At 42.8% G+C, this 108203-nt stretch overlaps 1 protein-coding gene across 6 annotated transcripts; it reads left to right on the forward strand.

Annotated features, from left to right (window-relative positions):
- The first annotated feature begins 10226 nt into the window (after positions 1-10226).
- Positions 10227-101039, forward strand: GGT1 (gamma-glutamyltransferase 1). 6 transcript variants are annotated; one of them, XM_033956478.1, is made up of 13 exons: positions 10227-10305; positions 44831-45001; positions 57311-57441; positions 65515-65604; positions 67639-67831; positions 69248-69408; positions 72423-72572; positions 72861-72997; positions 74569-74756; positions 76830-76957; positions 79641-79753; positions 94880-94993; positions 99960-101039. In XM_033956478.1, the coding sequence occupies exons 2-13, from the start codon at positions 44832-44834 to the stop codon at positions 100104-100106; spliced, it is 1722 nt and encodes a 573-aa protein (XP_033812369.1). In that variant the 5' UTR covers positions 10227-10305; position 44831; the 3' UTR covers positions 100107-101039. The 6 variants fall into 6 exon arrangements, with proteins under 6 accessions (XP_033812369.1, XP_033812373.1, XP_033812368.1 ...); XM_033956482.1 differs by lacking the exon at positions 10227-10305 and adding an exon at positions 15527-15566; XM_033956477.1 differs by lacking the exon at positions 10227-10305 and adding an exon at positions 19384-19418.
- Positions 101040-108203: the final 7164 nt, after the last annotated feature.

Raw genomic sequence — 108203 nt, forward strand, 5'->3', positions numbered from 1 at the left:
GTAGATGCGATTCTCTTTAGGATTCCGATGCGTGATTGACACGCAATTGGCAGCCACCTCTTAGGCATCTGCTGAGATCAGCATGTGGGATCTCTCAGAGAGAGAAAGAGAGAATGGTTACTCCAGATGGGCAGACTAGATGGGCTATTTGGCCTTTATCTACCATCATGTTTCTATTCATTTGGGAGGGAGTGCCTTCCGTAAAGTGCGTACAATAGCATTAATAAAAGACATAAAGAGGCACTTGGAAATTCTGTGTTCTAAGATTCATATGTTCCAATCTCAGCCTGTGTGGGGATGTATCAGATGCCTGGACCACGCTTACTGTCAGGTCAGCAAAAAAAACCAAGTGATTTTATCTGTCAGAGGGTTGGGAAGTAGAGAATGACACGGTGACAAAATTCATCACCGTTCCCGTCCCCGCGGATAACCGCGGGAAACCATCTTCATGTCATTCTTTAAGGAGAGAGGGAAGAATCAGAGTATGAATGGCCACAACCACTGACCCGCAAGCTTTGCTTTGAATAATGCTGGTGTAGAAGGACAGAGGATGAAATAGACACTAGAAAATTACATGGGTTTATTTCCCGCGGTTATCCGCGGGGACGGGAACGGTGATGAATTTTGTCACCGTGTCATTCTCTATTGGGAAGCCAATTGGTATATTGTCTTGTGACAATAGACACAAAAGGTTTGAACCAGGCAGATGTAGTGCAAGTCAGGCATTAATCATGATATATTCAATATGATACCAAAGGGGCAATTAAGAAGGCAGTTGAGCCAATGTAAACAAGGCTGTAGCTTCATTGTGGGGTGCCTGGGGGAGGGGGACTTCTTCCCCTAGGTTGTGAGGGTCTGTGAGCCAGTACTATCTCAGGGAGTGTTGCTTTAAGGGGGCATAGTCCCACCCACAGGATTGTTTCCCGCAGTTATCCGCGGGGACAGGAACGGCCATGAATTTTGTCACCGTGTCAATTCTCTAGTCAGCTCCATCCAAAGGGATTGGGTGGGTGTGCAAGGAAAAGGGGAGTAGGCTGGTTCTGGATGGCTATTCTAACCATGGCCTCAGCCTAGCTGGCTCTGCATGGCAGGCTAAGGGCTGGCAACAGGAATATATACTGCAAATGAAGACTGGCTCAGGACAGATGTACTGTGCATTTATTCAATAAAGCTGCAACCTTGTACACTATAATGGTTTGGGTGTGCTTGCTCTGAGTGATGGGGAGGGAAGGAAGCTTAGGGTTGTCTTGTTGATTCAGTTCTTCAGAAATTGGGCAGGAGGTGGATGATGAAAAGGTTCACTTTCATTTTTTAAATATTTAAGGGAAATCAGTTATGGCTCTGAAAGCTGTAGTAATGTTGCCACTCACCAGTCTGAGTTTGTGCTAATTCAACCCCTTTGTGATCTAAAATTAAAACAACTTGCAAAGGGCCGTTTTGCATTGTAGTGGCAGTTCTATGTGATTAGCATGATTGCACCTCCCTGTTGTTGATGCTTTGTTAAAACAGTGATGTGAAATATTTTAGGCTGAAATCTTTTTTATCCAAAGAAGAATTGTTAAACAACATTCATAACAAAACTATTGAACATGGGAGATCATACATACCAGTAGGTCATAAAAATTATCAATCAAAATAGAAGCTTAAAGGGCAAGTGAAGTAATTAAACCAAAATTGCAGTGTAAGGCCTTGGTTCATATAGCTATACTGGGTCAGACCAATGGTCCATCTAGCCCAGTACCCTGTTTCCACAGTGGCCAATCCAGGTCACAAGTACCTAGCAGAAACCCAAATTGTAGCAACATTTCATGCTACCGATCCCAGGGTAAGCGGTGGCTTTCCCCCATGTCTGTCTCAATAACAGAGTATGAACTTTTCCTCCAGGAACTTGGCTAAACCTTTTTAAACCCATCTAGTTAACTGCTGTTAGCACATCCTCTGGCTCAGTTCCAGAACTTAACTATTTATTGAGTGAATAAATATTTTCTCCCATAGGTTTTGAAAGTATTTTCATGTAACTTCATTGAGTGTCTCCTAGTCCTTGTAATTTTTGATGGAGTAAACAAAATTGATTCACTTGCACCAATTCTACACCATTTCTTTGTATGTTCTTTTCCTTTCTATTCCTGTCATCCCTACTGATATTATCATCAAATCTCTCCCCCCCCAGCAAAGAAAAGGGAGAGATGCAACCACCTTCCAGCTTCCTTCTCATGCTAGCTAAATCATAATGAGTTGAGCACAGAACTTCAAGTCCTCAGAGAATGAGAGTTTTTATAGGGTTCTCAAATCAACAAAAAGTGGGTTGTTTTTTTGTTGCATTTAATGAGTGAACAAACCTTTCTTTTGTTCATTAACATAATTTGATATAGTATACCATGTCAGCCCCAGTACAATGGTGGGTTTGCACCTATCCATACCTCGAGAATAGATTTTTTTAACCAATTAAGGCTGCCTTATGGATAAGTAAACAGCCTCCCTTGCCCTGCAATACAAAACTTTAATGATTATCCAGGAGGAGGCCAGAACCTGAGAATGGAAACGACCTACCTAATAGTTGTTCCAGATGATATCCAGAAGTTAAAAAAAAATACTTAAAACAACATTATTTCTAGAAGCATTTCAATAAGAGATATGTTGTTTACTGCTAGTTCTAAGATAAATGATACTGTGAGGATCTATGAAATCTGGGTTTTAAGATGTAACTATTGCAACAACAGGGAGGTGCAATAATGCTAATCACATACAACTGCCACTACAATGCAAAACGGCTCTTTGCAAGTTGTTTTAATTTTATATCACAAAGGGGTTGAATTAGCACAAACTCAGACTGGTGAGTGGCAACATTACTACAGCTTTCAGAGCCATAAATGATTTCCCTTAAATATTTAAAAAATGAAAGTGAACCTTTTCATCACCAAGATCAGAACCGCATTCATCAATACTCACACCCACCTTGACAAGATAATAACAAACCCTTCAACAGGAGAAGCCATCGCCGCAGACAGAAGCTGGACAGTCTTTCCCATATTACATTGGTCGGATATGAATCGACTCTACAAAAAATACAGCCAAGCTTCTTGCGACCTAAATAACTGCCCCACCTACCTGTTATCAAACTCCTCTACCACATTCAGAGCCAACCTCATGCTATGGATTCAAACCACATTAACAGAAGGTCAATTCCCTCAAGACCTTGGAGAGATCATAATCACCCCAATCATGAAAGACTACAAAGGCCCAATAGATAACCCCTCCAACTACAGACCAATCGCTTCAATACCAATATACGTTAAAATAATAGAAGGTCTAGTTACACAATACCTCACCAACTACCTGGAAGACCATAACCTACTTCACCCCTCACAATCAGGATTTGGAACCAACCACTGCACAGAAACACTACTTGTAACACTACTAGACACAGCTCGACAGCAAATTAGCAAAGGCAAAAAGATGATGCTAATCCAACTTGACCTCTCCGCAGCATTTGACCTGGTCGACCACTCCATACTGCTACAGATACTTGACGCCATTGGGATCTCAGGCAAGGTCTACAATTGGTTCCAAGGATTCCTCAAATCAAGAACTTACAGGGTAAAGTCCAATAATATCAAATCAGAACCATGGTCCAACCCATGCGGAGTTCCACAAGGATCCCCTCTATCACCTACGCTCTTCAACCTCTTTATTTCCTCCCTTGGAGCCACTTTAGATAACTTAAATGTTACATCCTTCAGCTACGCAGATGACATCACCATACTCCTCCCCTTCGACCCATCAGAGCCCACCACTACAGCAAAACTGGAAATAACCCTAGATGCAGTGGAAAAATGGATGGTAGACCACAAACTAAAACTAAACTCAGATAAAACAAAATTCCTTCTGCTCGGAAAGGCCAAAACTCCCACCATTACAGAACTGAAAATTAAAAATACCAAATACCCAATACAGCCCGAACTCAAACTCCTAGGAGTAACGATAGACAGGTGCTGCACAATGCAGTCCCAAATCAATAAAACATCCCAGAAAGCTTTTTTAATTATGAGAAATCTACATAAAATAAGAAAATTCTTCGACCCAGCACAATTCAGGCTAATTGTCCAATCCCTAGTCTTAGGTCTACTGGACTATTGCAATTCCCTCTATCTACCTTGTCCTGCCAACATGATAAAACAACTTCAGACTATACAAAACACTGCCCTCAGACTGATCTACTCCCTGAGAAAATATAATCATATTACAACTGCCTTCCTAGACTCTCACTGGCTACCTATGCAAGCACGAATTCAATTCAAATTCTACTGTCTATTATTCAAAGCATTAAACGGCTCCGCCCCTCCCTATCTAAACAACCGCCTAAACCAGATCCTCACCTCAAGACAAAGAAGAACTCCAAACCCTTTTGCCTTCCCTCCACTCAAGGGCACTCAGTGCAAAAAGATGTTTGATAACCTTCTGGTGACGCAAGCAGCAAAACTTAACCACTCCATCTCCAACCTGTTGACGGCAACGGGCGACTTCAAAACTTTTCGAAAAGAAAACAAAACTCTACTTTTCAAAAAATTTATCCAGATATCTTAACCCAAACTTTCCCCCTCCTCTTAGATAAATTCTCCCTCAAAACCTCCACTTAAATAATCTCTTCCTCCCCAAAACACCAACCAAGTATTCAGATCCCTGAAATGTAACGTAATCTTATTTGTACTCTAACTGTAATCTATTTGTTATATCACACAGTAACATACAGTCAATTTAATATCCAATTTGCAAGTTCTTCCAGAATTAATCCAGCTACCTCTCCTCCTTTGTAACCAAAAAAAAAAACAAAAAACAACCAAAACTGTTGTAACTTCACTGGAAATGTCCAGTTAGCTCTTTTGTAATCCGCCTTGAACTGCAAGGTATAGGCAGAATAGAAGTCCCTAATGTAATGTAATGTAATTTGTAATTTAAGATATCAGTATAAAACCTGTTTGTTTTATTTTATGTATGTTACCTTTGTACTGTCATTTAGGAATAAGCGGTTGATTAATTTTTTAAATAAATAAATAAAATGATTGATCTCCAAAAAGAATGAACACCCAGGCACTCCGAAAGGAGATGGGCGCTTGCTCACATTTTTGACAAAGAAGTGAATTAATCCCCCGCCCTGTATTAAAAATGAAAGTTTGAGTGATATAAGCATGGTGAATCACTCTGAACTGGCATTCCCACAATTCTGCATTTACTATCAAATGATGTAAAATATTTTTAATGTTAAAAATAGAATCAAAATTGTTGTCTTACTAGAAGGGATTGGGACTTGTATACCGCCTTTTTGTGGTTTTACAACCACTTTCAAAGAGGTTTACATACAGGTACTTCAAGCATTTTCCAAGACAAATAGCAGTGAAATTGCTCATGAAGGTCATTGGAGCTTCCTCAAAGGTGCAAGGTTCATTATCATTATAGTATGTGCAGAACTAATCCATTTATAGATACTGCCCCTGGGACAGACCACGATAACATATGATAACATCATATGGTAGCATCCTGGGCAGGTGTGAGTAATCACAAACCAAAGGTCTTCTCTTAAGTGCATGCAATCTTATCTGGGGAAAGCAATTCATCACTTATCAACCCGGGTTGGCAACTCTGAGTTGCACATTACTGAACAAGTGACTTTCAACCTCGTCTTTTAGGCTTTTCTGCAATAACTTAAAGAGAGTCAAGAGGGAATTTGTGTCGCTCCCCTATCTCTTCTACCAGTGTGCCCATCCACTGGTCTAGGAAAGGACTTCAACATCTGGCAGTTCCCAGGCAGACTGCTACATGTTTCAGTGGTAGGCCGCAGACAACCCTATCTTCTGTTTCCCTTAGGAAAGTCATCCCGTCCTTTCAATCTTTCATGAATTCGTTTTCTATCCCATTCTCCCCCAAAGAGCTCAGAATGGGTTACAGGTTAAACATACGAGTATATAATCTTTCTTTGCAGTTTATGTTTATTGAGATTCTTATATACCGCCCCATGTTAATACATCAAGGCAGTTTATAATAATATAGAAGGAAAAGAACAGTTGTGAAAGGAAAGTTAAGAACACGTAAACACACACTTTGAAAAGAAATCTTAACATTGGAACATCAAACAACAAATCTATCCATCAATGCCGAAGGCCTGGGCAAAACAGTGAGCTTCTACTAAAACATAGAATTTTAAATAGGAGAGTTCAGAATGGAGAATAGTAGGCAGGGAATTTCTTAAGAATGGTATGATGGCAAAACAAGGCAGAATTACTAATAGAGACAAGTCTGGTCATATTTATTTAACAGACTTATATCTTGCCTAAAACCTAAGAGGGTTACAAAATACATATATACAATATAATAACATATAATATTAAACAATGCTATTACAGAAGGAAAGGTTAATCGATGCGAGGAAGCTGAATGCACAGTGTGAAGATGTGTAAGGAACAAGAAAATATGCTAATAAGAGGGTAAACCAAAATGCAATGTTTTTAAAAGCCAGAGTCATCAATTTATAATCTATTTGTTTTTTTAATTGGGAGCCAATGATTTTCCTTTAAATGTAGAGTCACATAGTCAAAACATGTGGAGGGGCATAATCAAACAAACGTCTAAGTCTGATTTGGATGTATGGTGTTAGACGCCCAAAGTCAGCAGTGGGAAAGTGCCCATTTTCAAAAAATATGTCTAGAATATTTTCCCCCCGAAAATCATCTATCTGGATGTCCAGGCTATTGTTTGTCCAGACTGCCAGAATGTCCATCTTTATACCACATTTTTGACTAAAATTTCTTCCAAATCCCAAACGGCCAGAACAAGACCACTTAGATGTGGGAGGGGCCAATCTTGTGATGGACTGGCCACTCAGACATGGTAACAGAGCAGTGGGGCACCTTAGAAGGCACTGCTGTGAACTTCACAAAAAGGGCGCCAAATTAACATATCACCAGAAATATCCTATAGGTTATGGTGAGCCCCCCAAAATACCCCCCAAACCCACTATACTCACCTGTCTACAACCCCAATAGCCCTTATGGCTGCAGGTGGCACCTAAATGGCAGTAGAGTAGGGGCTTTTTTTTTTATTTGGGGGGGGTTGGTGGGTACACATGTTCTACCATAAATGTAGTGGTTAGAGTGGCTTATGGGCCTGGGTCCTCCTCTCTATGGTTCAATAGCCCACCCCCCAGCTCTACTAGGCTTTCTTATACCAGGTGCTGATGGTCTGGAGACAGGTATGTACTTTTGTGGGGTGGGGGGGTGAGGGGGATCAATGAACACTGGGGGAGTGTGTGTGTGGGGGGGTCTTCTTTGTCTGCGGTGGTTATCTGGTCACTTTGGATATCTTTTTGGCACTTATACTTGTTTTTATATCATCTAACTCAGAAAGTTTAAGTTTCATCCAGGATGTCTAATAAAACATTTGATTATCTCTGCAGGATGACCAAGTCTAGGTTGGCCCCCATCCCGCCCACATACTGCCCTAACCTCTCGTCCAGATATGCCCCCTTTAGCTCTGGGTGAACAATGGAATTCAGAGGCTTAAAAAGTCCCGCAACACATCCAGAAAATTGATTTGATTATCGGCACTTGGACGACCTGTCTTTTAGGTCATCCAAGTGCTGACTTGGACAGGTTTTCAGATGTGTTTAAATTTTGATTATGAGCCCCATAGTGGGTGTAAGTCAGTGGTCTCAAACTCAAACCGTTTGCAGGGCCACATTTTGGATTTGTAGGTACTTGGAGGGCCTCAGAAAAAATAGTTAATGTCTTATTAAAGAAATGACAATTTTGCATGAGGTAAAACTCTTTATAGTTTATAAATCTTTCCTTTTGGCTGTCTTAATAATAATATTGTCATTTATAGCTAAAGAGACATATGATCAAGAAACTGTTTTATTTTACTTTTGTGATTATGATAAAAATACAGAGGGCCTCAAAATAGTCCCTGGCGGGCCACATGTAGCCCCCGGGCCGCGAGTTTGAGACCACTGGTGTAAGTATCCTAATAGCAATGTTTTGTATAGACTATAGTTTCTTAAGGGGTACTGCTGGAAGACCGGTGTACCAATTTAGATGTAATTAATGCATAAAGGGCTCCTTTTTCAAAGTCACAGTAGTGACTGCTGCGGCATTAATCACTCCAGCGGTAATGTGATAATGGGCATTGGAGCATTTGTCACATGGGAGCCACTACCATGGATTTGTAAAAGGGGGAATAATAAAGACGACTTAGGAGATGACTTTTCAAAATGATTGGGGATGCTTCATTCAATTAAAAATAACCATTCTCCCACACATACAAAATTTGCTCTATACTGAGGGCTTAAACACCCACTATGTCCACAGAGCTGGCACCCAAGTAAGAGGAGAACGTCCAGTGTTCAGTTTAATCTTTTCACCTGAAAGTGGCAACACTCTGGCTTCCATATTGTGTTCCCTTGGCTTAAGAGCATTAGACTAGCTTCTGGGGAGGGGAGTTCTGTCACTCCGGAGTAGAAGAGGACTGAAGTACCCCATTGGACAAAGACAAGAGGCTGAAATAAAAATTACAGTGCAAATTCTAAAGAAGCAGATAAAAAAATCAATAGGGGTCAAAATAATCTAAATATTTTAATTTAGCTATCTCAGGCATGAGAAGGAAACAAGAACATAAGAACATAAGTTACATAAGAACATAAGAAGTTGCCTCCACTGAGTCAGACCAGAGGTCCATCTCGCCCAGCGGTCCGCTCCCGCGGTGGCCCACCAGGTCCGTGATCTGTGAAGTGGTTTTTGCCCACTTTTATAACCTACCTCTAGTTCTATCTGTACCCTTCAATCCCCCTATCCTCTAGGAACCTATCCAAACCTTCCTTGAACCCCTGTAAAGTGCTCTGGCCTATCACCTCCTCCGGAAGCATGTTCCATGTGTCCACCACCCTTTGGGTAAAAAAGAACTTTCTAGCATTTGTTCTAAACCTGTCCCCTTTCAATTTCTCCGAGTGACCCCTAGTGGTTGTGGGTCCCCACAGTTTGAAGAATCTGTCCTTATTTACTCTCTCTATGCCCTTTAGGATTTTGAAGGTTTCTATCATGTCCCCTCTAAGTCTCCTCTTTTCCAGGGAGAACAGCCCCAGCATTTTTAACCTGTCAGCGTATGCAAAATTTTCCATACCTCTTATCAGTTTAGTCGCTCTTCTCTGGACTCCCTCGAGTACCGCCATGTCCTTCTTGAGGTACGGCGACCAGTACTGGACACAGTACTCCAGGCGGGCGCACCATTGCGTGATACAGCGGCATGATGACTTCCTTCGTCCTGGTTGTGATACCCTTTTTGATGATGCCCAGCATTCTGTTTGCTTTCTTTGAGGCTGTTGCACACTGCGCCGATGGTTTCAATGTTGTGTCCACCATCACCCCCAGGTCTCTTTCAAGGTTGCTCACCCCTAGCAATATTCCCCCCATTTTGTAGCTGAACATCGGGTTCTTTTTCCCTACATGCATGACCTTGCATTTCTCTACGTTAAAACTCATTTGCCACTTTTTTGCCCATTCTTCCAGTCTCGTTAGGTCCCTTTGCAGGTCTTCACAGTCTTCTGTGCTTCTAACCCTGCTGCAGAGTTTGGTGTCATCAGCAAATTTGATAACCTCACATTTCGTCCCCATCTCCAGGTCGTCAATAAATATATTGAACAGGAGAGGTCCCAGCACCGACCCCTGTGGAACTCCGCTCGTGACCCATTGCCAGTCTGAGTATTGGCCCTTTACTCCAACCCTCTGTTTCCTGCCTGCCAACCAGTGACCAAGGGATATCGGTAGATATCCCCTTGCACCCCGTTAGCGTTAGCACCCCGTTAGCGTTAGCAAGATGTTTTTTTTTCTGAGAACACCTGTAGTGCCTGGAAAGCTGAGAGCCATTATCAGGGGATGCTGAAAAGTTCTCGGCCCAACCAAGAAGATACTGACATGGTTATATGGCTCAATCAATGATCTGAAACAATGTCAAGAAAACCCATAGACTTTCCTTTCTGCAAACTGGCACTTACCCAAATAAGATAACACTCTTTTCAATTACAGTAGCGAAATAACGCTCAGAATTTAGGAAGTTGGTCAGTTGGGCTGAGAACTTTTCGGCACTCCCTGGTACACTAGCCCTCCTGGAGCTTAGCCCTTTCTCACCTCCTCTTTCATGGGCCACTCCCCTGGAGAAAGTTTAACCAGCTTGGGGCAGAGGGAGTGAAAAGGCTCAGCAGAAGGGCAGTGACCTATCTGCACATCTTCTCACCTCCTGCCAGCATTCCAGCACCCGAAGCAGGTAGGACAGATCCAGGAAAGGAAATGTTTCTCCATTTAAACAGCCTTCTTTTCTGAATTGTGACAGAAGCTGGCTGTAGGGTACTAGAAATGGATAGGGTTTATCCACTTGCACTCAAACCTTTTTAATTGGAACTTGCACCTGTCTGTTATGCTCCCAGCAGACGGAATCCTTCCTGTTTGCAAATGATGAAAACGGCTCTGATCACAAAATCTCACACTTGTACCAGTTGTCAAAACTTGTTTATTGAAAGCTTTTTTGTATACTGCCTACACTTAAGTATATTTCTAAGCAGTAAACAGTACATCATAAAATCAGAAATATAAATATTACTGGTACCATACCATAAAACATTAATTGGCTGTAAGTTCTTTGGTTACATGTTTGATTTGTTTTAGTTCCTGTCCTTCTGTAACTAGTTTTATGAAAGAATCAGGGAGCTTAAAACCTGTTTGGAGTAGGGGATCCTATTCCCGACCCTGTGGATAACTGTGGGAACCAGATACAGCAACAGCTTGATAATAATAGATAAGTAAACCTAAATGGAGGAAATGATCTCAGATAAACCACTAAGGGAACATGTAAGTTTTCTCCCTTTAATCATGTGGTTATAGGTTTCTTTCATCGATCAAAAACCCCCCATAATTTTTTGTTTTTTAATTTTTGTTTATATTTTTGAATAAAATTTGTAAAGTATGTGTTTCAATAAATATAATTAATATGCAGAAAAGAAAACATAACTTATCTGCAACTGAAGACAGGTTAAAGTGCTCAGGTGCTCCAATCCAAAAAGTGCAAAAGGCCAAAGCTGAAAAGATATTGCACACAAAAGGTTAAAGTGCTTAGTGCTCACCACAAAAATTACTTACTGCTTCTGCGGGATAGACCTTTGCTATTCACATTTAATTCATTTACAAAATGGCGCTTATAACTGCTAAAGACGCCAACACATGCGCAATGGATATTTAAATTAATTGATGACGTCAAAGGGAACACGAATAAACCCTCAAAACTATTTTAAAGTTAGCGCATGCGTATCATGCAGGCAAGTGATAATAGTGATTCATAAGAAAATATAAACACAGTTGGATATTTATTAGGAAAATCCATAAACTCTCTGGACTACAACAGCTAAATGAACATAGACCACTCGACCTTGGTGTTTAGTCCATTGGGATATGTGCTATTCAGTCTATATATCCATCTAGATTCCCTCTGCTTTAATCAACAAATCCGATCTCCACCTCTAATGGACTTGGGTTCAATATCAATGACAAAACACTTCAAATCTTGGAATAAATGGTTTGAAAGCTTACAGTGCTCGACTATAACTTCAGAGCATCGTTCTAACTTCAAATTGGATTTATGCTCTCGCATTCTAGTTCTTAAATCTCTAGATGTCATACCTACATAATATTTTTCACAAGGGCACACGATCAGATAAACAATATAGGTGGTTTTACAGTTAGTGAAATGTCTGAGGAAATATGTCTTTTGGTCTTGTGGGTTGGTAAATTTTTTTCATTCTTTAGTAATGCTGCAGATATTACAACAGCCACATTTATAGTGACTCAATACACTATTTCCTGCTAGAGGTTTACTAAGTCTCTGTGGAGTAAAAGATGGACTTAATATTTCTTTCAAATTTTGATTCCTCGAGAAAGCAATTCTTAATTTTTTATTCTCAAAAAATGGATGCAGGTTGACTATCTCCCAATTTCTCTTTATAATATCCACAGCTGTTTTACTTTTGGAACAATATCTCATGACAAACGTTTCATAATCTTCTTCTGGCATATCCGATGGAACTCCTTTAAATTGATGTAATAAGTGGTCTCTATTTAAGTACTTTGCACGATTTCGAGCTCTTTTAAGAATATTCTTTGGGTAACCTCTGGATTCAAGTTTGGTTTGCAAAACTTTAGATTGAATGTTGCATTCTCTTAGAGATGACCAATTTCTCCTAATCCTGATCATTTGCGAAAAGGGCAGACTTTCTTTTAATTTTCTGGAATGGCTGCTGTCGAACTTTAAAAAAGTATTTCGATCAGTAGGCTTAGAAAACACTTTGGTTGAAAAACTATTGTTTTCAAGATCTTGAAAAATATCCACATCCAAAAACTGAATATTTTCACTTGATGACTTCATGGTAAATTGAATGCAAGGATCACACGTGCCTAACCAAGTATAAAAGAGCTTAAGTTCCAAACATGTACCGCCCCATAACATAAAAATATTATCTATGTAACGATGCCAACCCAAAATTTTTTCTGCAAATGGTGATTGTATAATCCATTCCTTCTCAAAATTTAGCATGTATAGGTTCGCAATGGAGGGGGCAAAGGCTGCCCCCATTGCTACACCACAATCACAGGACTACAACAAGATCTGTATGCAAACACTACCTGTTCACAGAATACCACATCTTGTTACACATTTGTTGAGTGTCTGTGTTCCGAGCATGTGACCAAGGGACCTCCGTTCAGTAATAGAAACGTGAAGGCAAAAAAAAAAAAATGAACAGGAAACCTTAAAATGTCAGACTCTACGGGACAGATTCTGTAAAGGATGTCTAAAGGTTAGGCGGCATTTAGACGTCCAGGAGCAGAATGCTGAGCACGATTCTATAGTGCACAGTTGCACTATAGAGAATCGCGCTCAGTGGTGCTGAGCAAATCTAAACACATCTATATTGTTAGACATCCTTTGCAAAATCACTTTTTAGGTGTTGTATAGACATCCTAGTAACGTTTATAACGTTATCGTGTGTTAGCGTTATGACATCATTAGAATGGAGATTTTATGCTGGGGTTATTTTACATTAAAATTGTATGCAGTAAAATGCTGCAACCCAACTCTGAGTCAAGATACAAAATGCATCACATTCTAAGAGTAATGAACCTCAAACACCCATATTTTCACTAAATGGTATTTAAATTTGGCTCCTATATCATATTTCCTAGGATCACAAGGAGCAGTGGGGGATTTGAACCAAGAACATCAGGGTGTTATGGCTGTAGCTCTAACCATTGCACCACACACACTCAAACAAGTAAACTGCATGTCAGTTCCAAAGCCAAGCTTATATTCTCTTGATTTACAAGCAGTCATTTCTGTAGGATAAATATCAAAAATGTACCTTCAGCACTTGTCCAGTTCCTCTTTTGGCCTCTATGTTCCTCAATCGAAGCACATGAAAAAAATAAAAAAATAAATATATATCTCTATCGTACTAAATCCTCTATTTTTTGGACTAAAGAGGACTGCTTGCAAAAGCAGATCTACTTTTGAGCATGAGTTGGGGGCTAGATAGGCTTGAGTTAGGTGGACGTGACTTAGGCATCACTTAAGTGTGCTGGAAGCATCCGCATATAGGTGAATGGAAGATTTCTTACATCTTCTGTAAAGACCGAAGCAAAGAATTAACTCATTCTCTCCACTATGGCTTTATCTTCCCTGAGCGCACCTTTTATTCCTTGATCATTCAACGGTCCCACGAATTCCCTCACAGGTTTTCTGCTTTTGATGTACCTAAAAAAATTGTTACTATGAGTTTTTGCATCTTTGTCAAGTTGTTCTTCATATTCTTGTTTAGCTTTCTTTATCAATGTTTTGCATCTAACTTGCCAGTGCTTATGTCTCTTCTTATTTTCTTAATTGGGATCCTTTTTCCATTCTTTAAAAGGATGTTTTCTTGGCTGTAATAGCCTCTTTCACTTCACCTTTTAACCACACCGGCTCTCATTTTCTCTTCTTTCCACCTTTTTTTAATACGTGGAATACATCTGGACTGGGCTTCCATGATGGTATTTTTAAACAATATCCACACCTGGTTTACATTTTGCAACACACCCTTTTGGCTTCTTTTTAACCATTTTCTTCATTTTAGCGCCCTTGTGAAAATTAAAAACCTCAGAAGATCTAGGTGCCATCATTGACAATACATTGAGCAGGCATTAGTTTTCTAGCCGGCCGCGTGGGTTAGCGCGTGATGAAATGTCCGACGTGCTAACCCTGCTAGCGCGGCTTGATAAAAGGACCCCTAAGGCTTTTTAGCTGGAAGAAGTGACAGCTAAGAGGAAATATGATAGAGACCTATAAAATATTGAGTGAAGTGGAACAGGTGGGCATTAATTGACTGCTTACTTTTTCAAAGAGTACAAGGACAAGGGGACACTCCATGAAGTTCTATAGTAATACAATGAAAACAAATAGGAGAAAATAGGTTCTTAATTAGTGCATAGTTAAGCTCTGGAATTTATTTCCAGATGTGTTAAAAAACAGTTAGCATAACTGGGTTAAAACCAAAAAGATTTGGATAAATTCCTGGAGGAAAAGTCCAAAAACCACTGTTAAGCTACTGCTTATTCTTGGGGGTAAGTAGCCTGCAAATTTTTTTCACTTTTTGAGATCCTGCCAGTAACTTGTGATCAAGTTTGGCCACTTTTGGAAACAGGAAACGGGGACTTGATAGACCTTTGATCTGATCCAGTATGACAACATTATGGAGGGTTTTGATTTAAATTTTCTAAATAGTTCAGCAGGGTTGTATCCTTGTTCGCCACTTAACCTAGACACGTGCTTGGAAAAAGTCCTTACTGACCAGCTGATGAAGAATTAAAAACAGTCTGTCAGGTCACCGGATAACCGAGTCCAAAACTGAGCCATCCCCTCAAATAATCTGGGGATAATACAGAGGTGTATTAGCAGCAGAATCTACGCTGGGCTTTTGGGACACACAAAGATGTATTTGTCTCTTTTCTCTTTGTATGTTCAGCACCTTTCATTTTCATGCCAGGAGCGGTGTTGTATATTTTAAAAGCGGATCTGCACTCCAGGAAGTAGTGTGACATTTTACTTTGTGACTGCAGGGTAAACCCAGCAAACCAACCAAAAGTTATGCAGAAAGGGAGCAGTCAGGAAAGTATAGGAAATCAAAGAGTGAGCCCAAAATCAAGCAGTCTCATCCAGTGACTCCTCAAGAGCAAGAAGCTTTGTTTTTGAGAGCCCTTTCTACAAGGGGAGAAACTTTTTTTTAGTGCCCTATTTGCAGAGAATTACTGATTTATGGGCCTCAATTACCCTTCCTGAATGGGGCTAGAACACGTGTGCTTCTTGGGGGAGGGGCTGTGTCAGGTTCACATGTTACTTTCTATCTATTCTCACAAAAAGCAGGTGCAGAAGTCAGTGGGGGGTCTTTATAGCAGGTTTGAAAGTGAAAAGACACGCATTCTTTCTGAAAACGAGTGCAAATTCCAAAGGTAAATGTATTTCTTTCATAAATCATCCCGGACCTCACGGATCTAAACCCGCACGTCCTTAAAAATCTGAGGTCCGTGTCCGTGCCGTTCGTAGTTTCTGTCTCTTACAGACCTCGATGACGTTTTAACGCTGACGGATCCGTCTCAGCATAGGGAGGGAAAAGTATTAGGATCCGTCAGCGCTAAAATTTCATCCAGGTCTGTCAGAGCCAGAGACTAGTGCTGGAGCGGCAGAACAGAAGCCTTCTTATGTATAGGTAGGTTTAAGTTTGCCGGATCTTATTATAGTTTAAAGCAGTGATTCCCAACCCTGTCCTGGAGGAATACCAGGCCAATCGGGTTTTCAGGCTAGCCCTAATGAATATGCATGAGAGAGATTTGCATATGATGGAAGTGATAGGCATGCAAATTTGCTTCATGCATATTCATTAGGGCTAGCCTGAAAACCCAATTGGCCTGGTGTTCCTCCAGGACAGGGTTGGGAACCACTGGCTTAAAGCACAGGTCTCGAAGTCCCTCCTTGAGGGCTGCAATCCAGTCGGGTTTTCAGGATTTCCCCAATGAATATGCATTGAAAGCAGTGCATGCACATAGATCTCATGCATATTCATTGGGGAAATCCTGAAAACCCGACTGGATTGCGGCCCTCAAGGAGGGACTTTGAGATCCCTGGTTTAAAGTAAGGGTGCACTATGGTGAATCGGGCTTCCTGGATTGCAAATTGGAGGTCTGTTTCAGGAGATCCAGAAAACCCGGCGCTCTGCTTATCTTTTAAGCCCACCAAGAGACAGAATAGATCACAGGGTTCTAAGAGTGGCGACTAAATGACCAAAAAACTGTGAACACAACGCTAAATAACATGGATAATATAAATATAATTTAATTTAATTTATATGGAGTACACTCAGTGTGATTGGTCCCTGTCCTGTTATGTGAAGCGCTGGAGTATACCTCCCCTCGCTGCCCAATCACACTGAGGGTACTCCATTTAAATTAAATTAAATTAAATTATATTTATATTATCCACGTTATTTAGCTTGTGTTCACAGTTTTTTGGTCATTTAGTCGCCACTCTTAGAACCCTGTGATCTATTCTGCCTCTTGGTGGGTTTGTTTCTTAAGTTTTTCTGGCAGGTTTTTGGAGTGTTTGTGTTTTGTTTTATCCTTTAAGCCCGACATAGAATTTGGCTCTGACAGACCTCGATGAGATTTTAGCGCTGACGGATCCTAATTCCTGTCCACGGAGAACCTACGTTACAGGTAAGTAACTACACTTTTTCCCTCCCTATGCTGAGACGGATCCGTCAGCGCTAAAATCTCATAGAGGTCTGTAAGAGACAGAAACTAGGAGTGGCACGGACACGGACCTCAGATTTTTAAGGATGTGCGGGTTTAGATCCGCGAGGTCCGTCAGGTCCGCGTTTTATTCCTTCCCCCAAGTTGTTTTTGCCTGGACAATCACTACCTGTCCAACCTCAGCTGTTAAATTTCAAAGTTAAACATCTGGGCTGAAGAGGACCCTGATTAAAAGGGGATGTTCATGGGAGGATCTGCTCCTTAGTTCCTGTCTGTGGATGTGAGAATGTTAGACCTGTGATTGAAAAAAAAAAAAAAGTTTCAGAACTGTGAAGACTATTTTTAAAAGGTGGAATCCACAGAGACCTGAGATGTTCCTTTAAACTGGGCACCAGTTTCAATATATATGTGAGCTGGAGGTGGTTCTTTAGATGGGGGGAGGCCCTATGCAAGTGTTTGAAACCGAGGCTGTATTTGTATGTTAGTAACAGATGCCGGTTTTGTATCTGGGCGAGACGGAGAGCTGTATGGCAAAGGGAAAGTTAAAGAGAGATGAGACAGCATGCGTGTGTGTCTTTGCCAATTTAATTTTAAAATGTCTAAACTGCCTTTCCTGGCTAAAAACCAGGAAAGTGTAACTGCAAAACAAAAGAAACTAGATATGAGAAGGAGAACAGATGTTATGTTAACAGAAGCAGTGAGAGAGAATACAGAGGTATGTAAAGAAATGGGGAGGGGGCCTCAGTGTTTGTATCAGCTAGTCAGGTAACATGGGGTCATAGAAACATAGAGTATGACGGCAGAAAAGGGCCAACGGCCCAACAGTCTGCCCACTCAAGAACCCTCCCTCCTCCCTCCCTCCATCTTTTAAGCATTCCTGTGGAGCGACCCCACCTGTCTGTCCCATCGTCCCTTGAAGTCGAGCGTGGTTCTGGCCTCGACTACCTGACGTGGAAGACCATTCCATCGATCAATTACCCTTTCGGTGAAGAAATACTTCCTGGTGTCCCATGAAATCTCCCCCCCCCCCCCCTGAGTTTTAGCGGATGCCCTCTTGTCGCCGTGGGACCCGTAAGACAAAATATTTCTTCCTCCACATCAATACGGCCCGTGACGTATTTGAATGTTTCTATCATGTCCCCCCTTTCCCTGCGCTCTTCGAGAGAATATAAGCACAGCCTGCTCAAACGTTCTTCATATGGGAGATTTTTTAGTCCTGAGACCATCCTAGTGGTCATTCGCTGAATCGACTTCATTCTCTTCACATCCTTTTGATAATGTGGCCTCAAACTGAACATACTCTCTTGTATAAATAAGGATGAGATGGGCATGTATCCATTCTTACCTGCTAATGTTGCACTCTCTCCTATTACCTGGTTCAGACTACTGCAGTATGCTTTCTGTAGGTCTGCCTCAGCTCTGCAAGGGGCAGATGCAGAAAGACATTGTAGACACCATTACCAAGGGGCCAATACTCATATGTTCAGCGCAGAGCCTTATAACACATCAGTGCAGAAAAATAGTAAACCAAAGTTCAAAGCTAGTTCTATTAAAAAACATTTATGGATGTGAAGAGAATTTTTATGGGCGGTGAAATCGTGCTGTGAAACCGAAAGCAGAAAGATCTATGTACCTGGCACATGTGCACAAAGGTTTTTTTGTGGTAATCAGGGCTCTTGTGCGCATATACACATGTCAACTCTGTTCTTCAGTGCTTTTAAATATGAGACTTTTGAAAATCATGTGCACTTTAAGGCTCATATTTAAGCACAGATAAACATAGTAACATAGATGATGGCAGATAAAGACCCGAATGGTCCATCCAATCTGCTCAACCTGATTCAATTTAAATTTTTAAATTTTTTTTCTTAGCTATTTCTGGGCAAGAATCCAAAGCTCTACCTGGTACTGTGCTTGGGTTCCAACAGCCGAAATCTCTGTTAAAACCTACTCCAGCCCATCTACACCCTCCCAGCCACTGAAGCCCTCCCCAGCCCATCCCCCACCAAACAGCCATACACAGACACAGACAATGCAAGTCTGCCCAGTACTGGCCTTAGTTCAATATTTAATATTATTTTCTGATTCTAGATCCACTGTGTTCATTCCACACTTCTTTGAACTCAGTCACCGTTTTCATCTCCACCACCTCTCTCAGGAGCGCATTCCAGGCATCCACCATCCTCTCCGTAAAGTAGAATTTCCTAACATTGCCCTTGAATCTATCACCCCTCAACCTCAAATTATGTCCTCTGGTTTTACCATTTTCCTTTCTCTGGAAAAGATTATGTTCTACGTTAATACCCTTCAAGTATTTGAACGTCTGAATCATGTCTCTCCTTTCCTCTAGGATAAACACATACAGGGCTTCAAGTCTCTCCTCATACGTCTCCTGGTGCAAGCCTCCTATCATTTTCGTCGCCCTCTTCTGGACTGCTTCAAGTCTTCTTATATCCTTCGCCAGATACGGTCTCCAAAACTGAACACAATACTCCAATATGAGCTTTTATTCTCGGTTCCACGTGGACTTGTGTACATGCGGGGCAGGATTAAAGGGTAGGTCTAGTAAGCACATATATTGGAGCCAAAGAGTTCAGGGGGGTCTGGAACTCTGCCTGCTCCGATGACATCAGTGTACCTGTCTCTGGAGCCTGGCTCCAGATGTCCAAGTACTGCCTTTTCCTGCCTTCTTTATTATTCAATGTTGCTGAACTCGCAGTCTTCAAAAGGCTGCAGGCAGCAGTTCCTACATGCTGCCTGTGGTTGACCTGAAAGCCTTTCCTCTGATGCTGGGACTTTGCATCAGAGGGAAGGTTTCTGGGTCAGCCATGAGCAGAGTGTAGGAACTGCTGCCAGTGGCCTTTTATAGACTGCATTTAGCTGCACTGAATAATGAAGCAGGAAGGAGAAGGTGCTACTTGGACTTTTGAAGGGGAGGGGGCTCTTGCAGGAGAGAGGCCAAGGGGAGACAGGGCCATGAGGGAGCAGAGGCAGGGAGGGGGCATGGCTATTGAGGGGACAGGGCCATGGAGGGGTGGATCCAGGAGGCCCTAGGGCTCCTCGAAGAATTAATCCTGCCCTGTGTACATGTTTTTTCTCACTATTGGTAATTAAAACTTGCAAGCTTCCTTTCCCTTGCAAAAGAGGGAAAAACCTGCCATTTGGGGGGGGGGATTCACATGATAAAGATTAGCATTTACTAATGCTAAGGATGCCCATTATATTCCTATAGGCAGTGGCGTAGCGAGGGTAGCGGCGCCCCTCCCTGTACCTTTATTAACTTCAGGGCGAGCAACCACCAACTTACTACCTGTGTCAGCTTTATTGCTCCCTCCGACACCACTTCCTAAGTGAGGGTCCTGGAAGTGACGACAGAGAAAGCGCCGAAGCCAATGTGGGCAGCTAGTTGGTGGCTGCTCGCGCCAAAGTTTAAAAAGGTACAGGGGAAGAGAAGGGGCGCGCGTGCAGCAGGGGAGGAGCGGAGAGGAGGAGGGGTGCTGGTCATCTTTGTTTTCTGAGGGGAAGTCGGAGTAATGTTTCGGGTTGTTTTCTTGTATTTCCCATTTTGAAAGATAATAAAGAGATGCTGCTGGCTTAAGGGAAGTACCGCTTTGCTTTGCAGATTCAGTGTAAGGCATTCTGAATTTCATAAGAACATAAGAGTTGCCGCTGCTGGGTCAGTCCATCATGCCCAACAGTCCACTCACACGGCGGCCCTCTGGTCAAAGACCAGCGCCCTACTGAGACTAGCCCTACCAGTGTACGCCCTTATTTAGCAGGAACTTGTCTAACTTTGCCTTGAATCCCTGGAGGGTGTTTTCCTTTATGATAGACTCCAGAAGAGCGTTCCAGTCTTCTACCACTCTCTGGGTGAAGAAGAACCTTCTTACGTTTGTACGGAATCTATTCCCTTTCAACTTTAGAGAGTGCCCTCTCGTTCTCTTAACCTTGGAGAGGGTGAACAACCTGTCCTTATCTACTAAGTCTTGGGGGAGATTGGGGGAACATTTTCCCAGTATCACATCTAACTGCTATATGGGACAGACTATTTTTTTTGTCAGTTTTGTGTCTGTGGAAATCGACAAGTTTTCCCCTTATTGAAAGGGCTTTAATAATAATAATTTATTCTTGTATACCGCCATACCAGGAAAGTTCAAGGTGGTTCACAAAAAGTAGAGTTAAAACATACAATGCAGATAAAAGTACAAACAGATAAAATACATCAGCTTAAAATAAGAAAAAGAACTGAAGTTAAAACAAGATGCATTAAGATACCAACCTATCGAAGAGTTGAATCTTTAACAGTTTTCTGAAATCAAAATAGGAAGAAGCCTCTAACAAAATTTTTCCAAGCCATATATTCAATTTAGCAGCCTGAAATGAGAGTTCTCTCAAATAACTTCTTGTTACGACAAGATTTTATAGGGGGATATGTAAACAGGTGCACTCTGCGTGTATTCTTGTTAGAGTGATTCAAAGAAAAGTGAGGAACAAGATACCCAGGTGACATACCAAAAAATGATTTATAACAAATACAAGAGAATTTAAACAAAATTCTAGATTCTATCTGTAACCAATGAAGTTTCTCATAAAAAGGAGTAATATGCTTCCATTTTTTTTTTTTTTTTTTTTTAAAGATAAGGTAAACAGCAGTATTCTGAATCACCCTCAATTTTTTAATATTGCAGTAGTCAAGAATACTTAAAATTGAAGACTGTACCAATAAACAAAAAGAAGTTTCATCAAATATTTCTTAATGGTGTGAAGCTTCCTAAGCACCGAAATACATTTCTTAAAAAATAAATCAGTATGTTGTTCCAATGTGAGATGTTTGTCCAGAGTCATAAGAACATAAGCAGTGCCTCTGCCGGGTCAGACCACAGGTCCATCCCGCCCAGCAGTCCGCCCCCGCGGCGGCCCAACAGGTCATGACCTGCCTGAATCACCAAAAGGGGCCCCCTTGCCCCCTAGGTATCTCATCGAAGTCCTATCTTCCCATCAAAGTCCTAACCCTCCGGTCTTTCACCTACACGACCTGGTGAGCTGTCTATACTTATGCAACACCCCAGCACCTCCCTCAGTACCCCACGATCCCCTTTTCCCTCAGGAATCCGTCCAATCCCTGTTTGAATCCCTGTACTGTACTCTGCCGGATCACTTCCTCCGGGAGCGCATTCCATGTGTCCACAACCCTTTGGGTGAAGAAAAACTTCCTTGCATTTGATTTGAACCTATCCCCCTTCAGTTTCTCTGAGTGCCCCCTCGTACCTGTCGTCCCTTTTAGTCTGAAGAACCTGTCCCTGTCCACCTTCTCTATGCCCCTAAGTATTTTGAAGGTCTCTATCATATCCCCCCTGAGCCTCCTCTTCTCCAGAGAGAAGAGCCCCAGTTTATCCAGCCTCTTGGCGTATGGGCAGTTTTCCAGCCCTCTTACCAGTTTCGTTGCCCTCCTTTGGACTTTCTCAAGAACTGCCATGTTCTTCTTGAGGTGCGGCGACCAATATTGAACGCAGTATTCCAGATGTGGGCGCACCATCGCTCGATACAGCGGCATGATGACTTCCCGCGTCCTGGATGTTATGCCCCTCTTGATGATGCCCAGCATCCTGTTGGCTTTCTTCGATGCTGCTGCACACTGTGCGGATGGTTTCATGGATGGATCCACTAGTACACCCAAGTCTCTCTCAAGTCCAGTGTCTCCCAGCAGTCCCCCTCCCATTTTGTACTCGAACAACGGGTTCTTTTTCCCTATGTGCATGACCTTGCATTTGTCTACGTTAAAGCGCATTTGCCATTTGTTTGCCCAGTCCTCCAGCTTATCAAGGTCCCTTTGCAGTTCCTCACACTCCTCCCTGGTCTTAACTCTGGTGCAGAGTTTGGTATCGTCTGCAAATTTTATAACCTCACATTTTGCCTCCGTTTCCAGGTCATTGATAAATATGTTGAAGAGTAGCGGTCCCAGCACCGATCCCTGTGGCACACCGCTCGTGACTCCCCTCCAGTCAGAATATTGGCCCTTTACTCCGACCCTCTGTAGTCTACCTGACAACCAGTGCTTGATCCATCTGTGTACATCCCCGCCCACCCCGTGGTTCCACAGCTTCCTAAGCAGCCTTTCATGTGGCACCTTGTCAAAGGCCTTTTGAAAGTTGAGGTAAATGATGTCTATGGGTTCCCCTTTGTCCATCTGACTGCTTATTCCCTCAAAGAAGTACAGAAGGTTTGTCAGGCACGACCTTCCCTTACAGAATCCGTGCTGGCTTGTCCGCAGTAGGCCATTTTTTTCGATGTGCTCGCAAATGCTGTCCTTGATCATTGCTTCCACCATCTTCCCTATAACTGAAGTCAGGCTCACCGGCCTGTAGTTCCCGGGGTCACCTCTCGATCCCTTCTTACCCAGTATTTTTATGGATTGTTCTATATTGTACTTCAAACCATTCACATGAATCATTGTTTCTTTGATCTTATTATTGGGAGTTGCTAGAAAGAATTTAGTTTTTTTCCACATTTAGTTTCAGTTTGAAAGCAGTAATCCAGAGTTCAATCTGATTTAAAATGGTCACTAACGAATTTGTAAACTCAGGTGACAGATAGGTTAACGGGATAACTATAGTAATGTCATCCGCATAAATGCAAAACTTTAGCTTTAGACTTTGCAGCAGGTTTCCCAGAGAGGTAAGGTAAATGTTAAACAGGGTGGGGGAGAGATTCCACGGTCTCTGATAATAAATTATTCATGGAGGAGGGGGGCGGGGTAGAATTTATAACATTGTTTATTTAGTGAGAGATATCATATGGAGGAATGTGGAAGGTGTATTATGATTCTTTGTCTTTACCACCCTTCCTACAGTGTGTGCTGGGGCCCATGGGATTACCTGGGCACTGTGTCCCTAATCCCATGGAAAGAGGATCCAGCTAAAGGAAGTGTCTTCTGTGGCTTGGAGTTGTCACAGGAGTTTCACATTAGAGTAGCTCAAAGATTGATAGAGGAGATAGGAGATTGTTGAAGAAGGTTACTGAAGAAGACCAGGAGAGTAGTCACATCTATGCCGACTCACTGAGGAGAGGTGAGGCCATCAGAGAAGAGGCTCTTTTAGATTCATAGAGATTTACACTGTCTATGTGTTCTTATTTACTTAACACTTCTGTGTTTGGATTATAATTGAGAGAACTCTGCTAATCTGTGTACTTTTTTACTGTTGGGCCTGATGTAAAAAAATTAATCTATAAATCTGCTTTTTTGGAACGGCCAAATATGTTGGACTTGGAATTTCTTTGGCGTGTGCTTGGATTGATACCAGGAGTTGCAGATCATGAGTGTCGCAGGAGGGAGCTGGAAGAATGCTTCCCCCCCCTGCTTGTCAAGCATGGTCGCAAGGATACAGAATGCAGAATGACTGACTCTAACTTGGTGGCACTAGATTCTACTTAGTAGATAAGGACAGGTTGTTCACCCTCTCCAAGGTAGGGAGAACAAGAAGGCACTCTCTAAAATTGAAAGGGGATAGATTCCGTACAAACGTAAGGAAGTTCTTCTTCACCCAGAGAGTGGTAGAAAACTGGAACACTCTTCCGGAGTCTGTCATAGGGGAAAACACCCTCCAGGGATTCAAGACAAAGTTAGACAAGTTCCTGCTGAACCAGAACGTGCGCAGGTAGGGCTAGTCTCAGGGCGCTGGTCTTTGACCAGAGGGCCGCCGCATGAGCGGACTGCTGGACACGATGGACCACTGTTCTGACCCAGCAGCAGCAATTCTTATGTTCTTATGTCTATTGAGAAAATGCCAAGTATGTTTGGTTTATAGACTCTAGGATTAAATGAATGGGAAATCTGTTTGCTTTGGTTTCAGATTTTCTGCATCTTAGCACTTTAGAAAGAGACAATGTAGGTTTTACATGGCTGCAGCCAGATAACAATGTAATCAGACTAAGCCCAGGTGCAGTGTGCTGCCTCCAGCCCCAGCTAAGAAGAGAAATGCTTCGGGCATGAACACAAAGACTGAGAATACCGATCTCAGCCTTGTGTTTCTGTGGCTCTGTTTGGAGAAGGGCATTAGGGAAAAGCAGGTGCCAGGGACTACTGTTCCCTGATGAGATTCAACTCGCTGACCGAGTGTTCTTAGTGGGAGCAAAGAATTTTTCCAAAGATTATCACAAACCCACCTTTTGCGCATAACAAGTGATATGTTAAATTCATCCAAATCAATAAATTGAAGGCTTTCAGTTTGTCTTACCAAGATAATGCTTCACCCAGGAGGAAGAGCTCAAGAGCCCCTGGAAAAGACATTGACAGCGCATCACTGATTTCCTGACTGCCGAGACCAATCCTAGCACAGCCTTGACCTGTTTTCCTGAAATCATAAGGCCATGTCCCCTTAACATAGAGAGGTTCAAGCTCACAAAAGTAGTCTGGAATGTCCTCCCAGAAAAGCTACTAAGGGCTGTTATTCTTATATTTCTGGAGCAATTTTCATGTTACCCAAGGACTGACTTGGCAACATACATGCTTTGAAGTACATGTTGGGATTTGAAGAGGAAATCCTGATCCAACTCTGTCCACGCACTAATGTAAAACAGTCTGTGTGTTTTGTTGGGAGTTGGGGTTTTTTTGGGGTTTTTTTTCCAAACGCTCTTTATCTGCTGGTAAACATTTTTCATCCCTCTAACAATTTTTCTTGTTTGACTATTATCCTCTTCATAATGTCCCCAGAAACATAGAAACACAATGGCAGATAAAGGCCAAATGGCCCATCCTGTCTGCCCATACATAGTATCCACTATCTCCTGTTCTCCCATGTGCATCTTCAGCCTTCAATTTCTTGGATCGCTAATTGGGTTCTATGAGCTGAAAGTGCACATTTGGAAGATGAACAGAGTTTTCTGCCTCTTCAAGGTGCCTTGCAGAGCAGGCAAGGTGTCATCAGGTCATGGGTCAAATGGGCCAAGAAAATGGAAAGGTCAGTTGGTCATGACACATTGGTCTATATATTCAAAATATTATCCATCCTTTTAAAACAGATGCCTACCCATTCAAGCTCAATGTCAAGATATTACTTCACAGTTATCTATTACAGTAGTTGTTTCAAGGGGGAATCCTTGGGAATTGCATTCTCACTGTTAGCAAGGTGGCAGAATGCTTGGGAACAGCATGCTCCTTGTTAAACAGTTACAGAATTAATTGTCATTGATTTTATTCAATTTATTGTAGATGGGTCTTGTAATTGGTGGGCCACGAAGCACTGGTTACATGGTCAAATGGGTCATAGGTCAGTTTCATGACCCATTGCTTGCTCTAGTGCCTTGAGAAGGGACATTGATTAGTCAAGATTGTGGGATATCAATGGGGAAGAATTTATTTAAAACTGAATTTAGAGAAGATTAAGATCTTGAAGGGATGGCAGGGTCCCCTCCTGGGATTTTTCAGCGGTACGGTCAAGCTCCATCTCTAGCCATATTCAAATCTAGGCTATTCACCTGTTCAGAACCTTGTCTGTTTTAATCATTCCCACAATAAATAATTCTCCAATCCCTTATTTGTCCTGCTTGGCTGTCTTGAACAACTTGTAAGCTCTGTAGAATAGGGACAGTCTCATGTGTGTTTAGTGCTATAGAAATGATAAGCAGTAATAGTAAGGTGTGGGGAAGGTAGTCCTTAACTTTCTGAACTTTTAAACTTTTATTTAAAATCTTTGTATATACCACCTAACATGTCTTCTGGGCAGTATGAATTCGATGTTGTTGCATCAAATGTGATCCTCCATCTGCAACACTGCCTATCTTATACTATTAGGCAAAATGTTTCCTGCTCCAATACAGGGCGTAACCTCCATCTAATCTGGATCTGGGTGTCATAGACAATACGATGAAACCTTCTGCCCAATGTGCAGTGGCAGCCAAAAAAGCAAACAAGATGCTAGGAATTATTCAAAAAGGGATGGTAAATAAGATTATTATAATGCCTCTGTATCACTCCATGGTGTGACCTCACCTGGAGTACTGTGTTCAGTTCTGGTCTCCTTATCTCAAGAAAGATATAGTGGCACTAGAAAAGGTTCAAAGAAGAGCAACCAAGATAATAAAGGGGATGGAACTTCTCTCATTAGAGGAAAGTCTAAATAGGTTAGGGATCTTCAACTTAGAAAAGAGATGGCTGAGGGGAGATATGATTGACTTCTACAAAATCCTGAGTGGAGTAGAATGGGTACATGTGGATCGATTTTTCTCTCCATCAAAATGTACAAAGACTAGGGGGGACACTCAATGAAGTTACAGGGAAATACTTTTAAAACCAATAGGAGGAAATATTTTTTTCACTTGGAGAATAATTAAGCTCTGGAACGCATTGCCAGAGTTTGTTCTAAGAGCGGATAGCGTAGCTGGTTTTAAGAAAGGTTTGGACAATTTCCTGGAGGAAAAGTCCATAGTCTGTTATTGAGGAAGACATGGGGGAAGCCACTGCTTGCCCTGGATCCAGTAGCATGGAATCCCACTTCTCATACCAATTAAGTTGTATGTGAGCGGGCGCAGCCAAGCTGGGCTCAGCAAGTGGCCTTACCCGGAGCACATAAACCTCAGTCGAGCGGTTATGCAAGGTTCTAATAGTAGCTTGGTATTGGAATAATGAAAAACAACCAGCTCAAAGGCAGACGTGCAATTTTTCTGGAATACTTTATTGAATAAAAATCAAAACAAAACCTTCAAATCGGCCTAATCACTTGGTATCTTGGCAGCATTTAGAACACAGACAATTGTCAGCTCCCAGCCTAATATCTCAAAAAAGCAAAGAAAAAACTTGTTCCTATTGTAAAGCTTTCTTCAAACACAAAACTTTCCAGCCTTGTTTTAAGGTAGTACACATTCCACATTTTCTTCCCAGCTGCCATAACAGGAAAAGATCAGCTTGTTTCAGTGGCGTACCTAGGGTATGTTTCACCCGGGGCCCATCATTTTTTGACACCCCCCCCCCATGTAAAAAAATATTTTTTGTAATGACCATGAAACGGAATAAATGGTCAGAATAGAAACAGGCAGTGAAAATTTTCTTATATTCCAAACATAACATAACATAAATTATGTCTGAATTGTCATGACATCAGAAGTACATATGGAGTAGTTGCAGGTGATGCTTGGGACAGTTCTGATTGTGTTAGTTCGGTTTTATGTGTTTTTTGAATAGAAGGGTTTTTATTTCTTTTTTGAAGGTTTTGTAGTTTGTGGTCGAGGTCAATAGGTTGTAGAGTTGGGGGTCAAGTGTTGCAGCTCGAATGGCTAGGAGGTTGTCGAACAGTTTTTTTCTTTTGACGTTTTGGTTGGAGGGTGTGTGAATGGTGCATGAGTTCTCCTATGTCTGTTTGAAGTGGATTGAATTATTTAGCTGAAGAAATTAGTTACCCCCTCATCCCACACACATTAATTCTCTTCCATTTTTGTTCCCATTATAAAAAACACTGATAAGTTCCCAGAAAAAAAATACATTAAAATAAGAAGTGAAAACAAAGGCCCCTACAGATGAGAACATAACATAAGAATAGCCTAACTGGGTCAGACCAATGGTCCATCATGCCCAGTAGCCCATTCTCATGGTAGCCAATCCAGGACACTAATACCTGGTCAAAACCCAAAGAGTAGCAACATTCCATGCTACCGATCCAGGGCAAGCAGATGCTTCCCCCATGTCTTAATAACAGATTATGGACTTTTCCTCCAGGAATTTGTCCAAATCTTTCTTAAAACCAGCTACACTATCTGCTTTTACCATAACTTCTGGCCACTTCATTTTTAAGTTTAGATCTTTCCTTTCAAACAGAGACCTTGCTAGATGTCAAATACAGCACAAGGTAACTTCACATGGACTTAGCTGTGCAGGAAATGTGAATCTCCTCATACACCCACCATATAGTGCAAAAATGTGCAAAGGTCTGTTTTTTTTCTTTCGATCACTACATAGCCTAATGCCACACAAGCAGCGCTGTTACAAACATATTCTGTAGATCAATGCTAAGGATAACAAAGTTTCCTTCCTTGGACCAGAAGGAGATACTGATAAACCACTGGAAGAGATCCCAAAACAACACCCAAAGACCCACTCAGTGTGTGAACCAGTTGAGTGGAGTGGACTAACTGGGGGGTGGAAATGGGCCCGGAGTTTGCTCAGCAGAATTTCCCAGACCACCTCTTCCTCTCAACACATTGACACGCTGCCACCACCACCACTAGGAACACCTCACTGGGTAGGCCAGCTATGCTATAAACTTTATAAAACACATTATTATATTTTCTTATAAAGCACATATTTTAACTGAACTCTCTGACATCCTCAGCCTTTCCATTCACAAAAATAGAAGGAAGAAAAGTTCCCATTTCCTGCTGTCTCATGTCCCCGGCCTATACAATATTTTTTTTCTGCAGACCCTTCAAAAGTCTGACCAAATCCTCGTTTCACTTGCATTATAAAGTTTCAAGTTTCAAGTTTCAAGTTTATTTGGATTTGTTTAATCGCTTTATCTAAATTCAAAGCGATGTACAAAGTAAAATTAAAATTACAAATTAAAATGATACAGATTAAGAATGTGGACGAAACAGACAAAACTTATTTAACAATACTAGAAACAATTATGGTAAGGGAGGGAATGAAGTTACATTTTCATAAAAAGAGGGGTAAAACATTTAGGGAAAGTACATAAGGCTGGGGGGAAAACCTATTCTTGAAGTTATTTTATCGTGAAATTATTGTTGACTTATAAAGGCATCAATAAATAAAAAAGATTTCAGATTACTTTTAAATTTTTCTAGGTTAGATTCTTGTCTTAGATAGTAAGGTAATGAATTCCAGGTTTGTGGTGCGGTCACAGAGAAAATGTATTGACGTCGTGTATTTATAATTTTAAGAGATGGGATTGTTAACAGATGTTGATCTGTTGATCTGAGAGTCCTATTCGTTATGTAAGGGATTAGAAGATTATAGATAAAGGCTGGAGTTTTAAAAGATAAAGATTTGAAAGTAAGTAGGCTAAGTTTGTAGATGATTCTATGAGCAACGGGAAGCCAATGAGCTTCCTTAAGGAGTGGAGTTACATGATCGAATTTTTTTGCTTTGAAGATAAGCTTAACGGCAGTGTTTTGTATAATCTGTAAGCGTTTAATTTCCTTTTGGGCTATGCCTTTGAACAAAGCGTTACAGTAATCTATCTTTGAGATAATGAGTGAGTGGATGAGAATGTTAAGGGAATTATTATTGAGGAACTGTGCTACAGATCGAATTTGGCGAAGCCTAAAAAAAGATGATGATATAACATAGCTGATATGGTTATGAAAGGAAAGTTTGTGGTCAAAAATAACTCCTAATATTTTAATATTAATTACCTCTTGTAGTGGATGATCTTTAATAGTAATCGGGAATTTGAGTTTAGGATTGTCTTTCCAAGGAAACAGTAAAACATTGGATTTATTAATATTTAGGGCGAGTCTATTAGTATCTAACCAAGTATGAATTTTCTCTAATTTTGCATTTATCTCTGAAGTGTTTGATGGATTATCGATATCAATAGGGTGCAAAAGTTGAATGTCGTCGGCGTAAGCGAAGACATTGAAACCGATAGATTGGCATAGAGTTAATAATGGAGCAAGAAATATATTAAATAAGAGCGGAGACAATATGGAACCTTGTGGGACGCCATTTACAGTAGTAGAAACATTAGAAGTCGAGTTATTGAAACATACTGATGAGGAGCGATCTGAGAAATATGATTGAAACCAAGAAAGCACTTGGTCTGTAATTCCTATTGATTGTAGTCTGTGTAGTAATAATGCATGATCGATAGTGTCGAAAGCTGATGAAAGATCTAGTGAGATTAACAGAACAGATTGATGATGATCTAGAAAATAATGAAAGTACTGAGGATGCCATCTCTCCCCAATCCCAGGTCCTAAAGTCTAAGACAGTAGCGCAAACTAATGCTGCCAGATTCAGGAAAAAAAATTTCGATTCGATTCAGCCTATTGAATTGGTTTTTCAATTCGATTTTCCTGCCCAGTTGGGTGATTTTTTTCAAAAATCCTGGTGGGTTTTATAGCTTTTTCACCCCCTTTGGCTTCTCCTAACCACACTGGCGCTGTGGTGTAAATAAAATAAAGAAACAAAAAGGACTTTTCCTCTCTCTGTTAAATCCTAGCTCACGTTTGCAGTCCAACACCAGCTCTGGCAGGATACACATTTCAAATCTGACATTATAATCACAAAACAGAAAATAAAATTAATTTTTCTACCTTTTGTTGTCTGGTTATATTTCAAATCTTGTTGGTCCAAGGCTCTGGTTTTCTTCTGATAACTTGCTTGCCAGGGTCTCCTTCTTTCTTCTTTCTGCATGCTAACCCTCCATCTGCCAACTCTGTCCTCCCTTTCCATTTTCCCTTCCCTCCCCAGGAAGTCTGGTATCTTTCCTTTTTTTCATCTCCCTTCACAGATACACCTTTTCTTAACTACCCTTTCATCCGGCATCTCTCTCTCCTTCCCCACCACCCCAGAGTCCACCATCTCTCCCTTTCTTTTCCCAATTACCCTCCTATCCAGTATCTCTATCCCTCCTCCACATCATCCCTTGTGTCCAATTTCTCTCCCTTTCTGTTCCTTCCCTTCCTAAATCCCATGGTCCATCATCTCTCTCCCTCTCCTCTATTTTCAGACCCATTATTTCTTCCTCCCCCCCCCCAAAGTTTGGCATATGCACGTCTCTTTGAACACCCCCTTCCCTCCGTGTACTTCTAAACCAGGGTCCCCCCAAAGGCCTGTCCCCCCTTAAAGGTCTGCCTGTCCCCCCTTGAAGGCCTGTCCCACCCCCTTGTAGGCCTGTCCCCCCCTTGAAGGCCTGTCCTCCCCCTTGTAGGCCTGTACCCCCCTTGAAGGCCTGCCTGTCCCCCCCCTTGAAGGCCTGTCCCCCTTGAAGGTCTGCACCCCCCCGAAGGCCTGTCTCCCCCCTTGTAGGCCTGCCTGCCTGTCCCCCCCTTGAAGGCCTGCACCCCCCCGAAGGCCTGCACCCCCCCTGAAGGCCTGCACCCCCCCGAAGGCCTGTCCTCCCCTTGAAGGCCTGCACCCCCTTGAAGGTCTGCACCCCCCCCGAAGGCCAATCCCCCCCCTTGAAGGCCTGTCCCCCCTTGAAGGCCTGCCTGCCTGCCTGTCACCCCTCTCCCCCTTGAAAGCCTGCCTGCCTGCCCGCCCGCCCGCCTCACCCCGAAGGACCGCTCGCCCCCTTGGCCTCCCCGCACCACCTATGAAGCAGCACTACCTATGCTCCCGGCCTTGCCGTTCAGTCCCCCCACCACCCCCGAAGGACCGCTCGCCCCACTGACCTTCCTGCACCACCTATGAAGCAGCCGCAGCAGGATCGTGACGTCAGCGATCCCTGCGCTGCTTAGGCGCTACTTCCTGCACCGCGGTCCCGCCCCTCCTCTGACGTCAGAGGAGGGGCGGAACCGCGGCGCAGGAAGCAGCGCCCAAGCAGCTCAGGGATCGCTGATGTCGCGATCCTGCTGCGGGCTGCTTCACAGGTGGTGCAGGAAGGTCAGTGGGGCGAGCGGTCCTTCGGGGGTGGGAGGGGACTGAACGGCAAGGCCGGGAGCACCCCCTCAGGGCTGGTACCTGGGGCGGACCGCCTCTCCCGCCCCCCCCCCCCTTGGTACGCCACTGGCTTGTTTCCATACTATCAATAATGGGCTGCTCTGTTTCCTCTATCTCCATATCATGTGCAAAGTCTTCATCAGGTAACTCAATGTCCTGCCCAAACGCAGTTTCACCACTTTCTGTGACTTTTATATCACCCACCTCTGCCTGTCGATTTGGATTAGTACATCTTCTAGGTTCGCCGAGATTTCTTTCAATTCCTCTGTCTCATCACCCTTTAAAACCATTTCTGGTTTAGGAAGATTTCTTATATTTTTTTTCGGTAAAGACTGAAGCAAATAATTCATTCAGTCTTTCCACTATGGCCTTATCCTCCCTGATTGTACCTTTTACTCCTTGATCTTTGAACAGTTTCATGGATTCCCTTACAGATTTTCTGCTTTTGTTGTATCTAAAAAAATTTACTATGAGTTTTTGGCCTCTTTGGCAAGTTGTTCTTCATATTCTTGTTTAGCTTCCTTTATCAATGTTTTGCATCTAACTTGCCGGTGCTTAGGTATATTCTCATTTTCTTCACTAGGATTCTTTTTCCATTCTGTAAAGGATGTTTTCTTGGCTGTAATAGCCTCTTTCATTTCACCTTTTAACTATGCCGGCTCTTGTTTTCTCTTCTTTCCACCTTTTTAATTTGTGAAATACATCTGGTCTGAGCTTCCACGATGGTATTTTAAACAATATCCACACCTGGTTTATACTTCTGACCTTTGCCACAGACCTTTTTAGCTTCTTTTTAACCATTTTCCTCATTTTATCATAGTTGCCCTCAGGAAAATTAAATGCTGCCACAGTAGATTTCTTTAGCGATATCGCTCCAGTTATCAGCTTAAATTAGTTCATGTTATGATCACTGTTTCCCAGCGGGCCCAACACAGTTACTTCCCGTACTATGTCCTGCATTCCACTAAGGACTAAATCTAAAATAGCTCCCCCTCTTGTCAGTTCAAGAAAGAGTCATTTATGACATCTAGGAATTTTACCTCCCTAGCACTCCCTGATGGAACATTTATCCAGTCCATGCTGGGGTAGTTGAAATCAGTAATTTACTCAGGGGCAGAGTAGGAAATATATCAACTAAATCAATAGCGCTCTCTTCCAGACAGGTCCAGGAAATCGCTGCCAACATATATCAGTGGAGAAAAAATACCTCAGTAATTACTGTGCCCAATTAATAACAGCATTCGCTCCAAATCAAATAAGCACAGCTTAATCATTGGCCATAAAAAACCTCCACAATAGTTGTTAGCCCAAACAGTCCCAAACCAACATCTTGCAAAAATAATGGGATAAAATAAAGTACTTAGCTTATAGAAAATCTTCTTAGCTCCTCAACACAAGTCTTCACAGATCCATTCCATACAAAAGTCCCAAGAAGTTGACAGGAGTATACCCTGTTTCGCGGAGCATGTCATTAGGAGATAACAATGAGAGAGTCCAGACTTGTGGCAAAATGGCGACTTACACACAGAATGCTGACATTTCAATACTTCACGTGATGGATGTTGATGTAAATTCAAACAAGGGATTCTCCACCACTGGCACTACTCTCCAAGCCGGCACAGCAATGACATCAACAACTGATCAGAAATCTTGCATGGAACCTCCAAAAAGAGCACTTTCCATTCAATAGCTGAATTAAGTCCATTTGGTTGTAATATTTGCAATTGAAAAATCCAGCATTGCCACCATATTCTTAATAGCTTTCTGTTATCTCCATGCCGTTCACTAGGCAGTACACGTAAAAACAAAGAATATTTAAAAATGGAAAAGCCATGGTTTTTCAACTCAAAGTGCTTTACTAATGGCTCCATTAGTTTTTTAGATGTTGCACAGTCTATGCTCAATAATCCTTGTTTTCAACTGCTTCAATGTTTTCCCAATGTATAGCAAATGACAAGTGCATACTGTGACAAATCCGGGGCTAGTTCAGGGTTTCCCCTTGAATAACCAGGATTTGCACTATGTTGGAGGTCCTGTCCCTTTAAGGCACTCAGATTCTAGAGCAGAGGCGTCAAACTAAAACGCATAAGGGGCCAAAATCAAAAACAAAGGGCTCCTTTTATCAAGCCGCGCTAGCGGGGTTAATGCGCGTGACTTTTCATCACGCGTTAACCCCCGCGCTGGCCTAAAAACTACCGCCTGCTCAAGAGGAGGCGGTAGGGCTAGCGCAGCCGGCGGTTTAGCGGGCGGAATTACACACGTTAAACTGCTAGTGCGGCTTGATAAAAGGAGCCCATAGGCTAAGTCGCAGGCTGAATTTTTTATTAGATACTTAAGGGGTCCTTTTATTAAGGTACGCTAACCGATTTAGTGCACGCCAAATGCGCGCCTTAATAATAGGACCCCTTAGTCTTAGTAGAAGTATAGGGTTACAACCTCTCCAATCCCACGCCGGCTCTGTGATGTAAACAAAATAAATAAAAAAGACTTCTCCTCTTTGTTTTAGGTCTTAGTTCATGCCTGCTGTCGAACACCAGCTCTGGCAGGATACACATTTCAAATCTGACATATTGTAATCCCATATTGATCTGTGTTGTGGTGCCTCCTGCCATCCCTTTATCATTTTTGTTTTGTTTTACTCTCTTTTATTGTTTTTGTCCTATTTTTACTATTTGATTTTGTTTTTATCCTCTCTGATTAAACAACCCGAACATGGCCGTTAATGACAGAATAGTTCAATTTTACTTACTGGCCTGCATTGATGCTTTTGGGCTCTGCCTGTTGTAGACCTGTGCGGTGCGGAGTGCCGGGAGCGCCTCTTAATTTCGGCCACTTGTCCCCTGCTCCTATCTTGTGTTCGTGGGATCGTGCTCCTGTCTACCGGGGCCTGGTTGAAGTGCCACGGCCCACTGGCGTCGTCGAGGGATGGCTTTTGGTTGGCAGGGCCCGCCTGGATGTTGTACAGCTGGATGCTTTTGACTGGATGCGCCCTTCATTGCCTCCTTCGGTTCCCCAACTGTTGGTGCCTGGGGAACGTGCTGCTGCTGCGGTGGCAGGGCTCCAATTTCAACGCTGGAGGGAGGAAAATGGAGCACACACTCTCCCACCAATCGGATGTCTGTTTCATTGGTGACGGACAAGCACAAGGGTCAATGAGGAAGAGGGCCGACCCCAGCCATTCATGCGTCCTCATGCATTCTCTCTGCCGCAGGAAGGAACGACGGGCCAAATCTCGGCCAAATCTCTGGCCAGATCGTGGGCCAAATTTAATCATCCCAAATTTGGCCTGCGGGCCAGAGTTTGACATGTCTGTTCTAGAGGCAGGGATGTGTTGCTTGCTCAGTATGAAGTGCCTGATGCTATTTTCCTGCCCTGGCTGAGGGGGTGTGGCCTGGAGCTGCTTAAAGATGGGTTCAAGTTACAGAGCAGGGATGAAAACTACAGAGAGCAGGGTCTGAGAGCAGGCAGACCAAGAGCCCAGCTAGGCACCAGCAGGAGCTCCCTACCAAAGCTGAACCAGCAGACTGGGATATGCAGGAGGTGGGTGAAGTTCATCCTAACCCAGCTACTGAATTTAGCTCCAGTGCCAGAGGCTATGGAAGTTGGAGAAGGCATGTTTGAGTTCCCTGAGGCCGTAGAATCCATGCAGACTGATTGAGTCTGTAAGTTATGCTCCTCTCTCATTCTACTTACCTGCTTTCTGAGAAGTGATTTTGTGCTCTGAGGAAGCACAGTGTTTGGTAACACTATTAACCGAGGGGAAAGAGTTTTGAATTTGGCTCATGTTTGAAACAGTTTGCTTTTCCAGGTCTGTACTGATTAATGTGCTCCGTTCAGCTGTGGTCGCCACGGAGACCAGGTGCAGATTGAAGTCTGCAAGCTGTGAGCTGTATTCTTTCCTGCTACTGCTACCGTTTATCTGCTAGTCCCTGTTTGAACAAGTCTGTGTGGTGTTTAGAGCTGCTTAATAACTATAAGAATATCTTAACGACACTGCTCCTCCACTGCTTCTCTGTCCTCCTTGAAGAAATGGTCTGCTCTTAAAGATTATTTGCTATTGAGTTCTGATTCTTGGTAGGTACATGTTTCCAGTGCATAGCAAAATTTGTATTATTGATCTTTCCTGATTTGTATATCCTGGATTGTATTTCTGTTCTCATAGTTTGTTGCTTAATTGCTGTGTTATAAAATTTCAATAAATAAACTAAGGGTTCCTTTTACAAAGGTGCGCTAGGGCCTTAATGCACGCAATAGCGCACGCTAAATTCCTGAGCGTGATAGCCACTACCGCGCGCTATAGCGCATGGTAATTTTGTGCGTGCGCTAAAAACCCTAGTGCACCTTCGTAAAAGGAGCCCTAAGACTTAAACCCCCCCCACCCCAAAAAACAGGCTTGAGCACTCCCGTTTCATTGCCTAAGTGTGGGGGAGGGGCTGATAAGAAGAGATGGCAGAGACTGCTTGAAGCACCAAACCAGCTCAGCAACAAACTCAGGCTGGGACTTACAAACCAGAACACATTGATTTTGATAAAGCCTTTATTTTGTAGTATTATTTTGTTGGTTTTGTTTTCACCATCTGACTTACCCAGTGAAGCCAACTGGGACAGTTTGTCAAGTTGTCTCTCTGTTGAATGGTTTTTTGCAAGATTCAGGAGAATTATCAATGAGGTGTGTCGGGAACATTAACACAGTGTGCAAACCTGATTTGGCCAGTGGCCTTAATAAACCTTTATTTTTGATTTATGACATTCTGACTTGTGGATTGGTCATTGCTTGGGGAAACCCATACTTACCAGTAACTGCACTATTAGGCAGGTGCCTGGTGCCTAGTCCTAGTCCAAGTCCTGAAGGGGTCCTCTATCCACAGGGATCACGTCGGGAGAACTGTTTTTCACTGCCAAAGCGCCCAGACCAAAGGAGTTAGGCACCTAGGGATGACAATACCAAGGCATAGATAACATTACTTGTAGTACAGGAGGTCACTGATTTCAGTTTTATTAGTCTCTGGGTGTTAATATTAAAAAAATAATCTCACAGATTTACATTACATTACATTACATTAGTGATTTCTATTCCGCTTGTGCCTTGCGGTTCTAAGCGGATTACAAGTTAGAAGACTGGACATTTCCAGTAGCATTGCAGTACATGTAATCAAGAATGTGTCCAGTTACAATTTTTAGTCTGGACTTTTCCAGGAGAAATTGATAGCAGGTAGTAGATAGTGATAGGTTGTTTAGACGAATAGAGATAATACTGTCCGGGTGTTGCTGGTGGAGGTGATGGAGGTGGTCATGAGAGCATTTTCTAATACTTTTGTGAGGTTATGATGATTTCCGGCATTAAGGGGCATACTAAACAATGACCACATTTTTTGTGCACCCAAGGGGTGGTGGTTGTTCAGTATGCTCCCTAATGCTGGAAATCAGTGAATGTTTTTTTAATATTAACACCCAGAGTAATAAAATGGCAATCGGTGACCTCTTGTACTACAAGCAATGTTATCTATGCCCTGGTATGCTGGAGCTGGTTTGGGACGGTTTGTGTTGACAACTATTGTGGAGTTGTGTTGGTTTTTTTTTTTTTTATGACCAATGATTAAGCTGTGCTTATTTTGATTTGGAGCGAATGCTGTTATTAATTGAGCACAGTAATTACTGAGGTCTTTATATCCACTGATATATGTTGGCAGCAATTTCCTGGACCTGCCTATTGATTTAGTTGGTAGTTGAAATCGCCCATTATTATACTGTTGCCCAATTTGCCAGTTTTCCTAATCTCTGAAAAGATTTCTTCATCTGTCTGTTCATTCTGTCCCATGGGACGGTAGTATAATCCAACCCATATATTTCTTCCGTTCACACATGGTATTTCTAGCCATATGGATTTCACACTGCTATCTGTATCATGCAGAATGTTTGTTTATTTTGATGGATTCAATCCCCTCTTTCACAGGCAGCGCAATCCCCCTTCCAATTTGATCTATTCTATCATTGCGATATAATTTGTACCCAGGTAACAGTGTCCCGTTGATTGTCCACATTCCACCAGGTCTCTGAGATGCCTATTATATCGACCTCATCATTCAGTGCTATATACTTTAACTCTCCTACTTTATTTTTTTAGACTTCTAGCATTTGTATATAGCCATTTCAATTGTGTGTTTTTCCTTGTATCTACAGGCTGCTGAGAAGATGACAGGGATAACTTAACATCTTTACTCTGCTTCCCTCTTAAGCACTCTCTTGAAACCTCTCTATTGGGACTCCCTAAATGTTCAGAATCAACAGTATCCTTCAAGGATACTCCACACAAACCCAAACAAACAAGACTGTCGGCTTCCCCGCCCCCCACCTCCCCATTTTAGAGCAGCTTCTAAACTATTTCCTTAAGAACATAAGAATAGCCTTACTGGGTCAGACCAATGATCCATCAAGCCCGTTCTCACGGTGGTCAATCCAGGTCACTATTATCTGGCCAAAACCCAAAGTGTAGCAATATTCCATGCTACCGATACAGGGCAAGCAGTGGCTTCGCCTGTGTCTTTCTCAATAACAGACTATGGACTTTTCCTCCAGGAACTTGTCCAAACCTTTCTTAAAACCAGCTACGCTATCCGCTCTTACCACATCCTCTGGCAATGTGTTCCAAAGCTTAACTATTCTCTGAGTGAAATTCTTTTTTTCCTCCAATTGGTTTTAAAAGTATTTCCCTGTAACTTCATTGAGTGTCCCCTAGTCTTTGTAATTTTTGACGGAGTGAAAAATCGATCCACTTGTACCCGTTCTACAGGATTTTGTAGACTTCAATCATCTCCCCTCAGCCGTCTCTTTTCTGAGCTGAAGAGCCCTAAGTGTTTTAGCCTTTCCTCATACGAGAGGAATTCCATCCCTTTTACCATCTTGGTTGCTCTTCTTTGTACCTTTTCTAGCACCACTATATCTTGAGATAAGGAGACCAGAATTGAACGCAGTACTCCAGATGAAGTCGCACCATGGAGCGATACAGGGGCATTCTAACATTCTTAGTCTTGTTAACCATCCCTTTTTTAATAATTCCTAGCATCCTATTTGCTTTTTTGGCTGCCGCCGCCACACAATGAGCAGAAGATTTCATTGTATTGTCTACGATGACACCCAGATCCTTTTCTTGGACGCTAATCCCCAAGGTGGACCCTAGAATCCGGTAACTGTGATTCAGGTTATTCTTCCCAATGTGCATCACTTTGCATTTGTCTACATTAAATTTCATCTACCATTTGGATGCTCAGTCTTCCAATTTCCTAAGGTCCGCCTGCAATTTTTCACAATCTGCATGTGTTTTTGATCTGAGTGAGGTGATTCAATTTGCAGATGACACTAAAATGTTCAAGCAACTTTGAACATTTTAGTGTCATCTGCAAATTTAATCACCTCACTCGTCGTTTCAATTTCCAGATCATTTATAAATAAGTTTAAATAGCACCGGTCCCAGTACAGACCCTTGCGGCACTCCACTATTTACCCTCCTCCTTTTTAAATGTTAGTGCCTGCAGCCTGGTTCCATCCCTGTTAAGGTAGAGTCCATCCTTTTGGAATAGCCTCCCCCTTTCCCAGAAGGAAGCCCAGTTCCTAACAAATCTAAATCCCTCAACCCTGAACCATCGTCTCAACCACCCATTGAGATTTCGGAGCTCTGCCTTCCTGCCTCTTGGGTCCTGCGCGTGGAACGTGAAACATTTCAGAAAACACCACCCTAGAGGATCTGGATTTCAGGTTGCTACCTAAGAGCTTAAATTTAGTTTCCAGAACCTCCCTCCCATATTTTCCTATGACATTAGTATGTACATGTACCGAGCCAGCTGATTCCTTTTCAACACTATCTAATATCTTATCTATGTGATGCGTGAAGTCCACCACCTTTGCTCCAGGCAGGCAAGTGACCAGGCGATCCTCATTCCCACCAGCCACCCAACTATCTACATGCCTAATGATTGAATGTCCCACTACAACGGCTGTCCTAATTTCTCCCTTCTGGGCTGAAGCCCCTAGTGATAGATCCTCGGTGCAACAGGATATTGCATCTGCCTCTCCTGGTAGATCCGCCCCGGGTGCATGGCTTGGGGGGGGGGGGTGCACAGCCGGCCAGGTCCGGGTCTTCCTCCCCTTCCTTTCCCCGGCTGCGCCGCTATGATCCTACCTTCCCCCACCGACAAGAAGTCTTTCCACCATCAATTCTGACGTCGGAGAGGACGTTCTGGGCCAGCCAGGCAGTGATTGGCTGGCCCGGAACGTTCTCTCCGACGTCAGAATTGACGTTGGAAAGACTTCTTGTCGGCGGGGGTAGGTAGGATTGTAATGGCGCAGGCCGGGAGAAAGGAAGGGGAGAGGCGCTTTTTTTTTTCCGCGGCAGGAGGACAGGATGTAGGCAGGCAAGCTGGCTGGCTTTAGCGAGGGAGAGAGATAGGTAGACAGGCAGGCTGGCTTTGGGATGGCCAAAATCTGGAAGGTAGTGGGGGGGGGACATAAGGACTAGGGGCACTAGGGACACAGGACAGAGGCACTGGGGGCACTAAGGACACAGGACAGGGGCACTGGGGGCACCATGGACACGGGATGGAGGCACTGGGGGCACCATGGACACGGGATGGAGGCACTGGGGGCACTAAGGACACAGGATGGGGGCACTTGGGGCACTAAGGACACAGGATGGGGGCACTTGGGGCACTAAGGACACAGGATGGGGGCACTGGGGGCACCATGGACACGGGACGGAGGCACTGGGGACACTATGGACATGGGACGGAGGCACTGGGGGCGCTATGGACACAGGAAGAAGGCACTGGGGGCCCTATGGACATGGGATGGAGGCACTGGGGGCACTAAGGACACAGGACGGGGGCATTGGGGCACTATGGACACAGGATGGGGGCACTGGGGGCACTATGGACACAGGACGGGGGCACTAAGGACATGAGAAGGAGGCACTGGGGACACTAAGGACATGGGAAGGGGTCACTGGGGGCCTTATGGACACAGGAAGGAGGCACTGGGGGCACTGTGGACACGGGACAGAGGCACTGGGTGCACTGTGGACACGGGACAGAGGCACTGGGGGCACTGTGGACATGGGAAGGAAGGAGGGAGGAAATAGAAAGGGACAATTGAGCCTGAGTGCAGAAAGAAAGAAATGAAAGAAAGGATACACAGTCAATTAATAGATGTCACCTTTTGATGAAAAAAATAAATGGTCACGTTACCTCTGACTTACTTTCACTGCAGCAGAGTTGGCAGCCGTGCTGAGGTGCAGGAAGGTCCCGCGCTGACTCGTCTGCCAGCTCTGCTCTGGAAGAAGTAAGTTACGTCGGAGGGAGTGGACCCGGCAGACGCAGTCATTGTGGGACTTTGCCACAACTCCCTGCGTCTGCCGGGTCCACCCCCCTCTGATGTAACTTACTTCTTCTGGAGCAGAGTCAGCAGATGAGTCATCGCGGGAGCTTCCAGCATGCGACTTCTGAGTCCGCTCCAGAGCAAGTACGTCGGAGTGGGGTGGACTGGCAGCCGGCAGCTACAATCATCGTGGGAACTTGCTGCATGAAGGGAGAGAAAGAAGCAGGATTGCTGGAATGGAAGAGTGTGGAGGGAAAGAAAGGGGGCAGGGTGGTATGGAAGGGTGGTGCTGATAGAATTGATGTACAGAGAAAGGGGAGAGACATAAGGGGGAAGGATATTGGAGGGAGAGAAAGGGGGCAGATGCTGATTGAAGAGGGGTGGATGGCGAGAGAAAGGGCAGATATTGTATGGTATGCTGGATGGAAGTGCAGATGGAAGAGATAAGGGAGCAAATGCAGGAAGGAAATGGGAGGAGAGAAAGAGGGGAGCAGACGCTGGATGGCAGTGGACAGAGAGAGGAGAAGGTACTAGATGGAAGGGTTGGAGAAAGAGGGTAATGATGGAAGGAGGGGATAAATAAAAGGAAGGCACACGATGGGGAGAAAAGGATTGAGTTAGGGAAACACTGGAGGGGTGAGGGAAAGAGGTGGCAAGCTTTAGGTAGACAGTAAAAAAGGACATTGATGAGAGGGTAGTAAGAACGTAATCTAGACAGATGCAGAAAAGGAAAATGAGGGAAAAAAGGGAAAGGGATTGCAGAGGAGAGGTGTGGGAGAGGGAAGGAGAGGAAAGAGATGCCAGACCAATGTGGGGTGAAAGGAGAGATGGAAGGGGGAGGCATACATTTTCTGGAAGGGGCATAGAAGGAGAGAAGATGCCATATAGGGGAAGAGAGACGGCAGACAGTGGATGGAAGGAAGAGAGTTACAAGAAGATGAGGAAAGCAGAAACCACAGAAGACAAAGGTAGAAAAATTTTTTCTATTTATTTATTGCTTTAGGAGACATGTGTCACCGTTTCTGTGGTGCACTGTATGCAGAGTTCAGCTTCTTACTGGTTCAATTTAACCTTTGTCTATGTATTTCTATTTTATCCCCCCCTTTTACAAAACTGTGGAGCGTTTTTTAGCGCCAGCTATGGTGGTAGCAGCTCTGATGCTCAGAATTCTATGAGCATCAGAGCTGTTACCACCATGGCTAAAATTCGCACTACAGTTTTGTAAAAGGGGGAGGGGTTAGTTTGTGATGACATATTCCATACTAGGCAAAGGTGTTTTCTGTGTTCTGTGTGTTCGAAAGACATGTGTTTTTTGTTAGGGTTGACTGCAGGATTGATCTGTACTAGTCGGGTTTGTTTAGTTTTACAATGGGTGTATTGATGTTGTACTGCTCACTGCAGTATGTAAGATGCTGCCTTTTCCTAGGTACTCATGTGTGACATGTGACATGTGGCTTCATGTTTTTCATACAGATGGGGGGTGTCAAAAAATGATGGGCCCCAGGTGTCACATATGCTAGGTATGCCACTGCCATATGTCTGGTTACCAGACGTCTGGATTTCTCCGGACAAGTCCTCCTTTTGAGGACATGTCTGGGGGTCCGGATGGCTTTTCAAAACCCGGCACTTTGTGTCAGACAGAGAGGAAATCCGCCCATGTGCAGATTTCCTCCCTGCCTGACAAGAGCAGGCAGCGGAGGGCGGGATTGGGGCGTTGCAGGGCAGGGGTGGGTGAAACTGGGTGGGCCTGGGGGATGGGTCTAAGGATCCGGATTTTCCAAGTAGAAAATCTGGCAACCCTACTTATTGAAAAGGGATCATGTGGTTTTCCAGCCTGCCTACTAGGCTGTTACAGGTCTTACTCAATCTTCAGTCTGGCAGTTATCTTCTGTCACTGAGATTTCTTTGTGTTTCTCCAATGAGAAGTCTACCACAGTTTTTGATTCCTGTTTGTAAGCTCTCTTTGGGGCGGGGTCCTTTCTGCACTCAGCTGCACCATTTCTTACTTTTCTTCTATGTATTAAAGCAGGGATCTCAAAGTCCCTCCTTGAGGGCCGAATCCAGTCGGGTTTTCAGGATTTCCTCAATGAATATGCATTGAAAGCAGTGCATGCACATAGATCTCATGCATATTCATTGGATGAAATCTTGAAAACCCGACTTTGAGATCCCTGTATTAAAGTGTTACTAGAAGTGACATTTTCCTTCTTTTTCTAATGTTTTCATGAACATGTTCCTCTTTTTTTTTTTTTTTTTTACTGAGCAGCAAAGATCCTAGGGTTCCTTTAGGCTCCTGTTTCCCGGATAAAGTCTCCTTTATATATTCTGCTAACTGGAACCTTGCCACAATCTCTTCTAAAAAGATTTACCCTGAAACTGATGACTTCTTTAAAAAGATTTACCCTGAAACTGATGACTTCAGCCTCCTTTATTAATTACTAATACCCCTTATCCTAGAAAAGCCCATAAGAAAGCATTGCATAACGACAGAGATCATAAAATAAAATCATCACACCAGCCTCTACCAGACCCACCAAACAATCCATTAGCACCTTGAGAAATTAGATAAAATATTACAAGAAGAACCGAGCTCTCACTTTTTGCAATACAAAGGATAATTTAACTCCAGCTGAAATTCAAAAGCAATGAATTCCAAGCCACCAGAGTGAAATAAATAAAGCCTGGTAGACACCCTCCTAATTTGTGCTGGCCCAGGGACCCTCAACAAGTGCTCCTCATTTTCTACTGCTGTACCATTTACACCTCGGAACTTGCCAGAGTTTCCCGACCTTCCATAGACTGCTCTTTTTCTGATCTGAAGCGATAGCTGGGACGTTATTAGCTATAATCCTCCCGGCGCCAGCAAAGAGGTAAAGATCAGCTGCTGTCAGAAATTGGATATCAGGTCTACTTATTCTGCTTCCAAATAACATGGAAGATGTTTGTCTGTCTCTCGTTAACTTCATATGCTTTTCACCTATGTCTGCAGGATGCTTAAAAAGAGGTATATGTTGGTTGGACTCCTGGCCATACTCCTAGTGGCTCTGGTTTTGTTTCTCGGGCTTTACTTCGGACTCCGCTCTGGATCAACCACAAGCCAGCACATCTATGAGAAAGCAGCAGTGGCCACGGATCATGTAAAGTGCTCAGAAATTGGAAGGTAATTTTATCTACTTACTTAGGGACGAGGTACTTGCTTTTGTTTCTTTATGTATTTATTAAGATTTGATCACACACCTAACTCAACAGATAGATAAATGTGTAATTAATACACAACGTGTAATTAAACTCTGGAATTTGTTGCTGGAGAATGTGGTGAAATCAGTTAGCTTAGCGGGGTTTTAAAAAGACTTGGATAATTTCCTAAAAGTTTCAAGTTTATTTAAAAAAATTTTATACCGCTCAATCAGACTTCTGAGCGGTGTACAATAAAAAAATACAGCTTTCAACAAAAATAAGGTTTGCATTTGACAATTAAAATCTACATGACAAACTCAGACAGTCCATAGGCCAGTATTGAGATTGGGGAAATCCACTGCTTATTCCTAGGATAAGCAGCATAGAATCTGTTTTGCTACTTGGGATCTAGTTAGGTACTTGGGACCTGGGTTGGCCACTTGGAAACAGGATGCTGGGCTTGATGGACCTTTGATTTGTCCCAGTATGGCAACTCTTAGGTTCTTATAAATCACATCAGGGCAATTCTGTGAAGTATGAGTTAACATTTTTGTACCAATTATGTGCATTAATGATTAGCATAATGGAATGGAGCATAATGGTTAGAGCAGTGAACTGAGAATCAGGGAAGCCCGATTCAAATCCCACCATAGCTTCATGTGATTTTGGGCATGTCACTTAACTCTCCTTTGCTTCAGGGGCAAACTTAGGGGTCCTTTTACAAAAGCTTAGTGCTCAATAACAGAATTAGCACGCACAAGGGGCTTGATTCTGTAAACGGCACCTAGGGAAATAGTGCCTAGCACATGTCGATCAAATTTAGGTGCCATTTATAGAATTGCGTCTACCAGTGCCTAAATCAAGTTAGGTGCCGGTAGGCATCTTTAACTTAAATGCTGGTAAATTAGACCAGGGTTTTCATTGCCTAAAATGCCAGCTTCTAATGCTTTCCACAAGTGGCGTAGTAAGGGAGGGTGGTATGCCCTGGGTGCCATCTTGGTGGGAGCAGCGGCACCCGTTCTCCTTTTGCCCCCTGCTCTTCGCCCCCCCCCCCCACTCCACTACCACACATGTACGCCTCTTCCCTTCCCTCACACCTCTTTAACATTTGTGGCACCAGCATCGGCTCTTCCTCGGATGTCACTTTTTGGACCCGCGCAGGGCAGGATTAATTCTTTGAGGGCCCCTAGGCACACAAGTACACAGGGCCGGGTTTTGAAGTATCCAGACCCCCGGACATGTCCTCAAAAGGAGGACATGTCCAGGGAATTCAGAATGTCTGGTAACCCTACCTGATTGTATCTGACTGTGAGCCATAACTGAAAAGGGTGTTAGTTAAATCCAAAATCCCTTCCCTAATGATCCAAACCAGTGGTCAATGGAAAGTCACAAACTGAAGATGAGTTAAATCAGTGGTCTCAAACTTGTGGCCCGGGGCCACATGCAGCCCGCCAGGTACTATTTTGAGGCCCTCGGTATGTTTATCATAATCACAAAAGTAAAATAAAAGTTTCTTGATCATATGTCTCTTTAGCTATAAATGACAATATTATTATTATTAAGACTTAGCTAAAAGGAAAGATTTATAAACTATAAAGAGTTTTACCTCATGCAAAATTGTCATGTCTTTAAAAAGACATTAACTATTTTTTTCTGAGACCCTCAAAGTACCTACAAATCCAAAACGTGGCCCTGCAAAGGGTTTGAGTTTGAGACCACTGAGTTAAATCTACAAACGAAAGGAAGTTTCACCTGTAGAGAAGAGCGAGAAGTGGGAATCGGTAAAGGGATGGGTAAGCCAAACCTGCAAGGAATGGCAACTAGCTAGGGAAAAGTGCATTGGACCTTGCTGGGGGAGTGGACAGAAATAGAAAGCTAGGAAAATGAGAAACAGAACAGGTTAAAAAGATTAGGGAGTAGAGCAGGCCAAGAACCATTAAATTCCCTGCCCTCAAATATAAAGCATCAACTTATTACATTACATTACATTAGGGATTTCTATTCCGCCATTACCTTGCGGTTCAAGGCGGATTACAAAAGGTTAGTTTAAGGACAGAATTACAATGAATAAAGAATTACAGAGTTACAGAATAACAGAATTATATGAATTGTAGAGAATAGCTAGAGAGGTAATATGAAGATATTGAGGGCTTTTAGTGGTCGTGTTGTTATTTCTGTTTTAGGAATTTCTTGAATAGTGTGGTTTTTATTTCTTTTCTGAACGTCTTATAGTCTGGGGTGGTCATCAGAAGGTTGGAGATTTGGTTATCTAGTCTTGCAGCTTGTGTGGCCAGGAGGCCGTCATGTAGTTTTGTTCTTTTCACTTCTTTGGATGGGGGGGGTATGAATGGGGAGTGCGTTTTTCTGTGTCTGGTGCTGGTTGCTTGGATGAGGCGATTGTTCAGGTATGATGGACTGTCTCCGTGTAGTGTTTTAAATAATATGCAGTAAAATTTTAAATTGGATTCTTTCTTGGATTGGGAGCCAGTGTGAGTTGATGTAGGCTTCAGTGATGTGGTCGTGTTTTTTCAATGAATAGACGAGTCTTAAGGCTGTATTTTGGATTGTTTGGAGTTGTCTTGTCGTATTTGCCGGACATGGGAGGAAGAGAATGTTACAGTAGTCCAGTATTCCTAGTATTAGGGATTGTACTATAAGTAGGAATTGTGTGCTTTCAAAGAATTTTCGGACTTGTCTCAGGTTTCTCATGATTGCGAATGATTTTTGAGTTGTTTTGTTTATTTGTGGCTGCATTGTGCAGCATCTGTCTATGGTCATGCCTAGTAGTTTTATGGTTGTTTGGATGGGATATTTGGTTGCGTTTATGTCAAGGATGGATGTGGTTTGGATCTTGTCGTTTTCTAGGAGGATGAATTTGGTTTTGTCTTGGTTGAGTTTAAGTTTGTGATTTCCCATCCAGGTTGTGACTGCTTCCATTGTTTGGTGAAGTTCCTCTGTCATGGTAGGTTTGGAATGATCGTATGGGATGAGGATGGTGATGTCATCCGCGTAGCTATAGGATGTTAGGCCTAGATTATTTAGATGGGTTCCTAGAGAGGCAGTGTATAGATTGAAGAGGGTGGGGGATAGTGGAGATCCTTGTGGTACGCCGCATGGGTTTGACCAGGATTCTGATTTTTCTTTGTTTGATTTTACTCTGTAGGTTCTGAGTTTTAGGAATCCTTTGAACCAGGAGTATACTTTGTCTGAGATGCCTATTGCATCTAGTATCTGTAGAAGGATGTTGTGGTCTACTAGGTCGAATGCTGCCGATAGGTCCAGTTGTATGAGTAGCATTTTTTTCCCTATACTAAGTTGTTGTCTGACGGTATCCATGAGGGAGCCTAGTAATGTCTCTGTGCTGAAATTTGTTCTGAATCCTGATTGCATGGGGTGTAGTAGGTTGTGATCCTCTATGTAATTGGTGAGGAGTTTGGCTACTAGGCCTTCTGTAATTTTGACATATAGCGGAATTGAGGCTATAGGTCTATAGTTGGAAGGGAGGTTTTGTGGTGCCTTTGGGTCTTTTTGGATTGGGGTGATGACAATTTCGCTGAGGTTGTCAGGGAATGTGCCCTCTGTGAGCGTGAATTGGATCCATTGTAGAATTATGGTGCAGAACTTTATACTAGAGGTGGTAAGGAGATATGAGGGGCAATGGTTGAGGTCACAGGAGGCATGGCTGTATTTTTTGTATAATTTGTTAAATTCTGGCCATTTTATGTTTGGGAATTGAGACCAAGTTCTGTCTGCTGCGATTGCCTCTTTTCCTGTGGGGTGGATTGTGATTGGATTTTGGTTGGATGGGTTGAGTATGAGTGTGGCTCTGGTGTTGGTGATTTTATTCTTGAAATGTTCTGCTAAGATGGTGGATGATGGTGGAGGTGTGTTGGTGGTGGTAGTGTATGGTTTGGTGTCTGTTAATTCTTTTAGTATTTGGAAAATTTTTTTGGAATCTTGTGTTTCTGTGCCTATGAGCTTGGTATAGTAACTTTTCCTCTTGTCTTTTAGTAGATTTTTGTATTGTTTGTTGATTTTTTTCCAGTCGGTTTTTGTTTGTTCTTGATTCTTTTTTCTCCATTTTCTTTCTAATCTTCTACACTGTCTTTTGAGTTGGAGTAATTCGTTATCAAACCATTGGTCTGATTTCCTTCTGATTCTGGTTTTGGTTTGTAGGGGTGCCAGATTATCAAGTATGTTGGTGGATACATTTTTCCAGTGGTCGATGAAATTTTTTGGGTCGCAGTCTTGGATGGTTTCGTCTACCTTTGACCAGAAGATGGTTGGGTCGATATGTTTGCGTGAGGTATATGTGGTTTTTTTTGTTTGAGGTGTGTGTTTGGTTTTGGTCCAGTTTATGTTGAAGTTGAAGATGTAGTGGTCTGACCATAGGGATGGGGACCATGTTCCGTTAGGAGTTTGGATTTCTTGATTGGTTGGTTGGTGAGTCATGAATGCTGCAATGTCCAGTTGATGACCTTTTTCATGAGTGGTTTGTGGGTTTAGGATCTTGAAGGATAATGCATTGAGGAAGGATAAACAGTTGTTTGCTGGTGTGGAGGTTTGATCTTCTAGGTGTAGGTTTAGGTCTCCTAGTATGAGGTTGTAGTCAGCTGTTAGTGAGTTTTGGTAGATGAAGTTTTCAAATTCGGGCTTCACTGTGGTCCAGTTTCCTGGTGTTATGTAGCAGAGTAGGCAGTTTAGAGAGTTTTTTAGTGTTGTGTTTGTGAGTTGGCACGCTAGGAAATCCAATTGTGGAGTGGATACTTTCTCGAGTATGTTTAGAGTTATGGTGTTCTTGAATATTATTGCTAGACCTCCTCCTCTTTTTTTCTCTCTGCAGGTTACTGTTATTTTGTATCCCGGCGGGCATACTTCTTTTATTCTAGGGTCTGTGTCTGAGGTTAGCCAGGTTTCCGTGAGGAATAAGCAGTCAAGTTTTTCTGTTGTTATCCAGTTTTTTATGTTTTCTGTTTTGGGTCCTAGAGATCTGATGTTGATATAGGCACATGTGAGGGAGGTCGTGTTGGTCTGCGGGATGTAAGTTGTTTCCGGGTATATGAGTGTTGTGGTAGTTGTTTGAGGTTTTGTTTTCGGGGGTGTTGATCTTCTTCTCCGGATAACAGTAATGGGTTGTTGATTGTTGGTGTGGTGGTTTGGGTAACTTGGAGTGAGTGTTCTTCTGTTGGGGATTTGGAAGTTGGTTGTGCTTGTGGTTGAGGTTGTGGTGGGTAGGTTGTTAGCTGTTGTATTCCAGCTAGAAATGAGGAGGATTATCAGGATGGCTGCTATTTTGTGTGTATTTCGGGAGGGCTTCATGTTTGATGTCTGGTTTGGAGTGTTTGGGTTGTTAGGTAGAGGGAGTGGTTCTCTCTTAGAGTTCTGGCTGGAGTGGGAGGAGCGGGGGATCTTTCGCTCCTTACCTTATGGTGGAGGTAGGCAAGAGGTCTGGTGGAGTGGTCTCCGAGGTGTAGGTGTTCACGTCTCTAAGGTCCGTTGGTGCTTCTCTCCGTTGCTCCTCTCAGGTGCTCCACGAAGGCGCCCACTAAGGCGCATGCGCCTTTGTCGTGCGCCTTCGTCGGCACGCCGAACGGCGGCGCGCCGTTGGCGCTGTGGCTTTTAGGTGTGTAGTCCTCCTGCTGGATCGGGGGGGCGGAGCAGGGCTCCCACGCCGGCCCGGTCTGGCTGGTAATGGCGGCGCTGTGGCTTTTAGGTGTGTAGTCCTCCTGCTGGATCGGGGGGGCGGAGCAGGGCTCCCACGCCGGCCCGGTCTGGCTGGTAATGGCGGCGCTGTGGCTTTTAGGTGTGTAGTCCTCCTGCTGGATCGGGGGGGCGGAGCAGGGCTCCCACGCCGGCCCGGTCTGGCTGGTAATGGCGGCGCTGTGGCTTTTAGGTGTGTAGTCCTCCTGCTGGATCGGGGGGGCGGAGCAGGGCTCCCACGCCGGCCCGGTCTGGCTGGTAATGGCGGCGCTGTGGCTTTTAGGTGTGTAGTCCTCCTGCTGGATCGGGGGGGCGGAGCAGGGCTCCCACGCCGGCCCGGTCTGGCTGGTAATGGCGGCGCTGTGGCTTTTAGGTGTGTAGTCCTCCTGCTGGATCGGGGGGGCGGAGCAGGGCTCCCACGCCGGCCCGGTCTGGCTGGCCTATGCAGGAGGAGAAAAGTTAAAAAGTACAGAGGGAAACCCTATGTTATACTTATAAAATGGAACGTTGCATGGCCATACAACAGGGACGCTTTATGAATTTTATGGATGTTTGGGAGCCTTTGGCTACATATTGTAAAGAGGAATAATTTTTCATTTTGTGGACATGTAAACATACACATCCTGGGGGGTGGGGGTAGGGGAATGGAAATGGTATTGATATAGAAATTTATAAATAGTTTCATGAAGGTTTTGATTTATTTGTTTATTAACTGGGAGGGTGGGGAAAATTTTTTTGTGCAGTATTATTTGTAAGGTTTGTTGCACTTATATAATGTACAAATATCATATGTGAATCATTTATTGCGCATTTGTAGTTTGAAAATTAATAAAGATTAAAAAAAAAAGTACAGAAGGAGGATGGAAGGAGGAGATAAAATTAGGGAAAATTAAAAAATATTTGGGGAATAGAGCAGTGTTTCGTAATTCAGTTCTGGAATACCTCCTTGCCAGTCAGGTTTTCAGGATAGTGTGTATTTTAAAGGTAGGCAGAGTCTAGGTAGGATTCACACATGTGTAACTTATAGAATACTAGAAGTTGCATACATCAGACTAGAACTGAGGCACACACACTTAAGCCAGCTTTATGGCATGTAAGTGCTTGTATCTAAATTATAGGTATATATTTTGCTATCGTATTAGTATTCGATAAAGAAAAGGGGACACCTATGTTTCTTCATATGATGGTGGTTTGAAAAGTTCAGTAAAATAAACAAGTTCAATAAATATTTTTTTAAAAACCAGTTATGTTCCTCATTACAGTCTCCATCACGGCCTGTACACTTAGTCCAGTGAATGTCCACTTTTTCCATCTCGTCGGAAAAATAGGTTTTGTCAAATTGTAAAAAATATTTGTTGAACCTGTTTTTTTACCGAACTTTTCAAACTGTGCTCGTAGAACAAGCTCCTCCTACCAGGCGCCCTCTGTGCATCAATTTATAGAAGCACAGTTATATAATTATCCTTATTAGACCAAATTCTATAAATGGTGCCAAAAATCAGCACTGAAAAAACATGAGTACTAAGTGCTATTCTATAAATAGCGTTCTGAATTGGACGCCGTTTCTAGAATATTGCTTACTGCTGGGATACATGCCTTTTTGCGTGAGGATTTACACGAAACGGAAACTTGGGGCTCCTTTTACGAAGCCGCGTTAGCGGTTTAACGTGCGTAATAGCGCACGCTAATGTGCCTGCCACGCTAGCCGCTACCGCCGCCTCTTGAGCAGGCGGTAGTTTTTCAGCTAGCGCGGGGGGTTAGCGCGTGCTAAAAAGGTGCGTGCGATAAAGCCGCTAACGCGGCTTCGTAAAAGGAGCCCAAGGTGTAAATCCTAATTGTTGCCAATTAGCACTAATTCATTATTAGTACCCAGCTATTGGTTCCAATTGGTTTGTTATTCAGTTAACTCCCCCTCCTTTTATCAAGCTGCGCTAGAGGGTTTTAGCGCAGGCTGGTGAGGTAAGTGCTCCGACACTCACAGGAATTCTATGAGCATGGAGCAATTTACCGTGCCGGTTCACGCTAAAACCTCAAGCGCAGCTCGATTAAAGGGGCCCTTAAATTGCATGTGGAAATTTGGGCACAATTTTGAGCACCTTATATAGAATCCAGGGGAACTATGTCTAGTTTGGGATTTCCCTGCCACTTTGCAACTGGGACCCTCATAACAATTCTGCCATGCCTTTGGGATGGACTGAAATCCTATTTTACTTTATAGCAGGGGTGTCTAACCTTTTGGCTTCCCTGGGCCGCATTGACTGAAAAAAATGTTTCTGGGGCTGCACAAATGCACAAACACTGCAGCAAGACAGAGGAGGGAGCCGGCAAGACGGTAAACACCCGAGGGCAGCAGAGGAAAACACTGCATCGCCCTCAACCAGGGCCTCACAAAATACTTCACAGGGCCGCATGCGGCCCTCGGACCACAGGTTGGACACCCCTGCTCTATAGGTACAAGAATTTAGAATTATCCAAAGGATGAAAGCAGCCAGATCGGTGTTCTCTAATGTCATTCAGTTTCCCAGACTGATGCAGCATATAAATTCTCCTCAGGGAAATCGAGACTTCACTTTAAAATAAGCCACTTCCTTTCTTGGGTGTGCTGAAAATGAAAAAGCATCAATATTGCATAAAACGCTGTCTTGCAATAAACTAAACTAAACTAAAGCTTAACTTTATATACCGAGACATCATTCTAAGAAAGCTCGACTCGGTCTACAGTAGTTAAATTAAAAACAGAAAAATTTACAATAATAAATAGAAACTGGAAAAGGTAATAGCAAAATTTCAAGAGAATTAATTTTCCCAAAATGTTTGGCAAATAGAGTAGTTTTTAAAGATTTATGGAAAGATTGAAACAAACTAGAGCTCCTCAAAATAAAGGGGAGATCATTCCAAAGTTGAGAGAATTTGAAGACCAAAGATTGACTTAAGATCTTGACTCCTTTGATTCCTTTTCTAGAAGGAAGGGAGAGTTTGAATTGTTGGATGCCTATTGCAAAGGAAAATCTGTAAACATTTCATAATAGAGGAATGAGGGGCATAAAGATACCATGTAGAATTTTGAAAGAAATACAAGCGCCTTTAAATTGAATTCTAAAATAAACCGGGAGCCAATGGAGACTCTGGAGCAAAGGGGTCACTTGATCTTTGGAAAAAGCAAATTTGACCAGCTTCACAGCAGGATGCTGAATTAATTGTAATCTTTGGAGGCAGATTTTTGTGATGCCGAGGTAGATAGCGTTACAGTAATCAAGTTGAGATAGTATAATTGGTTGGACCAAGACAGAAAAATGTCGATGATGAAAAAGATGTCTAACCTTCCTCAGCATTCGTAAACTAAAAAAGCATTTCTTGACCAAGGAATGTATTTGGTCCTTAAAAGTGAGAGAGGAATCAAGCTCCTTTACCAGGGCACATCCTATCCTGGCACCTGATATTTGTCTCATGATCTACCACAAGACAGAAACCGCAGATGCAATATTAAACTAATTTTGTTTCCTTGTGTACCTTGGATCTTTGTTCTGGTAACTGCATGCTCTGTTCAGAAAGGTTTGAATTATGCGATGTTATCAGCACTCCAAGTCTTGGGTAACCTACAGGATGGTATTTAAATTGACACGGTAATAAAGAAATGGTTTATTCAAGTTGCTGCAAGACAGGCAGAATCTGTCCTAGATTAATGTTATTTGTGTAAAGATGCATTCTGCTCTTTTGCTAGTGCATATCCAGGATAAAAGTTGGATAGGAGATAGGCAGTATTTATTTATAAAACTTTATTTCACACTCAGGGAGACTTACAAAGCAAAATACAGACGTAATACAGACACCATAGAAAAAGAATAAAACCCAAACCACCAGGAAAATAATAATAAAAAAAACCCACACTGCACAATATGTCAAAATAGCAGTCAGTGTCATAGAAGCAACTCCTCCCTCCGATTTGCCAAAGGAAAATTAGGGGGAAACTCTATAAATGGGTGCCATCTTTTAGACACTCTAATGCTGTGTGGTAAGAGGCTTTTCTATGACAGCATCTGGGTGCCCAGAATAGATTTCAGTCTAGAATGCTAGTGTAATGCAGTACCAAAATGCCTTATATTAATACTCCCCCAATTTATGCTAGCCATTACACTAGCATCAGACCTAGTGTAAGTGCAGGTGCCTAAATGCACCAGGGACCCACTTAACTTCCAGTATTCTGTAAGTTGTGCATGTATGTGGCAGCCCTGCCTATGCCCCTTTCTCTTGCATTTATGCACTGTGCCACTTACATGCACCCGTATAGAAAGGGATGTGGTTATTAATGAGGGCTACCGTTAAGATGCAGCTCTACACTCTCGAGGAACGTAGGGAGAGGGGAGACATGATCGAAACATTTAAGTACCTCACGGGACGTGTCGAAGTGGAAGATGAAATTTTCTCTCTCAAGGGACCCTCGGCCACAAGAGGGCACCCGCTCAAACTCAGGGGCGGAAAATTTCATGGCGACACCAGAAAGTATTTCTTCACAGAGAGAGTGGTTGATCATTGGAACAAGCTTCCAGTGCAGGTGATCGAGGTAGACAGTGTGCCAGACTTTAAGAATAAATGGGAAAAACATGTGGGATCCCTACGAGGGTCAAGATAAGAAAATTGGGTCATTAGGGCATAGACAGGGGGTGGGTAAGCAGAGTGGGCAGACTTGATGGGCTGTAGCCCTTTTCTGCCGTCATCTTCTATGTTTCTATGTTTCAGTTTTGCCTCTAACTCATGCTGTTTTAGCAAAAGTCCCATTTTGTGCAATGAGACCGAGTTACTAATAACTGGGGTTAACAATAAAATAACAGATTTTAACAGCAGCTCAAGTTGATAACTTCCCCCCTTGATTAAAGAAAAAAGAAACATCTCTAGAAATCAAAATCACTGCTATATTTAATAAAAGTGAGCCAAATATAGGACAGTCAAGCCATTGTGACATCATAGAAATGAGGTTGGCTCTTAGGCATTGGTTGAATGAGGCATTATGACATCACAATATCAGCTCTGGTTCCCAAAGACTAAAACTTCACACACTAAAGGGGGGAAATTATCAGTGTAGCTACCATTGAGACATATTATTTTATCTCTAACTCATGCTGTTGTAGCACAGGTCTTATTTTATGACATGAGAGCTAGTTACTAATAACTGTGGTTAACAATCTTAATGGTAGCCCACAATGATAACGTTTCCCCTTAATTAAAGAAAAAAATATCTCTAGAAATCAAATCAGTGCTATAGGAGTCAAGTAAAGGACAATCAAGTCATTGTGACATCACTGATGAGGTTGGTCTTAGGCATTATGACATCACAATATCAGCTCTGTTTAAATAGAGACCGAAACTCTTCACACTAAAGGGGGAAGTTATCAATGTGAGCTACTGTTAAGATGTGTTATTTTACCTCTAACTCATGCTATTTTAGCACCGGTCCCATTTTATTCAATGAGACCTACTTATGTGGTCTCTTCCTTTTGAGCTGTATTAGATTCACTCGGTCATCTTATACAGACCCTGGTTGAATAAACCCCAGCTCCACCACACTTTGGGGGGGCTGGTCAGAGCTGATATTCAGCGATTACTGCCTGGCTTAGTGCTGTTGAATATTGGTGTTTAGCCGCTGATCGGTGATTTAAGTGGGCCAGAGAGGCTCTGGCCCGCTTAAATCGTTCTGAATATTGAGCCCGTAGTTACTAATAGCCCGCATTGATGACTTTCCCCGTTAGTCACTTATCTCTTAATATGTGCTTTTATCTTTTAACATAATTAATTTTATTCCATTAAATTTAAATATTTAATGTCTTTTATTTTAATATAATAGGCTGTATTCCTTTTCTTATTATTTTGTATTTCACTGATTGTCCAGTTTTTCTCATTTGTGGAAACCGCCTAGAATTCTTCTGATTAAGGCAGTATAGAAAAATAAAGTTATGTTATGCTATCATTTATGCACGCAAGTGCCAGGATTCTGTACATTTACACACACAAGAGGTATGTAAATGCATGAAGTTATAGAATTGTCTTCCACGAGTTTACCCAGACCAGGCTCCCACAAAACTCTCAGCTAACTGCTTGTTTGCACTGGGGCTTTGGAGCGTTGAATGAGAGGGAAGTTTTGCTGACTTCCAACAAAAGCTCCTCACTCAGCTTCCCTTTGGATGTGCAGCTTTGTAAGATCTGCTGCTTGATTGTGGAATTGTTGGCATTTATAGATACAGAGACTTGAGTGATGTTACTGTTTATGTAAAATAACTGTCCCCACTGTATATTCCACCAAATACACAGGTTTCCTCGTGGTTTCATATGTATTGTAAGAAAGGTTCTGCTACTACTATGTCTTATTTATTTAGCACTGCCAGATGCACGCAGCACTGTACATTGTTCAGGAGCCTTTTGTAAAATGCACTGTAACTTGTCAATATCCTGTAGTGGATGTTCCTTTTTCTGGGTTAAAACTCCAGGGCAGCCTGGTGCAATGGAGCTCTGCCATTTCTTCCCCAGCTGTAATGCAGTGATAGGTGACAGGCTGCACTGACTAAAACCCTGCTTTGTTGGCTCTTGTCCTTTGGTACAGGGATATCCTTCTGGAGAAGGGCTCTGCAGTAGATGCCGCCATTGCTGCTCTGCTCTGTGTTGGTATCACAAACCCCCACAGCATGGGGATTGGTGGGGGACTTTTTTTCCTGATCTACAACGCCACCACAGGTGAGAATATAAAGGTAAATCTCCAACATGGGGTTGGGGGTAGGGGCTGTCAAAAGTACATCTGCTTGTTCAGTTTTTCAACAATGTATACCCCATAATGAACCCTGCTGCAATGTTCTTATTTTACATGAAACTGGTAGAAATGTTGATAATCATCATTATAACACAATATTTAGATAAACCTCCAATTGGCCATCTCCTAAATGAAACTCATGCCCTCTCCTTAGTACAGTGTGTCGCAAACTGTGTGTGTGAGATGTGCCGCGAGACGCTGGGGAGGAGGAGAGGCACCGGCACTAGTGGACTGCCTACACAGGATATGCCTCTCTCAGCGAGAGTGTCACCTCCAGGGCCTGCTAAAAGCAGTACAGCAGTCCTCCACTAGATGGCACTACTAAACTTAGGCACGCTTCCAAAATGGTGGAAGTCCGACAGTGGGTGCTGGCTCAGTATGGAAGCCACACATTACATTACATTGGTGTCTTCTATCCCACCAATACCTTTCAGTTCTAGACGGTGTACAGCAAGAAATTAGCCTGGACATTCCCAGGGAGATTACAAGGTTGATAGCTATAGTTTGCGTCAGGATCTGGAAAGGGTTGATAAAGTTTGGTTAGATCATTTGCCAAATTTCTTGAATAGTATGATTTTCAGTTCTTTTCCATGAGAACTTGGAGATGCTCTGTGAAGACAAAGTGAATTTTTTCATCATTTGGTGACTGGAGATGAGACTTAGTCTATCACAGAGATCCTAAGTCCAAAATGGAGTCAATGCAGTGGAAGCACATGTCATCCCCCACCCTAAGAAAATTCAAGACAGAAAAATCTGCAGGTAAAGTCATGGAAACTGTCTTGTGGGATAATGGATACGTGTTTCTGGAGTTCATGCTACAAAAGACAACCACAATTGGGGAGAGTTACACCAACACAATGATCGCTTTATGGTAGACAATCAAGGAGAAGAGACAAGGAAAACTCATAGCAGACGTGCTACTTTAAGATCCCCCCAGACACTACACACAAGGGTCTGAGGCAGATGGCTTGGTTTCAAAAACAGTCTTTTATTATACAAGCTATTAGGCACAAAAACAGCACCACAAAATAAGGCATGCAGAATTGCAAACAGGCAATAAAGTAAAATGAAAAAATGGTATTTCAAGGAAACACACACTCTCGTGTGGCAAAGAAACACAGCAGCAGCAGTAGTAGGGTTTAAGATGTCCTCTGTAGCTTCTGTCCTGCAGCTGTGCCATGCCCTGGTCCTCAGAGCAGCAAGGTTTAGGTGTGTGGTTTATCTCAAAGTAAACAAAAAAGAGAGAAAAAAAGTTGCAATGATCAAGATTTAAATAGAAACAGTCTTAAACAGTTCCTTCAGAATGTCCCATTCACCAACAGGTAAGCTTTATATTTCTCCAGCCAAGTAACCACCAAAAGGTAAAACATTGGCTTCAAAAAGGAAAAAAAGAGGAAAACAAAAGCTCCCAGTTTAAACAGTCCTTCCTTGCACACACAGCCATATAGTTCTCTCTTATACTTGTGCCAGCAAACTTAACAAAACAGTTCTGTGAAAAATATTCCAAACAGCTCCAGAGCCAAAGAGAAACACAAAAAGAAAATAAACTTCTCCAGTTTTCAAGTGTCGGCAACTAAGGACATTTCCCTCTGTCCTGAGAGAGGATAAAGCATGGAAGCTCTGGATACATCCCTGACATTATTAAACCAGCTGAAGGGGGATGGGAAAAAGACAAAGATCACTTTTCTCTTTACAGAAAAACTGCCCTCACCCCCTGCAACTGACATCTACCTTATCTATCTCTGCAGATGATAGAAACAGTAGATTAACTGTGGAAAGATATTTCACCATTGACTAAAGAGCATGCAAAGATGGAGAAACCCCAAACCCCAAAACAATTCTGTTCCGTTTAACAGGTTTCTATTGCTTCTACTTGCTTATCTTAGGCTGGCTTCTACTATAGGGTAATACCTGCTCCTCTGCCTCCTTCTGTCTTGCCTGCTTCCATTCACCTCCTGAAGTTCTGCCTTATATTGGTGGGAGCCCCGCCCACACCTGCTTGGAATCAGCAGGGGCAAAAACTCCCTCTGTTTCCTCCTTTAGCCAAACTGCAGATAACAGTCAGGAAAATAATACTGCTTAAACGGCTTTTCCTGCTGGCTTTTGTTAGCTTTCCCTTTTGGACTGGTCAAATCTATCCTGCTAGGGACCGGGACTAGAAGGACCTGTATTAGGATAGTCAGCCCCAACTGCCTGTGAACTGGGGAAACCTTTCTGGTGAGCTTTAATCCCCTTTTCTACAGGATTACTTTTACTTTTAAACCGTGGCAAGTCAGGAGATGCACTAGACTCAACCACAAAAGGCACATCTTGTAGGCAATCAGCTGGAACCAGCGCTTCACCTTCTCTCCGTGTGTCTTCCCTGCTGGCACCCCCCACTGGCGACTCGTGGCCCATCTGGAGGGCCTTCATGCATGCATGGACATCAATGTGATGTCATACATGTGCGTGACATCATCGCACTTCTGGATGCCTCAAGCTGCAGCCACTACGTTTAGTGTGCCATGGCTTGACAAAGTTTGCAGGATGCTGCTTTAATACCATGGTGCATCATGCATCTCCAAGACGCCCTCACTTTATAGTTCTGTTGTGCTGTTTCTGCTTATATCCTTTTTCAGATTTTCTCTGCTTCCCCACAAAAGTATTTGGCTCTTGCTATAACAGTTCTGGAACAAGACAGGGCTGTGAGGCAGCCATTCTTCTGCCTCATTTTGCTTGTGTCCCTTGATTCTTTCATGGAGCATAGCAGCTCTACTAATATGTGGAAGAGTGGCTTAGTGGTTAGAGTACCTGACTTGGTATTCAGGGGTACCTGGTTTAAATCCCACTGCTGCTCCTGGTGATTTTCAGTAAGACACTTAACCCTCCATTGCCTCAGGTACAAAGTTACCTAGGAGTGGTGAGTGTTAGCTGTTGTCATTATTCTGGATATTCAGTGCCGGGCTTAGTCCAGGCTTCGGCATTGAATATCCATTTTTTTTTTAAACTGGCTAACATGTAGTAAGTTAAGTCAGTATTCGGCCCTTGATTATATAAGCCAAATTGCTTAAAGACACATGTTCCTTGGAATCATAGTTGTCTATGAAATGATATATTAGCACGTTACCCAAAATCTATCATATTGTGATTTACAGTAGAATCTCGTTATAACGGACTTCAAAGGACCTGGAAAAACGGTCTGTTATATCCAGAGTTGCATTTTTGAAAACTTTATTTGGGTCAACTTGAAACAACGTACAATCAATGAACAACAGTCACTGCACAACCATATCAGCAACATCAGTAACAAAACTCAGCAAAACATTGGTATGGAACGAAATGATTGCAAAACCAGAACACTAGAAGATGCTCTAAAGCATTATGTCGTACTGTACTGGAAAGAAAAATACTCTGCCATTTTCTTCTGGGCTGCATTTTGATACTATATCACCGGCACGCCACGTGCCTTGTAGGAGGAGCCTGCGGCTCTGGGGACCAAATTAATTGTCTGTTATATCCGAAAGTCTGTTATATGCGAGTCCACTATATGCGGTGATTTTCTGCATGTTTATAAAGGCGCTCCAGTGGACCTCGTCCGCTATAGGCGAGGTTCCGTCATAAGTGAGTCTGTTATAACGAGATTAGCCCTACTTTCTCATAAAATTTTAATAAATAAAGTCCCTGCGTTTTTAGAAAAATGTTTAATTCCCTATACTCCTATAAGATCTTTAAGATTGGAAGAGAAATCTCTCCTCCTAATCCAGTCACTAAAAGTCATTTACTCCAGGAGAGATACGATCTTTTCTTTCACAGCACCTCAAATCTGGAATTCTCTCCCAGCTAACATAAGGGATGAAAAATCACTTGGCAAATTTAAAAACCTGTTGGCTTTTTAAGGAAGCTTTTAATTAAGCTATATACATTTTAAATTCCTCCTAAAATTTCCTTTCTTTAGAAAGAGCTATTAGTAAAATCGAGCAGGTAATCTTTTACCCTTCCTTTTGTTTCAAATTCCTACCCTGTTATATTTACTTTATGATCGTATTTAATCCATTTTATTTTTTCCTTGTATTTGGTTGGTATATAGTTATGGAAATCATTGTCTTAGTAAAATGTTATTCGTTTATGTCACCCTAATTTGCAACATATTTTGTAAATCGCATTGAAGTAAGATTTTGCGATCAAATCAAAATTTTATTAAACTTGAAACTTGATTATACTGTATGAGCTTATTTACCCCCTCCCCCATTTTACAAAACCACGGAAGTTGTTTTTAACGCAGGCCGGCACGCTGAATGTTCTGTAGTGCTCCTGAAGTTCATAGGGCACTCTGAGTGTCGGGAGCAGTGCAGAGCATTCAACACACCTGCTTGCACTAAAAACCACTTTCACAGTTTTGTAAAAGATTGGGGGTTATTCATTTAAAAGATTTATATCCCGCATATCCAAAAATCTATGTAGGTTACAAAAAACACACACAAACATTAAAACACTAATAATGTTACATCACAGACTTGCTAAGAATAATAAACCCTCAAAACCTACCAAAGAAAGACAGGTAAAATATGATAAACTATAACCACATTTTAAAACAAACACGTTTTATTCATCAATTTAAAAAAACAATGCTGTACAATGCTAATAATGTCATCACATCACAAATTATAAAAAGCTTCCTGATGATAAGCCTTCAAACACCTTCAAATGTTAATTGTGAACGAAAAAAAGGACTGCTGTTTGTGGCCAGATTTAAGTGGTTTCCTTATGTTATGTCAATCAGATTTTCTATTCTGCCTTTACCCTATTCAGTTCAAGGTTCGATTTCCTTATATGGTGAGGGACTGAATATTGGCAACTCCGCCCCTAGAATGTCCACAAGTTAGTTGCTTTTGAGTTTGGCGCTAACCAGTAATTTTCTGTGGAAATAAGTGCCACTGAAAATAACTGGATAGATGCGAATAAGCGATTTAACTGGTTGGTGGTCATTTCTGGTTAAATTGTTGTGAATATTGACTGGAATATATATAAATCAGTGTCTCAAACTTTTTTTAGCTCCGGCACACTAAACAGAGCAAATGTTTTTCGTGGCACATAAAATTGCAAAACCAACAAAAAATTGAGTTATTTAAAGTTCTTTAATCTATATATAGATAATTGTAACAAAGGTGAAACTAAAATAAATAGAATGGAATTGCTAATCAATGTGATGGATGTGCTTGTTTTTGAGTGCAAATTAACTAAAAAATATGGCTTGATAGTCGACAAGCAAACATACATTCCATCATCTGCAGTCATTCTCTTTTTTTCTCAATTTAATTTCTGTCGGAGCTGAAAATCCAAGGTCACAAAGATAAGAGAATTCAAATGATAAAGCCTTGATTGCTTTGTTGCTCAAGTTAGGATAACTATTGCATAAAAAACAAAAATAAAATTACTTGCTGTTAGTTTCAAGGACCAATTACGTCAAAGAATGATGCTTGTCTGGGTGGTTGTATCCTTACGCACACAGATTGACAGACTCTTGCGTGTACACTTACATGTCATCTATTCTAGTGTACAGTATACTTACTTATTTTATTTTATTATTTATATACCACATATAGCCTAAGTGGTTTACATTCAGGTACTCAAAGCATTTTTCCTTATCTGTCCTGGTGGGCTCACACTCATATCTAATGTACCTGGGGCAATGGGGGATTAAGTGACTTGCCCAGGGTCACAAGGAGCAGAATGGAATCTCTCATAGCATACTTGGAATTTCTGTGGGGCACACAGTTTGAGAGACACTGGTATAAATGCAGAGTGCAAGGAGAGATAAGTTTACATCAAGAACAAGAGAAATGATATTATTAGCAGAATGTGGCACAAACAAGGACTCTTAACAGCATATATTCAGCCCCAGTGGTGCAGAACCAGAAGACATGAGTTATATTTGGTTCTAAGAAAAAGCTTTCTGGGCACAAGTGTTCTTCCCTCATCTAATCTTTAAGAAACAGGCTTCTATTGTGGTTAGATTTTGTTTTTTTTAAATGCTTCAGAAAATTAGATCCCTCAGGGGTATTTTGGATGAGAATAATTTGAAGATGGTACTTCATGTTTCTGTTGCTAGAACAAATGCCTAATGTAGAGTCATTTGCAATGGTCTACCATTTAGTACTTTAAGACGGCTCCGACTGCCCCAAAATACCACTGGTAGGATCTTGGTTGGAACTGGCTAGAGAGATCATATTCTTGTGAAACAGCTTTGGCTTCTATCTTGTACGGTACTAAGTTTAGATGACTGATGATAGTCCAGCAAGGTTTGTATACTGGCCTTCTTTTCCATTTAGTGGACTCTGGGATTCCATACTCCCCTGATCAAGGACTTTATTCAATGCAAGACAGTTTACCATGTATTCCTTCTCCAGAGTAGATATGATTAGAGGCACGGGATGTGTATTTTGTCTAATTTTGAACAATTTGCCTTTGTATTTGAGATGAGAATATTCTCTTGATAAGTTTAGAAAGTGGCTGAAGACCTGGTTTTATAATCTGGCTTTTTGTTCTTAACATTAGTCCAACTGACCTGGTTGGGGTTGATAGGGCAGACGTTGATTTCCTTTACCCCTTACCCTTTCTATGTTTTTTTCCCTTTGTGATTTGTTTTGTTTTGATTTTATATATTTGAGATTTGGAATCCATTTTGTTGGCTGTCCAAAGAGTGGTTTGTAGTGTATTGTAGCACTAAGGGCATGGGCGTAGCTACCATTGAGCGAGCCAGGCAAAATATCCAGGACTGCCCAATGGTAGGGGCTGCCTGAAATTGGACTCCTGATGTCACTGTGTATGCCCAGCTTTGTGCTATTTAGGCAGCCAGAAGCCATTCTTGCCTGGCTAAATAGCACCAAATATTGGGTGGTATGGCACTAAGGCCCCAATTCTCGAACCAGTTCTGATGTCAGCAGTTGCCTTAAAAGCAGCTGCTAGTCGCTTTGTAAATCATGCATCGATGCCGGTTTCGGAATCTCGCCCACGCGAAAGATAGGCGCCTGAAATATAGGTCAGGGTTTTCTAGGCCTACATTTCTAGCGCCTATCTTCATGTGAATCATGCTTACATAAGCGCTTTAAGCTGCCTAACACCACTTCTGGCATTTGGCATCCTAAAGCACCTACATAGGCACAATTCTGGTGCCAGTTTTCTAGGTGGCGGTATGCACCTCAAATCTTGGTTAAAAGCGCCATTTGAACAGCATTTTTAACAGAGGTATCCTAGAAAATCGGTGCCAGTTCAAGAATCCGGGCCTAAGGTGCCACCTTATAGAATAACACCTGTCAATTAATGGTACCTTATACATGCATAGGTGAACTGTATCTCTGGGCACCATCTTATAGAATTCCTCCTATGCTGCTACTCGTTTGCCTGGCTTTTTAAGCCTAATTTATGAGATTAGTGCTGAAAACCAGTGCTAAGCTCCTAACTTTTTTCCTCACCTTAAATTCTCCCTTTTTGCCACCCACTTTTCATGCTCCTAAATGTAGAAGTTTAGTGAAATTTTGAATATAAAATTGTGCATTCAGCACTGCTAAGTTTTCAAAGAGGCCAATTTATAAGCATAACTCTCCAAGTTATGAGGATAAATCCTTTGAATATTGAGTCCATTGTGTGCCATATTCCAATCCTAACGTGAACGGTAAGCTTTGTCAAACCACAATGAACCTCTCCCATTAGAAGGTCTGTCCCATCCTATGGAGACCATGATTAATGGAACAGAAGAGCTCATTCATTTTCAAATTAGTCAGCAGGAAAAACAGATTGGCAAGTCCACTTTTCAACTAAGTGCTGAGGGAGGTGGGAAGTCACGTACATAGGTCACATCAAAAGGAAAACAGTGGGACTTTACTGTCATATGAATTACATAAATCGCTAATTGAAACATTTTACAAATGTTTAATGAGATTCATCCAGAGCAGACCTGAACCTTTCTATAATAACCTTGACATGCTCTTTATCAGACACTTACATTCTTCATGTATTTGTAGGCAAAATGGAAGTAATTAATGCACGAGAGACTGCTCCAAAGAACGCATCCAAAGACATGTTTGGAAACAGCACTGAACTGTCTCAGAGAGGTAAAACATTGCCAGCACTTCATGCAGATGCCCATGAGAGCTGAAATGGTTTCTGTTCAGCTGCTCAGGCACACAGCTGGTGTTGCTGTTCAGTTCTTTTCTCCTTGTTGAAATGTAGTTTTTTGTGATATGAAGTGTCTGCACAGTTTCAGGGCTCTAGGTCACGTGGTTTGACATGACCAAGAAGGCAGTGCTGGGCGTTTGCCTTCTTTTATTGGACTGCGAGTACCCTGTCCCTGAATCCTGTGACAGGGTTTGTGCATCTTTCTCTAGACAGATTTAAGTGCAGACCATGCCTAGAAATAAGGGAAGGGAATGGGGGACTTGTATACCACCTTTTTTGTCACTTTGGCATTTCAAAGCTGACATTTCAAAGCAGTGGGCATTGGAGGATTAAGTGACTTGCCCAGGGACACAAGGAGCACAAACAGGATTTGATCTCGCAACCTTTGCAACTAGTGATCCGCAACCTTTGCTCTTGGCAGGTGAGAGCTTCATCACAAGAAAGGAGACAGGCTATGTCCAACTACTACCAGGTGGCTACTTCTGTCTGGATCCCTAGGTGATTTGGGAATGATGCTCACAGAGGGCCAGATTCTATAAATAGTACTGAAAATATGGTGCGATATAATTCAGTGCTGTTCTATAAAGGGCACTTTGAATGGCGTTGAGCTCCAAATTTTGGCACTCGGCTTTGGGCGCAAGGACGTCTGCCAGTTGAAACCTGGTGTAAATCCTGCTGCCCAAATTGAACAGAGATCCTCGCTATTCTGTAACACTGTTTGTGTCTTTTGAGAACACCCCTGACCTGTCCAAGCGCCTCTCATGGCCGTGCCCTCTTTTTTGCATTGCATGCGGTCCAGTTTAGGCACCCATTGCTACAGAATGGCACATAGCCAGATTTGATCTAATCTGAGAGTTATGCCTAAAAAGGTTCAAAGCGACTTACAATGCAATTTTAAAAAGGTACAGTACGACGGTGGAGAGCTAGCACTGTATGGAGCACCCAAGTCATAATTAGTGCCAAATAATTAAGTGCTTGTTAGCTCCAATAACGTCATCATTTCAGCACCCAATTATGGACATTAAAATTTAGATGACCTTTATAGAATCCGGGGGCATTTTTTTGGCCTTTCACTCTACAACTTTGAACTAGCTGCACACTCTCTAATGATGGGTCATTAGATCGGATACCTTTCTGCAGATCGTCAGTCAGTGACAGCCTATGAGCCACTCTTCCCTCCCTCTTTCAGAAGCTTATAATAATAATAACTTTATTTTTTCTATACCGCCATAATCTTGCGACTTCTAGGCGGTTTACAGTGAAAGAGAGCTGTACAATCAGCGAATTACAAGGTGAGAACAGGTAGGAGTCACTGAGTAATCAGTGTTTACAGGTTACAAATAGGTTACAGTGTAATCTTAAGCATTATACAATCATTATTTCTCCAGTGGTCACTGTGAGCAGGATTTATTTTTTTTATTTAAAAATATTGATATATCACTGATAGGCCTCTGCATATATTTCTAAATGTGTCTAAAACAGACATGCCAAGTCTCCCTCTTTCAGCGGATCATCTCCTGCACTCCCATAGTCTCTCGCTGAGTGCCCTCACTGTCCAGTGGCAGCAAGAAACGCTTCATAAAACATCATCTCCTACTGCCACTAATCCCACAGCAGTGGTAGTGTTTCTTGCTGCACAGAATGGGGAGGCCACTCTTTTTGCCTCTGGCCACCAATTGGCTGTGTCTGAGGTAGAGCAATGGGCGGGGCCAGGTGGAGCAATGGGTGGAGTGGGGCAGGCTAGGGGCGAACACTAAATCTACACTGACCTGGTTGGACTCTGCAGCTCTGCTAAAATGTTCTGAAGATTATTGTGGTGTCATTCATTCATTGACTATACAGGGGTTCACAGATCTTTGCCTTTGTTCGTTATCTGCTAATGCCATACTGGAAACTTTCTAACTTTCTGGTGCTGTTGCAAATCGTAGAGCCCCATAGAATCTCACTATTATCTGTTCTTCCCTTGCTAGGAGGACTCTCCATTGCGGTGCCAGGAGAAATTCGGGGCTATGAAATGGCACACAAACGTCATGGCAAGTTACCATGGAAACGACTATTTGAACCCACTATCAAGTTAGCCCGAGAGGGATTCCCTGTTGGGAAGGGCCTCATGCAGGGCCTCCAGAATACTGCAGAAGAAATAGAGAAGAACCAGTCCATGTGGTAGGTACCTTCAACCTGCCAATCTTACATATTTATAAACAAATTTGGCACCTGAAGAAAACAGGCAGCAGGCTTGGATTTACCATTTGACAGTTTGGGATGATTGGATTGAAGAGGTTAATATTAACAACAGTTAGCCCCAATTTTAACCAAATTATTATTACTATCAGCCTTTTGTTTCCTTACAAGGAAAAAAAATTGCATACCAATATAAACTGAATCTGTTCTCCGGATGCATTCCCTCATTACTGACTGGAGATGTGATTTGTCCAGGACCCTGTTTCATTGTAAAAGCCCAAAACTGCCTCCCAGATAGACTGTCTTCTTGCTTAATATTTTAAACTAACAGTGCAGTTCTATAACATGTAGTTACACATCTTGCACAAGTAAGTGGTGTAGGTTATACATGTCTTGTACAGATAATGATGCCTTAATTAGAACTTACATGCAGGCAGTGGAGTAGTAAGGAGGGGGGTGGTGGGGTCTGCCCCAGGCGCCATCTTGGTGAGGGTGCAAGTGCCTATCCTCCTCTCCAGCCCCTCCACTCCTTCCCCGCCCCTTACTGCCGCACATGTGTGCTACTTCCCTTCCCCCGTGCCTCTGTAACGTTCCTGGTGCGAGCAGCAACCCTCAACCTGCTATCGTGCCAGCGTCGGCTTTTCCTCTGATGTCACTTCCTGGATCTGTGCTTGGGGGTTGCTGCTCACGCCAGGAATGTTACAGAGGTATGGGGGAAGGGAAGCAGCTTGCGCATGGCAGGAGGAGGCTGGGAAAGAGCATGTGGAGGTGGGAGGAGCCGAGAAGAGGGTGGGGGAGGGGCGCCACTGCCCAGGGTGCCTTTCACCCTTGCTATGCCACTGCATGCAGGCAAGTGCACTATGTACTATTCTTTAAGGTAGCATGTAAATGCCTTACTGTGTAACTGCAGTGGAGTTGTACATATGGGAGGAAAATGGGAGAGGAAAGGACGTGACCCTAGCTTATGCGTGCAACTTATAGAATGCTATAAATTTCATGCTTTGTATGATGCATTTTAGGCGTGCCCTTTGATGCGGCGAAACATAAATGATGGTGCCTAAAATTAAGCACATTAATAAGGGTTTATGCTAATATTCTAGAATGGAATCTTGGCACACAGATGCTGTTATAAAGCTGGTGTTCATCGCACTGCATTGGGGTGTCTAACTTGTGGCACCAAGGTATGCAATTGCCCCTTATGATATGTAAGATGACATCTGCTAAAGAAGAGATCTGACATGCAGTCCATTGAGGAAGAGACGTAGGAAATAAATTTTGATCTTTCTAAGGGTGTCCTCGGTGATTTCCAGCCATGCTTCCCCTCAAGCCCTCAAAACTTTCCTTGAAAAATGTAAGAACTCCATGTTCACAACTCATATCTTGTCTCTGTGTTCTCAGTGATGTGTTTTGTAACTCGCAAAGGAAAGTTTTAAAAGAGGGAGACATTATCAAATTTCCTAAACTGGCAGATACGTTGGAAATTATAGCAAACGAAGGAGCGGAAAGTTTTTACAATGGGTCACTGACCAAGCAGATCGTAACAGACATCCAACAGGCAGGTGAGTGTCCACTAGAAGATTTGGAACATACTAAGGTCCTTTTCCTATTTTGGGCCAATGAATGAAAAAGCTGGGCAAGCCCAGCTCTCCATTAGCAGAAGCCTTTTACATATGGTTGCTTTTGTGTGTCTGGTGGTATTGGGGGAGGGGGAGGGGGAAGGGGGAAGGGGGAGGATTGGGGGCAGCAGGCTAGTTACCAGGGATTCCATCATCAGAAAGACCACTTGGCAAAGTTGAGTGACATCACTGAAACATTATCTTTGAGTGTCTGGCAGTGTCTATCAAGTTTCAAGTTTATTTAAGCTTGATCTACTGCTTTAAATACCAAAGAGGTGTACATTGTACAAAATTTTAAATATAAGTTTAAATGAGCAATGGAATCCTCTACATTTATCCTGGTGGGGGAGAGTATAAACTGTTGAAATGATGATATTGCCTGTGGTTTGCTACCAAATGGGTATGATACCAGTTTTTTTCCAGGGGTCTTTTTACAAAAAGTTAATAGGTATCATCAAGCCTATATTATGCACCAAGGTCCTCCAAAAACCCATTGAAAATATCCCGGATTGGATATGGCTGCATTGGCGACTCATGTTTCCTCTGCGACTTTGCCATGTTCTTAGTATCAAGATGCCTAGGATATATAAAGAAAACAGAATATCAATATAGCTTGGAATTCTTATGCTTTCAGGTAGATTTCCTGGGACACCAGGCCGCAAAGTGGTATAAATTAATATCTGGATTTGTGAATAAAAAACCAAAAACTGGTCTTCAGGACATTTGGAGCATTGAGATCAAGCATCAGATTACTGCGTCTCAATGGACTCGAATTTGGTCTTGGAGGATGAGATGTACAGTGTCTGCATCCATGAGACAAACTTGGTTTTTTCTTTTACATAGAGCTTTCTGGACCCCTGTTCGTTTACAAAAATTAGATAGCTCTAAGTCGAATAGATGTTGGCACTGTCATCTTGAGGCTGGAACTTTAGATCATCTTTTATTCTATTGTCCTTTTATATTGACATTTTGGAAATCCAATATGGGGCCAAATAAATAGGTTGTTAGAAAATCTGGTGGCCTTGACATATGATACTCTTATTTGTCATGTCAATGAGAGCGAAAAGTCAGATTTCTTCAAAAAACAATAAGCTTTTACTTATTATGACTGGAGTTGCCATTCAACAGATTACATTCAATTGGAAAAGTCAGAGCAGATTAAATTACAGTTTCTGGTGGAGTTCTGTATGTCATCTATATAAAATGGAAAGAATATTAGCCACACACAGAGGATATTTTGGTAAATTTTGAGAGGTTTGGGGACCATTAACAGACTTTTGTAATGAATAATAAGCATTTTCCCTTAAGATAATTGAAATGAGGGATGGGTGGATGGGATGGTATTTTATGATATTTTGATATTTTATTAAAATGTATATTGTATAATATAATGAATATTTTTGATGTGATAGGGATGGGAACGGAGGTTAAATTTCATGAACTTCAAATGATATTAATAGCAATTCAAGTGATGTTTTCCAATTCAAATTTTATTTCTTGTTACACTTGATGTAAGTTATAAAAACGAATAAAAATAAAAAATAAAAAAATTAAATATAAGTTAAAAAAAAAGGGACAATGACAACATAAATTACAGGATATAACTGACGATACATGCTACAAAAGGGAAATGGATGGGATACATTTCATGAAAATAAAAAGGAGGGAAAATGGGAAGAACAAAGGGGGAGAAGGGAGCCTTTGAGTCTCGTATGCATTTAATCCTAGTTATAAATCTCGTAGACATCTTTAAAGATAGAGGTTTTAAGGTTGGATTTGAACTTGCTAGTCTTGTATGCAGTATCGTAAAATAATTGTCGAACAGAAGGGCCCCACTCTAATGCCAGCCTTCTTCTTGCGTATAAAATAAATCATGGCCCTAAATATGGTATCTGCTATAATAATTCCCTTAGCGCGCATGCGCACTTCAAAGTTGGTGGGTCCGCGATCCGTGGCACCATACCCGCACATACGCAGTGCCTGCCTCAGCTGATTTCCTGATCTCCGACGCTGGCTGACTTCTGACTACTCTGTGCTTGCCGGCTTCCCGACCCTGTTCCTCTGAAACCAGAGACGGGGGTGGGGGAAGGAGGAGAAGCAAAGCTGCCAATCACAGTGTTAGAGCCCCCAGAGGATGGCCGTAGTCACTTCCTGGCTAGGGCGGCATTGAAGGAAGATAGGGCAGGGAGGGAGCCTTCAACTCGCTGCTCCTGCTTGCTTTGGACCTTCCTTGCTGCCGGGTCCTGCCTTCGCAGAAACAGAAAGTAGGTGGGACCCGGCAGCGAAGAAGGACAGCAAGCAGGTGCAGCGAGTTGTGAATGCTACGCTGCTGACAGCTGTGTGAGACCATAGGGGAGGGAGAAATGCTGCTGATGGCTATGTGAGACTGCGGGGGGAATGCTGCAGCAGCATCCTTTTGGGGAGACAGAGAGAATGAGGGAGAAGGAAGACCAGGGAAGTGTGAGGGGGGGAAGAGAAATGCTGCTGTTGAACAGGGGGGAGGTAAAAGGAAGGGAGAAGGGCTACTGCTGGATAGAGGGGAGAGACAGAAATAAATAAATAAATACAGACAGACAGCGGCTAGGAAAGACAGACAGGGGGCTAGGGAGAGAGACAGAGATAAAGACAGACATAAAGAAAGAAAGGAAGCAGGGAGAGAGAAAGAAAGACAAAAAGAAATGCCTAAGTCTACAAATCTATTCTAGCACCCGTTAATGTAATGGGCTAAAAAACTAGTATATTACTATTTCTCATCTCCATGCAGATACAAAGAGACATGTGTTTCTAACTGTGCTCTGTGATTAAAATCATGGGTTTCTCACACCATAACTGGTCCAGAGAAGAGAATATCCCTGAGGTGGAACTGCTGCTATCTGACCCATAAACCAATCCTAGCTGTCTTCCCTCCCTCTCTGACTCTATAGAAGAGATTTAAGTGGTTCTGGCTTATATTGTAGGGGGGATCATCACAGCAGAAGACCTAAGGAATTATCAGGTTGGAGTGGATGAGACTCCTCTTGCTATGCAGCTGGAGGAGTACACCTTATACAGTCCCAATGCCCCCCTGAGTGGACCAGTCCTTATCCTCATTCTCAACATCCTGAAAGGTAAAAAGGGCTGACATTAGCCATCTTAACGCTCTTGGTGCATTTTAAACTCTGTTCTCAGGTCTGAAATTTAATTTCTCACCTGTCTCTCAGACACTGTAGTGTGGTCAAATTAAATATCCTCAAAACCTCAGAATCTAGGGCAAATTTTCTGCATTTGTATTCCTTACCCTACGATTGGCTGTTATATTTTCATTCCACAGCTTCCTTTAAAACCTGTTCTTTTTCCCATTTTGTTACAGCAAGTATTTTTTAATACTAAATTAGCAACTTAAATTTGCTCTCTAGGCTTTCACTTCACCAGTGAGGACATGAAGACTCCAGAAAGCAAAGGGCTGACGTATCACAGAATCATGGAAGCTTTCCGGTTTGCATATGGCAAGAGGACTTTACTAGGGGACCCTAATTTTGAAAATGTTACAGAAGTAAGTGAATCTGCAGTGCCAAATAAACATGAAAGGGTCAATATTCAAAGCGATTTAATCAGCCAGCCGGTTGAATTACTTGTTAGGGGCAATTCGTTGATCGTCAGCAGTACATAACCCGTTGGTGCTGCTGAACATTACCACAGACTGCTAAACTCAAAGCTGGAGTCAACACTTATGCATTAAGTGTCAGTATTCAGCAACTAACTGTCTTAAGTTTAGTGGTCTAATTGGACCACGTAAAAATCAATCTTATCTTTATGCAGTATCACACAACCACATATGAGAGAGCCATCCACGTAAACCCAGACATTTAAGACCTGGTTTTATAAATACACTTTTCCCTCCAGATTTGCGGGGGATAGGGGTAGAGCCGGACTGCGAATGGTGAAATACCGTGAATATCTTCTGGTCCAGCTCTGACCCACCCCCACCTCCCTCTCGCCTTCCCCCGGCATCCCGGCCTTACCTGGTGGTCTAGCGGGCTTTCGGGGCAGGAGCGATCTTCCTACGCTCCTGCCCCGTGCAGATCGCCAATAGGAAATGGCTGCCATGAGTTCACGTAGTCTCTCGAGACTATGACGGGAACTCCCCACAGCCATTTCCTATTGACGATCTACACGGGGCAGGAGCGTAGGAAGATCGCTCCTGCCCCGAAAGCCCGCTAGACCACCAGGTAAGGCCGGGACGCCAGGGGGAAGGCTAAACTATGGGTTTTTTCTTTTTTTTCCCCTCCCCCCAAAATCGCGAATGCCGAAACCGCGAATGGGGAGGGAGAAGTGTAGTGTCTGACTTCTAGGTGCTGTTGAGCACAGGTGTCAATCATCCACTAGGCCAGATGTAAGGGCCTTTACTATATCCTCATCCTTCTTGACCTGTCTGCTGCTTTTGATACTGTTAATCACTGCTTACTCCTTTATATGTTGTCCTCACTTGGATTCCATGAATCTGTCCTCTCCTGGTTTGCCTCCTATCTCTCTCATTGCACCATTTAGTGTATGCGCTGGTGGGTCCTCCTCTGCTGCTATCCTACTAGGGGGGGTGATAGAAGGAGAAATTGGCATGGGGCTGGTGGGCAGTGGTGAAAAATGCTGCACATGATCCGGGGGATGAGAGAGAGAGAAATGTTGGCTGTGGCAGTAGAGGGGGTGGGAGAGATGCCTGGATCTCTCGACAGATGGACAGTGAGAGAGAGAGGGAGACAAATTGCCAATAGGGGTGGAGGAGAGAGAAAGAAAAGTTGGACTCATGACGGGACAGAGAGAGAGATGTTGGTTGGGGAAGGGAATAGGGTCCAGAGGAGAGGAAGTGTACAGGAGGCAGAAAGAAGGAAATGCAACCAGAGACTCATGAAATTACCAGATAACAAAGGTAGGAAACATTTATACTATTCATTGTGTTCACATATGTTTTTTTAAGATTTACATCCTGATAATTCTTATGAAATGTGATTGTACAACAGGTTCTTATGTTTAAACAGTTACATGTGGAATGCATGTTGTGTGTCACTAAGGCGAAACTGCTTCCATACACAAAGATCACATCAGCCACTGCTGCTCTTATTGTTACAGGCCATTCAAAACATGACATCTGCGTCTTTTGCTGAAAGGCTCCAGCTAAAAATCACAGACAATACAACCCACAATGTGAGCTACTATGAGCCTGAATTCTACATAGCAGACAATCATGGCACATCCCATCTCTCTGTCGTTGCTGAGGACGGCAGCGCTGTGGCTGCAACCAGCACCATTAATAAATAGTAAGAAACCTTCTTTGTTTCCAGCACCAACACAGGTACTCATGAGACTAGAGAAGCATCATTTGGTCCACTATGAACTGCAATCAGATTCACACCGGTCTGCATTGTCTTGTCCACTTAACTGAACCAGCCAGTGAAGTCTTGGTATTCTGTCTGAATTTTAGGGCAAGGAGGAACAGTGGGTACTAAATCTGGGGTTCCTCATTAGATGATAACCTTAGAATGAAGTGCCAGCTAAAGCAAGGAAAACCTCATTTTTATCCAAAGTAATCTAAAAAGCTTCCTCCTCCACTTTAAAAATTAAATTAATTTTGTCCCAGACAGATACGTTGGCTACACCTGCAAGCTGGGAGTCGATAGATTCCAGATCAGAGCTTTCCAAATTGTGAGTTGGGATCCAAATGGGGTCAGTCACAACCTGGGCAGGCTCCCTTAGGTGCATCATTATTCTGCACCTCATGAGGGTCACATGATTTTATTTGGTGAAATCATGGAGTCACAGCCACAAATAGATAAGCTCTGTTCTAGATTAATGAAAAATAAATTTTTTTGTGTGTGTGTCTCCCTTTCTCTCTCTGCTCTGCTCTTACATCAATGGCATCACAATTTTAGGGAGCCTTTGGGAAATTTCTACAGCTTGAATTTGGCTCTAACCTGGCCTAAAATGAGATCTGTTATCCATGATGTGCCAAAGAGGGAGAAAGCATCTGGAGCTCTCGGGAAGCCTTTTTAAACAATTTTGTACATGGCATATGTATGTGACAAAGCAGAGTAGAGGTGGTAACACTGCCTGGCACTGCCACTTACTGAGGTTATGTTTATGGTTCTAGTTTATAACCACTCAAATAAAGGGGAGCTCACAAAATATAAGCCTGTGTGCAGATTTAACTCTTATTGTTTTCACAAAGCTTCCTAATCATTGATCATACATAATATGTGTATTATTAAAAAGTGCTCAACCACCAACCATTGTGCTTAAAACTTATAAAAGCAAGCATAGGTTGTCATTGGGACCATCACCACACTTTCGCAGTCTCTATAACTGCCTTGGTTAAAAGTGTTACTTTAATTTTTCACTACTGTAATCTCGTAAAAGACCTTGTAACTTCTGGATCTTAGGAGCTACCTGGGTATGGCTGATATTCAGTATCCTACCCACATAACTTTTATTTATTCAACTTTCTATATGTTCCCCCAGGGAAGCTCAGGATGGCTTACATGAATTTTTCCATGTCTGTTTGGTGGGCTCACAATCCATCTAATGTACCTGGGGCAATGGGGGGATTAAGTGACTTGCCCAGGGTCACAAGGCACATCATGGGTTTGAACCCACAACCTCAGGGTGCTGAGGCTGTAGCTTTAACCACTGCCCCACACCCTCATCCTTAACTAACTGGGCATAATTAGGCCTGCTAATTATGTGGTCCTACATGCTCATTTAGCTTTGTGGACACTGGCACTGAATATCACCAGTGCCCAGATAATTCCTGACTCCACCTCGATTATGCCCCCGGGACACCCAGATACTGACTGAGAGTACTGTGGCAGTTAGAGTGAATATTCAGTTCACTGTCCAGTTACGTGCCATGAGACTTAAATGGACAAGAGCCTTTCCTACCCAGTGAAATCACTTTGAATATTGACTCCATTGTATCTATTCTATCAGTTTTGACACGTTACTTTCAAAAATCTGTGTTATGAAAAAGAGCATTCCTTAAAAATTCAACAAAACTATACTAACACCCTAAAGCAGTGCACTTTATTGTTTGCAAGATGTGACCTAGAGAATGACACGGGGACAAATTTTTCCCTGTCCCCGCAGGACAAGCTCCATCTTCATGTACACAAGCCTCAAACACTTTAAAATCATAAGTGTTTGAGGCTTGTGCAGTTAAGGCAGAGCTTACAGGAATGGGGTTAGGACAGGGACAGCGACCTAGCTCATGGGGACAGGACGGGGACATTGAGTTCCTGCGTGGATGGGGACAGATTTGTCCCTGTGTCATTCTCTAATGTGGCCCCTTTTTTCTACACTTTTTAATATTTCTTTTTCTTCTTGTGGCTTGCTTTTAGCTTTGGATCTTTTGTTCTCTCCAATGTCAGTGGAATCCTGTTTAACGATGAGATGGATGATTTCAGTTCACCATTCTTCAGTAACACATTTGGGATCCCTCCTTCTCCCACTAATTTTATTAAACCAGGTAGCCCTGACCTATCGGGTGCAATTCTTTGACTGTTCTCTGCAGGCATTTGATACAGGTGGCAGCGGCTTTGGCATCGTCCAGTCCTGTTTCTGAGATGGGCTTTATTACAGCTTTTTCAGGTTCCAGTACAGCTGCCAGAATGTGTAACTATGCCACAATGCCTTGATTTTCTAATACCATATGTTTTAACATTAGTATTGAGGAAATCAAGAAAGATAAAAAAGTGGAGAACTGATACGTGAAATGCAATTTATGTTAGTACAACTATTTAAAATTAATTTAGCATATGGTAAAATGCTTTCTGCCACTTACCAAACTGCTTTTTTTAACCAATCTAACTCTTGAACTTGCATTACATCCCTGATTTCAGGGTATAGTTTTCTTTATTAGGAAGTTTTTATCTTTACCAGTTAAATGTTGCTGTTAAAAGAGTTGAACACTTCACTCAATGAAAAAACCCCAGAAGAAATTCCTAATAGTAAACTCTTAAATAATTCCTCAAGAAAATCTGGAAAAGCAGGATTTAGTGCTAGCAAAATCAATTATTATTATCAAAAGTGAACGCTCAGTGTGGTTCAATAAGCTGGCGGGACCCTGGAATTAACCAGCGTTCCAGGCTTAAAAACAAGCAGCCGGCTTTTTCCCCACTCCGCACTTCACACCATCATAGCAGTACACTGTGTGCTCAAAATAAAGTGCTGAACACAAATTTCAAGTAACTGTATTTCAGTATCGAATATTAACAGAACCTACTTAACAAACGTATCGCCACTATCTTTCAGGAGAGAGTCTAGCCAGAGAATAGAGCCGCCAGTGAGCTGCTCTATTCTCTGGCTGGACTCTCTCCTGAAAGATAGTGGCAATACGTTTTGCTGGGCTCCTGAGGAAGGGTATTTCTTACCTGAAACTAAGCTTGGTAGAGCTTTTTGACCATATATTTGGAAAATGAAATCCATACTGGACATAAGCCCCGAATAGGCTATTTGTTGTCATGACTAGTCTGTTTCAAACAATTGTGAATGTCTACTTGTAACCCGTTCTGAGCTTCTAGGAGAACGGGATAGAGCAGGGGTAGGGAACTCCTGTCCTCAAGAGCCGTATTCCAGTCGGGTTTTCAGGATTTCCCCAATGAATATGCATTGAAAGTAGTGCATGCAAATAGATCTCATGAATATTCACTGGGGAAATCCTGAAAACCTGACTGGAATACAGCTCTCGAGGACCAGAGTTCCCTACCCCTGGGATAGAGAAATCAAAATAAATAAATAAAATAGGATCGTGGAGTCAGATGAAAGAACTAAGAACTGAGATAAGTACCGCTAACTGTGCCAGTTGACAGCATTAATCTTGTTAAGCAGGTTTTGTCAATATTCGACACTGAAACACAGTCACTTTAAATTTGTGTTCAGCACTTTATTTTGAGCACAAAGTGTACTGCTATGATGGTGTGAAGTGCGGAGTGGGAAAAAGCCGGCTGCTTGTTTTTAAGCCTGGAACGCTGGTTAATTCCAGGGTCCCGCCAGCTTATTGAACCACACTGAGCGTACATTTTTGATAATAATAATTGATTTTGCTAGCACTAAATCCTTTTCCAGATTTTCTTGAGGAATTATTTGTGTTTAAATGATGTTTATTATTCCAGCAGTAAGAAGCAAATACAAACAGTAGTACCATTCAGGAAATAACATTTTCAACAATATAATCAGTTCCCCTCCCCTCCCCAAGAATCCATGGCCAGTCCAACAGCTGAGAGTGGGAATAAAATCTTAAAGATTCAAAAGTCTACTGCGAGCACGCGGTGTGAGGTCCTGCCAGAAGTGCTCCCACACCTGACAAAATTAGTGACCCAGGCCATTGAGGAATTATTTAAGAGTGTTAAAAAGATGAAAGCATGGAAGTTGATATTCAAAGCGATTTAAGCAAGTAGGTCAAAGGCGTTACAGGCTAGCCAGGAGTTAACACAGATGCTAGCAATATTTAATCCTTGCACTCAAAGGGCTCATTCCTTTCATCTTTACTCTTTAACTTGTATTTGTCTCCCTTGGACAAATTATTAGATAGTTGAATATTGGCCAAGACTCGTATAAGAGACAGTGGTCTGACTGCATCTGGTCAGACACCAGTATACAATGGCTGTGTCTAGACACAGCCCAGTATTGAACAATCAAGGCCTAATTCTGCCTGCAGTTGGTGCTTTAAAAAAACACACTGACCACTGCCGGCTGAATATTGGCTGGAAGCTTATTTGATAGAACTCATCCTAATTGAATTGGGCTATTTTGGGTTAATAATGATACATATGTTAATGATTAAGTGTGAATGACTCTGCTGGGCATGATGGACAACTGGTCTGACCCAGCAGTGGCAATTCTCATATTCTTATGTTCATATGTTCTACATATGTGAGATGTAGATTGACTTTGAGATCCACTTAAAATGGAAAAAAAAAAGGTTATGTAGAAAATAGAACTTTGGCTTAAAATAATTAAATTTAATAACAGGTGAAGTGAGATGCCATGACAGAAGTTGAAACAGATTGATTATCCATAATAAATATTCATTGGTGGGATTTAGCTTGGCTGGACTGAATATGAGCTTTGCTTAGCCTTGGAGGAGCTGTGAGGTGGGCACATTTGAGGTTGTAAAGACAGGGTGATGTTTGTTATCTATATTTCATCAGGGAAACGTCCTTTGTCCTCCATGTGCCCTACGATCATTCTGGACAAAAACAAACAGGTTCATTTGGTGACTGGAGCTGCTGGAGGGTCGAAAATTACCACAGCAACTGCCCTGGTGAGTTGAAGGGCAAAGTGGGAGTGGGCAGAGTTTTATCATGTTACCAATGCTAATTCTAGAGCCTTATGGAAAACTCAGGGCTGTGAACTCTTAATTTGAAGTTTCTCATTTATAAAGCTCCTAGAAATAAGCTTCTTTGTGATGGGGTAATTTCATACCAAAGCATCTACAAATGTTCAAAAAAACACCTATTATAAAGGCAAGCTAATATAATGAACCCCTAGTGGCCTGCACTGAAGAAGTATAACATACAGGCAGTCCCCTAGTTAGAGTTTGACACCCCACTTAAGTACAGCTCAGCTTCATTTGATTCACTGAGCAGTATTTCCAGTGGGGCATAGACTCCTACACTTCTCCTGTAGCAGATTCAGGAATGATGCATGGCCACATTAAGAACAGTGTGTGGTTGTGCATTGTACCTTAGAGGGAACACTGGTAGAGACAGAGCTAACCCTGTTGTCAACTGGAAGCAGAGGTAAGCAGCAAGAATCTTAAAATCTACAAGTTCTAAATTATATACAAAATCCAACTTAAGAACAGCTTTAAAAACATAACTTGTTCTTAACCCGGGGACAGCCTGTATCAATGTCCATGCATATTTTACAAAATATGTATATATCACACATGCACCCCAATCTGCCCAAACTCCACCTCTGGGGAATACAAATATGAATTTAATCTAATCTTCAGTTTATATACCGGATCATTTCCCTAAGGAGCTCAATTCAGTTTACAGTTCATTAAAAAGGAGATAACATACTAATAGGCCATATAGAAAGGATACTATTAGTTAAGATTAGATAGATGTTAAAGATATACTTAATTACTGTTCATGAGCTAATAATCTTGGATAACTTTTTTTGCATGTATATCCAGCGCAGTTTTCCAAGAGCCATTTTCCAAGTGCATAATATGCTTTACAAGAGGAAAAAGCTTTATAGAAATTTCCCCAGTGAGTTCTAAATCAAAGCACATCTCAGTTTTATAGAACTTCTTACAGCAGTGGTCTTCACTATGTTTTAAACTGACGCCACTTTGGTTCAAGTGAGCTGAAGGAGAGCTGCCTGCTGTGTGAAAAGACCTCTCCTTTTTTACTTTATTATTATTTTTTTTTATTTAATTCTACAGTATTATGGAGCTCTTACTGGACTCAGTTAAACTTACTTCTGTGTATTGTTTTTAAATGTAATGTTTGCTGTGCATCATTATTCTGACGTACTGTGCTGAGAAAAGTCTATGTTTTGCACAAAACATGATTAGAGCCTAATCTAATCTCAACAGCAGCAATGGTCAAGAAAGCAAACAGAATGATAAGAATTATTAGGAAAAAATAGACGGTACAACAAAAAAAATATTATGATGCCTCTGATTGCTCCTTGGTGTGCTGCATCTTGGATTTATTTATGTTTATTTAAAATTTGATATACCACTCCTGCATTTTACTGACCTAAGCGGTTTACAATATATCAAACTCAAATGAAATTGGGGACTTGAGAAAAACGACTCTATCTGTCCTGAAGGCTCACAATCTAGCTAAACTACCTGATAAACTAAAAATAAGTAATAACAACATATAATACATTTCCAAGATCAAAAATCAAAGAAATAGAAATAATGAAATAAAATTAAAAAAATAAATAAATAAAACAAATTTAAGAGATAGAAAAGTCTCTGAAGCGGCCTGATAATAAACAGTCATATTTTAGTGCAGGTCTTAATATAACTCCTGGCACAGCCCACTTCACAGATCCGTCACTGGCAGAGCTTGAGAGCATCAAAGAAATTAACGTTTCTAGAACATATCCACTAAAACTGTTGTGTGACGTAAATAAATCCAAATCAACACAGTTCTTTTTCTATCCTGTTTTCCCCAAGGAGCTCAGAACAGTTTACAGAATATTGTGTGTAATTCTGGTCATTGCATCTCAGAAAAGATGAAATGGAATTCAGGCAACCAAAATGATAAAAGGGGATGTAATGACTCATTTGATGAAAGGTTAGCTTGGCTGAGGGAAGAGATGATAGCTGAAGTTATTGCTGCTCAAAGGTGTGCCATCAGTAGCTGAAGGGATGGATCACACACTTTTTTTTTATCACTCAAGGATACATATTGTTGAATCTTTGTTAATATGTAATCAAAATTTATGCTTATAGTCTGTTATTGAATGGTTTAGATTAGGATCTAATCTTGTTTTCAGTACAAACTGTGCTAAAATACCAGGATTAAATATAGACCATCCTAGTGGATTACACATTTGTTTTCGCAGAATGTTTGTTAATATGTAATCAAATTTCCAGTGTAATAGATCAGACATTCTAGACCAGGGGTAGGCAATTCCGGTCCTCGAGAGCCGGAGCCAGGTCAGGTTTTCAGGATATCCACAATAAATATGCATGAGATAGATTTGCATCTCAAGGAGGCAGTGCATGCAAATCCATCTCATACATATTCATTGTGGATATCCTGAAAACCTGACCTGGCTCTGGCTCTCGCGGACCGGAATTGCCTACCCCTGTTCTAGACAGATGGGTAGTATCCCCATAGCCACATGCCATCTGTGGAAGGAATCCACTCCGGATTTTTCTTTTTGCCCTGCTGTACTTCACTGGGCTCCTTTGCTCTTCCTGTAGTTCTTCCCTTCTGCATGCGTGCCTGCAGGAGTGTTCTGCTCTCCGCAATTTATTATTTTATTCGGTGTATTTTTCATCCCTTTCTCAGGGTTTTTGGTGCTCGGAGTGTTTCTGGTGTTCGGAATGTATTTCAGCTCTGCCTGCTTTGAGAACACACAGGCCAATCCGAGTGGGTGCCTGTTAGCCAGCCTGCTTAGTTTTCTTTGGAGCTCAGGGTGGTCCCTGAAGTGGTCTTGCCTACTGAAGAGGTCGAATGCAGGCAGTTGGGTGACCGTAGGAGACTTGGCGGTGTCTCTCAGGGTGCTGGTTGCATCTTCTTGCCTCCACCCATCTCGGTGCTCATCCATTGGTCTGCAGAGTTGGAGGTGCAGTCAGGCTTAGGGTCTTACTGGCAACCTGAAGATCAGCTTTGCAGATGCATTCCCAGCATGAGGCAGTGATTTTCTCATCCAGCTACTGTTAGAGAGCTGAGGCAGGCTGCAGTACAGATCCACAAACAGGTCACAGTGAGTAACAGGCTGTTGCAGCCTGTGAGGTGAATCAGGGGAGACTTGAAAAGTGGGGTTTTCAAGATTTCTGCGTGTCCCCCTTATGCATGTCCCCCTGTGTTCCCCCACCTGAAAAATTCTAAAATCACCATTTTTTAAACTTTGGTAAGTATAAAAAATATTGCAATTTTGGTGCGAATTTCTTGATGGTGGCCATCTTGGATTTTTAGTGATCTTTTTTCTAAAGTACCCCACTTCTCCAAAACTGCAATTTTTGCCTCAAAACCTGTTGGGATATTGTCCTTGGGCTCTCCTCATGTGAATTCTTGCCAGGATTGTGCAAATTTAGAGCTTTCAGAACATCCTTGTGCCACATGCCGTGTGGCGCAGCCGGGAGGGGCGGCAGCATCAAGCTTAGCCTCTTCCTTGCTAAAGCAGGTGACAAATGCTTGGCTAGGCAGCCTTCTTTACTTTCGGGGCTTGGCATGGCTGCTAATTCCATGCGCCTGGCTGCAGAACTTCCACAGTCTAAGAAATGCAAAGTTAAGTCACCAAAGGGTGACTTTACATCCCAGAAGCTGGATACTTACTCAGAATTTATGAAACATTTGTGGAATGAGTTTCAAAGCCAGCGTTCTAACCTTTGCGCAGTCCCAATCTGCCTTCGAGGCTCCTTTGGACACATCCTCAGCTCAACCAGCCACTGTTCTTGCACTTCCTGATCCTGCTCTGGGGGATCCTGATGAGGATGACCAGCTTGCTGACCCCTTATTTACAGGCATAACACTTCCTGGGATGGGAGATCAGGGACTGTGTACTGGATCTGGGGTTTTGCAACCTGGTGATGATCCCACGGTTCTATGTTTATTTAAGTCTGCAGCTTTGCCAGATCTGATTTCTGAATCTTTGCAGGAGTTGAATTTAGTCATTCAGCCAGTTCCGTCCACTTCTTCTTCCTGGCTTTGTGGTGTGTGCTCAGTCTACTACCTTTCCCTGGAACCCTGATATGAGTTTTCTGGTCTCAGAGCAGTATGACTCTCTGGAAGGTGCTCTTAAGACAGCCAGAGCCATGTCGCATTTGTTTCCTCTGGCACAGGAGGGTCTGCCCAGGGTGGATTCTTTGGTTGCACAGGTGACTAAACACACATTTCTACCCAGAGAAGGTGGTGTGGTTCTAAAGGATATACAGAACTGTCATGTGGATATGGTTCTCTGGAGACTCTTTGATGCAGTTGCTGTAGGCATCAAAGCTGCTTCAGCAAACGTCCTTTGTCCCACATGCCTGTCTCTATCAACTACGCACATTGGAGAGTGAGGCTGTGGATCCTCCTCAACTTTTTTTGGCTGGGACAGATTATATTGCTGACGCATTGTAAGACCTTATGCAAGTTTTGGTGAAGGTGTCGGTGTACTCCATCTCTGCTTGCAGGATACTCTGGATTAGACAATGGGCTGGTGATTCCACTTCCAAGGCTACTTTGGCTAGAGTTCCCTTTAAGGGGCAGGTATTGATTGGCAAAGGCCTGGACAATCTCATGGATTCTGTGGTGGACTGTCACCCTAAGATTTTGCCTGATAGCAGACTCAGGACCTCTAGAGATTCTGGTCGCTCTAATTTTCATGGCTCCCATTGATCCTACCCGTATGCAAGTGCCACATTGCAGAGATTTCCCCAGGGCTTCCGACGATGGTATGCTGACTACAGGCAATCCCAACCTTTCACCTCCCATTCTGCGCCCTCTGCCAAAAAGGTACAATGGCACCAGGCCGAGGGATGCTTCTCTACAGATAGGGGGCAGGCTCTTAGCATTTCTTCCCACCTGGATTCATATTTCATCCAACCAGTGGGCTACAAGCTGGAATTTGCCCACCCTCTGGTGGATTGGTTTATGGACTCTCCCACAGGTCGCCTGGACAATGTGCTCAAGGTTCAAGTCACCGTTCAGAGCTATTAAATGAGCTCAGAACCTACAATTTTGAAAGTAGAAGGTTCCTAGCTCAGCTGTCCCAAGTGTTATACAAAAAACTGCAAGAGTTGTTTGATTTTAAATCAGTGAACCTTTCATTAGTTCCCAAATTCCTTGTGTAATTCCTTGCACCCTGGTGTTGACCCATGGATTGATGTAAGATTGACGGCTGTAAGGGTAGCAATTCCAAATCTCTTCCCCATACTTCTTATTGCCTCCTCCTGGTCCTGAGTGACAGGGCCCCAAAATTAGGACTTTCTGTGTGCTACCATCAAGCACAGAATCCTTCTGGCTTCTAACATTTCTCACAAATAAAATTTGATTAATAATTTCTAACTAGTCAGCTGGTGGTGTCAATGTTTTTTATATTCTGACCATCACTAGATAAATTAGACCTGAATATTCAATGCTGTGTTATGTCTGGCACTAGCATTAAATAACTGGGTCTGACTGGATTGCTTCTGGCCACTGGGACTTATGTGTGTCCCAGCTGATATTCAGTTGGGACTAGAGAGCTGCACGGGAACGGGGACGATGGGAATCCCACGAGACCCACAGGGATCCCGCGGGTTCCCCCTTCGGGGCGCGGGGATCCCATGGGGACGCCCCCTAGGGTCGCAGGGATCCCGTGGGGACGCCTCCGAGGGTCGCGGGGTTAGATGCGAGGCTCGTCTTCTCCCTACCTGCCCTGCCGCAGCACACAGCCGATCAGAACGGAAGTCTTCCATGATGTCAGCGCTGATGTAGGAGGGAGGGCTTAAACAAAGACCTTCCTCCCTCCGACGTCAGCGCTGACATCGGGAAGACTTTCGTTCCGATCGGCTGTGTGCTGCGGTCGGCAGTGGCGTATCAAGGGGGGTCGGGGAGGGCGGTCCACACCGGGTGCAGCCATAGGAGGGGGGTTGCACAGCCGGCCAGGTCCCCTTACCTTTGTGGCGCTTCCTCCGACCGACCGACAACAGGCCCGGTCCGACAAACCTCCCTGCCCTTTCTTACAGCAGCTTCAATACTCCAGCTGCTGTAAGAAGGTAATTTAGATTCGCGGCTACAGGGCAGGGAGGTTTGTCAGACCGAGCCTGTTCTGTTATCAGTCGGGCGGGGAAGCTCCACAAAGGTAAGGGGCAGGGAGGGAGAAAGGGAGGAAAGGTGGAGTGGAGAGGAAAAGATGCTTAAGGTAAAACTGAGGGGGGAGAAGGACGCTGAAAGCACTGGGGAAGACAAAGGGGTGGAGAAGGACACTGAAAGGACATGGGGAAGACGGGGGGGGAGAAGGACGCTGAAAGGACATGGGGAAGACAGAGGGGGGAGAAGGACATTGAAAGCACATGGGGAAGACAGAGGGGGGAGAAGGACACTGAAAGGAAATGGGGAAGAGAGAGTGGGGAGAAGACGCTAGCAGGGAAGAAGTCAGAGATGCCAGACTGTGGGGAGAGGGGAGGGAAGAAGATGGGTGCCAGACCAATTTGGAAGGGGGGAGAAAGGGAGAGGCACAGTAACAGAGCAAATGGAAGACGCAGAGAGAAGAGAGATAGTGGATGGAAGGAATTGAATGAGAACATAAGGAAAGCAGAAACCAGGCAACAAAGGTAGGAAAAAAATTATATATATATATATATACATATATATATATATATATATATACACTAGCTGATGCCCCGGCGTTGCACGGGTATTTAATTATAGCAATAACACTGTAAATAGATTCAAATAAAGATACTTTATAGTGGTGAATGAAATTATTTTTAACAGCTTTATAAAAAGTACAATATTCAAATTATAATGTGAAATATTTGACAAAATGAATACAATACAACTAACACAAAACTTGATTATAAACAACATTTCTAGTTTCACCTCCAGGAGCAAGAACATACAAATTCTTGGGTGAACCCACCCTTGAGCAAGCAACATAGAGTTGTCCATGGGAAAAACAGGGGGATCTTAAATCCACTCCACAGTATGTAATAGTCTGTCCCTGTGATTTGTTGATTGTGATAGAGAATGCAAGTCTCACTGGAATTTGCAATCTCTTAAACTGAAAAGGAAGATCTGTTGGAATAAGTGGCATCCAAAAGTTTCAGTATTGATTTAAACAACTCAATATGTGGAAACTCAGGTTGAAAAGAAACTCCATGCAGTTTTTTCCCGGTTCAGAATGGAACCTGTGTTCCTAGTTCAGCATATGTGAGTACTCATGTAATGTAATAACATTATGAACTGGGGTGCATAAAGGAAACAGTTACAAACACAGTTAGAACATACAAACTCTATATGTATGGTGTCCGTGGTAGAATAGAAATGATGTCTCTAGTGGTTATAGTGTCATAGAAAGTGTTTTATAGTTGGAATTACTGTGAGAATGGCAGCTTTTTACATCCTTTCCATTGACATCAATGGGTGAAATCTCAGTTTCTGTTTGTAGCTCCGCCCACGTGTGCAGGTGGGCCGCGAGACCCCCAGAACATATCACCCCAGGTAGTGAGGGATCTGCATACCAAGTTTCGTTCAATTCGGTCAAGCCGTTTTTGAAGTACTGTGAGAATGGCAGCGTTTTACAATTTTAGCATTGACATGAATGGGTGAAATCTGATGTTCTGTTTGTAGCTCCGCCCACGTGTGCAGGTGGGCCGCAAGACCCCCCAGAACATATCACCCCAGGTAGTTGGAATTACTGTGAGAATGGCAGCTTTTTACATTTTTTCCATTGACATGAATGGGTAAAATCTGATTTTATGTTAGTAGCTCCGCCCACGTGTGCAGGTTGGCTGCGAGACCCCCAGAACATAACACCCCAGGTAGTGAGGGATCAGCATACCAAGTTTTGTTGTAATCGGTCAAGCCGTTTTTGAATTACTGTGAGAATGGCAGCTTTTTACATTTTTTCCATTGACATGAATGGGTGAAATCTGATGTTCTGTTTGTAGCTCCGCCCACGTGTGCAAGTGGGCAGCGAGACCCCCAGAACATATCACCCCAGGTAGTTGGAATTACTGTGAGAATGGCAGCTTTTTACATTTTTTCCATTGACATGAATGGGTGAAATCTGATTTTCTGTTTGTAGCTCCGCCCACGTGTGCAGGTGGGCCGCGAGACCCCCAGAACATATCACCCCAGGTAGTGAGGGATCGACATACCAAGTTTCGTTCAAAGCAGTCAAGCCGTTTTTGAATTACTGTGAGAATGGCAGTTTTTTACATTTTTTCCATTGACATGAATGGGTGAAATCTGATGTTCTGTTTGTAGCTCCGCCCACGTGTGCAGGTGGGCCGCGAGACCCCCAGAACATATCACCCCAGGTAGTGAGGGATCTGCATACCAAGTTTCGTTCAAATTGGTCAAGCCGTTTTTGCGTGATCGCGGCACATACATACATACATACACACATACATACCTCCGATTTTATATATATAGATATATATATATATATATATATATTTTTTTTTTTTTTTTTTTTTTTTGCTTTAGGATAAAGTAGTATATTAGTTGTGTTGATAAAAATTTATAAACATTAGAGGCTCTGGTAGAAACCCATTTACAAAGTATGTAATCTTCCCAATTAATATTTCCAAATTAATAAAGTCTTTTTGCTTATTTGTAAATGGGTTTCTACCAGAGCCTTTAATTCAGGAGCATAATTAAATGAAATAAATATTTCTGTAGTTTATAGGGATGGGTGGGGATGGAGGGGATTCCTCGCGGGGACAGGTGGGGACGGGTGGGATTCCTCACGGGGACAGGTGGGGATGGGTGGGACTTTGGCGGGGACGGGTGGGATTTCTGTCCCTGTGCAACTCTCTAGTTGGGACCCACATAAAACATTTATGTTGATCCTGGCTGAATATCAGTTTGGATATGCATAAGGGACGAGGACTTGTATACTGCCTTTTTGTTGCTTTGGCATTTCAAAGCTGGAGAACTAAATGGCTTGCCCATGGTCACAAGGAGCAGCACAGGGATTTGATCTCACAACCTCTGGGTGCAGAGACAGCAGCTCAACAAGTGAGCCACAGCACTATGTCCATTCCCCTACAGATTCTGATCCCCCTTCAAAGAATAGCAGCAACTCTTCTTCCCTCCCTCCACCTCCCAGCAAACAATGTGCACCTCCAATAGCACCCTCTCCCTTAGGCCTACCTATCCGTCGCATGCCCAGTTCTTCCTGCCCAGACCAGCTCCAGCATCCAAATGACTGCTGTGACCTCTAGTGGTAGTTTTGTGGTAGTGCTATTCATGCAATCCTACTTGCCTATACTTTTGCTTCATCATCTACAGCAAAGCTTATGATTATGTGGATCATGATAGCACAAATGGGAATACCCAAACACATAACTCAACTGATAAAGAGCCTCTGTGAAAATCAAGAAGCTGCAGTGAGAACTGAATATGGTAACGCTGATTAGTTTTCAATAAAATGTAACGTCAGACAAGGATGCAACTTGTAACCTTACCTGTTCAGCTTTAATAAGTAAGCCATCTTCATAAAAGTAAATGTGGAAAAAGAGAATATTGGTTTCAAAGTTAGCGGTCAAAATATAAACAGCTTGTGCTATGCAGATGATACAAAGAAGACATGCTGTATCTACTGAGAAAAGTCAAAGCTGAATGTCATAACACGGGATTAGAACTGAACATAAACAAGACGAAGATCATGAACATGGAAAATGAAGATTTTGAGCTTGAAGGCAATAGAATAGAAGTCGTAAAGGGCTCTTTTGTAAACAAAGAAGCAACTAGCAGGGAAGAAATACTCCGCAGAATAGCACTTAGTTGCTCTTCAATGAAGGCTCTCGACAAGTATTCAAAGGCAAGAAAATAACACTCAAGATCAGACTTATCCATGCACTCATTTTCTTGGTGGTCAATTACAGATGTGAAAGCTGGACACTATGGAAACAAGACAGAAAGAATATTGACTCATTTGAGTTTTGGTACTGGAGAAGGATTTTACGCATGCCGTGGACAGCCAGAAGAACTAACAAATCGATTCTGGAAGACATTAACCCAGCTATGTCAGTTGAAGCCCAAATGATGAAGTTACGACTGTCTTATTCATTTTTTTAAAATTTTTTTTTTTAAATCATCTTTATTAAGGAGTCAACGGAAAACAGAAACAGCAATACCATAGAATGCTCTTACACAAACGTTACAAAAAGGCAAACAGCAGAAAACAGAAGGGCATCATAAAAAGCATCATCAAGCCGCATTGTATGAAAGCCATTCGGCTAGCAAAAATTCAACTACACAAATACCTAAACAATGGCACAGGAGTGTAGTAGTAGATAGTACCGAAATAAAGAACCAGTCCATAGAGACAATGGGCTCCTTTTACTAAGCTGCGCTAGCGGTTTTAGCATGACACTACAATGCCGTGGTGCGCTAGGATCACTAACGCTTCCATTGAGCTGGCATTAGTTTTTCCGCATAGCGTGGGGAGTTAGCATGCGCTAATCTGCAGCGCATGCTAAAAACGCTACAACAGCTTAGTAAAAGGAGCCCAATATGGGCCTGTTCTCCCAGACCCCACTTTTCGCTATACCCAAACATCTCCTTGGCAAACCACCGTACATGGAGAACACAACTCGCAAACCAACCCTCATTCAACAATCACCCATGGAACAGGCATTTCCCCCCCTACCATTTACGAACACCCCTCCTCACCAGGGCAGGATTAACCAATAGGGCCAAGTAGGCACGTGCCTAGGGCCCGAAATGGTCAGGGGGGGCCCGATGAAGGAGGGCATCAACATTGTTTTTTCCAAACAGCGATGGGCCCCTCCAACATCGATCGGCAATGCGGCCCCCCCAATCGGCAACGCAGCCCTCCCCCATCGACGGAAAGTAAGACAAGCAAGCAACGCGGGTAAGAAAGGCAATGGGAACTGTAATTGTGCAAGCGGTGCTGCTTGCCCAAAGCTTCCCTCTGACACAGCTTCCTATTTCCGCCTGGGCGCATGGTGGGGCAGGGCAGGGGGCCCAGTGTAATTGTGTGCCTAGGGGCCCTCGACAAATTTAATCCTGCCCTGCTCAATGCAGGGTTGAGGGATACAGATAGAGGTAGAGATAGGATTATGAAAGGGTATAGATAGAAGCATAAGGATCACCTTACAGGTCATGGACCTGATGGGCCGCCGCGGGAGCGGACTGCTGGGCGCGATGGACCTCTGGTCTGACCCAGCGGAGGCAACTTCTTATGTTCTTATGCTCCCCACCCCAAATCAAGAGACTAGAGGAGATGAAAGTATGCTTTCCACAGTGCTGTGTAAGCCTTGGCTTCCTGATTCATGGTATGTTTATAATAACAAAGTTTGAAACGCCCTACTTCACCCATTTGCTGAATCCATTCCTCCACTGGTATGGCCTCATCCTGCGTCCAGTGCTGCAAAATAAGTTGTTTTAACTGTTAACAGGGTCATATAAATGAAGCGCCAAGAGAAAGGGTCAGGCCCTGTTCCTCCAACAGGGTCTGATCCCCTAACATCAAGGTTTTATAATCCCATTCCAGCTCCCGTTGGAACACCAGCTGAAGCTGCGTGAAAGAGTAGTTCCATAAGGTCAGACTGGACCATTCCACAAAGGAGGGCAAAAGCGAGCTTGAGGCTTGCTTACATTTACTACACTTCGGGTCTTCCTATAATCACATGCTGGCACCCCTCTCTCTATGCACCCTATGTAAAAAAGCCCTATGTAAGTGCTTAAATTGGACTTCCTGTAGAGCTGCAGATCAGAAGAGAAAGATCATTGGAGAAGGACATCATGTTTGGGAAGATCGAAGGAACCAGGCGAAGAGGGCGACCTGCAATCAGATGGTTGGACAGGTTGAAAACAACCATGGGGACTATCACCACTGGACTATCATAAAACCAATTTCTTTATAGATCTGTAATTAATCAAATCGCTATGATTCGAACACGAGTCGATGTCACCTAACACTTGCCCAGTTACTTATGTGGGCCCTGGAATTGAATATTACTGGTACCTGCATAATTTCTGTCTCTGTAACACCCCTCTCCTGCCCACTTTCAAAATGGTTCATAAGTACTGATGGTGGCACTGTTCGGTTAAGTGCTGCTGCATAGCAGCAGCCAGCCTGCTGAGCAAGATAAGTGTGCAGGTGCCTCTCCTGGGATTGTGTACTCTGTGATCTGATTTTAAGGTTTTATAATGCTGTTTTTTTAAATTATAAGGTTTTTTTTTTGTTGTTTGTTTTTTTTAAATTGGCCATTGGTACAGAAGAAATAAATGAAATAGATTTAGGAGTCTGTTTTATTTTAGTTATTTATTTATTGAGCTTTCTTACGGTAATCACCTTTATGAAGAGATTCACCAAATACATTGCCTTTATAAAATAACATAAAATGGGCTACTTACCTATCTGTCATGTCATAAAATCAACAACAACACACTCCTAATTTGCCAAACAAATCCTAAACAGCCATGGCCCCCAGTGTGGCTAATCTTTATGTCACTAATTTTGAGGAACGTCTGTTATATCCATCTGCATGGATGATCCATATCGCCACATGGCTCCGCTTTATTGATGATGTGTTCCTCATCTGGACTGACACCAAGGCCAGGTTTTATGAGTTTCTGACTTGGCTTAACACTCTTGATAGGCATTTAAAGTTTACTGCCACGGTCAATACAAGCAGTGTCACCTATCTGGATACCAGGGTTAGCAAAGAGCAGGGTAAACTGGTCACTACTGTGTTTCGCAAACCTACGGATAGGACTTCATATTTACATTATACTAGCTGCCATCCTGTCCGGTTGCACCAGTCGGTGCCCGTGGGGCAATTCCTCAGGATTCGTCGGATTTGCTCATCATTGAGAGAGTATAAGGCTCAGGCAAAGGCTCTGTCTCTGCGTTTTAAGGCTCGTGGCTATCCTGAATGGATTATCAGAAGAGCGTACCGTAGAGCCCGCAATGCTAACCCTGAATTGCTAAGGGCTCCTGCTATTCGGCCACCTTTAGAGCAACAGGTGTGTGTCATATCATTCTCCAATCAAGCCCACCAGATAGCTAATATTGTGAGGAAGCATTGGCATGTTTTGGGACACCATACTATTTTTAAGGAGACCCCGTGTATTGCTTTTGCTCGTTCCAAGAACTTGAAGGACCTTCTGGCTACCAGGAGTCGGGCCCACAGTGGGGGCAGCCATCAACCATGTGGACATTGTGATATGTGTCATTTATCTCTGTCAATTTCTACCTGGCAACATCCCCGGACTCAACGCACTTACCACCTCAGAGCGCAAACTTCGTGTGATTCTAAATGGGTAGTTTATGTCACCATCTGCCCGTGTGGTTTGTGCTATGTGGGACGGACCAGCAGAAGTGTCAGGGTCAGACTGCAAGAATATAGAAGCCGGATCCGTACTGGATCCCAGTCTGCCCCTCTGGTACCCCACTGTGCTGATCTTGGTCACTGTTTTACTGACCTATCCTGGTTCGTGCTTGAGCAAGTCCCTTGGGACTTTAGGGGGGATCGACAGGCTCATCTGAATCTCAGGGAACAATATTGGATTTTTCAATTACAATCTGTTCAGCCGAATGGCCTTAACGAAAGTGTGGAATGGAATACCATTGTTTAATAGGGTTTTTGGCTCCTTTTGGATAGTGGATTTTGGATGCAGTGTGTGGTGTGCTTGTGTGTGTGTGTGGGGGGGGGGACTTTTTTGATTGTGGTGTTCCTATTGGTGGGTGTTCCCTTTTCCCTCCCTCTTTCCCTCTCCCTCTCTCTCTCTCTCTTTTCTGTGGTTCTGATTGTGTTGAGTGCTGGCACAATATGATTGGTTGGTTTGTGCATGATGTCATCTGTGGATCTGTTTTAGCCGGTGTGCTCTCCCTCCCGGGCACCCCGCCCTCCAGCCTTCCTCTCTGCTTGTGTTCTGTTGGAGGCCAGGTTCCTGAAGAAGGGCTCCTCCCGAAACCAGCGCGGTTGAACCTTTCCTCCTGGCGCGGTTTTTCCGTTTGTGTGACAGTTTTGGATAAGTATTGTTTCTTTTGGATATGTTTTTCACTTTTTGGTATGGTTTTTGACTTTGTTTGTGATTTTGTGTGAGCTTTTTGAGGGGGTTTGGCTGGCAGGGTCTGTGTGGGGGTCGCTCAGGTTGTTTGTGTTGAGTTTCATTTACTCACTTTGATTGTTGATTGGTTTGATTTTTGCACACACAAGGCGCTCGATGATGGTGTGCGGGTGGAGGCTTATTGCCTTGACCCAGAAGTGAAGTGTCGGAGCTGTGCTCCTATCACTGAGGGTTCACACTGAGAGCGCCCTATAACATCATATAATGTGACATGTTTTTTGACCTGTTACACTATATTTGGTTTGTAAGTTGTGAGCCAAGTTAGGCACTTTGAGCTTCCCCCTCGCAGACCTTGATGTGACTTGGTTGCCTTCCTTGTTTTTTCTATGTCATAAAATCAGGCAGGATCATACAAGAAAGTCCTACTGACTGGTATCCAAAAACGCAAATATATTTTCTAGTGCAAAACACATGAGTCTTGAATCAGTGAGTTATTCTCCGAGTTTCTAGAAGGCATCATCTACCTTTTTCTCATGGCTGCACTTCCTGCATTTCTGGGTTGTGCCCCAGCTCCTCACTTTTTCCTTCTACGAGCAAGTTGGAAGGTGTCTTTCTGATCTGTTCTGATTTGAATTTTTTATTTTGGGGGTTTTATCCGAATTGTGAGGCTTGTAGTGCTCCAGAGGTTATTAGTGCTACTGGGGCAGCTCTGCCTGGGAGAAGACACAGACTCTCTGGTCAGAGGAGGATGTCCCTTTTACGGGGCACCTGCCTGGTCAGCCTGCCTTAACCATTGGTGGCTCGGAGACCATTCCCCTGAGAGCAAGGCTCTTTCCTGGTTGTTACCAGGGCTTGAGTGCAGGCTTTGTGGCCCTGTGTCATTCCTAAGGGCTTTATCGGGTTCTTAATGAATGCTTGTAAATATGGAACTTATGCTACTGATGTTTCTATCAAAGATATTTATAGCTAAAAGGCTGAGTGCTAGTGATTGAGGTGCTTCTTTCTTTCAGGTGTTAATAAACGCTCTCTGGTTTGGCTATGACATTAAGAAAGCTGTTGAGGAGCCTCGTCTTCACAATCAGCTCCTGCCCAATGTTACACAGCTGGAGAATTCAGTGGAGCAGGTTGGTTTCATTGGCAATTGCAAAATAGACAGGGAATGGGGACACCAGTGGGTGAGTCATACAAGGTGCAGCCATAGCTCAGGATAGTCCTGTTTCCAACGAGCTAGTCATACTTTAGGGAAACAAATTTTGAATGACACTTTTTTTAAAATCTCAAATCTTTTTAAATTTCACAATATATATACATAGCATGACATGAAAGTGTTATAAACTGACCTGTAAACAGGTGTCTACAAATCAAATCAATGTTTTATACCACTATTAATCCCAACTCCCTTCTTGAATGACATTTGTATTAAAATGTTAAAAAAACCTCCCCAAATTATTACAAGAACTGGGTGGTGTAGTGAGGGTGAGTGGCACCCAGGGCACTGGCACCCTTCCCCTGCCCTATTCTCTAGCCCCCCCCCCCCCCGTCATGCGCATGCCTCCTTCCCATGTCCTTTTTAAATTTTCCAGGCATGAGCAGCATCACGAACTTGCTGCCTGCGTCATGTCAGCTGTCCCTCTGACATCACTTTCTAGGTGCTGGGCCCAGAAGTGACATCAGAGAGAGGCGACACTGACGTGGGCAGCATGTTCGTACTGTTGCTCATGCAGGGAAAATTAAAAAGGTATGAGGGAAGGGAAGAGTTGCACATGTGCGGCAGGGGGTTCAAGAGGATGGGTGCCAGCGCCCTTACCAGGACCGTGCCCAGAGTGGACCCCCCCCCTTACTACACCACTGTAAGAACTGAAATTGTAGGAAACAAAACATTGATGGTACGGCAATCTGGACAAATCATCTCCCACTGTATATAAGATTTTATACCCCTGCCCCTCCTCCATCAGTACCCCCAGCCAGAGCTTTGGGGACACAGGGATTGGATGAAGTAGATAACATGAGTAGGGAGGCACTGGCACCATGTAAAGTGTTTCATTCCAGCACCTTCCTCCTGCTGCTTTTAATTTTCATCTTAACCAGAACAGTCCAACTCTATTGAGAAATGACACCATAAGCCTTTATTTAACAATTATAGGGGGCAATTTCCCCATTTTTGTAATCATTCCTTAGAATCAGACCCAACATACCTGTATCTTAAAGTTTTGCCCTTCAGCATCACCATGAAACAATCCTAGGAACTGCAAATTCTCTTCCCTGTCTCAGGGGCTGGGAACTAGAGAATGACAAGGGGAAAAAAATATGTGTTCCCGTCCCCATGACTACCGTTCCTGTCCTCGCCCCGTCCCTGTGACCACTGTTCCCGCTCCATCCCTGTCCCTGCCCCATCCCCGTGACCACTGTCCCTGCAGCATCCATACAAGCCTTAGTACTGCAATATTTAGCTTATTCTTTCCTTATAAATCAAAGTTCTGGCTGCTGAACTAGAGAAAGAGATGTTAAGCTGACAGGGCTTTGTTTATAAATTTTTATCAACATAACTAATATACTACTTTATCCTAAAGCAAAAAAAGAGAAAATAAATAGAAATTATTTTTTTCTACCTTTGTTGTCTGGTTTCTGCTTTCCTCATCTTCTCCTCATTCAATTCCTTCCATCCACTGTCTGCCTTCTCTCTGCGTCTTCCATTTGCTCTTACTGTGCCTCTCCCTTCCATCTCTCCCTCCACCCCCCCAATTGGTCTGGCATCTCTGTCTTCTTCCCTTCCAGTGTCTTCTCCCCACTCTCTGTTCCCCATTTCCCTTCCAGCGTCTTCTCCTCACTCTGTCTTCCACATTTCCCTTCAGCGTCTGTTCCTCTCCACCCTCCTTCAGCGTCTGTTCCATTCCTTTCCACCACCACCCTTCCCTCTTGCCACCCTCTTCAGCGTCTGTTCCTTTCTACCGCCCTTCAGCACCCCTCACGCAGTCCGACCATCTCCCTCCCTCCCTCTTACCTTTTGTGGCACGTTACAATGTAATTTGTGCAAGCTGCCGGAGCCTGCCTGAAGTTGCGTGCGTCTGCGGGCGGAAGCTTCTCCTCTGATGCAACTTCCGGTAAGGGGGGAGGGAGATAGATGCGGCCCGTAGGTAGGAAGGAGGTAGGGGGCCGTGCGTTCCCTCCCTTAATTGCGGAGACAAGGCCATTCACCACAGTGGATGGCCTTGTCCCCATACCTGCAGTGAGCAGTTTCTTCTCCCCCACCATTTCGGCAGGTTACCCGTGGCTACCCGTGGGTAATGGCCACCGTGTCATTCTCTACTGGGAACTCTGCCTCTTTAGCTTCTGCAGCCCCTTGTGACCTGGGGAGTAAAGGCTGTGGTAGGATTCTTCCATGGTTTATCTTCTCTTCAATGGTAGAACCTTTCAGGTCTTGGGGCATAATTAGTTATCAGCTCACACAGGGTTCTATCTTAGCTCTTACATTGTTTAATTTGTTTCTGTCTCCCTTGTTTACTCTTATGCAAGGCTTTGATGAACCTAGTTTGTTTTGCCAATGACATTCAAATTGTTGCATCTATTGATCCTTTGCATATAGTATGGAAACTGATTTTATTGTAACCACAGAAAGGTGGTGTATAAAATCCCATCCCTTTTCCATTCCATTTCCTCCAAATTCTGTCACTTAACTCTTGTCTCTTAGTAGTTGCAAACCGCTTATAGGACACAAATTGAAGCTTAATTCAGAAAAATCAGTTTTTACATTACCGATGCTAAGAGCTGCAATATTTTTTTTTAACTGATAAAGATTTTCAATGCTTAATTCAGGGGGACATTCATAAAAGGGTGTTAAAAGTGTTAGCAAGCAATAACCGCTAAATATGCCCATAGGAATATAATGGGCATCTTTAGCGGTTAGCGTGCGCTAACACACTTAATTCCCTTTTATGAATTCCCCTCACTAATTCTCTACATTTTAACAGAATAAATTATTGCAGTTCTTTGCTTGCTAGGTTGAATGTTCGCTCAATGACAAATCATCAAACAGCTCAAAAGGCAGTAGTGTGTTTTGTGTTTAGGGTCAATAAATACGATCATGCCATTCCTTTATTGCAAACCCTCCACTGGTTACCTATTTCTCACCATTTTCAATGTAAGATGCCATTTTATTGTCTTATGATGACTTAAACGCAGGTCTTCCATATTACTTAGCTTTTCTTTTAATACCTCATTCTTCTACAGGTTCTCTTAGATCCACTCAGTTGCACCTTCTTTGTCTCTCCGTGCCTCTTGCATATTTGTTGATGTATTTGTGGAATGGACTTCCAGAAAAGATCTAAGCTTAATCTTAACTATTTAGGGGGAATATTTCCCTCACAGTGATTAGCGGTTTTTAAGCCACTTCCAGCCACGGGCTGCACTGAGCCTGGATATTTAATACTGGGTTATGTCCAAGCACCGGCATTGAATATTTGGATTATAGCAGTCACCCAGAAGCTAGCTGCCTACTAGTTGCTATTCAGACTGGTACAAGGTTAGCTTGGTGGATAAAGTTAGGACAGGCTTTTTGCTGTCCTAACTTTATCTGCATATTGAACTGGTTAAGAGTGGGCTCTGCCCATGCTCCATCCTGGAATGAACTGGACAGAGCCTTGGCTGTCACAAGCAATATTCAGCAGCTCTGCCTATTTAAGTATCACTGAATATTGGCAGATGGCCAGCTCAGTGGGGTTTACCAAAGCAGGAGCATGTCCTAACTGGACCCTTTAAAGTTTAAGAGGCCTATATTCAGACCACGGGAGTTAGCTGGGTTGACTACCGCAGTCACGTTGAGCCTAAATCAGGGGTGCCCACACTTTTTTGGCTTACAAGCTACTTTTGAAATGACCAAGTCAAAATGATCTACCAACAATAAAATTTTTAAAAACACAAAGCACACTGTACGCAGAGAAAATGTTATATTCAGGGTTTTTTTCAAAGAGGTCAAGGCAGATGATATTAAAATATGCAATGTCACCTCAGTAACAACTATATAAAAATATACCCCCTCCCCATTTACTAAACCATTACAGCGGTTTGTAGCACAGGGAGCTGCGTTGAATGCCCCGCAGTGCTCCCTGCGCTAAAAACCGCTATCGCGGTTTAGTAAAAGGGGGCCATAGTGCAAAATGTAGACAGCAAATATAAATTCTCAAAACGGACACATTTTGATCACTAAATTAAAAATAAAATAATTTTTCCTACCGTTGTTGTCTGGTGATTTCATGAGTGTCTGGTTACACTTCCTTCTTTAAATTTAACGGATAGGCAGTTAAAGTCAAACGCTATAGCTGATTATCCACTAAGCTAATATTCAGTGGCTATATGGCTATATTGCACTAAATATTTGTGGTTAGCTGACTTAGCACTATTTAACCAACATGAGCCATTTCTGGCCATTTAAGCAGTGCTGAATATCAGGCGGTAAGTCTGCTTTGAGAATGTGGTTGTTTATTCACATTTGTCTTTTCAAGCATTAGTTTTTTTCAGCATAGTTAGGGTAGCTCAGTTTCTCTTGTTACTTTTTTCTGTCCCTCCTTATGTCTTCCCTTTAGAGATAGGTTTTTAGATTGTTGTAGATACCCTTTTATGCAATTAATTCTTCTTTTTACTTTTCTCTTCATCTTCTATGCTGTTTGTCTGATTTATCTAATCTAATCCTTAGGTTTGTATACCGCATCATCTCCACGTTCGTAGAGCTTGGCGCGGTTTACAGTAGATGAAATAGGAAGGAACTACAACAGAGGGTTAGAGGTGGAAGTGTGAAGAATATTTAGAGGACTTGGGATGCCAGATACAAGAGATTTCTTGATTCCTAAATTGGAGAGAGGCTTACAATTTTTGAGAAAAGCCAGGTTTTCAGATGTTTCAGATATTTTCCTTTTGCTTTTATGAATGTTTTGCATACTTAGGGTTGCCAGATTTTATGATTGTAAAATCCGGACACCCTAGACCCGCCCCCAGACCTGCCAATCTCCGCCCCTGTACCCCCCTAGCTCCACTCCCTGCTGCCTGCTTTGGTCAATCACTTATTTAATAAACCTTATACTCTTTCTTTTGTTTCAGAGTATAGAAAACAGTTTAAAGGAGAGACATCATGAGATCACACATCTTGCAATTGCTGGGTCTGTTGTCCAAGCTATTTTGCGAACTGAAGGCAAACTGGCTGCTGCATCAGACTCCCGGAAAGGGGGTATTCCAGCTGGCTACTGACCTTTGGCTAAGTCAGACCCACTGTGGACCTTCTCCAGCTGGGATAAACATTAACCATAACTCAGGGATCAAGTCTTGCTACTGAAGAACATACATGGTAGTTTCATCAGAGACTCCCATACATAAATATATATATATATCTGTAAATCCTATGCAATGACAAAAGGTGTAAAGTTATCGGTACACCACCCTAATGCGTGCACACATGCACTTTGTATCCTTTTTCATCATTCCTGATCTTCCTTACCAGGCTTCTCCATGTTTTTGCCAGTAATAAATTGTCCTCTGGAGCGCAGATGCATGTCAGGGTTCAAGATTCAATTTATTTGCTATATCGCTAATCAAAAATATGTCTAAGCAATTAACAGAATAAAATAAATATATAAATCAGGGAAGTGTGTGAAAGGACAAAAGAAAGGATAGTGCAACGGACAATAAAGAAAACAATGAGAGGTAAAAAAAAGTTACAATTTCTTGTAAAACAATTTTTATTGAGCATTCAAAGCAGCCAGCACACAAGAATACAAAAAACAAGAATGCTGCATCTGATTTTCAGAACTAAAAAGGGAACACATTCCAAGAAAATATGGCTATTAGTCCCCTTAAAAGCATACAGGAGTATATATTTTAAAAAATCCCATATATTATTTAATAAACCTCACAAAAATTTGAATATGGGAATAAATGTTCAATAATATTATGATATATATTTAATTAGTGTATAAATGAATTGTTCAGAACCCATGTCTCCTGCAACAGAGTCACAAAAGAGTCAATTTAGGGACCATCACCACACTTCAATGTCCCCATATTGATTCTAGCTTCACTTTAAAATTATGTTACTGAAACTATTTGTTGGTGCTAAGGCACTTATCTGCTTATAGTTTGTTGAATGTTGCTCCAATTCCATTCATGCTATAGTAAATCCCAGCAGCTCAGCAGGAAAAACTCCTTTTAGTGCACACCACGTGCTTGATCAATAGTGCAATCAAAATCTCCCTCGTATCTTCCCATTGTTTGCTCCCCTCTACCCAGACCTGAATTTCGCCCGATAGGCGTCTTCAGGAGGGGTAGCAAACTAGTGTGACACATTCATGTCACCCAGCCTCCTTCTTGGAACACTGCCCCCGCACTTGCCTATCTCCTGGCTGGTTTCCACTCCTTACTAGGGAAAGCTATCCTTTCTCCACTTATGGCACAGCAGCCAGCTGACAAGATTAAGACTTGTCCTACCCTTTAACCTTAGAGAGTCATCTCCAGGAAGAGTGCTGCTCTTCCCATTGTGTGTGTCTCTTCCTCCCCTTTACAAAACTAAAATTAACACAGTTGGAATCCCAATAGGTCAACAGCTTCCCTGACTCTCCTGAGCACAGCCTTCCTGATTTCAGAGCACATAGCATTCTGGAAATTGTAAAGAACATAAGAACTGCCATCCCTGGATCAGACCTTCGGTCCATCAAGTCTGGCAATCCGCACACGTGGAGGCCTAGCCAGGTGTACACCTGGTGCAATTTTAGTCACCCATATCCCTCTATGCCTCTCGTAAGGAGATGTGCATCTAGTTTGCTTTTAAATCCTAGGACGGTGGATTCCGCAATAATCTCCTCTGGGACACTACTCATTGCATGTCCACCACTCATTGCATGAAGCAAAACTTCCTGATATTTGTCCTGGACTTGTCCCCCCCCTTAGCTTCAGTCCATGTCCTCTTGTCCTTTTAATGGACCAGGTTTTAAATGCCTGAATTTGAACAGAGAACATCCTCTGTTTTTCCACTTCTCAAGCAACAGGTGCAACCACCCCTGGGTTATATATTACAATACATTTACAGATATATATGGGCACATCCAGTAGGTACAGAAACAAACAAAAAAAGAGCAGCACTACTTGAGTTTTGATCATGTACTGCACTGCGAAGGAGCTCACCCAGCTTGCTTAGTTGTCCAAGACATCGCTGTCTCCAGTTGTTATTCATAAGGTTCCCCAGTACATGTTTTATTCGGACCCCTGAGGGAGTGTTTCTCTGAAACCTGGACCGTGTCGGGTACGGGTTCTCTAACCTCTTTGGATACAAACTGTTTTATGTTCATTTTTAATATATGTTCATTAAAGACTTGGCATCTTGTACATCATTCCTGCAGTTTTTTTCCTTTGTTCCATGTTGACATATACCCACAGAAGTGCTGACTTGATAGCTTAGGTGTGTAAGTCCTGTATTTCACTAAAGTGAATAGCCAGGAATAGTTAATTAAGGAGTCACGTGATATATCTCTTGGGGTAGGATGCATAATGCTCTGACAACGTGATAATAAATACCATAGGATAGCGATTTTAATTTACAGGGTGATGCTTAGCACAATAGCATGCAAATTATATGCATGCTATTTGTGTGGTGCAGCTCTGGTAAAACAACAGACGGTGGATGTGGATGTTCTGAAAGATGCTTTTAATCGCTCTTCACAATAAAATACAAATAAAAGTCTGAATAAGTAATACACGTATGATTGTCCTGACAGACCCTACACGGTCTGTGTTTTGGCGAGACTGCCTTCCTCAGGGGTCCTAAAGGGGATAAGATATAATGAAATAAGAAAGATAAATGAGAAGTAAAAATGACATGACGGTGACTCTGGTGCCAACAGTATGCATGCAAATTTTATGACTGAACTTGACCACAAGATAAAAAGAATGAGAGAAGTGCCAAGTGTGACTATACTGTCTAAGGTGACAAAGAACAACAACAGGCATAAGAAAAAGAATGTAAACGAATGGAGAGTACTGAGACTAGCCAGTGAAAATTCCACAGTGTATGATGTGCACGTACGGGAACAAGCACTGGTAAATGTCATGATGTGACAGTAAAAATGTGCAAAGAAAACCATATACATACTGGATAATGTAGGGTACAAAGATGAAAAATATGGACAAAACAATGTACGTGTTTGAGCTAGGGATAAAATGAATCATATATGTACGTGTTTGAGCTAGGGATAAAATGAATCATATATGAAACTAAAACATAAAAACATGGAGTACGTAATAAGCTATAATAGAGGAAAAGTAAGAAATGAATAACAATAGGAAATGAAACAATGACAGCAACAAGTGGGAATTCCTACCTAATATTAATTTAAAAAGGAGCAATCATGACCACAATAACTTAAAAAAGAACATTACATGTATTGTTTTTACTGTGGATCATTGGGTCTCCCTTTTTGGGGTTTTTTTTGTGGTGCCTACACAGAAGAGCAATGGGGTAGGCACAGCTCCTTCCCTCACATTCCTCCTGCCAACTTGTTTTTTTTTTTCTCTGCTTCTTGTTGCTGTGTTGCTCTCCCTGCCAGCTCATCTGATCAGCAGCTCCAGGGAATCCTGCCAGCACAGCTGTTTGGAGCTTCCCCTGCCGGCTTAGTTGATAACCACTCCAGAGCCCTAATCAGCTGAGCCAGTAGAGGGCAACCAGGAGCTGCTAACTCAGCTGCGGGCTTTTTTATTTTTGGGCTTTAAAATGGGTGCAGCTGTTGTGAGTGCTGGACATACAGGCACATAACATGCAAATACCTGACCTGCCGGAAAATTTTGTCCTTAAAAAGTGGGTGTTCATTATAATAGCATTTGCATAAGGTTCTCAACGGCTGTTACCCAGAGTAGTAGCAGCCACAGAGAACCGTTTTGTGCATTGAAAGCTGAACTTCTATGCCAGTAAGACTGATTTAAGGTGTCTTACCAACACGGAAAGATTTTGAGCATTGAGGCCTTAGTGAATTTTAAGGGGGACTTAAACACCAGAGAGGCAGAGAGGCAAGCACAATTACCCCCCTCCCCATCACTGTACTACTTCACCCAGAAGTCAGCCAATACATCCACACAAGGTCATATGGCCAGCAGGAGTGTGGGCAGAGGCTAGCATGTGTGGACAGTCTTCTACAGGCCAAATGCAGAAGTGAACACCAAAAGCAAAAAAAGACTGCAGAGTGAAATGTACAAGGTGCAGGAATGTTTATTAAAAGACTATACAAAAATTGTAATCCAGAAAAATGGTTCTCATCAGAAGATTTGTCTTTGATTTATAGACCCCTGAGGAAGGAGTGTTTCATGTTAGGTCCGTACCCTATGTATAAAAGAGCCATTTTTCTGGATTACAATTTTTGTATAGACTTTTAATAAACATTCCTGCACCTTGTACATTTCACTCTGCAGTCTCTTTTTTTGCTTTTGGTAGTTGCCTTTTACTGCAGACCCGTTGGAAGGTCGCTTATATTATAGGCATTTTTGCAAGCCTAGGGAGGCTAGGTGTGAGTGTGGTTTCACCCAGAAGTGGCCTTAGGCAAGCTTGAGTGGCCGTAGGCATCTGAAATGTAGGCAAAATACTGGACATTCGGGGATAGGGGGGGCATCCCTCTTGCTGGTAGTCTTTGCGGGGGGGGGGGGGGGGGGGGGGAGACGGGTTCCCTGATGCTAAACTGATCGCAGCAGGGAGATTCCCTTGCCTTGATCAGCTCAGTAGCAACCCAAGTCACTAACCAGCGTCTGTGACATGGACGCTGGTAAGAGAATTGTGGTGTTAGGCAGGCTTAGGCATCTGTCCATGAAGACAGACACGATTCTATATAGGACACCTGTGGTGTGATTCCCAAAAGCCGGTTTGGCAGCTTCTGAGACCGCGTGTCTTATACAGAATCTGGCCAATTGTGTACAATTCTAGAGGCTGCACCTTCAAAAAGATATGAAAAGGATGGAGTTGGTCCAGACGAAGGCTACTAAAATGGTGTGTGGTCTTCGTCATAAGGCTTATAAGGACAGACTTAAAGATCTCAATCTGTATATTTTGGAGGAAAGGTGGAAGAAGGGAGATATGATAGAGATGTTTAAATATCTACGTGATGTAAATGTGCATGAGTCGAGTCTTATTTGAAAGGAAGCTCTGGAATGAGAGGGCATAGGATGAAGTTAAGAGATGATAGGCTCAGGCATAATCTAAGGAAATACTTTTCTACTCAAAGGGTGGTAGATGCTTGGAACAGTCTTCTGGAGGAGGTGGTGGAGACAGAGACTTGTGTCTGAATTCAAGAAAGCGTGGGATAGGCATGTGGGATCTCTTAGTGGAAGAGATAATGGTTACTGTGGATGGGCAGACTGGATGGGCCATTTGGTCTTTATTTGCCATCATGTTTCTATAAAGCCTATCTCAGATTTTTCTGTTGGAAATGACAGATGTCTTCGGTGGAAGTGTTTTTCAGGTTGGAGTGGCTCAAGCTTCAAGGTACCTGCAGTGGCTCCATGAGAAACACTGATGCATTTGGATGAATTTCAAGCAGTCCACATTTGAGCTGTGTAGCGGCATCTTGTTAATACCCAGCTGCTCTCCCTTGCCTGATTCAGTATCGATGCTGGATTCCTGTTCCAGAACTACTTGCACTGCACTGATAAAAAAAAAATAGAATTGCCAGTCTGGTGCCCTTTGTCTCTTAGAACACTCTTAACAAACTGGGAAAGAGAAAAAGAAACATTTTCATGTTGATGATATGAACTATCTCCCTGTAAATAAGAATAATGTTCAGTTGATCAAATCACATGACTGGCCAAAATTTCACTTGCTCTTATTTTGAATAGAATATGCTCTGACTTCATTTAAACATCTTGCATGGTGATGGCAATTTTCTGGGATTCAGCAGTGGTCAGTACCAGATACTGAACCCAAGTAGAAATGGAAGTGATAGGCTGAGTACTACCTCTCGGTCATTCAGAGAATAGCCAAAAACAGACATACTGTTGGGGGTGGGCAGGAGCAAGGTGGCATCTAGCTGGTGAGAATAGTTCCCTTTTTTTTATTTGTCTTTTACTGTCTCATCTGCCTCTCCTCTTAGCCAGTCTTTTCCTTTCTACTCCAGATATGACACTTCTAATCCACCTTTGGAAATAAAATAAATTATCTTCCAGTCTGACTTTACCCATCATAAAAAGGATAATTTGATAAGGAACTTTATGTGAATATGTAAAATGCAGTTCTACTTGCTAAGCTCTTATGAAACTCCTTGGGGGTATATCCACATATAGCACTCAAGAAATACATTGTCTACTTTTATGTGATGTACAGATGTGTGTTCCCAGGAGGGAGAGGGATGGTTGGCATTTATCAATGCATTTTATAAATTATGGGGCTCATAATCAAAACAGAAATACATCTAAAACCCCGCCCAAGTCGGCACTTAATTGACCTAAAAGACAGGTCATAAGACATAAGAATAGCTTTACTGGGTCAGACCAATGGTCCATCAAGCCCAATAGCCCGTTCTCATGGTGGTCAGACCAGGTCACTAGTACGATGGAGGAAGGGGAAATTAATGTAGGTCTAACACAGAAATTGGAGTCTGAGGAAGGGCCTATAATTTCTGAATGACAGAGGTAAAAGAGGAAAGCAAACAAGCAAGTGTATTGGGAGGGTGAGAAGTGGAAGGGAAAGAGACACAATCACACCATAGCACACAGTGGATGTAAGAGCAGTCTTGGGTTGGGAGTGAAAGGGCAAGAGGGATACTGCACGAGTAAATGAAAACAAGTAGGCAGAAAGAGCAAAAGTGTTCTAGGGTGGGAAGAGCTGTTGTTGCAAATATGTTTAGCCTTTCACTGGGTCTCAGGTGGGAGCAGCAACATTTTTCCATCTTCCTCTTGCTGGTCTTCTCCTTTTGTGCAAAGGCTGTGGTCCTTGCCATTCATCACACTTTGTCTGGTCTTCTGTTCTCTGAAACAGAGCTTAGGGTTTGGGACACAGGAAACAGAACACAGTGGTTGCCCCTATACAGAAAACGGGTAGGGCCTTCCTTATATATAAGAATTGCCGCTGCTGGGTCAGACCAGCGCTCTGAGACTAGCGCTACCTGCGTACTTTCTGGTTCAGCAGGAACTTGTCTAACTTTGTCATGAAGTGGCCAGAATGAAAGTTACACAAATATGCTGTCATTAGCTTCTGTCACTAAATATCAAGGGGAGTCATTCTGCACAGGTCATCTAAAGTAAGGCACCTAAAGCATGTGTAGTAGGGGCATGATTCTCTTTAAGATGCTGATCTCAGTGGACACCTAAGAGGCGGCCGTTGATCGCATGTCAATCACACATCGATGTCCTAAAGAAAATCGCATCTATATCGCTGATCAGACTTAAAGTTTTAAACTGATTCAATCACAATATCTGGCCTTCATTTAAGGTGTCTGTTTTGCACCTATGGAGATGCATAGAGAAGCTTAAGCATGCTCAAGGCCACTTCTGGGCAAAACCATGCCCATGCCCCGCCTTGGGCATGCTTAAGCATCCTTACGTGTCTGTCTTGCGCCTATGGAGATCCATAGGGAAGCTTAAGCATGCTGAAGGCCACTTCTGGGCAAAACAATGCCCATGCCCTGCTTTGGGTATGCTTACGCATCCCTTCGTGTCTGTCTTGTGCCTATGGAGTGGAATAAAAAAGATTGATTTATTATTCCACTTTTGTTATATATTTGATATTTTGGTCGTGGAATTTTTGCTTTTGTGTTTTGTGCCTATGGAGACCAATAGGGAAGCTTACGCATGCTCAAGGCCATTTCTGGGCAAAACCATGCCCATGCCCCACCTTGGGCATGCTTAAGCATCCTTACGTATCTGTCTTGCGCTTATGGAGACTCATAGGAAAGTTTAAGCATGCTCAAGGTCACTTCTGGGCATAACCATGTCCATACCCCGCTTTGGGCATGCTTAAGCATCTCTATGTGCATCTCTATAGATGTGTGACACATATCCACAATGTAGGCATCCGTCACTTTTTTTTTTTTAAACAAGCGTCCTAATTGGCTGAGGGACAGCGGTAGGACGCCTACTGTCATCTACCATCGGGATGCGTGTTTGCAGAATCAGGCCCAAAGTGTGAATTCTGTAATGACAATTAAGGGATTACTTGCTGGTATAAAATACTAGTGTATGTCCTCAGTATGAGTGCAAATTTAGTTATAAGCACTTACACAAACTAATGCCTATGCCTAAATGTGGCAGTTACATAACTGATTGTATTCTAAAAACTCAATGCGTAAGTAGTTAATATACCCCTACCCTGCCCCACCCATTCCC

Source organism: Geotrypetes seraphini, chromosome 8 (genome assembly GCF_902459505.1).
Source record: "Geotrypetes seraphini chromosome 8, aGeoSer1.1, whole genome shotgun sequence".
In the NCBI taxonomy this organism is placed as follows: Eukaryota; Metazoa; Chordata; class Amphibia; order Gymnophiona; family Dermophiidae; genus Geotrypetes; species Geotrypetes seraphini.

Bases quoted from the DNA above. Each gene is read 5' to 3' on its own strand.
- GGT1 (XM_033956477.1), top strand. From the start codon at position 19,399: ATGCGGGGCAGGATTAAAGG. The intron at 57,442-65,514 runs GTGAGAATATAA...ATGTATTTGTAG, and splicing joins GATCTACAACGCCACCACAG to GCAAAATGGAAGTAATTAAT. The intron at 76,958-79,640 runs GTAGCCCTGACC...ATATTTCATCAG, and splicing joins CACTAATTTTATTAAACCAG to GGAAACGTCCTTTGTCCTCC.